Consider the following 144179-nt stretch of genomic DNA (forward strand, 5'->3'; position numbering starts at 1 on the left):
GAGGCTAAATTTGTCTCCCTTGGCTATAGGGGTATCTCCTGGTTTACTATCTTTCATGTCGAATCTATCTAAAACTTTATCGATATAGTTCTCTTGTGATAACCTTATGATATCATGAGAACGATCTCTTAGTATCTTAATACCTAATACAAAAGAGGTTTCACCAAGATCTTTCATTTCAAAACTCTTTGTTAGAAATCTCTTGGTTTCGTGCAATAAGCCTATATCGCTGCTGGCAAGCAGTATATCATCAACATATAACACCAAGAATATATATTTACTCCCACTAAACTTATGATAAACACAATCATCAACTATATTTGCCTCAAACCCATATGAGGTAATAACTTGATGGAACTTGTGAAACCATTGACGAGAAGCTTGTTTGAGACCATACACGGATTTCTTTAGTTTGCATACCATAGACTTTGAGTCACCAAACACAAAATTTTCTGGTTGCATCATATAAATCGTTTCTTCAATGTCATCATTTTGAAACGCAGTTTTAACATCCATCTGATGGAGCTCTAAATCATAATGAGTTACGAGTGTCATTATTATTCTAAAAGAATCCTTTGAAGAAACCGGAGAAAAAGGTTTCTTTGTAATCAATGCCTTCCTTTTGAGTGAAACCTTTAGAAACTAAACGAGCCTTATATCTCTCGTTACTACCTTTTGAATCCCTCTTAGTTTTAAATATCCATTTACAACCAATAGGTTTCACACCTTCAGGTAATTCAACGAGATCCCAAACATCGTTGTCTTGCATAGATTTCATCTCATCCTTCATGGCATCAATCCACTTTTGAGAGTTAGAACTGCGCATAGCTTGACATAAGTTGATTGGATCATCATCTGTTAAACCAATGCCATCCTCATGTTCTTGGAGAAACACAATGTAATCATCTGAAATTGCTCTTTTCCTTTCTCTAGTGGATCTCCTTAATGGCACTTCTTGAGGTTGTTGAGCTTGCTCTATAGGTATTTGAGGGAGAACCTCAATATTGTCTTGTCTTGGGACAATGTTAGGAATAACTCCATGATTGTCACCTATTACTGGGGTAGGTACTGGAATAGTAATAGGCACGAGGACTTGATCACTGTCAATGACAGGTTCTTCCTCAAAGATAACATTTCTTATGTTCTCTTCCTTCCCAAACTCAACATCCTCAAGGAATCTCGCATTCCCCGTCTCAAAGAATGATTTAGTAGTGGGATTGTAAAATTTATAGCCCCAAGAGTGTTCAGGATAACCAACAAAATAGCAACTAACAATCCTTGACTCCAGTTTGCTTCCATGTGGCCTATAAGGACGCGCTTCAGCCGAACAACCCCAAATGTGTAAATGCTTTATACTTGGCCTTTTACCCGTCCATAACTCATAAGGAGTTTTGTTAACTGCTTTAATTGTTACCCTATTTAGGATGTAATCTGTAGTCTTAAGTGCTTCTCCCCACAATGACTCTAGTAAAGAAGAATGACTAATCATACTTCTCACCATATCCTTAAGAGTCCTATTTCTACGTTCTGCAACACAATTCATGCTTGGTTTCCCAGGCATAGTATACTGAGGAACGATGCCACATTCCCTTAGGAAAAGTGCTAAAGGCCCTGGACGTTGTTCATCTGATCCATCATATCTATCGTAATATTCACCACCACGATTAGATTTGACGGCCTTAATTTTCTTTCTAAGTTGAAGCTCAACTTCAGCTTTAAAAGATTTGAAAACATCTAGGGATTGAGACTTCTCATGAATTAAAAATAGGTAGCCGTACCTAGAATAATCATCTATGAACGTAAAGAAATATTGTTGCCCATTCCAAGATGTCGTAGGGAATGCTCCACAAATATCTGTCTGAATTAATTCCAAAACGTCCTTAGCCCTTTCGGTACCTAATTTTCTAGAATTTTTTTGTTTACCCTTAATACATTCAACGCAAACCTCAAAGTCTAAAAGGTCAAAGGGTTCAAGAATCTCATTTGACACAAGCCTCTGAATTCTCTGTTTAGAGATATGGCCTAAACGTTTATGTCATAAGGTGGCTGAGTTCTCATTTATTTTACGCTTCATACCACGAGAATCAATGTGAAAATTTTCTTTATTGGAACTAACTACATCTAGTAAGTATAAATTATCAATTAAAGAACCAGAACCAACAACATTCAAATTTTGATAAAGGCTAAATTTATTATTTCCAAATGAACAAGAAAAACCAAATTTGTCCAAACTAGAAATAGAAATTAAATTCCGCCTAAAATACGGTACAACAAAAGTCTCAAATAAATCCAAATGAAATCTAGTTTTTAACTGTAATCTAAATGTTCCAATAGCCTCCACTGTGACCTTGTTGCCATCACCCACATAGATAAATCTTTCATTATCACTTGGCGGTCGGCTCCAAAGGTAACTTTGCATGAATACAGTAATGTAAGTAGTAGCACCAGAATCTACCCACCAAGTATCATGTGGTACAAAAGCTAAATTAACTTCAGTACAAACATAAGAGAGAAAATTATCTTTCTTTACATGCCAAGAGGCGTACTTGGGACACTCTTTCTTCATGTGCCCAGGCTTCTTGCAGAAGAAGTAAGTAGGTGTGTTCTCATCCTTTTTGACTTTCTTTTGCTAAGAAGTCCTTTCTACAACATCCTTATTATTCTTTCTCTTCCTATTCTGAGAGCTTGACGCTAAATGAGCACTTTCAGTCTTTTCTTTTTGCTACCTTTCCTCCTCTTACACATAGTGAGAAATCAATTCATTCAAGGTCCATTTATCTTTTTGAGTATTATAACTTACCTTGAATTGTCCAAAGTGTGTAGGAAGGGAAATCAAAACTAGATGCACGAGCAAGTCATCAGACAGCTCTAACTTTAGTACTTTTATTTTTGACGCGAGATTATACATTTCCATAATGTACTCCCTTATGTTTCCTTTACCTTTGTATCTCATAGAGATGAGTTTAGCAAGCAAACTGCTTGCATCAACTTTCTCATTACTGGTGAAATACTGCTCAACAGCATCAAGGAAACCTTTAGCATTTTGGCTCTTAAAAATAGAGCCCTAGAAAACTTCTGGAACAAATCGCTTCATGATCATCAAACACATTCGATTTGAGCGTTCCCACTTTTCAACCTTATCCTCATCCAGGTTTTCCGGAGTTGGAGTGGGTTTCTCAGCCTGAAGTGCAAGATCAAGATCCATGCAGCCAAGAATTATCTCAACTGTTTCCTTCCAGGCCTTAAAGTCTGTCCTATTAAGCATGTGTATACAATTAATTTGAGCAGATAAGTTAACAGCACTAGCAACAACAACTGTAATAGAACATAGATAATTTTTTTTTAATTTAATTACATGCTCACAAAGTAAAATAAAATAAATAAAACATGCAGATTATTTACATAATAGACCCATTACAAGATACCGAGCACAACATTAATTCTTTGTCTTTGGACATACAAATTAACTTGTTAGTGGTACTCTCAATGCAATGATCAAATATTAACAATTAATTTTGTCAAATAATAGTCTTTCTTTGGACCGACTATTATTCACATGATTGTAACTTTATAATTGTCACATATTTACCATCACAGACATGTTATTATTTGGCCAAATTGTGTCTTCCTTTGGGATGAGCACAAATTGCATAAATAATCTCATACTAACATCTATTGTAATTTTTAATCAAATTAATTTCTATAATAGGAATTGTTTTGGCACTACATTACATCAATTTATTTAATTAAAAAAATTACCATACAAATCAATTAATAAAGAGGGTTTATAATATGCCAACATTCGCAATCAAATTTGATATAAAAAAATATATCAATTTAAATTTGAACATAATATCAATCAAATTTCAAGAAAATAATTCTTGCGCGAATGCCATTAAAAAATTAGATAATGTGGAATTTAATATATTGATCATATAATTTTTCCAAATATCATTTAATATTACAACAATGATTTTGACAAAAAAAAATCCCACTTCTGATGGAAGTCAAAGGATCAAACATAATATTATATTATGTTTGTGTCTTTATCAACCCTTTTCCTTTTAATTTTTCATATTATTTTCCCACTTTCGGTGAGAAAAATATTTTTTTATTTCATTGTTACACAATTAACTCATTTTTAGTGAGAAAATATTCCTTTATTGCGTTGTTGCACAATTAACTCACTTCTGGTGAGAAAATATTCCTTTATTGCATTGTTGCACAATTATCTCATTTCTGGTGAGAAAATTAAAAAACTCAAAAATTTCTTCATTTGACAATGTCTTCCAGATCATTGCAAAATTGTTACATATATAAATATATAACATTCACAAAAAATTATACAATTTCACAATACAAAAAAAAATTCTCCTTAAGAAAAATTCAATTTTTAATCTATCTCTTTATCCGTATAATCAATTAAACCAAATTGAAGCAAAAAAAATGACCAACGCATTCAAATACACGTATTGTCAATGAAGAAAAAAAAATTGTAACAATACGCTTTAGAACCCCATAACCTAATAACAACGGCAGCTCTGATACCACTTGTTGGAATAAATTTCTTAAGCCAAGTATAAATTTTTCATTAATCAAAATTAAGAACCGTTGTCTCAGATTATAAAGTTAATGTTAATAACACGTACCTGTATCCATTGACGTTGATCAAAAGGTTGCAGCGGAATAGTCTTTTGGTGCAATGATCTTCCTTAGCCAAATCACTGGATTCCTTGATGGGACTTGATGTTACTCTTCTGATGGGGAGACAGAGAGACATGTGTTTCTGATTTGGCATATTGGAGACCATGACCATCTTTACGATTTTAAACCTATTAGGGTTCTCATTAACCCCTAACGGGCCAAATCTGGTTTCCACTTATTTGGGCCTATATCAGTTTTTTCTTGTTGGCAGTCTAAAGGCTCACTAAAATTAGATCACTTTTATTGAGCCTAACTAAATGTAAATAACTAATATAAATACTAAAAATAATATATGTAGCCCACAATAACTATTAGAAATAAAATTTCTAACAATACATACATAATTATTCTTTTTCTTTGTGTGTGAGGTTTATGCTGCAGAATGATATTCGTGATATTTTATCAAAATAAAAGAAACTCTGTAAAAGGTTTCACCGATGTTGTTATTTGTGGTTTAATGGTCGCAGATGATCATGATGGAAGAAAACAAGACAACAAAGAAACTGTTGTAGACAAGGAATTAGAAGAAGCTTTTAATACCTGGAAATCTAAAACATTTGCTTTGACTGTTCCTCTGAAAGTTGTTGCTCTACGCAACTCTATACCTCCTTCATGGATCAAGGTCTGTGACACATATTCCTTAACCTGCTTTATGTGGTTAATTAACTTGTTATTTTATTGGTTGCTCTTTATTTCTCTCCTTCTGGGTTTCTAGGAGGGTCTTTCTATATTTTTCCCCATCCAGATTTTGTTTGCTCAAAAGTTCTCTAAAATCCTATAGTGCGTCATGTTATAAACTCTTTTCGAGCATCAATTAGCAGTTCTTTTGAAAGGGTGTGCTAGTTCGTCCTCTAGCTTCCTTTGAATCTACATGCTATTTCAAGCAACTTATAGTTAGTAAAAAAATAAATTTAGATTTGCAGTAACTTATTTTATAGTTTGTCATGTTAAATTTTTCTTCACTTTTGGGACTTCATAAATTCTAAGGGAGGAGGATGAAGTTTAACATGAAGTATTATGCAAGTCTTGAGAATATCTTTTCTAATCTATCAATTCCCTTTACTAAAGGTAGAATTGGCCCAGCATCTGCTTTGGCAACAGATATTGTTGGTATTGGCGATTCATGGCTCAAATTTGCTATTAAAAAAGCTTTTATTGAGCCAATTAGAGATGTAGAAGATCAGGAATGGTTTAAAAGCTTAGATGACAAATGGAAGGTAACACTACATTTTGTATTTCTTCTCCTTTGAACTTGTCTCTCAGGATTGGTTTTATGCTTATTTTATAACAAAAGCATTGATTTCTTGAACTTAGTTCAACTTTATTTGATGTGTCGGCATACATCATTAAGCATGTATAAAAAATGAAGGATTAAATATGTTTTTAATCCTTCGAAAATTCATCTAATTTGTTTTTAGTCCTCTAAAAAAAATTTCTTGATGTTAATCCTCCAAATTAGTAAAATACCTCTTTTAAGTTCTAGGTTAAACTTTGTTTATTTTTTTTGTAAAGAGTAGGTCATATCACCATCTTAGTCACTGTTAATTTTATCTGACATGGAAAATATTTTAATTAAAATTAAAATATTGTTAATTATTTTAGGTTAAGTGTTACAGATAGGGTAAAACTAGTTTTATAGTAACCCTTTTTTACTTTTTTTGACAAATTGCGTAATGCTTGTTCGTCTTTTTTTTTTCTTTCTATCTTGTTAATAGAGTCAGCTTCTTCCTTTATCGTGTTTCGTATTATTGCCGCTTGCTCGTGCTTGTTCTCAAATCAAACCAACATTGACTTCGCTGGTCCAATAATCCCTAAAATTGTGGCTCAATTAATTTAATTATAACCCATTAGAATACAAATCTCCCTTGAACTATTTGAAAAGGTTGTCCAGACTTGCACTTTCTATTTAAATTGATGATCAATTTTATTCTTCTTTTTTTTTTTATTTATGTTAGGACCTGCACGTTCTTGTTAAATTGATGATCAATTTTATTCTTTCTTTTCTTTTTGTGTTAATTGAAAGAATCAACATGAATTGCTACATGTAGTTCTAATAGTGTAACATACGTAACAATTAGATTCTACATATTTTTTTATCAGTTGAAGGATAATTCTGTTACCATGTTTGCTACCCAGTGGTGAATCAACAATACTTTTTCTAAAATGTATTCCTTATAAAAAAAATTTCTATTTTATGCTTTTTGTACAGGGTCCATATTCTCCATTTCTTTCCACCACAAAGGAAAATTTGCAAATTTAAATCGTGACTGCTCTGAGGGGGGACAAATAGATGTGGTACATGATGTAGACCTTGATAAATGGTCATATTTTGAAGTTGTAGGACTATTAAGAGATTTAGGTTATGAAGGGAAAATAAGAATGTGGTGGAAAGGTAAAAAATGATACTTTAAAAGATGGTTTAAAAATGACAAGGATGCTACAAAACTTGCAAGTTTTGTAGAAAATAACAAGTTCGAGGTTGATGTGTATGTTGAGAAAATGGGAGAAGATGTTGGCGATGTTGTTCTTCAAATTGGTGCGAGGGATAAAAGGCCTTATAAAGGGGATGGGATCGATGATATTGATAGTAGTGATGAGTCAGTTAAGAATGTCCATTTTGATGATAGTGAAGAAGAGAGAGATCTTGGAATTGATGATGGGTTTGGATTGCAAGAACTAGTAGCAATTGAGTTTCTTCTAAAAAATACAATTGAGGAGGTGAAAGGTAAGTGTACAGAAAAATTGCCATGCAGGAGAAATGTTAAGATTAAAACAATGCAGAATATGACTCCAAGTATAGTGCAATCCAACTTTAATGAAGGAGCTACTAGTTTTCAAACTGATATGTCAATAGATATGGTTGACACAACTAACATTAGTGAAGAGTATAATAGTGAAGAATTAGAGTCTGACTTGGAATATGATTTAAATGAAGGTGACATGGATCGATTGCCAAAGTTTCCAAAGTACAACAAAGAGGACATGTGTAAGTCCTTCAAATTTAAGTTAGGAATGGAATTCACATCACTAAAAGAGTTCAAGGAAGCTTCTCGTGAGCATTCAGTTTTGAACGGATGTCAAATAAAGTTTGTAAAGAATGACTCAAGAAGAGTAAGGGCAATTTGCACTATAAATTGTGATTTTCTTATGTATGTGAGCAAACTACGTGACAAAGAAACATATAGGATGCAAACTTTAATTGGGAAACATAATTGTGGAAGAGTTTTTGATAACAAGAATGCTACGACACAATGGGTTGCTAAGATACTTACTGAAAAATTTAGGAATGCCTTTAACTTGACTGTCCATGAGATTATGGATGGCACGAGGAAACAATACAGTATTGGAATAACAGAATTGAGGGCTTGGAAAGCAAGAAAAATAGTGAAAGATATTATGGAAGGTGATTTCAGTAACCAATATTCACGACTTTGGTCTTACAGTGTTGAACTTAGAAGAGTGTGTAGGGAATACCTGTAAGTTACAGCTTGAACAACCAACTGGTTTCTTTCAACCAAGATTTGGAAGTTTTTACTTGTGTTTAGATGGATGCAAAAAGGGTTTTTTTGGAAGGTTTCAGACCATTCATTGGTGTTGATGGTTGTCATTTAAAGACCAAATTTGGAGGGCAATTATTAATAGCGGTGGGACGAGATCCCAATGATCAATATTTCCCACTTGCTTTTGTAGTGGTAGAGAATGAGACAAAGGAGTCATGGAGGTGGTTTCTAACATTTCTTTTAGAAGATATTGGTGACATCACAACCCATAGATGGGTATTTATTTCTGACCAACAAAAAGTAAGTATACTACAATTATACATATTTAATTTAAATGTTATAATTGAAATGTGATGCTTTAAACCTATGCTTGTTTTTTTTATAGGGTTTGATCCCAGTGTTTGAAGAGCTCATAGAGAGAACTGAACATAGATATTGTTTGAGACACTTGTATTGTAACTTCAAGAAAAAGTTTGGGGGAGGAACATTAATTAGGGATATCATGATGGCAGCAGCCAAGGCTAGATATGTTGAGGCATGGGATGAGAAAATGGATGAGCTTAAGAAAGTGAATGAGAAGGCATATGAGTGGTTGAGTGCAATTCCTATAAAAACATAGTGCAAGCATGCCTTTAGTTACTATCCTAGGTGCGATGTTTTGATGAATAATCTTATGTTGTGTTTGGATAAATCATTTCTAAAATTCAAGGAATTTCAAATTCTTAGAATTTGAATTACTCTTAATTGAATTCCCTTCCTTTTTCAAATATTTTGTTTGGATAGAGCATTTTTCAATATCTTATATTTTAATTATCTTGTTTGGATAAAGTATTTCAAATTCTACTAAGTAAAATTTTATTTTTAAATATTTATTAAAAAGTTAAAGTTTTAATATTAAATTTTATTTAAATATATTTAATAATTGGAAATTAATTTTAATATTAAAAAATTTAATTAATTCAAAAATAGTATTAGACATTATATTTAATCAATTTTTTCTTTATAAATTTAAAAAATATTTTAAATTCACAACATATTTAATCAATTTTTTCTTTATAAATTTAAAAAATATTTTAATTTCACAACATGTTTAAAAACTTCAAAATACCATTAACATATATAAAACAATTAATACACATTGATTCACGATACGAAATAAGTTCATTTTAAACTAAGAAAAAAATAATAAGAATGTTTAACTTTGAGTATAGGTGGTTCAAAATCATAATATCTCATACAAATTTAAACCAAATACTAATGAAATTTCAAATGTATTTTATGTCCATATTAAAATAACAAAAATAAAAGATAGTTTGTCGAAGATATCAAGATCACAACTTCAAGTCCAAAGATTTTCACCTCCTCATAAAAGCAAAGCCTACAAAAGAATAAAAACAAATAACAATAATAATAAGACCAAGGATCAAAACTCAAATAACAAGACTTTTTTTTTGTTATCACACTTTAAATTTACACAAGTATATAATATATGATAAACTACAATAATATGTTAAGCATGAGTTTAATCTAAAAACAATGAAGAGCCACATGGAACGTGGTGCAAAACTTAAACATGAAATAATGGTTTAGATTAGTTTACAGATTGGATTTAGAAAATGGTCAGAAATCAAGTCAAGTAAGTAATTGACCTGATGATAAAATCCAAATATTCATGGAATGCATAAAAGCTCCAAACCTGAAACATACAAAATACATGAAAAAGTTAGAAAGTTAACTTCCAACAATCAATCAAATTAATTAAAATTAATAAGTTATGAAAAAAAATTACATCAAGAAATATGTGTTAAAACATAAGCTGCCTTTTTCTCAATTTGAAGAGCTTTCACAATAGCTAACTGTTTTGGAGTGTCAGATAACCATTTAACAGCTTTGGCCCATTGGTGTTGATTAAGGTTTGGTATCAAAGCTGCTTCAGCTAACACTTCTTGAATAAAAGCATCTTCATCAATCGTAATATCAAATGCTTGAACAAGTCGCTTTAAAGATTCAACCACTTCTTTCAACGAATTAGTTATTCCATCTTTTTCTCCTGTCTTTCTCCTCTGAGATTGTGTACTAGTAGAAGCTGAAGATTGACCCCTTCTTTGTGTAGTAAAACTAGGTTCATCTAAATATATGGTATCGCTAGCACCCTCTAAACTTAATTCCCCTTCATTTATCTCTCTGCTCATGACCTCATCAGCATCCATAGCAGTCTCAGCTCCATGTCCAGTGGCTCTATCTTTGGCACACAAGTCCACTATATCATCCCAGTTTACAATCACCTTAAATCGAAACTGTCTTGCTTCTTTATGCGCCTTAAAAACAAAAAGAAACAAGTCAATAATAGAAAAAATCAATATAATTATGCATATCATTTCCCACTGAAGTCATACCAGAAAGTGACATGTCTGCAATGTAACAGAATCTAGTTTAGAAACATCTCTAGTAAAAAAATACAAAGCTGAAAATGCCTACATTCTATCAAAAGAAGTTTTGTTCAAATGCAATATCGTATATTATTGCTATGCTAGAATGCCAATCGCTGACTAAATATATTAATACATCTAAAAAATATGGCAGATGCTAGCAAAACTCAGATAACTAAACAGCACATGCTCCAGAATGCAAAGTGCTCATAAATACAAAGAGCAGGGTGCGGAAGCACACATGTTGACACCTTATCAAATTATCAGTATACACCAAGTAGCATAAAATGTCAACTATTGTTACTTGACTGAAATTAGAGTAGCCACACAAATTCTTGGATCCGCTTCCACTCCATGGCTTCACAACTGAATCCTTTTCAATTTTCGAATCCACCACTATCTCTCAGTGGATCTTCCACCCCAACCCACTCTTCTGCTCCTGTCTCAATGTCACATCCAATTTCAATTTTCAATGCAACTTGATACAAAATTAATTCCTACTTTGGAAGCAGTAGGTGGGGGCAATAATTAAGACTAGCTATGAACTCAATAATCCCACTGCAATTCTATTGAGGATGATCATGCATTTTGGTATGAAAGCAAGAGTTGCTGGCAGTGGGCATCAGGATCATTATAAAGGTTTCACTCTAAAAAAATTTATTCTTTTGAAACAGACTTAAGTTGTGCAAGGCAGAAAATAGAGTTAAATATTAGCAAAGACACGGACACAAGATCAGAACAGAGAAGAGAAACTAAATCAAAGAATGCTCAAACAAGGCACCAACATAGCAAAATGTGAAGATGGATTATAAATTCAGAACAGAGAACATAATCACAAGGGGAAAATGATTTTGACAACTATCATTCCAGTTCCTTCCCTGTATAAAATACAAAATAGCAAAAGTATTTCGAGAGACATTGGCAGCTTGCAATAATCAGCAACAGCATACCAAACCATATAAAGTAATTTAATCAAATATTGTTTAAGGATGATTTAGAGTTGAACTTGAATTTTCCCAATGCTATCACTCGGTCACAGTTGCACCTCCCAGAAAATCACAGCTCAAAAATGCGCAAAACGATCTTTCTCTCTTTAGCACAAATTAAACCCGGTAAAATTTCAATCACTAAAACCCGAAATAATAAAAATACTTTCCCCAGGGTATACCTCAAAAAGCCCAGAAACGCATCTATATTCTGCGTCTGTCCAACTAGTTAACAAAGAACAAAGATTATATACTACACTCAAACTCCATAATACCATACGTTGAATTGTTATAACATAAAAAAATCCAACTTTGAAAAGTCCAAGAATTAGAGGCCAACTATCAATCTGACAAACCCTATATAAATGAAACTCACAATCTAATAAATCATAAAGACCTAGTCCAGACACTAACATTTACATTGCTTTTAAAAAATTAATATAAGATTACTTACATTGACATACTCATTCCAAGCATTTTCATTGTCAACTGTAATCATGTGTTTTGTACCATCCCAATCAAATCCACTTTGACTAAGGATGTCACTAACAACTCCATACCATGATCTCCAAAGTTTGATACGATTTTTTACATTCTCCCAAGTGACCTGGATTTTGAAGTTGGTAGATAACACTACAGCTGCAGCATTGTATGCTACCCTTTTCCAAGCTCCATCACTCTTGTTGCCCAAACTTCTTTGATCTCGTAATACATCAGCTAATACACGCTCCATCTCCAAATTCCATGAGAAATAACTTCTTGTTTCTTCATTATTTCTTTCTGTCATCTTTCGCTTTCCCTTCAAGTTCTCTTTGGATGACTCCATTGAAGTTAATATCACCTATTAACCTACATATAAAAAATGTCACATACAACCCACAAAAGTAACTTGATCAATCCAATTCATAATTCTAGATCATGTAAATATTTTTTTGTAAACAAATGGAAGCTATCAAAAGATAATATTTCAAGCAAAGTTTTCTTCAATCAAGTACAAAAAAGTCCATCAAGTACATAAAAGTCTTTATTCAATAGAAAATTACATATAAAAAAACTCTCCCTAAGTAATGTTTCTTCTAACTTGGTAGTTAGCAAACATATTTATCGCTAATGTATCTCGAAATCTTGTCCACTCCTCAGTAACTTGAATAGTTGCAACCTCGTCTATGACATTGTTTTGAGCTCTTTCTCTTCGTTGGCTGGTTAGCTCCTCATCAACAATAGATAAGAGCTCCAAGTCTTGAACCTCTAAAAGTTGATCAGTTTGTTGCTCATCTCTTATAAAATTGTGTAACACAAAACAAGCATTAATAATTCTTATTTGTGTCTTTATATCAAAAAATGAAGGAGTTCTTAATATACTCCATCTTTTTTTCAGTATTCCAAAAGACCTTTCTATTGCATTTCGTGCACTTGAATGACGAAGATTAAATAACTCCTTGAAATTTTGAGGGGTGTTTCCAATCCACTCATTCAGATGATATCTAGTCCCTCGATATGGTGCTAAGAATCCTGGACCATTAGTATATCCCGCATCCACAAGAAAGTACTTACCTACAATTTTTGAAAATAAAAATTACAACTTAGAACTAGATAAAATTAAATAAAATACTATGTACATGATATTACCAACTGGAATTTCAAGTTTATTTTGACGACGTAAAGCATCTCGTAATACTTGAGAATCTCCTGCTGACCCTTCCCACCCAGGTAACGCATAAATAAACCTTAAATCTGGACCACAGGCTGCTAACACATTTGTAGAGACATCACCCTTTCTATTACGATATTTAGGCCTATCTTCAAGAGAAACTGTTACCGGAATATGTGTCCCATCAAGTGCTCCAACACATTTCTACAAACAACACAAGTGTATTTATATATTTAGTTTTTCAAAAAGGTTTATTGTAAGTTTGACTAGCCTTACAATTGATAAACTTACCTCAAACCATCTCCATTTATTTTCACCCGGACCTTCTAGACAAGTATGAAACTTCAAATAATCCTGGCTCACTTTCATTACAGCTCTTAAGACATTATTAAATTGTCGGCTTATTGTTTCTTTAGATCTACAGTAACTAAAGTGCACTACTCTGTACTTTAGGTTGTGAGCAAGGATATGTAAAAACATTACCACCGCTTCAGTTATTGGAACATTTCTTGTTCTTACTAACCCCCCTCTTTCTTGCAAAATTCTACAAAGCTTGAAAAATGCACTCTTACTGAGCCTTAACTGTTCAATGCAATCTTTTTCTGCCCCTCTATAAAGACGATTAAGGAAACTACGCCGCTCCAGTTCCCAATTATGAGCTGGTTCCTTAACAAAATAATTATTATGATACCATGCTACTACACCCATAAGCATATAAACCACGCAAGCAACAACAAATATGATTATCTCCTTAAACTCTTCTCTTTTACGTTTTCTTGATGTAATTCCGGTATTAACTATGCTAACATCCATTTCTTCTCAATCTACACCCTGTGAAACTAATATAAGAGAGAGAAAACTAAAATAATTAAAATGAAACTAATATAAAATGTCATGAATGCATTTTGTTTATGTTAAAAAATATTTTAGTTTTTGTTTCCATACGAAGAATCAAGAGTATAACATAATTTTAATATTTCTCTTGTCTATATCTATATGCATAAGTAATCTTTCAAGTCAGGGAATACCAATGATTGATTGTAGGTGAAACAAAAGCCTTTTCAATTGTAGAATTTCATATTTATTTGAAATCTCAAGGGTAATGTACAATAATCCTTTTCAATTCTAATACAAAAATATAAAAAAATTGGCACACAAGATGAAGAAGAACAAAAGCCTTGTCCTGTTAAATGAAATCATTAACATAAATCACATCTGGCCATTCCGCTACATGCATGCAAGATAAACATGACAATAATTCATAATTTGGCAATTGTATAGACATGGGGAGAGAAAGAGCATATAATGATTTTATTTAATTAAAGAATCAAAAAGCAACCAACACCAATTTGCAACAGAGATAAAAGTTGGGGAAAAAAGATGAAGCTGCCCAAGGTGACACCTTATAATAACTCTCCTCTGCCTTGAAAAATACCTATCATGAACCTATTTTTGTATAGCAGAAATATACAATACCTTTGATAATTCTGCTGCAAAATCTGCCCCAAGTAAATTTAACCACATTATTGGTAAGTTTCAGGCAATGCAATGTATACCTTCAGTAGATAAAAATCTTTACAAAATATGAAATTCTATATGCAGTTTTTAGTCTGCATATATGCTAATTATTAACTGTTCTATAAAACAAAATTAAGCAAATATAAAGTTCAAGTAGAAATCCACCTGATAAATGCAGCACAAATGATCTAATCAACTGTCTCTAGAATTGCAGTAACGAATCCACTACAATTTAGATAATTGAAATTTGACCTACAAAAAAAATAACTCTAATCTCAATCTTCATTCATAAGGTAAGGAAGCTCTACAGCTCCAACTCTGTTCCTACTGGCATATATAGCAGAAAAATAATATCAATCCTTAAACGTGGTCTACCACTTGCAGTCACTGTTCAATAATAGTAATATCTATATATATAGAACATTTATAAACCCAAATCAATAACAAATTCAACAACGAATTCAATAAAAATTCAAATGGAACCCTAATTTGAAAGAGAGAAAAAATGAACCTGAGTAAAGGGAGAAATCAAGAATACCGCGCAAGAGGGAAAAAGCAAGGATCATAAGGGAGAGGGAAAGCAATGATCATGAGCAAGAGAAAGGAAGAAAGTGAGCTTAGATCATGAGCAAGAGAAAGGAAGAAAGTGAGCTTAGATCACGAGAATCGCAAGAAAGGAACATTGCGAGAGAAGAGCGTCACGAGAGAGACTCCAAGCATCACGAGAGCGAGTGAGCACGAGCATTGCGTGCGAGAGAGTGAGAGGGTGTGAGCCGCGTGTGTGCATTCGCGAATGATCGAGCGTGAGTGGAGGAATTTCAAATTCTCCACTTTTTTACGGAATTTCAAATTCTACAAATTTAGTTAATTAAAATACTCCGTAAAAATGACAGGATTTGAATTTCTCTCTAAATCATTTATCCAAACAAATCATTTAATCATGAAGTATTTAAAATTCTTTAAATAAATGAATTACTCCAAAAAATTACCCTATCCAAACACACTATTAGTGAATTCTTCAATAGCTCAATTTTGTTAACTAGAGATAAGCCTATCATTAAAATGTTTGAGTGGATTAGAGTGTATATCATGAATAGGTTTGCTGCATTAAATGAAAAATTAGGGAGGTATAAGGGTAATGTTATGCCTAAGCCTAGAAAGAGACTTGATAGGGAAATTGAGAAAAGTGGAAATTGGTTAGCCTCATGGTGTAATGTTTCAAAATTTGAAGTCACTCACATGGCTAGGAGGGATAGATTTGTCGTTGACCTTAAAGCACATTCATGTTCATGTAACTTTTGGGAGTTAGTTGGGATCCCTTGTAGGCATGCAGTGGCTGCCATTACATATTCGGGAGAAGATCCAGAATTGTATGTGCACAAATATTACTCAAGAGAAGCATATCAAAAATGCTATGGCCAAATCATTACACCTATTAACGAAGAGCGCTTACGACCCAAGACTAATAATGAACCTATTTTACCTCCTACTTACAAAAATGGACCAGGAAGGCCTAAAAAACTACGAATAAGGGACCAGATGAAGATCCAACAACCACTAAACTAAAAAGGTCAAATACAAGGAACAAATGTAGCAAGTGCCACAAGGTAGGCCATAACGCAAGGAAATGTAATCTACCTCCACCTGTTCTAGATGATGTGACTAAGACTGAAACTATCACAAGCAATGCACCAGTCGGTGTTTGTTCCCAAAATCAAGTTGCACCAACAACAGAGGTGATTTAAATAATTAATTGCATACGGTTATTTCACAATGATAAGAAATGCTAATTTTTTGTTTTCTTTGCAGGGCATAGTAAATGTTAATCCTAGTCATGATAATATTGGAAATACAATTACTACTACAACTATTGGAAATGCAATTGCTACTGCAACTATTGGAAATGCAATTACTATGGTAAGAAATATTGACTACTGGAATGAAACCAACTATGATATAATATGCTAATTTTTTTTCTGCTATTGTCACAACACATACTTAACGGTAATGCTATAATTGATTTGACAAAGAATGTTGCAAATGTTGCTGGTCCACATGTTTCACTGCCAAAAAGGAAAAATGAAGTTGCTAACGTGGAGGTATAATGTTACTTACATGGCATTAATAGTATATGCATGCTAGATATTATTTTAATTCTAACAATTTCGTTCAAAATTGTAGGTAACTAGTGTTTCAAAGAAAGCTAAAACAGGGAAGACAAAATTAGGGATTGGTGCACTCGCTACAAGAATAAAACAACCATAGGTGCAAAAATGAATATCTTCCAGCTGGCCGAAGAGTCTTGAAACCTAGGGACAAACTTAGGGATTGGTGCACTTGTTGTATTCCAGTTTTTTCTTCCCCTACCAAAAATGAATATCTTTATTTTGAAAAGCATATAGGGGCAAACCAAGACATCATAGTTGTATGAGTGCTTGTGCGCACTTGGTTATGTGACGTATTTGAAAGTGGGCCTAAGACTGTGAATGGCCGAAGAGTCTTGAAAGTTTACTATCGAATGGATAAGGGTGTAGTGAAAAATGGGGGGAGCTAGAAAACTGTAGTGAAAAAAGGATGCACCTTACTACCATAGGTAGGAACAAAACCAGAAAAATTTGTTAGGGGGTGCAGGCAAAATTTTAACACATGAATGAATATTGATCTTTAGTTAAAATTATTTTATATTTAAATTAATATATCTAACAAATTAAAAACAATTCAAAACCTAACATAAAAAAATGAGAAAATATATTTGAAAGCAATTAATGCAATTAAAATTGTGCCGATAAATTTAACGTTGTAAAAAGCAATTGATAGACAATTGTAAAATTATATAGCAAATGAAATATTTAGTGTTGTTATAATTAATATAAGAAAATAAAATAATTTACATAATAATTAATGCATAATTTAAAAAAATCAACTTGAAATCAAATAATTATAGCTAAAATTAATGAGATATTAAAAACAATTATATCACTTATGCATATATTTATCTATCTAATGTATAAAACTATTGCTATAATAAATCTTGAAATAAAATAAGAAAAAAATCACTGAACATCAAAAGAATATAATAATCTGTTGGGGTTATTTCTCTATCTTGTGTTGCTCCATTCATTCAGGTAACAGTTCCTTTTTTCCATTTGAATTCGATGATAGTTAGTGACCTTTCTATCCTAATAATTAATATAATAATCTTTTTGCTATTTGTTGATCTAACAGGGAGAGTGATTTTTACTGAAAGATCTTAACTCTAGAGTCTAATGGGGATAAGGCTTTCTTGTAGCTGTGTTTTCTTTCTGTATTTTTTTTTCAAAGAAAAAAAATAATTTTGGGATAAAAGGTGGAAAACCTAAATAAGAGCTTCGATAAAGAGATAACATTTGCAGTTCTGAGGAAGCATAAAATGGATAACCAAATCTAAAAATAAAAAGTGAAACAGAGTACTATTAGGCTATGTTGGGATGAAATTTTCCATAACATAAGTACGTACAAAAGAAGAAAATGAAAAGGTTAAATAAATATATATTCTTTTAGGGGTGTTCATGGATCGGTATTTTGAAAAATCCGAACTAAATTGAACTGAACCGTTTTATAAAAGTTGATCGAATAGCCGATCCATTTTTTATAAAGTGGATCGGTTTGGTTTTTTTAAAATATGGATCAATTTTTTTTTAAATTGGATCAGTTCAGTGCGGTGCGATTATCCATTTTTTACTTATATATGGATCAATTTTTTTAAAAAATCGAACCGAACCGAACCAATCCATTTTGTAAAAATGGATCGGATATTTGAACCAATTTCATAAAGTGGATCGGTTCGGATTTTTTCAAAATGGATCAAATTTTTCAATGCGGATCGGATCAGTTATGAGTCGGTTCGGATCAATTTGAATTTTTTACACACTCCTAATTTTTTCACTAGTTAAAACCAACTTAAGTACCTTCATGTTCCTATATCATGATTCATGAAGAATGCCGACCAAGTTGTAATAATGTGTTTGGGTAAAGGATTTTAAATTAGAAATGTGATTTAAATAGGCATTTTAAATTTTCTGTTATAAAATTTACTGTTTGGATATTTTATTAAAAAGGATTTTAAAATTTTAGGATTACATATTAGAATTTTAATGAACTAAAATTACAGAATTTCAAATTCCACCTAAAACAAAAGAATTTCAACATTTCTCAGTCACTTTTGCTCTCAGCTCATTCCGTGCTTAGTGGCTTGGATCTCTTGCTCCATGCTCATTGGCTTGAAACATTCGCGTCTCTCTCTCTTTCTCAAGTCTCTCTTTCATTTGATCTCTCTTGTTCAATTTCTTGCTCAATCTCTTTCTCACATTTTGTTAAGTTGGTCCCTGGTTCGTTTCTCTGTAATTTTTTTTATTGTAATTTCTGATTTCTTCTATATCTAGGGTTTTCTACATATGTTTTACTTTTTGTTTATCTTTGATTTTTCTCATATTTGATTTATTCTCTAATCTAGTGTTTTTTGTGTTCATATGTTTGGTAATTTAATTTCCATTTGTATGTATTTGGTACTTTACAACTTGAAGTTGTTGTACTAAAGTGGCATTTAATTTGTTGTTTTGGATGATTGTATGGTGAAAATTGTTGTTTTGAAAAAACAAGGTTTCTGTTGTATAATTAAATAACTAGTTCTTATAAATTATATTAAATTAATTATAAAATAGAAGAACCCCATATAAGGTCTTGTTAGTGAACTTTGAAATTGCTTATAATTATATTAATTATTCATGATTCAAGAGATTAGTTATTCCAGAACAAAAATTTTATTATTTTAAAGATGATTTGCAGAACTAATTAAATATTTTTCTTTTATAAAATGTGTACTTGTTTGAAGGCACACTAGTAAACTTCTCGTACTTTAAAGACCGAATGAGAGTTCTAAACGAATATTCTGGTGAGAGGGAGGGTACCTGCAAAAGGCACTTCGACGCTCAAGTCAGGACAAACACAAATTTCGATAGCAATTAATGAACAGTGACGTTACCTCATGACAAGAGCTATTTATACTGACATTAATGGGCCCTGATTTCCCTGGGCCTTGCAATAGGATTACCGTATTAGGTAATATGTCCCTAATCGGCTTATCGATGTGATTAACCCTTAATTGCTGATTAGGGGTAATTCTTGAGTCCATGGTGTACTACACTTGGGACTTCGACTGCTTGGTAGCCGATCAGGTGTCGGCTACTAGGTTCGGCTGTTCGGTGGCCGATCAGGTGTCGGCCATCCGGTAGCCGAGTGTTCTTACCTGTACAAAATGTTTTTAACATATGTAAGTATTTTAAGTTGATTTTAGTTCTCAAATTATTTTTTTTTACAGGAATTAGAGAAAGATTAAGTCACACAAAACCTCTATTCGTTTGGGTAGTACATCAATATGTGATACACCGTAAATAGTTAGTAACAATCACTTGGAAAATTGGATTTATACTTGTTAGTAATTTACTGCTAGCAATTTGTTGGTCTTTGCTATAGACTTACGCAGATCGAATACTTGCTATAGACTTATGCAGATCGCATACTTGTTATAGACTTATGCCAGCAATTAGTAAAATAATTTTATGTTAAATAAAATACAAATATGAATTTTAATTATTTTATTTAAATAATATAATTTATAAATAAAAATAATTGTTTTATAATGAATAAAAAAATTTATAAATAAAAGAAATTTAATTATTTTGTTCAAATATCTAGTTTTAAAAATAAAAAGTTGGGAACCCCAAGCGTGTGGTTCAGCGGTAGGGGTTGATCTACGCTTAAGCAAGGTCAGGGGTTCGAATCTTGCCTTGTGTATGCAGCTGCGTTAAATCTTGGGGCCAGCTATCCCATCCTTTGAGGTGCCTCCAACGTAGCGAGGAGATTAGTCACTGCTATCGGCGGTGGATACTCCAAGGACGAACAAAAAAAAAAAGAGTCCTTCATTTTCAAATTTTCTTGTTTGGACAAAGCAATTAGATTTCTTCTTGTTTGGACAAAGCAATTAGATTTCTTCATTTTTTATTTGAGTTAATCACCTATAAACTGCCGGTGTAAAGATTTTTTACACTGGCAACCAATCATATCTTTTAATAGTGTCATGTCAGTTGCTTATTTTGATTAAATAACCAACTTTTTTTTTTTGCTCGTCCCTGGAGTATCCACCGCCGATAGCAGTGACTAATCTCCTTGCTACGTTGGAGGCACTTCAAAGGGTAGGATAGCTAGCCCCAAGATTTAACGCGGCTGCATACACAAGACAAGATTTACGTTGAAGGACTTTAATTAATTGCTTTATCAAAACAAAAAGAAATTAAAAATAAAGAAATTTTAATGGAAGCAATTGAAATTCCTAAAATTTAAAACTCCCTGAAATTCTAAAATTTTTCAACTAAAGACAACCTAAAATCCTAAAGTATAAGAATTTTCACCTAGGTCAAATAAGAAACCAGCTAAATTTGGAACAATAGGCTCATTCATAGGGTGTTGTTGAATATAGACACTAGATGGATTCAAGTTTTTCCCCATGTTTCCCAAGATGTTTTAACAACACAAAGAAAAATCCTTATTCTAATTCATAAAAACTAAAAAGTGATCGCTTGCTTCCAATGAATGAGTTATTATTAAGATTGAAGGGCCAATGGTAACCAACATAAACCTTTCCATGCCTTAGTTATGAAGGATGTTGTAAGGAATGATTTTAGAGAGCAGTAGAAACCTAAACAGGTTTATTATAGAAAGAAAAAGGGAAAGGGGCATATTGTAAATGTACCTGTCTGAAGGGCACACTAGTAAACTTGTTGTACTCTAAAGGCCGAATGAGAGCTCCAAACGAATATTCCGGTGAGAGGGAGGATACCTGCAAAAGGCACTCCGACGTTCAAGTTAGGACAAGCACAAATTTTGATAGCAATTAATGAATAGTGACGTTACCTCGTAATAAGAGCTATTTATACTGACATTAATGGGCCCTGATTTCCCTAGGCCCTGTAATAGGATTACTGTATTAGGTAATACGTCCCTAATCGGCTTATTGATGTGATTAACCCTTAATTTCTTATTAGGGGTAATTCTTGAGTCCATGGTGTACTACACTTGGGACTTCGGCTACTCGGTAGCCAATCGGGTGTCGGCTACTAGGTTCGGCTGTTCGGTGGCCGATCAGGTGTCAGCCATCCGGTGACCGAGTGTTCTTACCCGTACACTTGCCCCCCAGCCTTAGAGAAGGGTAAGCCCTCTTCAAGGGTATAGTGATGAAGTTGATTTTTATGGGTAAGTCGAAAGGTTGGCGCAATCTAAGTCGTTGGATCTTGAAAATCGGATGGTTATGCTTTTCAAATTTTTAAATTTTCCCGCCTTTTTTCTGGGCTATATATAGCCATGAGTAGTAGGGCCTCCCACGCGTATCGCTTTCAGCCGAGGTGTATTATCCAAACGATCGTGAGACGAATCGAGTGTGTCGAGTGATTACATTTGTGCTTCAAAAACCTTCGTAAGTGTTTAATATCATGGCTGACACTCCCGAAAGCTCTTCGGCCAGTAGCTCTCAATCATCGTCATCCGAGGGGTCGTCGTCCAATGATTCTAGTCGTCCAAGCATTGAATTTTTGTCCCCAGTCCATGCTGAAAGACCTGATGGTAGTGCAACCTCTTCAGGGGAAACCTCCACTAGCGGAAGTCCTGAGGTCCGGCCAAAATCAAGGCGTGTTTCTAATCGGCAACGATATGGGCTGTCCGAGGTGCTTGACTACGAATGGGTGAATGGGGAGGTGATGTCATATTACTCTCTCTACCGAGACACGAAAATTATTAGAAACCTTCTGGAGTATATCAATTTTCTGACTTTCAACGCTAAAGAGGAGCCATATCCCATCGGCGTTCGGTCTTGTCAAAACAATGCTTTCCTGAACCCCGACATGGTCTGTCTAGACCAACATTCCTCTAAGATGGAGTCATTCTATATATATGATTGTCTTCTTCGAGATCTCAAGGTAAAGCTGCCGTTTGACGAGTTTACGATGGGTGTGTTGAGAGTTTTGAACGTTGCGCCGACTCAACTACATCCGAACAGCTGGGCTCAACTACAAGGCTTCAAGAATTTATGCCGATGCCTTTGCATTAGGCCCTCGCCACTTCTTTTTCTCTATTTCTACTCGTCTAGGCCATCCACGTTGGCGAAGTGGTTTTCTTTAAGCTGAGTGGGGGATCGATAACTATTGGATAGTTTTACCTCTTCTTACAAGAACTTCAAGGCCAGATTTTTCTGAGTGACAATTCGCCTGAACGGACGACGGTTCTTCTTTGGTGAGGACGATAGGAGATTATTTCCATTGTATTGGACACGCGCCCCTTGGCCTTAAGATGTTGTGCCGAAGAAGATGCTTTCGGCCGAAGAGCGGGAAGATTTAAAATTACTGCTTCGTCTTCCTCGGCGTTTGCCGACCAGATCTCTAATTAACTTGGTTAAATCTCCTCAGTGGGAGAACGACTTGATAGGTATGTTATCTGTCCTATTTTGACCGTGCGCTAAATTCATATTGATGTTCACTTGTTCGTCTTTGCAGGAATCATGGTGTCTAGTGGTGCCGACGAGTTTAACATCCAAAATTTGTTGGCTAATCGAGTGAAGCAATCCAAGCAGTCCAGAGTTGTTGGCAGCTCGGTCGTTGCTCGCACTCCCTGACCAGTCCAAGACGACCGAATTCCCCCCTCCCTGGAACGCAAGCACCGAAGGGGGAAGAAGGGAAAGGAGGCCGATCGAGAGGGCCAAAAAAGAAAGGACGACGAAGAACGCCCGAAAAAAGCGAAGAAGTTGAAGCAACCTGCCGAGCCATCGTCGACACGGAGCATCATTGTGGTGCCCCCCACTCTGATGTCTCGTGCATTTCTGAGTGACGATGTGTCTGCTGATACATTGATTCGATCGGATGCGGTGTCGGACCATGGGCGGGAATTCTTGGACCGGTTGGATATCGTGTCCAAATGAAAGTACTTCTGCGAGGTGCAAGTGCGCTCCCTGGCACTCACCCATCATCTGGCGATGGAGCCGATCGAAGAGTTGATGCGCCTGAAGCAAAGGGTTGAAGCGGCCGACAAGGCTACCGTCGAAGCCCTTTTGACTACTCAAGACGTCACGGCCAAGAATCGGGAACTCGTTGCCGAACTAGACATACTTAGGCGCGAGAATGACACTCTTCGGTTGGATCTTCAAAAGGCATCTAACGAAGAGCGTCGTCAAATGGAAGAAGCCTAGGCCGAGTTGGCTCGGCTAAAGGAGCAAGCGAAAGAGCGCATTGTCGCTCAACATGAAGCCAGGTTCCGACATGCCATTCGGCAAGCTAAGTACTTCGGCTGGTTCTGGGAAGACTCCGAATTTGACATGACCCATGATTTTTATCAAGGGTCCTTCATGTCGTTCAAAGAGATGCCCGAAGGGGCGAACCCCGATAGCAATGAGCTGAGCGTTGCCCCCCAGCTGGAGGAAGATACTCAGGTTGCATCCGATGACGAGGTCGAAGACGAGTAAGAGGAACAAATTCCCGAGCAGGAGGTGAATGATGACACCGAGGTTCGCGAGGACCCTGTTGGGAATCCTGAGGATTAGGTTGCCGTTTGAAGGCATTTAGGGTAGGTTTAAATAGTTTGTTTTTGAATGGTTGCCAATAGGGCTTTTGTAATACGGGCCGATAGAGCCGTTCTTTTGGGTAATAAAATGTGATTTTTTCCAGTCAGACAATGTTTGTTAATTTAATTTTCCCTTTTTGATTGAATGATGTAACCTTCTCTTCATTGTACGAATTCCGATGACATGTTTTTGGCCGAGTGGGATCACTCTGTAGCGCGTCCTTTTTAGTATGAACTGAGAGCAAAGTCATTCAGCAAAGGCAACTTTGCCGAGTTTGTTCGATCAGCGAAGGGTCCTTCTGAGTAAGAACCGAATGGGGTCATTCGGCAAGGTCTTCTTTTTGAGTAAAATTTGAATGATGTCATTTGGCAAGGTCTCCTTTTTGAGTAAAAACCAAATGAGGTCATTCGGCAAGGTCTCCTTTTTGAGTAAAAACTGAATGAGGTCATTCGGCAAGGTCTCCTTTTTGAGTAAAAACCGAATGAGGCCATTCGGCAAGGTCTCCTTTTTGAGTAAAAAATGAATGAGTTCATTCGGCAAGGAGATTTATTATGCGAATTCCGAAGGTAACTGGCCGAGATAGGTCATTCGGCCAGGGACCCTTATGAGTGAAAACCTAACAGGGGTCCTTGGCCGAGTGGGGTCACTCGGGAGGGAAGCCTTTTTTGCCAAAAATCTGAAGGCACGTCCTTGGCCGAGTGGGGTCACTCGGGAGGGAAGTCTTTTTGCGAAAAATCAGAAGGCACGTCCTTGGCCGAGTGGGGTTATTTGGGAGGGAAGCCTTTTTTCAAAAAATTTGAAGGCATATCCTTGGCCGAGTGGGGTCACTCGGGAGGGAAGCCTTTTTTCGAAAAAATTGAAGGCACATCCTTGGCCAAGTGGGGTCACTCGGGAGGGAAGCCTTTTTGCGAAAAATTCGAAGGCACATCCTTGGCTGAGTGGGGTCACTTAGGAGGGAAGCCTTTGTTGGATGTATTATGCGACTGATAAATAATGAAGAACAAGATAGTAGAGGAGAATTGACTTGATTTTTATTGAATGGTGCCTCGTTAAAAACCTTGTCGGCCAAAACCCCTTTTCACATTTTTATAAGGGGAAAAAAAACCGATCAAGGAAAAGAGTGCACTTCTGTATATACATCAGTAATTACAAGAAAAACTTCTAACTAAAATAAGCCTTTAAGTGAGTTGAGTTCCAAGTTCTCGGAATGACCTTTCCCGAGAGTGTTGGTCCCTACGGTTAGAATCTAGAAGGGGGGGTTGAATAGATTCTATGTTAGTTTTCCTTTTCTTGTTTGCTTTCTAAATCTTTACCAAACAAATCTTGATTTAAAACAAACCTTTAAACATAAAAAGTAATTCAGAGTTATATATGCACAGCTTATCCAACAAGATTTGAATAACACAATTAATACAAGATATGTAAAGATTGAATTTATCAATTACCAAGAATCTTTAAAGTTCAGTTTCTGCAGATAATGTTTTTCTTCATACAACATTAATCAAGAAACTTATACAGAATGTAAAGAGTGTAAGAGTTAAGAAAATCATGCACCAAGATATATACTGGTTCAGCCATCCAAAGGCCTACATCCAGTTTCAGATTTAGATACACCTCTAAATCCAGTCAAATCCACTATTGATATTCTTTACATGCACCCTGCACAAGCAATATCCAATCAATGAATTTAACAAGCAAATCTTGACACCCACAAGATTAACAAACCATTTCTTGACTCCACAAGAAACATATAACCCAAGAATATTGATCCCACAATATCCTACTTGAGAAAAACCTATCTCAAGATTTCTCTTTACACAACTCTTCCAGAGATTCTCTAATCTCAAGAGTTAAAACCATTCAAACAATAACAAAAGATCAGAAACGAGTACACCTGTTCGTGTAGATATGATCTTCAACAACGTAAACCAGTTTAGAATGAATTTTCTATATGAACTTCATCTTCTTGAATTGATCTTGCACACTTATTTTTCCAAAAGTTGATTTTCAGCAGATATGTTCTTTCTTTCTTTTTCAGAAAATCTTTTTCTCTTTTGCAGTAATGTGTATTCTAAAAAAAAGTCTCTCTTGTTCGTGTAAGTATTTCTCTTCTTTCCGTGTGTGAAAATTCTCTTTTAAAAGCTTCAGTTTTAATCTTATTTAAAGACAATTTTCATGTGCAAGGAAACAGTTATTTCAGTTATATTTATAACGGAGATAATCTATTACCTGTGATGGTAATCTATTACCACGAGTTAGAATAACTGAACTAATTATTTCAGCTCCTGTTTTAATCTATTACCTAACATGGTAACCGATTAACACGATGCCAAAATAACACAAAACTCACATTTGGAACAGAGGTAATCGATTACTTTAAAGAGATAATCGATTAACACGATCCTTTTTCCTCTTGAAATCATCAGAATCAGTTTGGTAATCTATTACCACACATGGTAATCGATTATTCCAGTATCAATCAGTTTTTCAACATGAGTCAGGTAATCTATTACCAGTTCAGGTAATCTATTCCTTAACTCAGAAAATTTCTGATGTTTTCAAGTTTTCATTTAAAGTCTCAAACACTCAGTAAATTAATACTTCATGTTCTCAACAATGAATGAAATAAGAAAAATGAGTATTATGATATTTTCACCTTCATGTTAATTACTAATTTTTAACACATAACAAACAAACACATACAAGCCTAATCTTTTAAACAATCAATACATTATCCTTTTGACATAGGCTTAAAATAAAAAGCAACATGAGCAAAACATCAAAACTAAAACTTCTAGGGAACATCTTCCAGATGTAGATTCTTCAATCTTCAACAATCTCCCCCTTTTTGGTTTTGATGAGCCAAACTCTTCATGTTGACTTTCACAATCATCATGTTGTTTTGTTTCACTTGTTTGTTTGAAATTTGAACTTGAATTTGAACCTGCATATGTCTAGAACAAAAACTTCCATACAAAGCATTATGCAGTTCTATTTCCATTTCTTTCTTATACAATACATAAACAACCATATAAACATTTAATCAGTTTCTCATGAATTTCTCCCCCTGTTTGGCTTAACCAAACCAAAAAAAAAAAACAGAGTAAACAGAGAAATAACATGATACTTATGCAACAAAAACAACAAGCACTTAATAAGACTTTCATCATATAAGCATTAAAAATGTTCAGAAGCATACAAATACTACAACTATTACAAACTTTAAGTCTGAAATATAAATCAAAGTATTTATGCAGAACAAATTAAAATGCAGTGCCTAAAATGTAATGCATAACTAAATTTCTTCAGGGTAGGGTATGTTCATCGCATCCAGTCGTTCAGATATAGATTCAAGACAAGCCTTCAGCTCTTGATAATCTCTTCTCTGAGTTTCTCTGATGTCATCTAGCTTTGCCAGAACAGATAGCTCAAAAGTAGAAAGAGGCTTGGGCTCTTCAGCTCCTTCCTCTTCTTCAGTTTGAACTTCAGGTTGAGACGGCTCTGTAGTCTCAGCAGTAGGAACATCTTCCTTTGCTATCCAACCAGCATCTGTTTTCACTAGCTTCATCATTTTCAGAGCTCTATCCTTGATATCATGAACATCTCTGGTGACCTCTCTTGCTTCACCAGTTAAGGGAACTTTATAGAACACCAATACCTTGCTTATGAACACAGCATATGGACACTTGCAGTCCATTAACCTCCTTGTCTTTAGCATTATGTCTTCTACCACATATACCCAATCAACTTGAATGTTGTTCTTAAAAGCTGCGAGCAGTGCCATATCTTCTTCACTGATTTGTGCGTGATTGCTCCCCCTTGCTGCCAGAATCCAAACAATTACATAATGTAGGAGTCTATCTTCCACTCGTAGACCTCCAGCATTATATGTAATTTTCCTCTTTTCTTTTCTTTTGTATTCTTTATTAGCCTCCCAGGCTGAAACATCCCTCAGCATACTCATAAAAAACGTATCTTTACCTATTGAGAAATTTTTCATCTTTAATTCATTGAAGGTAGGTTTAATACCATTTCTGGTTAATCCACCAATCTTCAAAAATACATCAGCAGGTAGAGTAACTTTTATTCCTTTAACTTCTGAAACCAAAGCACCATTTTCATCTCTTCCCAAATTTGAGTAAAAGACCCTAACAAGATCAGGGTAGTACAGTCCACTTAACCCAACAAATTTGCTAACTCCTTGACAAGATAACAGAGTAGGAAATGTAAAACCTTGCTCTATAAGCCAAGACGAGTAGAGTACCTTTGGAGCCACAATGTCTTTGCAAGCAAAAGACTCATTGAAAGTTTCCTCTTGAGACTTTCTTGATAACCACGAATGAGAATATTCTTCTTCAGGTTCTGGACGAGAGGACTCTTGTTTCTTCTTTTTAGATGTACCTTGACCTTGAGTAGTAGGACGAGGGTAATCTCTGTTGGCTTTGTGCTTTACACGCTTTCCTTTGCCAAGACTTTCCATGAATGGGGCTTAGGGTTAGGTTTTGAAAGAGATTTTGAGATAGAAAAGGGAACCAGGGGTTTCGTTCGTTTTAGTTTGAAGCAAAAATGGAGAGAGTTTTGAATTAATTTGAATTCGAAACAGATTTAAAGAGGGTTTTTGAGTACTTAAAAAAAAACAGGGGTTCGCGTCAGGTAATCGATTAACCCAGTTGGTAATCGATTATCTCGCAACTGAAACAGGGTAATTATGCAAGTGAGTGAGTGGTAATCGATTAACCCGCATGGTAATCGATTATCACAGTGGGTATGCATCAGAAATTGCATCAAAGTAGCAGAGGTAGTCGATTACTGAAAATTGATAATCGATTACTGCTGTTGATTTTTCAGCAATTTCTTCATTTCTTCCAATGGTAATCGATTAACCCGATAGGTAATCGATTTATCACAGAGAAATGTGTGCAAATACAGGGCATACTGTGTTTTGTGTGATTTCCTATTATGAGTGCACATACATCAAGTTTAAACCTATAAGTGCTTAGCAATTTCATGCATATTCACACAATCATACTTTAATTATGAGATTTAGGATAGATTGGACTCACTAATGATACCAAGATTGGTTCTTAGCTTGAAAAATCTTTCCTTTGGTAGAGGCTTTGTAAAGATGTCAGCAAGTTGATCTTCTGACATTATGAATTTGATGTCACAGTCTCCTTTCTCTACATGATCTCTGATAAAGTGATGTCTAACTTCAATGTGCTTAGTTCTTGAGTGTAGAATAGGATTCCTTGAAATGTTAATTGCACTTGTGTTGTCACACTTCAGTGGTATGTGATCAATCTTCAATCCAAAGTCTTGAAGTTGATGTTTAAACCAAATTGACTGAGCACAGCAGCTTCCAGCAGCTATATACTCAGCTTCAGCAGTTGAGAGTGCTACACAAGCTTGTTTCTTGCTCTGCCACGATATGAGACATTCTCCAAACGTGTGGCACGTTCCACTTGTACTTTTCCTATCCAATTTACAACCAGCAAAATCGGAGTCAGAGTAACCAGTTAAAGATGGAGAAGTACCTTTAGGATACCACAATCCAACATTGATTGTGCCTTTCAAATACTTCAGTATTTTCTTTACAGCCTTCAGATGTGATTCCTTTGGTTTTGATTAGAATCTAGCACATACACATACACTGTACATGATGTCAGGTCTGCTAGCTGTTAGATACAGAAGAGATCCAATGATCCCTCTATACATTGATTCTTCAACATCTTTTCCTGCAATATCACTATCTAGATAACAATTAGTAGACATAGGAGTATTTGATATCTTACAATTCTCCATATCAAATTTCTTTAACAGTTCTTTGCTATATTTAGTTTGATGTAGAAAAATTCCATTTTCCATTTGTTTGACTTGTAGTCCTAGGAAGAAGCTTAATTCTCCCATCATAGACATATCAAACTCCTTCTGCATATTGGAAACAAATTCTCCACAAAGAGATTGGTTAGTTGATCCAAATATTATATCATCAACATAAATCTGAATCAGCAGAATATCTTTTGATTTTCTCTTTATGAAAAGAGTTTTATCAACATTACCTCTTTGAAAGTCATGAGTTAGTAGAAACTTACTCAGCCTTTCATACCATTTCCTTGGAGCTTGTTTCAGTCCATACAAAGCTTTCTTGAGCTTGTAAACATGCTTAGGTAATTTGCAGTCAACAAAACCAGGTGGTTGAGCTACATAAACTTCTTCATCAATTAAACCATTTAAAAATGCACTTTTCACATCCATTTGATATAGTTTGAAATCAAACACACAAGCAAATGCAAGTAAAAGCCTAACAGCTTCTAATCTAGCAACTGGAGCATATGTTTCACCAAAGTCTATACCTTCCTGTTGATTGTATCCTTTGGCTACTAATCTAGCTTTATTTCTAACTATAACACCTTCTTCATTTAGTTTGTTTCTGAAAACCCATTTTGTACCAATGATATTCATATTCTTATTGAAAGGAACTAAAATCCAAACATCATTTCTTTTGAATTGATTCAGTTCATCATGCATGGCCATTATCCAGAATTCATCTTTTAATGCATGTTCCACACATAATGGTTCAATTTGAGAAACAAATGCCATATCATCACTTAGAAGATTAAAAGAGTGTCTAGTAGAAACTCCCTTATTTATATCTCCAAGAATGTTATCCAGAGATAGATCTTTGGGTTTCCTCCATTCTTTGGGTAGTGATGTGTCTTCAGATGGTGTTTTCTGCTGTAGTTCCAGTTTTTCTTCTTCTTGTGTAATACTGTCACCTATCTCATCTTCATCACTAAGAGATTTTCCTTTTTCAAGGATGTTAGTTTCATCAAAAGTAACATGTATAGATTCTTCAACAGATAAGGTACTTTTGTTAAAGACTCTATATGCTTTGCTAATTGCAGAATATCCAATAAAAACTCCTTCATCAGCCTTAGCATCAAATTTTCCAAGAGTGTCTTTTCCATTATTCAGAACAAAACACTTACAGCCAAACACTTTAAAATGTGAAATGTCAGGCTTTCTTCCTTTGTAAAGCTCATATGGTGTTTTCTTTAACATAGGTCTAATCAAGATTCTATTTAGAACATAGCATGCAGTGCTTACTGCATCAGCCCAAAAGTATTTTGGTAAACCATTTTCATTTAACATGGCTCTTGCTAGCTCTATTAGAGATCTATTTTTCCTCTCTACAACTCCATTTTGTTGAGGAGTTCTAGGGACAGAAAAATTGTGATTAATACCATTTTCTTCACAAAAAGTTTGAAAAGATTCATTTTGAAATTCACCACCATGATCACTTCGCAAAGATTTAATTTTCAAGTCCTTTTCATTCTGAATTCTTTTTGAAATGATTCTAAAGGCTTTAAAAGCATTGTCTTTATGGGATATAAATGCAACCCATGTGAATCTGGAGTAGTCATCAATGAGAACTAAAGCATAAGTGTTTCCACCTAGACTTTTGGTTCTTGATGGTCCAAAGAGATCCATGTGCAAAAGTTCCAGCGGTCTAGAGGTTGACATAACTTTCTTTGATTTAAAAGAAGCTCTAGTCTGCTTTCCCTTTTGACATGCATCACAAAGTCCTTGTTTAGAGAACTTGATCTTTGGAAGACCACTAACAAGATCTTTAGATGCAAGTCTATTTAACTGATCTGCATTTATATGTGCAATGCGTCTATGCCATAACCATGTTATATTATCATGTGATGTGAGACAAGAATTGGATGATGAATGCTCTAAGTCTAAGATGTATATGTTATTGACTCTTTTTCCTATAAGCAGGACTTCATTTGATTCCTTATCACAAACCATACAGCATTGATTATTAAAAGAGATATTGTAATTTTTGTCACAAAGCTGGCTAATACTAAGCAGGTTATATTTGAGACCTTCTACATACAGGACATTTTCAATGAGAGTATTGGAATTGTTACCAACACTGCCTGAGCCTAGTATTCTGCCTTTGTTGTTATCTCCATATGTTACAGATCCTCCTTCTTTTTCCTGTAATGAGATAAATTTGCTTTTATCTCCTGTCATGTGTCTTGAGCAGCCGCTGTCTAAGTACCACATTGATTGCTTTGCTCTCAAGCACACCTGCAACACAAGTTATTCAATTTGATTTTGGTACCCAATGGATCTTGGGTCCTGGAGAATCAGTGAGTACATAATCTAATTTCTTAATCCATTTATATTTTCCACTAGGAATGCCAAATTTCCTTATCATGCATCTGTAGTAGTTATGACCAGATTTCATACAATAGTTACATGAGTGGGAATTAATGGATTTCATAACATTAACATTCTGTTTTTCTTTATCCTTTGCTTTTAATGCAGCATACAATGTTTCACAGTTCTCACATGGTGACTTTAGTTTAGAGATATCTGAAAGTAGTTTCCTGTTATCATTCTCTAAATCAGAAATTTTATCTCTCATGTGTGTCATTTTCTTTTTGTAAACATTATTTGATTTTTCTAATTTCTTTGCTTCAGCATACAGTTCAGCAAATGCATTTTGCAATTCATCATACGAGTCAATAGATGAGTCAGAATCATATACCTCATAATCTGAATTATGTTTGGTCATGAGACAGAGATTTGCTTCCTGATCCTCATCACTATCACTTGAAGTTGTTGAGGCATTCTCTTCCCATGCTATGTATGCTTTCTTTTTCTTTGATCTGAACTTTTGTTTCGTCTCCTCATTCTTTTTCAGGCTTGGACAGTCAGCTCTCATGTGTCCAGCTTTTCCACATTCAAAACATTTGAACTTTGGAGATGAGTTTTCATTCTTCTTGAAGGATTTCTTCTGACTGGAGAATCTCTTATTGTTGTTCTTCCTTCTCATGAATTTTCTGAAATTCTTCACCATTAGATTTAATTCTTCTTGTTCAGAACTTTCATTGCTGCTATCCTCTTCATCACTTGAGGATTCTTTTACCTTTAAGGCCAGACCTTTTGCCTTTTTATCTTTTTGTTCTTCATCAGCAATCCTTGACAGATCCATCTCATATTCTCTTAGCTTTCCAAATAACTCAGCACTTGTCATCTGAGCTAAGTTCTTTGACTCTGTAATTGCTGTGACAGTTGGTTGCCATCTTCTGTTTAGTGACTTCAGGATTTTGACATTTACTTCTTCTTCCACGAAGTCTTTCCCTAATCCTTTTAGGTGATTTATTATGTGAATGAACCTCTTTTGCATATCCATGACAGTTTCACCTTGATTCATTCTGAAGGTTTCATATTCCTGAATGAGTGTGTTCTTTCTAGCTCTTCTCACTTCTGGAGTTCCTTCATGTGTTACTTGGATTAAATCCCAAGCTTCCTTTGCTGTAGAACAAGCTGAAATTCTAAAAAATTCATCAGAATTTAGTGCAGAATGTATGATATTTAAAGCTTTTGCATCATTCTCTGCTCTTCTAATTTCACTTTGATCCCAGCTATCATATGGTTTCTCAATTTCTTTTCCTCCCTCTATCTTAGTGGGTATTTTGTAATCTGTGATTACAGCCTGCCAAATATTTCTATGAACAGATTCCATGAAAATTTTCATTCTAACTTTCCAAAAGGGATAGTTATCTCCACAAAACAATGGGGGTCTGTTTATAGAAGCACCTTCAGCAAACGGTAATTGATTACCAGCCATCTAACCTTTCTAAAGATCTAGTCTTGAATGTTTTACAAGATACAGCTCTGGTACCAATTGTTGGTCCCTACGGTTAGAATCTAGAAGGGGGGGTTGAATAGATTCTATGTTAGTTTTCCTTTTCTTGTTTGCTTTCTAAATCTTTACCAAACAAATCTTGATTTAAAACAAACCTTTAAACATAAAAAGTAATTCAGAGTTATATATGCACAGCTTATCCAACAAGATTTGAATAACACAATTAATACAAGATATGTAAAGATTGAATTTATCAATTACCAAGAATCTTTAAAGTTCAGTTTCTGCAGATAATGTTTTTCTTCATACAACATTAATCAAGAAACTTATACAGAATGTAAAGAGTGTAAGAGTTAAGAAAATCATGCACCAAGATATATACTGGTTCAGCCATCCAAAGGCCTACATCCAGTTTCAGATTTAGATACACCTCTAAATCCAGTCAAATCCACTATTGATATTCTTTACATGCACCCTGCACAAGCAATATCCAATCAATGAATTTAACAAGCAAATCTTGACACCCACAAGATTAACAAACCATTTCTTGACTCCACAAGAAACATATAACCCAAGAATATTGATCCCACAATATCCTACTTGAGAAAAACCTATCTCAAGATTTCTCTTTACACAACTCTTCCAGAGATTCTCTAATCTCAAGAGTTAAAACCATTCAAACAATAACAAAAGATCAGAAACGAGTACACCTGTTCGTGTAGATATGATCTTCAACAACGTAAACCAGTTTAGAATGAATTTTCTATATGAACTTCATCTTCTTGAATTGATCTTGCACACTTCTTTTTCCAAAAGTTGATTTTCAGCAGATATGTTCTTTCTTTCTTTTTCAGAAAATCTTTTTCTCTTTTGCAGTAATGTGTATTCTAAAAAAAAGTCTCTCTTGTTCGTGTAAGTATTTCTCTTCTTTCCGTGTGTGAAAATTCTCTTTTAAAAGCTTCAGTTTTAATCTTATTTAAAGACAATTTTCATGTGCAAGGAAACAGTTATTTCAGTTATATTTATAACGGAGATAATCTATTACCTGTGATGGTAATCTATTACCACGAGTTAGAATAACTGAACTAATTATTTCAGCTCCTGTTTTAATCTATTACCTAACATGGTAACCGATTAACACGATGCCAAAATAACACAAAACTCACATTTGGAACAGAGGTAATCGATTACTTTAAAGAGATAATCGATTAACACGATCCTTTTTCCTCTTGAAATCATCAGAATCAGTTTGGTAATCTATTACCACACATGGTAATCGATTATTCCAGTATCAATCAGTTTTTCAACATGAGTCAGGTAATCTATTACCAGTTCAGGTAATCTATTCCTTAACTCAGAAAATTTCTGATGTTTTCAAGTTTTCATTTAAAGTCTCAAACACTCAGTAAATTAATACTTCATGTTCTCAACAATGAATGAAATAAGAAAAATGAGTATTATGATATTTTCACCTTCATGTTAATTACTAATTTTTAACACATAACAAACAAACACATACAAGCCTAATCTTTTAAACAATCAATACATTATCCTTTTGACATAGGCTTAAAATAAAAAGCAACATGAGCAAAACATCAAAACTAAAACTTCTAGGGAACATCTTCCAGATGTAGATTCTTCAATCTTCAACAGAGAGTTCCTCGAGCTTGTAGGCTCCATTGTTGAGATTATGACAGATTCTGAATGGACTGTCCCAATTGGCTGCAAACTTGCCTTCTCGCAGGTTCTGCCTAGCCGACCCCTGAACACGCCATACTAGGTCTCCCTCCTTGAAACTCCGTTTAATGAGGGTGGAGTTGAATCACCTAGTCATCCTTTGTTTGCATGCTTCGGTGACAATGTGCGCCTTGTTGCGAGCTTCGGTGATAATGCGCGCCTTGTTGCGAACCTCGTTGACGACATCAATTTCTGCTCAGAGGGATGAGTCGTTGCATGACTCGTCAAAGTGTAGTCGGCGAAAGGAGGGCTCCCTGACTTTGACCGGAATCATGGCATTCGTGCCGTACGTCAATCAGAACGGGGTTTCCCTTGTTGCGGATTGAGGTGTACATCTGTAAGCCCATAAAACTTCTAATAGTTCTTCGACCCAAGCCCCTTTGGAATCTCCCAAGCGTTTCTTGAGTTCGGTGAGGATCACCTTGTTTGCAGCCTCGGCTTGTCCATTTGATTGGGGATGTTCGACTGATGTGAATCAGTGTCAGATACCCAAGTCTTGGATGAATTTATTCTATTTATGATTCGTGAATTAAAGGCCATTGTCCGCTACAATGGCGTGCGGAATGCTGAAGCGTGTGACAATGTTTTTGCATAGGAACTTCTGGACCATGCCCGCGGTGATTATAGCTAGTGGTTCGGCCTCAATCCATTTTGTGAAATAGTCAATGGCCACCAATAAGAACTTGCATTGCCCTTTTGCGAGGGGGAATGGCCCGAGGATGTCCATCCCCCTTAATGCAAATGGCCAAGGAGCACTGATGTTGTGCAGTTCTTCAGCCGAGGCGTGAATGATATTGTCGTGTCATTGACATTGTGTGCACCATTTAACAAATTTGGCACAATCAGTCGGCCAGTAATAGTCAGCTCTCAAGACTTTGGCTGCCAAAGTCCTTCCACCGAATGAGAACCATAAATCCCTTCATGGATTTCTCTCAAAACGTAGTCTGCCTGTTCCGAGTCGATGCATTTCAACAACGATGTTAAGAAACCCCTACGATATATATAGTTCCCCACCTACAACCGAGTATCAGGCTGCTTGTGTTCAGAGTTTTCTAACGGCGGAAGGGTTTATTGGTTGTTTGCCAAATTCAATGTAGTCCATTATTTCAGTGATCCAAGTTTGGGTGGGCTCGGCGATCAGCATACATTCAACGGATTTCACACTTGGAGCTGAAAGGTCTAGATGAAGCGTAGTTTGCAGTTGCCCCGGCTTTCGGCTACTGCTAGCCAACCGAGCCAGCTGATCAGCTCTCTCATTGTTCTTTCTTGCCGTGTGCTTCACCTGGACTTCGTGAAAAGTACTACGCATTTGCTGAAATATATGATAATATTTCAACAAGTTGGAATCTTTTACTTGGAAATTGTTGTTCACCTGTTCCGATGCAACCTTCGAGTCTATCCAGCACATTAAACACAGAGCCCCAATCTCTTGAGCAAGCCTTAACCCTGCCAGTAATGCCTCGTATTCGGCTTGGTTATTCGAGGCCTTGAAAGCAAAACGCAAAGATTGCTCAAGTGTCAGACCCGTGGGTCCCTCAAGGATTACTCTGGCTCGCTACCTTGGCTGTTTGAGGAGCCATCAACATGCATCGTCCATAGGTCACTCACAAAGTGGCCTTTCGGTTGTAACTCATTGAAAAAATCTGCTAAGCATTGAGATTTAATCAGTCCCCGCAGTTTGAACGATATGTCAAACTCCGAAAGTTTGATTGACCATGCCATCATTCGCCCAGCTAACTTAGGCTTGCGCAATACTTTGGCGACTGGGCAATCGGTTCAGACTATCACATGATGACTTTGAAAATACTGTTAGAGGCGCCGAGCCGTGTGAACTAATCCGAGTGCTACCTTCTCTAGAAGTTGGTACCTTGTCTCGGATTCTTGGAGCATCCGACTGATAAAGTACACAGACTGTTCAGTTTCTTTTTCTTGTATCAAGACAACATGATTGCTTCATTGGATACACATAAGTATACCACCATATTTGCCCGAGGATCGGGTTTTGAAAGGATTGGGGGGGGGGGGAACCGAGACGTTGCTTTAGTGCTTGAAAAGTTTCTTCACAACTGACAGACCATTCGAACTTCTTGACTTTCTTCAGCAACCCAATGATAGGTTTTGCTATTTCGGCCAAGCATGGAAGAAATCTCGACAGAGATGTAAGCCGTTCGGCTAACCTCTGGACTTCCTTTAAATTCTAGGGGCTTCTCATACCAACGACCGCTAGGCATTTGTCGGGATTAGCTTTGATGCCCCTTGCCGATAACATGAAACCGAGAAACATCCCTCCGGATATGCTGAATACACACTTTTCCAGATTCAACCGCATGTCATGCTTGCGGAGCTGTTGGAACACCTCTGCAAGGTCAGAAATGTGTCGGGCAAGGTATTTGGATTTGAGGACCATGTCGTCTACATACACTTCCATATTCTTGCCAATTTGGTGCCGAAAAACTTTATCCATCAACTTCTAATACGTTGCCCCTGCATTCTTCAGCCCGAAGGGCATCACCCGATAGCAATAATTAGTCGAATCGGTGATAAAGGCTATTTTTTCTTCATCACGCGGATGCATGCGTATTTGATTGTATCCGGAATACGCGTCAAGGAAGGTGAGGATTCTGTGCCCTGATGCGTCGTCGACCAATCGGTCAATGTTTGGCAATGGGTAAGCATCCTTGGGGAATGCTTTGTTGAGGTTAGTGTAGTCGGTATACATTCTCCATTTTCCGTTCGGCTTCTTTACCATGACCACATTTGCCAACCATGTCATGTATTGAACCTCCCGAATGAATCCAACATCACTCAATTTTGCCACTTCAGCTTCGACTGCATGTTTTCTATCGGTGCCCATTTTTCTTTTGCGTTGAGCTACCGGTCGCGCTTTGGCACATATTGACAACTTGTGACACATGAAGTTTGGATCTATATCGGGCATGTCTGATGGTACCCATGCGAAGAGGTCTTTGTTCCGAATGATTACATCACTTAAAGCGGGACGATCACCTTCTGACATTCCGGGGCCAATGTATGTCACTTGAGATGACAGCGAATTGATTTGCAAAGGAATTTTTTCTTCAGTTAGGTCCACATGCTCGTCCTCATTCATCCTCAAATCCAGATCCTAAACCGGGAGTTCGTCTGATGCCGAAGGGTTTACCACGTGAACCCTTTTTGATTTTGATTATTTTTCTTCAACGAGAGTTATCCGCAAGCTAGCGAAGTAGCGCTCCCGTGCCACCTTCTAATCGGCATGGATCGTAAGGATATTCCCCTTATCAGATGAAAATTTCATTGCTAGATGTGGTGTCGAGATGATAGCTCCCAACATGTTTAATGATGGCCGACCGAGCAGAATATTATAAGATGTGTTGGCGTACACCACTATATACTTCACCTGAATTTCCCTATACTCCTGCTCATCAAAACAAAAATGAGTGAAAAGCTTAATGTACCCCCTAGTGCTGACCCTTTCACCTGAAAAGCCGACCAGGGGACCATCATATGGAATGAGCTCCTTCTTGGAGATTCCCAACTGCTTGAAGGTATTCCAATATAAAATATCCGCCAAACTGTCTTGATCTACCAATGTTTTCTTGACTATGCAATTATGAATTTCAACACTAATCACCATTGGATCATCTTGCACAAGGTCAATACCTTGGAAATCTGCATCAGTGAACGTTATAGTTGGGAGTCTCCGGGTAGGCTGTTTGTCGACTGTGTGAACCAACCGAACTGGGCGCAAATGTCTCTTCTAGGTTGATGAGGTTGGGCCTCTTTCGGCAAACCCACCTGCTATTGTGTTAATGACTCGCCTATGCGATGTTATGGGCTCGTCTTTCCTGTCTTGCGATCTGCTTCGCTCGCGTCGACGCCCTTCCGAATGATCTTGCCTATAGCGGTCATGGTGCCGAGGTTGATATTCGGACCGAGGCTGAGATGAGACTGGCCGATCCACAAAATTTTGGAGTTGTCCCTGCTTAATCAAATCTTCAATTTTGTCCTTTAGAGTTGCGCACTCCTCGGTGGAATGTCCACGGTTGCGGTGATACTTGCAAGATTTGTTGGTATCGACACGTGGTGGAGTTGATGCTCTTTTCGGGACTGCCAACATCTTGGACGCAAGAGCTTGTTCGAGCACAGCGGTTCAGCTTGCATTGAGGGGAGTATAGTGAGAATATTTTGGACCACGTGCGGGTCGTTCTCGAAGGGTTAACTCCTTGTTCCACCCTCTAAATGGTTGTTCTGCCACCTTTTTGGCTTTGCTTACTGTTTCGGCCCAGGCTTGGTTATGGAAATCGGCCAGTTCTTCCATCTGCATATACTTGTCTACCCTTCTCCGTAAATCATCCATGTCAATGGGGGGTTTTTTGCAAATGCTATTAACAAAAGGCCCTGGCTTCAAAGCCATGGTAAGATGGTGAAGTGATACTGCTGGATTGAGATTCCTTATTTCAAGGGCTGCCTTGTTGAACCGATCCATGAAGGCTCGTAGCGATTCTTTCTTATCTTGCTGAATGTTGACTAGTGACAGGGAAGTTAGTTGGTGTGGCCGACTAGTAGCAAACTGAATGGTAAACAACGATGACAGAGTTCTAAAGGAGTCAATCGAGTTGGGTGAAAGCCGAGTGAACCAGCTTAAGGCTCGTCCTTTCAGGGATGTTAGAAAAATCCAACATAAGGCTACATCATCTATGGTGTTCAATGTAACTTGAGTAAGGAAGATGTCAATATGTTCATCGGGGTCAGTAGTACCATCATACTTGTCTATTGGAAGAGCTTTCCAATGGTCTAACAAAGGTGACTGCATGATAGATGAGGTAAAGGGGTGCCGATGAACGCTAACTGGCTGGAAACTTGCCGATGGTCCAACAGTCGAGATTTTTTCTGGGCCAACGGCCGAAGCACGAGGTGCAGATGTATGGATTTCCAAGGATTGGGACGATGCTTGTGTTTGATCATGGGTCAGCTGAGTTGGTTTCCATGACGGATCTTGACTTTTCAGGGCAGCATTCTCCGCATGTTCCACATGTTCCTCTTCTCCTTCGGATCTGTGGTCTTCTGTGTTTGTCTTCCTTGTCTTAGCCATTATTTTGATCTTGTCGACTTCCTCTTTCAAACTCTCAATTCGACCCCACGGTGGGCGCCAAAATGTACCTTTCTGAAGGGCACACTAGTAAACTTCTCGTACTCTGAAGGCCAAATGAGAGCTCCAAACGAATATTCCGGTGAGAGAGAGGGTACTTGCAAAAAGTACTCCGACGCTCAAGTCAGGACAAGCACAAATTTCGATAGCAATTAATGAACAGTGACGTTACCTCGTGACAAAAGCTATTTATATTGAAATTAATGGGCCCTGATTTTCCTGGGCCCTGCAATAGGATTACCGTATTAGGTAATACGTCCCTAATCGGCTTATCGATGTGATTAACCCTTAATTGTTGATTAGGGGTAATTCTTGAGTCCATGGTGTACTGCACTTGGGACTTCGGCTGCTCGGTAGCTGATCGGGTGTCGGCTACTAGGTTCGACTGTTCGGTGACCGATCAGGTGTCGGCCATCAAGTGGCCGAGTATTCTTACCCATACAGTAAAATATTAGCTGACTGGATAAGAGTGTTAGTTAAATCTATTTTTCTGTTGTAAACTCTTTAAATAAAACCTCTATTGTTTAGTTGAGAGAGTTTTTGGTAAAATTTGTATAAACCGGAAGTTTCCGGTGTGAAAAGAAGATTACTCCTTTTGGGGGTATACTTGTATACCTTGGTTCTCGTAAGAAATTTGTTCATAATCAATACAAAAGTCATTCAGCTTTTTCAGTCTAATTGTGTGGGTGCGCTGATCTTGGTTAGGATTCTGTTCTTCTTTTCCTTTCTCGAGAAGAGATTCTTAACAGATGCTTCCATCACCCATGATAGCTTCAAATATCAAAAGTGCGTTTTCCCTATGCATGATTGGTTTAATAAGCCTTTCATCAACTAATTCAGTTGGGTGTAACTGCACAAAATCCATGTTGAAAATCACATCTTGAGCTCAGTGTGTCATGGCTATTTCATCTTCAGCAGCTACCTGAGGATTTGTAGTTTTAGGATGAATATGTCCAGCTCCACCTGAAGAAAGTAAAACCACCTTTGAAAGAAATCTTACCACCTTTAGCATTTTAGTATTCAACGTGTCAACTTCAAAACAAATTATATCAAACCCACTGTGACAAATGAGAAGATCTATAGCAAAATGGTGTTCAAACATTAAAATATTAGGATCATTGACAACTGTCTGCAATAGAGCCCATTCATTGTTTTCTCCAGTCGTATCATCCGCATGAGCAATTCAAAAATGTGAATGACCCCCCTCTCTCACTAGATGCAAGTGACCATCTTTCCCATAATCAAATGATGCAAGCATAGCAATTAGTTCTCTAACTCTATTAGGTCCTATTGTACAGACAACCAGCTCCTCAATATCTTAAACAGCCAATGAACCCAACAATGGCAGCCCTGAGCACGGGTTGGTCGGACAACCGCCTAGGGCCATTATTGGAGGGACACCAAAAATAATTATTTAGTATAAATAATATAAAAATACACGTTTAAATTATTAGAAATCTATTGGAGAAAGTAAATTAATTATGAATAATTAATTAATAATCAATTTTTTTTACTATAGCAAAAAAAAATCTACTAATAATTTTTAAAAAAATAAATTAGTAATATTAAAAAGAGAAAAATGTGATATGTTATTGACCTTTTTTTTTTTGGTGTAAACTTCCATAAATCTTAATGTAAAATCATAAATAAGAATTGCCTTTAATTTTCTCCATTTCCCTTTATCTCTAATTTCTTTGGTTTTATTTTTGTTTTTTAAATCATGACTTATCTTATTTAATTGAAATATCAAAATCTAATTTTGAGCAAATCTAATTACAAATCACCACCTCATTATTGCGAGTTTTTTTTGTGATATGTCACCATTATTGATCCATTTTTTCAATGCATAATGGACTCTAACAGTAATTCATAATCTCATATGAATATACTATATGTTTAGTTATTTTTTATGCAACTATGTATTTAACTATTTATATATTTACACTTTTAGATTTGGGAATTGGAGTCATAAGTAATATGTTAGAAATTAGTATTTTAATTTAATATTTAAATATATATATATATATATATATATATATATATATATATATCTAATAAGACCTATAATGGAAACGAACTTTTGGGGATCAGTTTATACTACCGTTTTGCTTTACAGTACCTTATCCTTTTGTTATTCCTTCCAATAGCATGAATAGGGACGTTGCATTTTCCGAAGAGTGTGTTGCACGTTCAGGTTCAGCACCTTTCTCTTGGCCTCCAAGATTAAATTAATTAATAATATTTTCTAAGTAATTAAGAGTGACTGCTTGTATATATATATAGGAGGCCTAGTAAAAGATAGACACACAACAAGTTCACTTATCCTTTTCACAAAATTATTTCTATTACTAAATATATTTCTGGAGCGGTGTTGTTTGGTTCGGAGATCTTTCGTTGCACTCAAACGGTCTAACGGGTTGATGTATCTTGGGAGAGGAGCGCATTATAAGACTCTAAATTACCAGTGCAGTGGGGGCGTTTTCTCTCTAAGGATAACACTCTGCGTGCTTCAACCCAGGCTACTCTAAACCTTTTATTTAATATTTTAATTTGCTCTTTGTGTTTCATTAATTGTTACTGATTGTTTTGTTTTTAATTTTATAGTATTCATTGTGTTGTTGATATTGGTTTTATTGATTAATCTAAATATTTATTTTTTCTTGTGCTCTATTAAATTTATTTTCTTACAATCTTAGAGAGAAAAGTGTTTTTTTTTTGTTCAATATCAACATGTCTACAATGGATATTTTAAAGTCTTTGAGTTGTAATTCAGAAAAATTTAATGGTGAAAATTTTTTATGTTGGCAACAACAGATGAAATTTTGGCTTACATAGTTGAGTTTATTTTCTGTTATTTTAAATGGAAAATCTGAAAATTGTCCTGATTGTGCCTTGGTTGAGGCTAGTTCTTCTAGTGATAAAGATATTTTGTGTCATGGTCGTATTTTGAGTGCTTTATCTGATAATATTTATAAAATATTTTTTCATACAAAAACTGCTTTGGAGTTATGGGACGGTCTTGAACTAAAGTATGGTTCTGTTGAAAAGGATTTAAGAAAATACTCTTGTGAAAGAATGATTTATTTTCAAATGGAATATGATAAACCTTTTTCTGACCAAGTTCATGAATTTGAAAATATTATTTATGATATGAAAATGAAAGAAATTACTTTGCCTGACATAATGCTTGTTAGTTTGTTAATTTCTAAATTGCCTCCTTCTTGGTCTGAATTTGCAAGAAGCCGTAAGCATAAACCCGATCATTTCACTTTATCTAATTTATTGGTTACCTTGCGAATTGAAGATAAACATCGTATTTCACAAAAGGATTCTAATAAACCCCTTTTTCAAGCTAAGGCTCATTTAGTGGAAAATGCTAATAAGCCTAAACAAAAAATTTTCAAAAAATCTGGTTTTTCCAATAACAATAAGTTTGGTCAAAGCTCTCATTTCTCCAAAAATAAAAACAAGGCTTTTAATAACAACTACAAACCAAAGAGTAAAATTCAAGGAAATGAGTCCTTCTGTTTTGTTTGTGGAAGAAACAATCATTTTGCTAAGGATTGTTTTCATCATCTTCGTCAACCAAAAGACATTACATCTGATCCCAAATCATCGTCTCAGCCTCAAGTTAATGTTATTACCGCTAATGCTAGCTCGGATTCCCCATCTAACAGGTATCATCACTAGCCTAGAGTTAAATTTTATTTATAACTCAAATAATTGGTGGATTGACTCTGGAGCTAATGTTCATGTGTGTGCTGATAAAAAATTATTTTCTTCATATCAGGAATGTGGCACACGTACTGTAAGCATGGGGAATGGGAGCCTAGCACGCCTCATTGGTCTAGGCTGAGTAGAATTAGAATTATCTTCCGAAAATTGTCTTGTTTTAGATGAAGTCTTTCATGTTTCTGAAATTAGAAAAAATTTGATTAGTACTGCTTTGTTAGCTCAACAAGGTTTTAAAATTGTTTTTGAATCCAATAGAGTTGTAATTTCTCGACATGGTTCTTTTGTTGGGAAAGGATATATTTGTGATGGTTTGTTTAAACTTAATCTCATGTCTTCCTTTATTAATAAAAATTCTAGCATTTCTTCATCTTCTATTTCAAATGTTGAATGTTGTGACATTTGACATGGTAGACTTGGACATGTTAACTTGAATTCTATTAAAAGAATGATGACTCTTGATCTTATTCCTAAATCTTTTAATGAATTGAAAAAAAAATGTGAAGTTTTTGTTCAAGCCAAACAACCTAAAAAATATTTTCAAAATTCTATCCAAAAGGAAACTTGTGTGCTTGAACTCATTCATAGTGATATATGCGATAGTAATGGTGTTATTACTCGTGGTGGAAAGAAATACTTTATTACCTTCATTGATGACTTCTCAAAATATTGCTATGTATACTTGATTATTCATAAAAGTGAGTTATTTGAAAAATTCAAGGTTTATAAAGCAGAAGTTGAAAATCAATTAGAAAGGAGTATTAAAATTCTTCGTTATGATAGAGGAGGGGAATATTATTCTAATGAAATGGGTGAATTTTTTGAAACACATGGCATTATTCATGAAGTCACTCCTCCCTATGCTCCTCAATCTAATGGAATTACTGAAAGAAAAAAAATCGTACTTTATTAGACATGATAAACGCTATGCTTATAAGTTCTGGTTTGCCTGATAATTTGTGGGGGAAGCTTTGTTTACTGCATGTCACATTTTGAATATAATTCCTTATAAAAATTCCAATAAAACTCCTTATGAACTTTGGAAAAATAGAAAACCAAATTTGAAATATCTCAAAGTGTGGGGGTGTCTTGCAAAGGTGAATATTCCTATTAATAAGAAAAGAAAAATTGGTCCTAAGACAGTTGATTGTGTTTTTTTGGAATATTCTTTACATAGTACTACTTATAGATTTTTAGTTATTAATTCTGAAGTTGCTAAAATTTCTAATAATATAATTATGGAATCTAGAGATGTTGTTTTCTTTGAAAATATTTTTCTTTTGGAGAATAAATTGTCTAAACTTGTTTATGATACTTCTAGCTCTATTTTACCTTCTAGTAGTACTGTTAACAAGGATTTTGAACCTAGAATTAGTAAAAGAATTAGAAAAGCTAAAGAATTTGGTCTTGAATTTTATTCTTTTTTACTTGAAAATGATCCTAAAACTTATAGTGAAGCTATGAGATCTGTTGATGTACCTTTTTGGAAAGAAGCTATTAATGATGAAATAGATTCTCTTAAAATCAATAAAACTTGGTTTTTGACTGATCTTCTTCCTGGCTGCAAGAGTATAGGTTGTAAATGGATTTTTTGAAAAAAAATTAAGAACAGATGGCTCCATAGATAAGTTTAAGGCAAGACTTGTTGTTATTGGTTATAAACAAGTAGAAGGTGTAGATTTCTTTGATACATACTCTCCTGTTTCTAAAGTTACTACTATTAGAGTTTTAATTGCACTTGCATGTGTTTTTAATTTGGAAATTCATCAAATGGATATAAAAACTGCCTTCATAAATGGTGACTTGGAAGAAGAAATTTACATGAATCAACCTGAAGATTTTATAGAACCTGGAATGGAAAATAAAGTTTGCAAACTTGTTAAATCCTTGTGTGGTTTAAAACAGGCTCCTAAACAATGACATGATAAATTTGATCAAGTTGTTTCTTCATATGGATTTCAGTTTAATAATAGTGATAAATGTGTTTATGTGAAACAATTTGATGATAATTCATGTGTTATTTTATGTCTCTATGTGGATGATATTTTAATCTTTGGTAGTAATCTACATGTTATAAATGATGTGAAGTCTTTCTTGTCTAGTAATTTTAAAATGAAGGATCTTGGTCTTGTTGATGTTATTTTAGGTATTAAGTTGATTAAGAATCAAAATGGCATTGTTTTGACACAATCACATTATATTGGAAAAATATTTAAAAAGTTTAATTATTTTGATGTGAAACCAGTTTCTACCCCATTTGATCCTAGTATTAAATTGAAGAAAAATATCGGTGAAAGTGTCTCTCCTCTTAAATATTGTTAAATTATTGGTTCCTTGTTGCATCTAATTTCTTAAGACCAGACATTGCATATGTTGTTGGTAGGTTAGGAAGATATACTCATAATCCTGATCATTCACATTGGCTTGCTCTAGAAAGGTTATTTAGATATCTTAAAGGAACTATTAATTATGGCATTCACTATGCATGTTATCCTGCTGTAATTGAAGGTTTTTGTGATGCAAATTAGATTTCTGACTCTGATGAAACTAAATCTACTAGTGGTTATGTCTTTACTTTAGCTGGAGGTGCAGTAGCTTGGAAATCTGCAAAACAAGCTATTATTTCTCGTTCTACTATGGAAGCTGAAATAATTGCCTTAGATACTGCTAGCAGTGAGGCTAAATTTCTTAAAAATTTATTATATGACTTGCTATTATTAAATAAACTTATACCTCCAATCTCAATGCATTGTGATAGTCAAGTTGTCATTGCTAAAGTTACTAGCAAAAACTTTAATGAAAAAAGAAGGCACTTGAGAATAAGACACAAATCTATTAGAAATTTGATAACTCATGGTGTTATTTCTATTGATTTTATCAGGTCTAAAAATAATCTTGCGGATCCACTCACAAAAGGGTTGACGCGCGTCAACAAGTACTTAAATCGTCGAGGGGAAAGGGACTAAAATCCATCAACTAGTTGCAACAATGGACACCCGTCTCAACATAAATGGCGATCCCATAAATGGAGTTCAAGGGGTAATAATGAAATTGTTTGTTAACTAAGTACACCAATGTAAACTGCAAAATTATTGCATATTTTATTCCTATGACGAGGTGTACTCTAAAGTAAACTATGACAATGATAAGGTTTAGGTATTTAAATATTTATATTTATTGTGTTAAAATTAAAAACACCTCTTAATGGACCCAATGACAATTGTTGTAGGGTGGGTGTCACAGACCACCCTTGAAAGGGTTCACCTAGTGAGTGTGGTGGTGGGGCCGCTACTATGAGATATGGGCAATCTCTAAGTGACACTCACGAAACAAGATACATGCGCAAGGCCGTAATGTGCTCCACTGATTAGAACTCAAATGAACACCTTTATCATACGTGTTATGTTCTAAAATTTGGTCAAAGGGATATGGCTCAAGACAATTATCTCTCCATATTCTCTCAGATGGAAGTTCATATGCACTAGGTATAAGGCTCAAACCCGAAAGGTTCCTTATACTGAAAATATAATATATCATGCTCCATTAAAATGTTTAAATTTATATATATATATATATATATATATTATATATATATATTTAAATATTAAATTAAAAATACTAATTTCTAACATTCCCCACTAAATATTTAAATATTAATTTAAAATATATATGTATATATATATATATATTTAAATATTCAATTAAAATTTAAATATGAAAAATGATGATGATTTATATATATATATATATATATATATATATATATATATATTTAATAAGACCTATAATGGAAACGAACTTTTGGGGATCAGTTTATACTATCATTTTGCTTTACAACACCTTATCCTTTTGTTATTCCTTCCAATGACATGAATAGGGACGTTGCATTTTCCGAAGAATGTGTTGCACGTTCAGGTTCAGCACCTTTCTCTTAGCCTCCAAGATTAAATTAATTAATAATATTTTCTAAGCAACTATGAGTGACTGCTTGTATATATATATAGGAGGCCTAGTAAAAGATAGACACGCAACTAGTTCACTTATCCTTTTCACAAAATTATTTCTATTACTAAATATATTTCTGGAGCAGTGTTCTTTGGTTCGGAGATCTTTCGCTGCACTTGAACGGTCTAACAGGTTAACATATCTTGGGAGAGGAGCGCATTATAAGACTCTAAATTACCAGTGCAGTGGGGGTGTTTTCTCTCTAAAGATAGCGCTCTGCGTGATTCAACCCAAGCTACTCTAAACCTATTATTTAATATTTTAATCAGCTCTTTATGTTTAATTAGTTGTTACTGATTTTTTTGTTTTTAATTTTATAGTATTCATTGTGTTGTTGATATTGGTTTTATTGATTAATCTAAATATTTATTTTTTCTTGTGCTCTATTAAATTTATTTTCTAACATAATATTCCAATATTTATTAGGGCATTACTTTTTTATTTTGTCTAGAATACCAAAAAACTCAAGGTTGGCTCTCAAACCCAAATCAATAAACTTTAGGCAATCTTGAATTGCTATTTTAATGGTAACATTTGCCTTTACTCCATGAAATATAAAGTTCCACTTCGAAGATTGAGAATTTTGTGAGCTATGTAACATTTGTACTACAGATTCACAAAGCCTTTGAATCAATTGTAATAACGAAATAACCTTCTGTCCCCTCCGTATAACTACATTACCTCCTGTTCTTACCGGAGATCAGTCGTAGGGGACGATCTGCTGGGTAAGATCGACGAGCCTCCTTCACTGGGTACGCTTGCTATTTCAAGGTGGGGGTGGTACCTGCAAAAGAGACTCCGATGCTAAAGTTAGTGTTTCTGGGTGTATGAGTCTTGTATAAGTAATGCACGTACCTTAGTGTGGATTAGGGTTTCATTGGGTCTTGGGCATGAGATCAGTTATGACCTATTTGGATGTTGGGCTGACATCGCCTAGCTCGGCATAGCGGTACAGATAGTACACTAGCCCCCCGAGCTCCGAAGACCATGGGTCGAGGAGTTAAGACCGAGCTTGTCCGGGGGCCGTGACCCTTCGCGTACGCCTGTCCGTCAAGACGCCACATGTCATAACCTTCGCCTCGTTCTCGAAAACGTGCAGGCGGCGTGTTAATGGGAAGTGACGGTTATGCAATGATGGTCGTGCTCGTCATAATGGGCTCATTAAATGTGTCTCCAATTTTGTCCCTTGGTTGACACGTGTTATGGCCATTTGAATTTTGGGGAAAACCTTTTCTTTCTCTCGCGCCCCTTCCCATTCACTTTACTCTTTTTCGTTCTTTAGCTTCTTTGGCTTCTTCTTCACGGCGATTTCTGCACTTCTGCTCCCACCACCGACGTTTGCCTTTGTCGTCGCCATTTCCGGCAACTCTGTCATTTTTAAGGTCAATATCGAAGGAGTACTAGGTACTTCATTTTCTCTGTCTTCTTTTTCCGTTCTTCCCACCCACCAGTCTTCTTCATCTTTCTTTTCCTCTCCAATATTCCCTGTTCTCGATGGCTGGTGGCAGTGGTGCTGCTCCGTCCGCACCGACCAAAGGTAAAGGCAAGGAGCGCGGCAAGGCGGTGGCCGTTGAGATGGCCGCCACTGAAAAGAAAAAGGGTGGGAATCAACCCAGGGAACCCTTCTCCGTCATCTCTAGCTACGATTGGGTCAGGGGTGACGTTAGAGAGTTCTAGAGCGTCTTTAGGTCTTTCTTGGAGATCAATGTGATGTGGAGATCGCACAGGATCTGCCAACCTTCCATTTCTCAGCTCATCCAGTTTGAGCCTTGTCAGCCCGGTGAGCGCGTATATATGGGGGGTACCTCCAATCCCCCTTTTTTCTATATGTACCAATGCTTTTTTAGGGATTTAGGCGTGTGCCTTCCCTTTTCCCAGTTTGAATGTCACTTTTTGAACTTCATCAACTCGGCTCCTTGCCAGTTGCACCCCAATAGCTGGAGTTTTTTTAGGGCTTTTCAAGTCTTATGCTCTACCCTTGGGATAGGGTTATCTCTTCCCGTTTTCCTCCATTTTTACCAACTAAAATTGGGCGTGCCTCCCTATGGTTGGTTGTCTTTGAGCGGTAGTAAGGCTGGGGGGCTGCTTTCTCTTTACTCCCAGTCTTACAAGAATTTCAAACAAGAGTTCTTCCGGGTTCTGCCCAAAAAGATCAACCCTTTGGAGGATGAGGCGTTCCACTTCGACGGGTTGCCAAGGTTCCCTCTCTACTGGCAGCAGGCTCCGGTAAGGTTTAACGGGTCGGCTAACGTTGAAGTGACGACCTCTGATGATGCTACCATTAAGGACCTAGAGGTGCTTCCTCGTCCCTTGGATTGCAAGCTCATTTTGTCGCTTACTAACTCGGCGTACAAGGAGAGGGGCCTAGAGAGTGAGCATCTCGTATTTTTTAGTTGCCAGGGTTCGGGAATTCTTGCTTTTACCGACGTATCTGATTGGTGTATTTGCAGGCATAATGGGCAAGAGCAAGTGGCGTGAGCTGAAGTCTCGCTACAACATCGCCGAGATTGAGGTCCTTGAGCCTCAAGAGGATGAGGAGGCCCCCCTGGAGACCCGAAGAAAAAGAAAGGGGGTGGAGAAAGAGGTCGGCGGGACCTCTGCCCCTCAAGAAACCGAGGAGGTAACCTCGAAGGCTGCCAATGCCTGCGCGGTTGACCTCACTGAGAGTCCTCCGCCTTAGGGAGCTCCCCAAGTGGCCGCCGAGGAGGTTGCCCAAGCCCTCAAGGAGGTTGATGTCTTTCTTTGCGGTTTTTCTTTTATATTTCTTTTTTCTTGATTTCTGACTTAGAAGGAAATTTTTGTTTTTTGTAGGCGAGGAATACTGTCGAGGTTCGGGTGGCTTCGAGCTCAGAGGTACCAGGGGCAGGCGCCCCCGTTGCTGAGCAGGAGGTGCCTTCTTCTGCTTCTACCGAGACCCGCAGCAAGGAGCCGAGCTCCGAGGTCCCGACATCTACTCCCGTGGCCTCGGCGCCGCCGTCTGGCCCGTCAAGGGGGGCCCCCAAAAGCCAATACCTTGCCCATCATTTTGGAAATGATCACTCTCTGGTGCGGTTGGACCACGTGAGCGCTTCGGAGGATATAGACTCACTATGGAGCGCGGGGGTGACCTCAGAGAAATTCTTTCCCAACGGTTCGCTGAGCTTAGCTGATCAAGCTATGATCGAGACGACCGGGCCAGTGGCAGGCCTTGATTCTGCCCAGGTCTTTCTGTAGAGGACAATGGCTATTGTGGACCACTGGAAGCACAAGTGGGCCAACCAGCAGAAGGACCTTGATAAAATGAGGGGCCGAGTCCAGCCGCTGGAGGAAGAGAATAAGGCCTTGGCGGCTGCCCTTGGTGACGCCAAGTTGTAGAATGAGGCCGAGCTTCAAGCCACCAGGAGGGAGCTGGTGAGAGTTCAAAAGTCCTTAGAGATTGCTCTGAGGTCTAATGAGACTTACGTTGCCCAAGTGGGTGAGCTGCAGGAACTCGCCAGTTCTTCCCGGGGTCGGGCGCGTTCCTTGGAAGACGAGGTGACTTCGCTGAAGGCTGATCTGGTGGCGGCGACCGAGAAGCGTCTTTGTGACGAGGTGCTTCTTGGTGGGAAAAAAGAGGAGGTCGCCGCTCTGAAGGTGGATCTTGCAAAGATGGCTGAGGCGCAGGCGGAGCTGGAGAAGAAACTCGTCGAAACTGAGCGAGCTGTCTTGTTCGAGCACAATGAGGGATTCCTCAAGGCAGCTCGCCAGGCGAGACTACTTGCATCGGGAGTCAACCTCTCCGCTATGCATGTGGAGAAAGAGGTACGCTTCGGGAAGCTGGTGAAAGAGGACGACCTCCAGGACAGCTGGAGTGAAAATGCATCTGCCTAGGTCATCTTTGTAATAGCTTAGTTTATTTTGTTCTACTTATTTTTTATTCCCTTTTGGATTCATGTGTTGAATTCTTCAAACTTTGTCGTGTATATATAATTTTTTGAGGTTTTATCCTTGCGCTGTTGATGGTTCTATTTAACCTCTGAGTTTTGCGCTTATGTGTTAGGCTTAGATTTCGCCTGTATTTGTGATTTTAGAACGCGGTTAAACTTGGCTTAGTTTAAGGCGATTTGTCTCTAGGTTCGAATTCGACCTCGACTTGAGATAGAAAATTTGCAATGAGATTCGAACTTGACCTCAGGTGATTCATAACAAGGTTCGAACTCGACCTCGGGTGAACGTGAGATATTTTGTGATAGACTATGGCCAAGGCCAAGGAATCCAAGAGGTGATATCTTAAAAGAACCAAGAGGAATGGGATGATCTTAAAGACCTTTTTCATATATTTTGTACATAGTTCCTTTGTATAGGTTTAATTTTGCCTTTGTATTTGTGAGGCACTTGGAGAGGATTGATATTCTTCCAAGCTTTCCATGCAAGGACCGAAATGCTCCATGAGGTTGAACTCCTTGAAGGTGGCGGAATCACCTTGGAGGATTCTCCAATGGTGGAGAAGCACCTAAGAGAGGTTCGGTTACCTCTTGAAGAAGTGGAAAAGCTTGAGGAACCAAGCTTCTAGGAGAAGGAACTTTGAGAGAAAACTAGGAGAAGTTTTTCTCACGAATTTGACTCTTGAAAATGAGAGAGAATTTCTGAATTCTAAGTCTCATTAATGTCCAAAAGTGAAGGTTTAGGTCAGATTTACAATTATATAGGGAGAGGTAGCTTCTAGGAGAAGCTAACCTTAACCATGGTTCACTAGGAACCATGGTCAAGGTTAGCTTCTCCTACAAGTTTTAGAAACCATGGATGGTTAGCTACACCTTACCATGGTTCCTAGTGAACCATGGTTAAGGTTAGCTTCTCCTAGAAGCTACCTCTCCCTATATAATTGTAAATCTGACCTAAACCTTCACTTTTGGACATTAATGAGACTTAGAATTCAGAAATTCTCTCTCATTTTCAAGAGTCAAATTCGTGAGAAAAACTTCTCCTAGTTTTCTCTCAAAGTTCCTTCTCCTAGAAGCTTGGTTCCTCAAGCTTTTCCACTTCTTCAAGAGGTAACCGAACCTCTCTTAGGTGCTTCTCCACCATTGGAGAATCCTCCAAGGTGATTCCGCCACCTTCAAGGAGTTCAACCTCATGGAGCATTTCGGTCCTTGCATGGAAAGCTTGGAAGAATATCAATCCTCTCCAAGTGCTTCCATCAGTTTTCGTATCTAGAGCCTAGTGCTCTTGAGGTTTGGTGTTCTAATTTTTTTTGTATGAATCCGTGTTGTCTCTTCCTTCTTCTATGTCTAAATATGTGTTTGCTGCATGGATCTAAATTTTCTAAAATTTTTTGATAGATCCTATATGTCACATAAGAAGTAAGTTGATTCATGTTCTTGCTTGTTTCCTAATTCGTGAATCACTTGTGTTGTGCTTTAGGTTCTCTTGTTCTTGTGCGTTTTTGTATTTGCTTGAGTCTTCTCCATTCTATAACATGTGTCCGTGATTGGAAAATATTCATTGAGCATAGATTTTATTTTTGAATCACTTGTTTTGTCATAGAAGTCATGTGTAGTCCTTTTCATGTTGAAAATTCCTAGACTAGCTTGTTGACCTAATATTTTTGTGTGTCCGAAATTTTTGTGTATTTTCTTATTAAATCTGAACCTTACCTACATGTGCTTTTGATTTACATATTTGAGTTCATGATTTGCTATTAGTTCTAGCAAATTTCTTAGAGTTAGGTTTCCTTTATGTCTTGTTAAAAGTTTGTCAAGAAAATGCTTCAAACACTCTCCTATTAGGTTCTCTTCAATTCTTTGGTGTGGCTGAAACTTTTATAATTTTTTTACTCATTAAAACAGAGGAAAAACAGAGGTTTAAGTGTGTGAAAAGCATTAGAAAAGCAAAAGAAAAAGTGCTTAAAAATTTGACATAAAAATAGCACAAAATTGTGAAGCACTAGTTTAATGATGCATGTGAAAACCTCTTGTTTTGTGTGAAAAAATTTTGCAGCAGTTTTAATTCATCAAAACCGAGTTTCATATATGTTAAAAAGGCATTAAAACTCCTGGTTGTTAAATGAAAAAGAAGTGAAAAATATATTGCAAAAAAGAAAAGAAAGAAAATAGCAAAAGAAGAAGCCAAAAGGAGTGAAAAACTAGTTTACTAGCTCTCGGGTTTTGGTGTGTGTTTGTGCTCAAATTTTCAGTCCAGCCACATTTTTTGTGTCTTATTTTTGTTTCAAATCTTAGCTTTTATTTTTTAATCCATTCTAGTGCCTTTGATAGGATATCTTTTGTGTGCTAGCTTTCCAAATTAGCCTTAATTGTTGCTTGTCATTTTGGTGAAACTCCTTCTAGTTTGTCACATTTTACTCTACCATTTGGTGTAGCCATTTTAAATTGTTCCTTTTCAGTTTTTGAACTAATATTCCAGCATCTTAAGGAGTGTTGAGTTCCTCTTGGAAGGTGTTGAAGGCCAAGCTCAAGGTTAGCCAATATTGAAGGACTTTGGTGGTGACCTAGGAGCTTGTTTCTCATTGGATTGGATTCTTGGAAATTCAAACACCTAGGAGTAACCATCATCAAGGTTGCTTCTAAAGAGGAGTGAAACACATTGAGAGGCTGCAAGCTAGGTGGCTGAATTGGAGAAAGAAGGAGTAAAATTTTTGTGAAAATTTTGTGAAGAATTTAGTAACAAATTTAGTGACGGAAATTTTTCTTCAACGTCACTAAAGTTGTCACTAAATTAGTGGCTGATTTTTGTTTCTAAAATTCTTGGTGCAGCCACTAAATTTTCTTTAAGTGAATTTACATTTCATTTGGTGTAAATTTGCATTTCACTTGAATGTGAATTTGCATTTCATTTGGTGTAAATTTACATTTCATCTTTGCAATCTTTTAATTTCTAAATTTTTGTACAAGGCCTTTATTAAGGAGTGTCTTGGAGTGCCTTTGGTGTATCTCCATCTCTCCTTAAGTGTTCTAAGTAGTAAATCCGTTTAGTACTTGTGAGAGGGTCCTTGGAAGTCTTTGGTGCTTTCCAAGCTCTCACCTAGGTGTAATTGCTTAAAACGCCTAGTTTATGTTTTCTTGTCTTTATGTTTTCATGCCATTTATGTTTTAAGAAATTTATGTTTTCGAGCAATTTATGTTTTCAAGTATTGATTGCATTGCTTAATTGTACACATTAGGCACTTGCTTTTTATTTTTCTTTTGAAAAGAACTTTGTGAAAACATTTTGTGCAAGGCAAAGTACAAAGGGGTTTAGAGATTTTTACTTGAAGAGGCTTGGTTATTAAGTGGCTCGATAGTAGCTCACCTCCCTCCAAAGTTCAATTTGTACTCTTAGACCTCCAAGTGCCAAGTCTAGCACTTCCAAAAATATTATTTTCTTAAAATCTATTTTTGTGTGAAGAGAAAAATCTTGTTGTTTAAAATGTCTCAACAATCCAACTATAGTGGAAGTGATAGCTCTCCTAAAAGCATTTCTTACTTAACAAAAGAGCTAAAATCACTTAAACTATGGAAGAAGCAAGAGGCCTTTCAAAAAGAGAAGGAGAAAATTGAAAGAGAGGCCAAACTTGCTATCCTAGATGAGAAGTTGAGAATTCTTAAACAAGAAGAAGAAAAATTGAAAGAAGACATGAGAAAACACAAAAGAAGAAGAAAAATGAAAATCAAAAGAAAAGAAGAAATAGAAAAAAAGAAAGAGCTTTGTGTAGGGAAGAGTAAAGAGGAAGAAATATCCTCTAAAGGATTTGTGACTAAAGTGAATTGTTTTAGTACTAAAAATCCTATGAAAAAAATTCTCTTTATTCATAAAGATCTTAACTCTTGCCCTCATTCTGCCACTAGTCTTGAGGAGGAGATTCATAAATCCATTATTTTTAAAGAAAAAGAGTCTCAACTTCAAGATTTGGTGAAGGAGAAGTGGACTTCACTTAGCTCCACTTCTCATGCTACTTCCTTGGTGGTGCCCAAGGTAGATAGCCTTCCTTTGTGTAGGACTTTTCCTACTTTAGTTGTGTCAGTAATGCACCCAATTTATGGAATATATTATTTGCTGGATATAACATCTGAACCTTCAAGGTTCCTTGTGACAAATTCTTTTCATAACTATCCAACAAATAATATAATCCAAAAATTTTTAGGAAATTTCTTAGTAGTATTTTCCTTATTTTCTAGGAAATGCCTAGGTTACCACATAGGGTACTTTAGGCAAGATGTTTTAGTTTTTAGGATTAAGTCTTTAGTGTGCTATAGTTTTAGTTTTAGCACATTTTTAGGATTTAGTAATATACCTAGTCTATGTTTAGGAAATGATCCTATTCATTATATTAGAAGGTCTAGTATCATAGATTTCTTTATGTTCCATGAAAGGATTCCTTCTAGGATATACCTTTCACATTTATTTGTTGAGAATATCACCTCTCATGAATTTTATTATATATTTGTAGGTGTGGCCAATAATCATGAAGACCCTCGAGATTTGAGGTCAAATCCTTTTCAAGAGGGAGGGGATGATAGACTATGGCCAAGGCTAAGGAATCCAAGAGGTGATATCTTAAAAGAACCAAGAGGAATGGGATGATCTTAAAGACCTTTTTCATATATTTTGTACATAGTTCCTTTGTATAGGTCTAATTTTGCCTTTGTATTTGTGAGACACTTTACTTGCTTTTAATTAGTGATTGTATATTGATTTTAGGGTGGGTTACTTGGAGAGTTTAACTCCATTTAACCTCCTTTGTTGATACATTCATTTTATATTTTTTCAGTAGGGAAAAAGGGGTGGCATTTAGCAATGCTTGAGGGTGTGACTAGTAAATGGGCCAGAACTGGGCCTAGGAAAAATTTTGCATATTAGACTCATTTTGCTCCTAATTTTTCATAGATTTGATTTATCTAGGTCTCATCATTATATGATGAACCTAACTAAACCAAATCAAAGATTTTCAAAATAATTCATGGAGCATTTTGCAGCCTAATCCGCCTAACTCTTTCCTTAGTTTCTTGGCCAAAATTTGCTTGTTCCTTCTTCAAGCTTTGAAGCTTCTCCTCCAAGTTTCTAAACCTTGGTAGGGTGGGCTGACCTTACCATGGTTCTTAAGTGAACCAGGGTCAAGGTTAGCTTCTCCTACAAGTTTTAGAAACCATGGATGGTTAGCTACACCTTACCATGGTTCCTAGTGAACCATGGTTAAGGTTAGCTTCTCCTAGAAGCTACCTCTCCCTATATAATTGTAAATCTGACCTAAACCTTCACTTTTGGACTTTAATGAGACTTAGAATTCAAAAATTCTCTCTCATTTTCAAGAGTCAAATTCGTGAGAAAAACTTCTCCTAGTTTTCTCTCAAAGTTCCTTCTCCTAGAAGCTTGGTTCCTCAAGCTTCTCCACTTCTTCAAGAGGTAACCGAACCTCTCTTAGGTGCTTCTCCACCATTGGAGAATCCTCCAAGGTGATTCCGCCACCTTCAAGGAGTTCAACCTCATGGAGCATTTCGGTCCTTGCATGGAAAGCTTGGAAGAATATCAATCCTCTCCAAGTGCTTCCATCATTTTGCAATGGGGTTCGAACTCGACCTCAGCGGAAAGTAAGATGATTTGCAACAAGGTTCAAACTCGACCTTGGTTGAAGGTGAGATAATTCGCAATGAGGTTCGAACTCGACCTCAAGTGATTCACACCATGGTTCAAACTCAACCTCGGGTGAAAGTGAGATATTTCGCAATGGGGTTCGAACTCGACCTTAGTAGAAAGTAAGATGATTTGCGACAAGGTTCGAACTCGACCTCGGCTTGAAATGAAATTATTCGTATCAAGGTTCAAGCTCGACCTCGACTTAAGCTAATGCATTCGATGATAAAATAGAGTATAATGAAGAAGTGATGATTGGAATGAGTCGTTTTATTAATGTTATGTGTGCCTCGTTAAAAACCCTCTCTGCCAAAACCCATTTTTCTATTTTTTGGGACAAAAGACTGGGGCGGGAAAAGAGTGAACAACTCATTCTTACAAGTTTAGCTGAAATAAAACTTAAGATTCGTGGCATTCCAAGTCCGCGGGATGACTTTGTCGCTGAGTTCTTCTAGCTGGTATGCCCCATTTTCTAAGTCTTCTACAACTCGGAATGGGCCACCCCAGTTGGGTGCAAGCTTTCCTTCTGATGTGTCTCTCCATGCTTCGCCTAACAGTCGCCACACCAAGTCACCAACTCGAAAAGAGTGAGGTCGCACTCGTGTATTATATCTTCTGGAAGCTCGAAGTTTGCAGGCTTCTTCCTGAATCCGAGCTTCGTCTCTGAGCTCGTCAATCAGGTCAAGGTCGGCTGCTATCTCTTGAGCATTCTGCTCACTGTTGAAGACCTGGCGTCGATGAGATGTCTCCCCAGCTTCCACGGGGAGCATGGCGTCAGCTCCATAAGTTAGCCTATAAGGCATTTCCTGCGTGGTTGATTGGAGGGTGTAATGGTATGCCTAGAGGATGCTGGGAAGTTCGTCAGTCCATTGTCCCTTGGCATTCCCTAGCCGTTTTTTGAGCTCTCGGAGTATCACTTTGTTTGCAGCTTCGGCTTGGCCATTGGTCTGTGGATGTTCTACCGAGGTCGGGAGGTGCTTAATTCCAAGTTCCCAAAGGAAGTCTTCGAAGCTCTGTGCAATGAATTGTCGGCCGTTATCGGTGACAAAGGAATGCAGAATTCTGAACCTGCATATGATGCTCTTCCAGGTGAACTTCTGTTCATTCTCAGTGGTGATCTTGGCGAGTGGACATACCTCGATCCACTTGGTGAAGTAGTCGATTGCCACCAAGAGGAATTTGAGCTGACCCTTTGCGAGGGGGGAACGGTCCTAGGATGTTCATTCCTCACTAGGCGAAAGGCCACGGTGACATCATCTGGTGGAGGGCTTCGGGTGGCTGTCAATTTGTATTGCCGAACTGCTGGCACTCTCTGCATTTTTGCACGTAGACTTGGCAATCTGACTTCAAAGTGGGTCAGTAGTATCCAGCTCGGAGTACCCTGGTCGCCATCGAGCGCGCTCCGGAATGCATGCCACATATACCTCGGTGGATTTCCTCGACGACATAAACATCTTGAGGTGTAGTCAAGCATTTGAGCAATAGGGTGGAGATGCCACGTCTGAACAGTTCGTCTCCGACAATTACGAACTTAGCCGACCTTACCCTCATCTTCCGAGCTTCATCTTTATCCTCTGGTAAAACTCCTACCTTCAAGTAGTTCCAGATACCTGTCATCCATCATTGTTCTTCGCTGTCGTTGGTGTTGATGACCTTGTCATTTAAGCTAGGTGAACTCAAGGTCTCCTGGATGATGGTCCGATGCTGTCCAGGGCGTTTGGTGCTGGCGAGCTGATGGAAGTCACTTGGAGAAGATTGATGTTCTTCAAGTACTCCATGCAAGGACCGTGAATACTCTTGAGGAAAATCTTCAAATCAACACTTGAAGCTCCTTGGAGCAAACTCCAATGGAGGAGAAGCACTTAGGGAGGTTCGACCACCTCTTGAAGAAGTGAAGAAGCTTGAGAAACCAAGCTTCTAGGAGAAGGAACTTTGAGAGAGAACTAGGAGAAAGGTTCTCACGAAATTGACTCTTGAAAAATGAGAGAGAATTCTGAATTCTTATTCTCATAAATGTACAAAAGTGATTACAAGAGAGGGATTTACAAATATATAGGGAGAAGTAGCTTCTAGGAGAAGCTAACCTTAACCATGGTTCACTAGGAACCATGGTAAGGTGTAGCTAACCATCCATGGTTTCTAAAACTTGTAGGAGAAGCTAACCTTGACCATGGTTCACTTAAGAACCATGGTAAGGTCAGCCAAACCTACCAAGGTTTAGAAACTTGGAGGAGAAGCTTCAAAAACCAAGAGGTGTAGCTTTGAAATTTCGGCCAAGGAGAGGTAAGTGAGCTAGGCAGCCATGGCTTCATTTCCTCCTTTAAATTATTTCAAAAATTGTTGATTTGGTTTAGTTAGGTCCATCAAATGATGATGAGACCTAGCTAAATCAAATCTATGAAAAATTAGGAGTAAAATGAGTCCAATATGCAAAATTTTGCCTGGGCCCAACTCAGGCCCAATTTCTAAACACACTCCCTAGCTTTGCTAAATGTCACCCCCTTTTCCTACTGAAAAAATACAAAATGAATGTATCAACTAGGGAGGTTAAATGGAGTTAAACTCTCCAAGTAGCCTACCCAAAAATCAATATACAAACACTAGAAAAAGCAAGTAAAGTGCCTCACAAATACAAAGGCAAAAATAACCTATACAAGAGACTATCTATAAACTATACAATATACACAAGTAGAACTAGGTCTTCTCTTTATGATTGAGTGGTCCAAGTGAAAAATACCTTGGGCTTGAAAAGCCCACTAGTCTTCAAGAGGTCCAACTCTTCTTGAATTCTTCTAGCCATAGCTCTAGTGACTGGGCCCTTGGCCCATGGTCTATCATCCCCTCCCTCTTGAGAAGGATTTGTCCTCAAATCTGTAGGTTCATCTTCCTCATCATAACCTGCAAAGGGAATAATATCACTCACATTAAAAGTGTTGCTTACTCCATAATCACTGGGAAGATCTAACATGTAGGCATTATCATTGATTCTTTGGAGGACCTGAAAGGGACCATCTCCTCTTGGATTGAGTTTAGACTTTCTTTGAGAAGGAAACCTTTCCTTTCTCAAATGAAGCCAAACCCAATCTCCTTCCTCAAAAATGAGGTTTTTCTTTCCTTTGCTTCTTTCCAAAGTAGTTCTCTCATTTTGTTGTTGTATATGAGTTTTAACCTTCTCATGTAATTTCTTAACAAATTTAGCCCTAGATACCCCTTCTTTATGAAAATAGTGAGAAGAATCTGGTAGGGGTATTAGGTCCAAAGGAGTAAGAGGGTTAAAACCATACACAACCTTAAAAGGTGAGATTTTGGTAGTCTTATGGACTACCTTGTTATAAGCAAATTCAATATGTGGCAAGTACTCATCCCAAGACTTATGGTTACCCTTAAGGACTGGCCTTAACATTGTAGATAGGGATCTATTAACTACTTCTGTTTTCCCATCAGTTTGTGGGTAACAAGTAGTAGAGAAAAGCAGTTTAGTTCCTAGCCTACTCCATAGAGTTTTCCAAAAATGGCTAAGGAACTTAGTATCCCTATCTAAAACAATAGTTTTGGGAAGACCATGAAGTTTAACCACTTCCTTGAAGAAAAGTCTTGCTATGTTGCTTGCATCATCTATTTTGTGACAGGGTATAAAGTGGGCCATTTTGCTAAATCTGTCCACTACCACAAAAATAGAATCCATGCCTCTCTAGGTCTTGGGCAAGCCCAAAATAAAGACCATACTGATATCAAACCATGGAGAGTTAGCAACAGGCAAGGGTGTATAGGAGCCATGAGGCATTACTTTAGACTTTGCTTGTAAACAAGCTATACATCTAGAGCAAAACCTCTCAACATCCCTTCTCATATGGGGCCAAAAGAATTTTTCTTTTGGAAAGCTTAGAGTCTTTTCAACTCCAAAGTGCCCCATGAGACCACCCTCATGACTTTATTTTACAAGGAGTTTTCTAATAGATCCTTGGGGTATACAAATTCGTCCCTCTTTATATAAATACCCCTCAGAAATATAGAAACCTCCTTGAGGCTTGACCAAGCATTGGGTATAATTTTCACTAAACTCTGAGTCATTGGAATATAATTCCTTAATGTGATCAAATCCCAAGATTTGAGATCCAAGGGAGTTCAACAAAGTGTGTCTCCTAGAAAGGGCATCAGCCATAATATTATTTTTCCCTTTCTTGTACTTGATCACATATGGGAATTGTTCCAAAAACTCTACCCACTTAGCATGCCTTTTATTGAGTTTTCCTTAACCCCTCAAATATTTAAGTGACTCATGGTCACTATGAATGACAAACTCCTTGGGAATAAGGTATTGTTCCCAAGTTTGAAGGGCCCTAACCAAAGCATAGAGCTCTTTGTCATAGGTAGGGTAGTTAAGAGAGGCACCTTTAAGTTTTTCACTGAAGTAAGCAATAGGGTGCCCACCCTGTAACAAAACTTCCCCTATGCCAACTCCAGAGGCATCACATTCTAGCTCAAAAGTTCTTGAAAAATCAGGTAGAGCTAGAAGTGGTGCATGGGTAAACTTATCCTTTAAGGTTAAAAAGGTTTTTTCTTGTTTTTCTCCCCATATAAACTCCACATTTTTCTTGACTAACTCATTTAATGGGGAGGCAAGTGTGGAAAAATTAAGAACAAACCTCCTATAGAAGCCTGCCAAACCATGGAAGCTCCTAATATCTCCAACACTTTTAGGAGTGGGCCATTCTTGGATGGCCTTGATTTTCTCGGGGTCTACATGAACCCTTTTTTTGCTAATGATAAAACCTAGGAATACAACACTATCTACACAAAATGTACATTTCTCTAAATTACCAAAAAGTTGATTTTTCCTAAGAATATTGAAAACTTGCCTTAAGTGTCCTATGTGATCACTTAGGCACCTACTATATATGAGAATATCATCAAAATAAACTACAACAAATTTACCTATACAATCCCTTAGAACATGATTCATGAGACGCATAAAAGTACTAGGAGCATTGGTGAGTCCAAAAGGCATCACCAACCATTCATACAATCCAAACTTGGTCTTGAAAGCGGTTTTCCATTCATCACCTTCTTTAATTCTTATTTGATTATAACCACTTTTAAGATCAACCTTAGAGAATATGATGGCTCCATGAAGTTCATCTAGCATGCCATCAAGTCTAGGGATAGGATGTCTATACTTCACAGTGATGTTGTTGATGGCCCTACTGTCACAACACATTCTCCACTTGCCATCTTTCTTAGGAACCAACAACACTGGAACAACACAAGGACTTAAGCTCTTTCGAACCCATCCCTTCTCCAACAACTCTTGGACCTGAGACTCTATTTCTTTTGTTTCTTGGGGGTTGGTCCTATAGGCAGGCCTATTAGGTAGGCTATCCCCAGGCACCAAATCAATTTGATGTTCTATTCCTCTTGAAGGGGAAGGCCTTTTGGACCCTCGGGAGGAAATAGATCATCAAACTCTTTTAAAATAGCTTTTACCCCCTTAGGTAAAGTCTCATGTCCACTAATTGTGGCAGCGCAAGTGAGAGTTCCTTTATAGAGAAGGATATAAGAGGGTTGTTGAATCAAGAGGGTTTGTTTAGAAATGACATTCTCTTCAACAACAACCTCTAGGGAGGGAACTCCTTTCTCCCTAGATTCCTCTCTATCCTTAGGTTTCACGAATTTTATTTTTCACTATTTTCCTCTCTTTTTTAAAAATCTTTTCTCATTGTCTCTTTTGAGTTTCATTTGTGCTTGATCCTCAACCACCTGTTGAGGAGAAAGAGGAAGAAGCACAAATTTCTTTTCTTTATGAGTAAAGGTAATCTCGTTAGTAAGGCCATTGTGCATGGTTTTCTTATCAAATTTCCATGGCCTTCCTAATAAGATATGATAAGCTTCCATTGGTACTACATCACATAGCACCTCATCTTCATAATTCCCAATGGAAAGCTTGACCTTTACTTGTAAGTCAACTGCTAGGTCACCATCCTCATTAATCCAATGAAGTTGATAAGGTTTAGGATGTGGACTAGTAGTTAAACTCAACTTCTCAACCAACCTAGTGCTACAACAGTTGCACCATGAGCCACTATCAACAATGAGAGAACATGCATTGTTTGAAACTTTGCATCTAGTGTGAAAGATGTTCTCCCTTTGTGATAGAGTATCACTAGGTTGGTTATTAAGGAGTCTCCTAAGCATTAAGAGCTCCCCCTCATAAGGAAAAGTAGACTCCACACCTTCCTCTTGTTCACTTGCTTCTTCCTCACTATTTCTAGAGGAAGTAGTAGCCTCATCTTGGCTACTATAAATGTCATGCCCCCTCATGATCATGACCTTCTTAGTGGGGCATTGGGAGGCAATGTCGCCTCTCCCTAAACATTTAAAGCATTTTATTTCACTAGTTCTAGAACTAGTGTGTGAAGTGTCTTTCCCTTTTCCATTATCTTTTTCTGTTGCTAAACTCTTGGAGGGTTCAAAATTTTTCTTTTTCTCAAAGGTTTTTCCCTCCTTCTTGGAATCTTTCTTTAGAAATGAAGAGTGGGAGCTATCTTTTTTATAAGATTTTCTCATTCTTTGTTGTTCTACCCTTACACAAAGTTGGACCAAGTCATTTAGGTCCCCGTAGGGTAGTAGCTCCACTTGGTCTCTTATTTCTAAATTAAGACCACTCAAGAATCTAGCTATAGTTGTAGCCTCTTCTTCCCTAATGCATGCCCTCATCATTAAAAGCTCCATTTTTTGCCTGTACTGTTCTACAGACATATCCCTTTGTTGGAGCCTTTGGAGCTTATTCATAAGCTCCCTACCATAGTAAGTGGGAATGTGCCTCCTTCTCATTGCACTTTTAAGATCATTCCAATATTGAATTGAAGGATCATTGTGGAGGCATCTCTCTCTCTCAAGATCTGTCCACCAATACATGGCATGACCTTAGAAGCTAAGGGTAGCCAGAGGGACTTTTCTCTCTTCAATTACCCTGTGGCAAGCAAAGAGTTGCTCAACTTTCATCTCCCAATCTAAGTATATCTCCACATCATCTTTGCCAAAGAATTGTGGGAGGTCAACTTTGACTTCCCTAGGTCTTGTGGACCTTCTAGGTGGAGGTTGGTAGTGATCCCCTTGATTCACGCTTTCACTAGGGGATGTATAGTGGAATTGTGAGCTCCTACTCTTTTTCCTATGTTTTCTCATATCTTCTTTCAATTTTTCTTCTTCTTGTTTTAAAATTCTCAACTCTTCCTCAAGGTAAGTAAGTTCTCCTTCTCTTTCAATTTTTTCTCTTTCTCTTTGAAGAGACTCTTGCTTTTTCCATAGTTTAAGTGATTTGAGCTCTTTAGTAATATATGAAAGACTTTTTGGAGAGCCATCACTTTCACTATCGAAGGAATTTTGAGACATTTTAACACAAAAATATTTTTTTCACACAAAAATAGTTTTTAAGAAAATAAGATTTTTGAAGTGCTTAGAATTGGCACTTGGAGGTCTAAGAGTACAAATTGAACTTTGGAGGGAGGTGAGCTACTAAAGAGCCACTTAATAACCAAGTCTCTTCAAGTAAAAATCTCTAAACCCCCTTGTACGTTTGCCTTGCACAAAGCAATTTCACAAAGATCTTTTTTCAAAGAAAATAACAAGCAAGTGCCTAAAGTGTACAATTATATTATGCTTGAAAACATAAATGGAAAGAAAACATAAATTTCTTGAAAACTTAAATTGCTGAAAACATAAATTGCTTAAAACATAAATTGCTTGAAAACTTAAAGACAAGAAAACATAAACTAGACGTGAAAAGCAATTAAACCTGGGTGAGAGCTTGAAAGGCACCAAAGACCTTCAAGGACCCTCTCATAAGTACTAAACGAAATTACTATGAGAACACTTAAGGAGATATGGAGATACACCAAAGGCACTCCAAGACACTCCTTAATAAAGGTCTTGTACAAAAATTGGAAATTAAAAAATTACAAGAAAAAAAATGAAATGCAAATTTTCTTCAAATGAAATGCAAATTCACACTCCAAATGAAATGTAAATTCACAATCAAATGAAATTAGTGGCTGCACTTAATTTCAAAGAAAACAAATTAGCCACTAATTAGAGACAAATTTTAGAGACGAATTTTGTAAGGAAAATAGGTTTTAGAAACAAAAATTTCCGTCACTAAAATTAGTCTCTAAATTTTCACAAAATTTTCAAAAATCTTGCTCCTTCTTTCTCCAATTCAGCCACCAAGATTGCAGCCTCACAATGTGTTTCACTCCTCTTTTAGAAGCAACCTTGATGATGGTTACTCCTAGGTGTTTGAATTTCCAAGCATCCAATCCAATGAGAAACAAGCTCCTAGGTCACCACCAAAAATCCTTCAATATTGGCTATCCTTGAGCTTGGCCTTCAACACCTTCCAAGAGGCACTCAACACACCTTAAGATGCTGGAATATTAATACAAAAACTGAAAAGGAACAATTTATAATGGCTCCACCAAATGGTAGAGTAAGATGAGACAACTAGAAGGAATTCCACAAAAATGACAAGCAACAATTAAGGCAAATTTAGAAAGCTAGCACACAAAATATATCCTATCAAAGGTACTAGAATGGATTACAAAATAAAAGCTAAGATTAGAAACAAAAATAAGACACAAATTATGTGGCTGGACTAAAAATATTATAGGCAAGAACACACCAAAACCGAGAGCTAGAGATATAAATTTTTTTCACTCTTTTTTGGCTTTTTCTTTTGCTATTTTCTTTCTTTTCTTTTTGCAAAATATTTTTCACTTCTTTTTCTTTGATTAATCAGGAGTTTAAATGCCTTTTGAACACTTATAGGTCTCGACCTTAGGCTAGAAAAACTGCAGCAAAAATTTCACACAAAACAAGAGGTGTTCACAAGCATGTTTCTATTAGTGCTTCACAAATTTATAGTGTTTTTAGGTCAAATTTTTAAGCACTCATTCTTTTGTTTTTCTCATGCATTTAGAACACATACACCTCTGTTTTGCCTCTGTTTTAATGAGTACAAAAATTATAAAAGTTTCAGCCACACCAAAGAATTGAAGAGAACCTAATAGGAGAGTGTTTGAAGCATTTTCTTGACAAAACTTTTTAACAAGACATAAAGGAAACCTAACTCTAGGAAATTTGCTAGGACTAATAGCAAATTAAGAACTCAAACATGTAAAGAAAAAGCACATGTAGTAAGGTTCAGATTTAATAAGCAAAAGACACAAAGAATTTCGGACACAAACACACAAAGAAAATTAGGTCAAACAAGCTAGTCTAGGAAGTTTCAACATGTAAAAGGACTACACATGACTTCTAGGACAAAACAATTGATTCAAAAACAAATCTAATGCTTAATGAATGTTGTCCAATCACGGACACGTGTTATAGAATGGAGAGACTCAATCAAAACACAAAATCGCACAAGAACAAGAGTACCTAAAGCACAAAACAATTGATTCACGGATTAGGAACAAGCAAGAACATGAATCAATTTACTTCTTATGTGACATATAGGATCTATAAAATTTTTTTAGAAAATTTAGATCCATGCAGAAAACACATATTTAGACATAGGATAAGGAAGATACAATAGGGATTCACTTAGAAAAGTTAGAACACAAAACCTCAAAAGCACTAGGCTCTAGATACCAAAAATGATGGAAGTCACTTGGAGAAGATTGATGTTCTTCAAGTACTCCATGCAAGGACCGTGAATACTCTTGAGGTAAATCTTCAAATCAACACTTGAAACTCCTTGAAGCAAACTCCAATGGAGAAGAAGCACTTAGGGAGGTTCGTCCACCTCTTGAAGAAGTGAAGAAGCTTGAGAAACCAAGCTTCTAGGAGAAGGAACTTTGAGAGAGAACTAGGAGAAAGGTTCTAACAAAATTGACTCTTGAAAAATGAGAGAGAATTCTGAATTCTTATTCTCATAAATGTCCAAAAGTGATTACAAGAGAGGGATTTACAAATATATAGGGAGAGGTAGCTTCTAGGAGAAGCTAACCTTAACCATGGTTCACTAGGAACCATGGTAAGGTGTAGCTAATCATCCATGGTTTCTAAAACTTGTAGGAGAAGCTAACCTTGACCATGGTTCACTTAAGAACCATGGTAAGGTCAGCCAAACCTACCAAGGTTTAGAAACTTGGAGGAGAAGCTTCAAAAACCAAGAGGTGTAGCTTAGAAATTTTGGCCAAGGAGAGGTAAGTGAGCTAGGCGGCCATGGCTTCATTTCCTCCTTTGAATTATTTCAAAAATTGTTGATTTGGTTTAGTTAGGTTCATCAAATGATGATGAGACCTAGCTAAATCAAATCTATGAAAAATTAGGAGTAAAATGAGTCCAATATGCAAAATTTTGCCTAGGCCCAACTCAGACCCAATTTCTAAACACACTCCCTAGCTTTGCTAAATGTCACCCCCATTTCCCTAATGAAAAAATACAAAATGAATGTATCAACTAGGGAGGTTAAATGGAGTTAAACTCTCCAAGTAGCCTACCCAAAAATCAATATACAAACACTAGAAAAAGCAAGTAAAGTGCCTCACAAATACAAAGGCAAAAATAACCTATACAAGAGACTATCTATAAACTATACAATATACACAAGTAGAACTAGGCGTTCTCTTTATGATTGAGTGGTCCAAGTGAAAAATACCTTGGGCTTGAAAAGCCCACTAGTCTTCAAGAGGTCCAACTCTTCTTGAATTCTTCTAGCCATAGCTCTAGTGACTAGGCCCTTGGCCCATGGTCTATCACGAGCTTTGATAGGAGGTTGGCTCTGGTATTTTGCTCTCGCGGTGCATGATGTATAGTGAACTCGTCGAAGGACGAGATCTGTTGTGATGCCACGTGGAAATACCGTTGCAAAAGAACATCCTTGGTTTGGTATGTCCCGCTGAGCTGCTCTACCATGAGTTTTGAGTCGTTGTTGCAACTCACTCTCCATGCTCCGAGATCATGGGCTAACCTTAGCCCTGCGAGAAGTGCTTCGTACTTCGCTTGGTTGTTTGTCACTTTGAAGCTAAACTTGAGAGATTGCTCCAAGGTGACTTGATTCGGACCTTCCAAAATAATACCTGCACCACCACCCTTAGAATTGGAGGACCCATCAACATGTAGGATCCATACCTGTGGTTCGTCAGCCGAGGTTGAAGTCAGTTCGGCCACGAAGTCTGCCAGGCATTGTGCTTTGAGGGGGCCGCGACTTTCATATTTGATGCCGAACTCGGACAACTCAATCGACCACGATATCATCCGTCCGGCAAGCTCTAACTTGCGCAAGATTTGTCTGATTGGGTCGTCGGTTTTAACGACCACCTGGTGGCTTTCAAAGTAAGGTCGGAGACACCGAGCCGCGGTGACAAGTGCCAGTTCCAGCTTCTCAATCATCTGGTACCGTTTCTCCGTGTCTTGGAGCACTCGGTTGATAAAGTAGATCGGCGTCTGCACTTTCTAGTGCTCTTGTACTATCACTACGCTGATTGCACCTTCTACCACGGCCAAATAGAGGAGGAGGTTGGCTTTGTGATCCGGTCTCTATAGGATTGGTGGAGTTGTGAGGAAGGTTTTGAAGCTCTTGAAAGCCTCCTCGCACTGGTCCGTCCACTCGAAATTTTTTGGATTTCGCAGCAGGGTGAAGATGGGCCTTGCCTTCTCCGCCAACCTGGGGATAAAACGGGAATGGGAGACCAACCTTCCTGCCAGGCGCTGGACGTCTTTCACAGTTTGAGGGCTCTGCATCTGGATTATGGCTTTGCACTTCTCCAGGTTGGCCTCTATCCCCCTGCTAGTAATCATAAAACCAAGGAATTTACCTCCCTGGACGCCAAAGATGCACTTTTCTAGGTTGAGGCGCATGTTGTGCTTCCTGATCTGGCTGAACACCTCGGCCAGGTCAGCAGCATGGCCTTCGGCCGAGGTAGTTTTGACCACCATGTCGTCGACGTAAACCTCCATATTCCGCCTGATCTGTTGGTGGAAAACTTTGTCCATCAGCCTCTAGTAAGTGGCCCCTACGTTCTTGAGACCGAATGGCATCACCTGGTATCAAAAGTTAGTGTGGTCGGTGATGAATGACGTATGCACCTCGTCTGGTGGGTACATCATGATCTGGTTGTACCCGGAGTAAGCATCAAGGAAGCTGAGGAGGGCGTGCCCGGATGCTCCATCAACTAGCCTGTCAATGCTCGGCAAAGGGTATGAGTCCTTGGGGCATGCTTTGTTCAAGTCGGTATAGTCGACGCACATGCGCCACTTCCCCGAGATCTTCTTTACTAGGACCACGTTTGCCAGCCACGTGGTGTATCTGACCTCGCGGATGAAACCCGCGTTCAGCAGCTTTTGCGTCTCGGTTATGATGGCCTCTCGCCTCTCACCACCGACCTTCCTCTTCCTCTGGGTTACTGGTTTCGCCTCCTTGTGAATTGCCAGCCTGTGATAGATGAAGTTAGCATCTATACCTGGCATGTCGGTGCTAGACCATGCAAAGAGGTCGACGTTCTTGGAGATTTCGGCTTTGAGTTGTCGTCGTAACTCCGGGTTTAGCTGTCTGCTTATTTTGGTACACTGTCTAGGGAGGTTGCCGATCTGGATGTCGTCAAGCTCATCGATGGGAGTCGGCCGTTCTTCGTGGGAGTCCGACCTCGGATCTAAGTTGGAGATGTCCTCGTGGGCGATATGAGCCATAGTGGGAGGATCACTTTTACGGCGCTCCACGGATGATGAGACCTTCAAACTCTCGGCGTAACACTGTCGAGTTGTTTTCTGGTTTGCTCTGACGGAAATAAACTTGCCATCACTCCCTGGGAATTTCATGGTGAGGTGCGGGGTAGTCACGACTGCTCCGATTTGGTTCAACGTTGGTCTTCCAATGATGATATTGTAAGACGAGTTGGCTTCCACGAGGAGGTATCGGACCATGATCCACCTTGAGTCAGGAGAGGTTCCAAAGGTTGTCAGCAAGTCCACGTACCCTTGAGTGTGAACATGCTCTCCTGCAAAACTAACTAGAGGTTTTGTGTGAGGTTGGATAAGAGAGTGAGGGATGTCTAACCTGAAGAACGTCGGCCAGTATAGGACGTCAACCGAGCTCCCTTGGTCAATCAACGTCTTGTGCACCTCCCAATTAGCGACCTCCACGACAATGACCATTGGATCATCCTGGTTGGGGTAGATGTCGGTGTAGTCATCGTGGTAAAAGTTATCGATGGTGTGCTTTGGTGTGAGGTCGAGGTGGTGGAGTGGACATTGTTGATGCTGCACAAATGTCGCTTTCGCACCGAGTTGCTAGAGCCTACCCCTGCGAAACCACCTGTAATTGTGTTGATAACGCCCCGCAAGGGGGCCGACCCTGTTTCCTAGCTTACCTCGGCCTGCATTGCGCCACCAGTGTTTTGCTGGGATCTAGAGGGTTGTTCTGTGTGGCGCCTGCGCCGCGACCTCGCCCTCGTCCTCGTTCGTTGTAGCCTCCACGGTGACCTTGCTGTCGTTGCACGTATTGCCTGAGGTGTCCTGCTTGGACGAGCTCCTCTATACGATCTCGGAGTGTACGACATTCCTCGATGGTGTGACCGTGGTTTCTGTGGTACCGACAGTGCTTTGTCCGTGTAATTGGGACTGTGCCTGGGTGGTGGCAAAGTGAGCAGGTTACTGTTGCTGGCTTCCTCCAGGATGTGCACTTGGGGCGCACTCAGGGGGGTGTAGAAGTCGTATCTCCCCCCTTTGTTTGCCCTAGCAGACTTCTTGAATTGGTTGTCATTGTTGACCTTCGTCTTGTCCTTGTGACCATGGTCTGGCTTTGTCTGTGACTTGTCGTGAACCTGGTCATGAAAAGTTGAGTGCTCTTCCATCTGGATGTACCTGGCAGCTCGGGCATGGAGCTCGTCCATGTCACGAGGAGCTTCACGACACAGGCTGTCTATGAAAGGTCCATGCTTGAGCGCGATGAGCATGGCGTGTAGGGCGACTTCGGGATTCATATTCTGAATCTTGACCGAGATGCTGGCGAAGCGCTCCATGAATGTCCTTAGCGACTCATCATCACCTTGTCTAAGACTGGCCAAGGCGGCTGACGTGACATGGTGAGGCCGACTCGTGGCATATTGAGCCGTGAATTGTTTTACCAGAGTATTGAATTTGTCAATCGACTCAGCTGGTAATTGGGTGTACCAATTGAGTGCGGCCCCCTTGAGTGAGGTCGAAAAAACCCTACACAAAATAGCATCATCATTAGTGTAAAGGATTACCTGCGTAGTGTACAGGTCGATGTGTCATCCGGATCCGTCGTGCCATCGTAGCGGTCGATGTGGAGAGGCTTCCAACCGAAAAGGAGAGGCGTTTCCATGATGCAGTCCACAAAAGGATGGAGATGAAAGCTCGCCCGATTTCCAGTGACCTGGGCAGGAGCATTGTTGACTTCATGGGCCGACCTGTTTGTTGGTGCGTGAGACCGATGTGTGGCAGGTCGGGGAGTCAGTGCCCTAGGCGCGGTTGGGGGTTGAGAGACCGAGTGCCCCTCCTCTTCATGTTGACTACTCGGTTGAGGGGGCTGATCAGAAGGGCGCCGAGGAAGCTGGGCGCAAATACGCTCATTCTCGGCACGCAGTACCGCTAGGTCAGCCTCATTCGCGGTATGCAGCACCGCTAGGTCAGTTTCGTGCTTGGCACGGATGTTTTGCAGATCGGCGGTGTGTTGTTGCCGCATCTGCTCGACCTGTTCGATCAGTCTTCTCAATGCTGTTTCGTTGTCCATGCTTGTTGTGCAATCTACGTTATTTGTTGCTCGTCTACTATGGCTTCGGGTGAAAACCATATGCGTGGCCGATAAGAGTTGTCTTGATCGGCCCCACGGTAGGCGCCAAATGTTCTTACCGGAGATTGGTCGTAGGGGACGATCTGCTGGGTAAGATCGACGAGCCTCCTTCACTAGGTACGCTTGTTGTTTCAAGGCGGGGGTGGTACCTGCAAAAGAGACTCCGATGCTAAAGTTAGTGTTTGTGGGTGTATGAGTCTCGTATAAGTAATGCACGTACCTTAGTGTGGATTAGGGTTTCATTGGGTCTTGGGCCTGAGATTAGTTATGACCTATTTGGATGTCGGGCTGACGTCGCCTAGCGCGTGTTCGAGGTCACTCTGCGCTGAGATGCCGAGCTCGAGCTCGGGATAGCGGTACAGATAGTACACCTCCCTTAACCAAATAGCCACATCAGTAATTGTAACTCTCATTTGGTGTTGAGGTCAGCTGTTAGGCTTAGGCCAAAACCCAGTATCCTAACACATTGACCAATAAATTTCTTGATAGCAACCTTAATATTAATCATAACAAGCTTTGCTTGAATGGTGCAGTAACATCACTATACCTTCTTTTTATTACAAAAACATAATTTTACTACAAAACATATTAGAAAAATAAATTAACTTTGCTAATGAAGATTATAACAAAGCATCAAGTGAGAATCTAATATGTATACCTCCTCAATTAATGTTGCATATGCCTGAGGTAAATTAAAGCATATCCAATGTTTAGTTATTATCCTTTTGGAATATTCATAGCAAGAGCCTAGTATCACTACAAGAAAATGACAATTTTGCGACAGTTATATGGCCTACATTGCGATCGTTAGAACTACCGCAAAGACATCATTGCGACGGTTCACCAACCGTCGCAGAAATGTCCGTCAAGAGTGAATTTTGTGATGGTTACTGGAATCGTTGCACAAACCGTCGCAAAATTGGAATTGCGACCCTTACAACACTCGTCGCACTAACTGCCTCTAAATCACTCGTTAAATATTTATTTTTTATTTTATTAAATTTTTTAGACGTCTCAAATTCGGTTGCTATTCTTCTCAAGGATTCTATTTCACAATACTTCACTTTTTAGTATGTTTTGTCCTTACTTACATAGTTTCTGGGAAACTTTCTAGAAGGTCACCCATCCCTGTATTACTCCAAGTCAAACACACTTAACTGTGGAGTTCTGATGAGATAAGCTACAGAAAAGCAAATACATGTTGTACGTATAAGTAGTACAAATTAATTCATTTAAGTCATTCTCAACTATACAATCTCATACTTATACTATCTTTGGATCCCTCTCATTCCGGTGTGTTCGAACCGTTATAAATATATAATAATTATATTACTAATAATAATTATATTATATTTAATTAATCTTTATTTATATATATACTTATTTTTATAATTAACAATTTACTTATTTCTATTTAAAATTAATATTATGATATAATTTAAATTATTTATTATAAATTTAAAAGTTTAAATAATAATTTATATATTTTAAAATGAGAAAGGTTATAATAACACCGGTGTAACTTTTACTAAGTATTACACAGCTTAATAATCTTATATTAAATGTGAATTTTGTAAATCAAACCGTTGGATTGAAAGTTCATATCATTTTATATATTTATATCAAATTTTGTTAAAATTGAACAACTTGAAAGTAATCAAAATGTTCATATTTTAGTATATTTTGAAATGTATATATTACGTCAATTTTTTTTTACAAGAATGAAGTATCAAATCATCTTGAATTAATATAAAATTTTGTATATATATATGATCTAAGAGTAAAAAATTTTCAATCTAACGGTTGAATTTATAAAATTCACATTTAATATAAAGTTATTGAGCGGTGTAATACTTAGTAAAAGTTACACTGATGTTATATAACCTTTCTCTTTTAAAATATTATTTTTATAAATTAAATTTTAACATTTTAAATAAATTATTAATTAACTTAATTTATTTATTCATCTTAAATCTAAGATATAAAATTCAAAAAATGTATTTATCCTTATTTTATTTTCTAATCAATTTTTTCTATATTAATTATTAGTAAAATTTAATAACTTTTAATTTAATAATTAGATTGATAAAATTTAACTTATACCATGAGTTATTGAGTGAAGTAACTTTATTAAGAGTTACTTTGTGAGTCATTTGATTCCTCCTCTCTCTCTCTCTCTCTCTCTCTATATATATATATATATATATAAATTTTTTGATGATATTTGTGTATCTCATATTAAACAAAATATATATAAAATTGTTAATAAAATATAAGTTTATTAAGATAATATAATACTTCCAAAAGAAAAATATTACTTTTGGTCTAATCTACTATTAAATGTATTTTTAACCCTAAACTTTATCAAATTTTACAGTAATTTTTGAACAAAATAATACTTAGTTTGTACTAAAAATAACTTTTAAATTCTAATTAAATAGGGGTTATATATATGTGTGTGTGTGTATGTGTGTGTGTATGTATTATATTCAAACCTAGAAGTGATTTTTAAGTTATTATTTGTGAAAAGATAATTAATTTATCAAATATCTCATATTTAATTAATTATTAAAATAATAAATTTCATAAATTATTTATTATTTTTTTAATATTCTCGATTTAATCCATAATTAAGATATATTATTAATCTCACTAAAACGTAAAAAAAATGTAACATATATATTTTTTTTAATTTTTAGTTTCCTAAGATTAACATAAAACTTTTTTCTTCTAAAATAATTTAAAAGATAGAGAAATAAAATTAATATAGTATATTAAAGTATTTTTTCCTTTTTAACATTTTCAAATGTAATTACATGTCATTATGATTTTATTTTTCTATTTTTTATTGAAAGTAAAATTATATAATTTTAGAGTGTGCATGACTTTGTATGAATTTTTATTTTTATTTTTGTCCTGTAAATTGCTACGGTTGGGAGGAACCATCACAATGTTGGAAAATTTTACGACGGTTGGGAGAAACTGTCACACTGTTTGAAAATTTTGCGACGATTTTGAGAGAAACCATCGCAATGTTGAAAAATTTTGCAACAGTTTTGGAAGAAACTACCGCAATGTTGAAAAATTTTGCGACGGTTGGAAGAAACCGTCGTATGAAGGGTCACAATATCAAAGCGACGACAGATTCAAGATAACCGTCATAATTTGTCAGTCACAATTCATCATTTTTCTTGTAGTGTATAATATCACCTTGATTCTTGTTGCATATGCCTGAGGTTAATTCTAGCATATACATTGTTTAGTTAGTTATTGTTCCTTTGGAACGCCTATTGATATTCATCATAGTAAGAACCTGGTATATATATCTCCTTGATTTGTTTTACATATGTTAATTATAGCATATACAATGCTGAGTTAGTTATTATCCTTTTGGATTGTCTCTTGATAGTATATGTGACGTTACCTAACAAAGTTCCAGGTATACTTACGCAGGAACTGTGAGGGGGAAATAGATCCTAAAGGTGATATATGGGCTGCTCCATATCGATGGGGCTGCATGGTAATAGCTTACAAGACAAATAAATTTCAAAAGCATAAGTTGGCTCCTATAGAGGTAAGTTGTTTTTAATAGATACTAGAAAACTCTTGGAGTAATTGTGAGAGTATGTCAAGTTGTCAACTGAAATTGCAGGACTGGGCAGATCTGTGGAGGCCTGATCTTGCAGGGAGAATTTCAATGGTTGATTCTCCTAGGGAAGTTGTTGGTGCAGTTTTGAAGTACATGGGGGCTTCCTACAATACAAATGATATCAACGCAGAAGTTAATGGTGGGAGAGATGCTGTTAAACATAATCTGGCTTTGCTAGCCAAACAGGTATTGTTGCTGGATGATCGCTCAACTGTTGCTGTTGTTTTTTTAATTTTTATCCGAATAGAGGTGGAGAACTATAAAAATCAATACCTGATAGAATTTTTTTCATTTATGTTTTACTAAACAATAATCTAAGTTGCTAATCATTTTATGTATTTGAAGGTCCGACTCTTTGATAGTTCAAACTATTTAAAGGCTTTTGGAGTTGGAGATGTGTGGGTAGCTGTTGGATGGAGTAGTGATATTATTCCTGCTGCTAAACGCCTATCTAATGTTGCCGTCGTAGTTCCAAAGTCAGGAGCAAGTTTATGGGCAGATCTTTGGGTATTAATCTCACTGTTATCTTTTCCTTTTCAGGTTCTTATCTGTTAGATTAATGGTTTTAAGGAATTATTATGTAGAATGATTTAATACGGTATCTGGAAACTGGTAGTGAAATCCTCTCAATGGGAAATTTTCTATAAACTATTCAAATGAGATTCAGATGTACCTATTTAATTAGTCAATAATTAAAGGTGGTGCCTCATGTTTTTCAGTAAAGATTAATCATCAACAAAGTAAATATATTTTGTCGGTGGATATTTCACTCCAATAACATAGTTATAAAAAATTAGTCAATAATTTTATTTCCTTAGACACTAGGCATTGACATTTGTCTGCCCTCCCTTCTCAACCTTTGTTTTTGTTTTCCCAGACAATACCTGCTGCCTCTAGGATTCAAACAAATAAGATTGGTGGACGCATCAGGGGACCATCACCATTAATCCATCAGTGGATAGAGTTTTGTCTGCAAACTGCAAGAGCACTCCCCTTTAAGCAGGAGGTGATTCCGGGTGCCTCTCCCTCCCATCTTCAAGGTCATTCAACCAATGTCCCCGTGGAGTTAAACAAGGGTAGGCCAAGGTTAAATGGCAACTTAGTCAACGGAGCACCTCCACCAGATATCTTAGACAGGTGCGAGTTTCTAGAGCCATTATCTAATTCAACATTGTCAGATTACCATTGGCTGCTTACCTCTATCCAGAAACCTGGCCATGGATTGATACACCAAATGTATCAGAACATGTTGTCAGTGGTTAAATTTTCTGGGTGGTTTAATTCAAAGCTTACTTGAGTAGAGTTACTGAGCTGGGGGATATTAATCAAGGATCCGTGGCTAATGATTTGATTGAACAGAATCTTGAAAAGTTTACTTAAGTTGTTTAACACTTGTGGAAGCCCATTTTCTAGATTACAAGGTTAGAGGTTGTCGTTCAAGGCACAACAATGACGGGGTTGCATGACATCAGTATTGATTCTGCCCCCCATATGGTTGAAAGCAACAGGTTTTCTGTAAGATTCACCTGAAAAAAGTGATTTATGTACAAGTACATCAGGTTTATTCATATTACAAGCTCAACCAACTGCATGGATTCCTATTACACCTCTCAACCAACACAATAAAAATTTATTTCCATTACTCGTGTTCAAGATATACAATAAAAATAAGTTTTCGTCATGTATGTTAAGAGTATCATAGACAAAAGGAACAAGTTTTCACTGCGTATATGCTCAAGGTAGACACCGAAAATAAGTTTTAATCGTTTTGCGGCATCAATAGTTATAATAAACATGTTTATTTGTTTTTATCCACATACAAATAATTAACTATACACGTACATGCACGTAATTAATGATGATAATATGGTTAAAAAAAATTAAACGAATAAAAAATGAACGACGATAATCATTAGAGTTAATACAAAACATGTAGGTGAGAACCTAAAGACAAAGAGACATTAAACAATAAGAATTCCTCGCATTCACCGTTAGCATACAAAAGAACAAAATGATTGTACATAACCTAAGGCATTCCTTGGTGGATACCCATTTTCCTCCTAGACTTTAATATAGCAATATTAATGAAGGCATTTGGTAGCAAAGTATTATGGATCCGTTGGGTGGTGGCAAAACTGGTGCCTTACTAATTGCGATGGGTTCAGCAAGTTTCGTTATCACAATTTACCATCTCATTATCCTCTGTCGCACCCAGCGCCACGTCACCAACCAAAATGCACAACAACAACGACAACAACAAGGGCGGAGCACGGGAGGGAACACGGTGGTGCCGCACCTGATCCCAGCCCACAAGTACGAGAAGAAGAATAACGGTGGTGACGTGGAGGAAGATGGCACGTGTGCCGTGTGCCTGGGAGACTTCGAAGAGGGTGAAGAGTTGAGGACGCTGCCGGAGTGCATGCACGCTTTCCACGTGGCGTGCATAGATATGTGGCTCTACTCACATTCCAACTGTCCCGTTTGCCGGAGTAGTGCCACGCCTCCGTCCGCGCTGATCCACCGCTCGCCGGAGTTCGCTTCCGGTGACTTGAATGAGCCTCACACTCACGCCATGGAGATGCAAATAGCTATAGTTCTTGCGCCACGCTGAAATATGTTCATGTCACTTACTTGCATGTTGGTGGAATTTTATTCAAAATTACAAAATTGTAATTTTTATTAAGTTTCATCAAAGAGAGTGCCTGAAAAGGGATACAAAGATAAAGAAGTCAAGCAAGTTATTTGTATACCGTATGGTGGCCGACGTCCAGGCTGAACATCCGAACCCGTGAATGCTTAGGCCGAATATCCGAGTCCGTCGACCACTCATAAAGTGAATAAGACGCGTCGATGTGGTCGGCCAAGCTCAGGGCCTCCGCCAGGATGATTACGAAGAGCTTAATTAACATAATGCATCGGATAGCCCCCTAATTTTTCGGGGCTCAATCCTTAATCACGGCCCAATAAGAACACCTATAAATAGAGCCCCAACGAGGTATGTAACCAACTTTCAACTATCGCATTTATTACGCCTAGCACTTACTTGAGCGTTGGAGTGTCTTTGCAGGCACATCCCCCCGCTTCGGACTATTCGGATAGGATCGAGAAGACCCAGACCTAGACCCGACCCGCGACAATAAGGATAATTGAAGTGTGTATCCTAACACAAGAACATTTGGCACCCACCGTGGGGCCGAAGAGACGTTTCAACCCCTTTTTAACTCTACGACTGAGACCGAGATATGGTAGTAACGCTCAAAGGACAATCGACGTCGACTCAACCGATTCCTAACCCCGAGAATAGTCTCATCATGACTGGTCAAGAACGATGCCCGTATGGAATGCCCCAAACCCAATCGAAACCTGTGATACAAGAAATTCGGCCTCAAACCCAACCGGACCCGCATGCCGACCATGCCCGATGATTTGCGCGCATTACGCGAGGAAATGGCCGTTATCCGAAGACAAAGAGAGGCCGACGCCAGGGAGTTGGCCAAACTATGCCGCTAGAACGCTAAGCTTCGAAGCCTTAACCAGACATACGTGCCATCAACTCCTACTCTCCAAGAGGAGTCGGCATATCATGCCCCAACCGACCATGTAACCCGAACTCCGGTCACCTCTTTGATAGCTAACAAGGCCGACACCACCACTCACTCCCTAAGGCATCCTTTCTCTCGAAGAATAATGGAGGCAACCCTGCTAGACCATTGGAAGAGCATGCCGATCGAGAAGTACGACGGGTCTTCCGACCCCGAGGAACACTTGAACGTTTTCTTGACTCAAGCAACCCTCTCCACTCAAGACGACTCGGCTTTGTGTCGAATATTCCCCACGTCGCTAAAAGGAAGGGCTTTGAGTTGGTTCACGAGACTGCTGAGCGCCTCCATAGACTCGTTCAGCGAATTGTCGTCCCAGTTCACCCTACAATTCGCAACGAGTAAGCCGTACAGGACGACCTCGTTAGCCTTAGCGGGGGTCCGTCAGGAAAAGAAGGAAAGCCTGAGAGGTTTCAAGGACCGATTCAACAAGATTGCAATGGAGATTGGCGATCTTAATCCTGCCGTGGCATTGGACCGGCTGAGCACTACCCTCAGGCAGGGGCCATTCGTGAACAGTTTGTGCAAGAAGGCACCCGTTGATATGAACGACCTCCGGCGACGAGCCAAGAAGTACATGCAAATGGAGGAATTGGCGGAGACCCGAAACCAGGCCAGGGCCGAGGAGAGCTACGGCCGAAAAGAATCTGGCCGAGAGCCGATGAAAAAGACCCATGCTGAACAAGTTAATACTCGCGCCCCAAGAGGACCACATTACACTGCCTACACTCCCCTAAATGCGAGTAGGGCCAAGGTGATGGAGCAGGCCCTCGCTTCAGAAATCCTCGTGATGCCGAAAAGGGAGAACACTCCCCTGAGAGCTGACAAAGCGAAGACATGTCGGTTCCATCGAAACAGAGGACACTCGACTGAAGAATGCTCAGCATTGAAAGACAAACTTGAAGACCTCATCAAGCAAGGTCACCTAAAAAACTTTATCACCCTCCACGACCAGTCCGAAGAGACCACTCTCATGAAACCCACCAGCCGAGAGACCGATGTCGCCGATCCCGATCCGCCGAGAGGCAGGATCATACGCGGCATTATAGGGAGGATAACGAACGACCAAGGAAAATAATCAACAGAATAGTCGGAGGCTTTGCCGGGGGAGGTTCCACCTCTTCGGCAAGAAAAAGGCACCTCCGGGCAGTGCGATCAGTAAATAGTGTAAACCAGCCGAGAATGCCGAGGATGCCGCCAATAACCTTCTCCGATCAAGACTTTCGGGGCGTCGATCCCGTTCAAGACGATCCCATGGTGATTTCGGTCGAAATGCACAATTTCATCGTGAAGAAAACCTTGGTTGACCAAGGGAGCTCAGCCGACATCTTGTACTAGAATACTTTTGTGCAACTCGGAATCTTGGAGGAGAGCCTAGAACCATACCACGAACCATTGGTAGGCTTCTCGGGCGAAAGAGTGATGACGAGAGGATGCATTGACCTATACACCCGGTTCGGCTTCGATCAAAAGTCTTCCCGAGAGATCAAAATCCGTTATATTGTGGTGCACGCGAACACGTCCTACAACATCATCCTAGGCCGACCTTCAATCAATGCATTGGGGGCCATTGTTTCGACCCCTCACTTATGCATGAAGTTTCCATCAAGGGACGGGCAGGTAATTACTGTTCATGCCGATCAGAAGACGGCAAGGGAGTGTTACCTCTCTAACTTGAAGATGCGACCCATTGCCGACCCCCCGTCGACCACGAAAGGCGTAAATATGGTCGGATAAGAGACGATCGGGGACATTGACCTCGATCCCTGATTAGGTGAAGAAGAGAGGATCGAGCCCGCTGAAGACCTCATTCCTTTTCAGCTTGGCCGAGCACCTGAACAGGTCACAAGCATGGGATCCCAACTGAGCGAGGTCGACTCAAACCGAGTTAAGCATGTAGTTCGGGACAACCGGGATCTCTTTGCATGGACAGCTTCGGACATGTCGGGAATAAATCCCAAGTTTTTGTGCCACCGACTGGCTGTTTGCCAAGACGCCCGACTGGTTGCTCAAAAGAAGAGGAAAATGGGTGATGAAAAGAGGAAAGCCGCTAACACCAAAGTACAAAAATTGTTACAAGCCAAATGTGGTTTTAGTCAAAAAGTCGAGTGGAAAATGGAGAATGTGCACCGACTATACCGACCTCAACAAAGCCTGCCCCAAAGACGCTTACCCACTCCCTTGCATTGACCGACTGGTCGACGGCACGTCCGGACATTCCATCTTTAGCTTCCTTGACGCCTACTCCGGTTACAACCAGATAAAGATGCACCCGACCGACGAGGAAAAGACGGTGTTCATCACCAAGAACGCCAACTTCTGTTACAAGGACATGCCGTTCGGACTGAAAAATGCCGGAGCGACCTACCAAAGGCTAATGGACAAGGTGTTTCAAGGACAGATAGGGCGCAACATTGAAATCTATGTAGACGATATGGTGGTGAAGTCTAACTCGGTGGCTGACCACCTAGCAGACCTGGCCAAAATCTTCGGAGAGTTGCGCAAGCATAACATGAGACTTAACCCCGAAAAGTGCACTTTTGGAGTAAAAGGAGGAAATTTTTTGGGATTTATGCTATCAGCCAGAGGAATAGAGGCAAACTGAGATAAATGTCGAGCTATCTTAGATATGCGGAGTCCGAACAATCTCAAGGAAATGCAGCGGTTGTCCAGAAGGTTAGTTGCATTGTCCCGATTCCTCCCTCGCCTAGCTGACAAGATCAGCCCGATGACAAAGCTCTTGCGGAAAACTTCGGCCTTCTCGTGGAATGAGACGTGTGAAGGAGCCTTTACAGAATTGAAGACAACCTTGGCGTCGCCGCTGATCCTAACGAGGCCCGACCCCTCATGCCCACTAGAAGTGTACTTGGTCGTCTCAGAGGAAGCAATCAGCTCGGTCCTGGTACAGGAAAAGGAGGGCAGCCAAGTCCCTATATACTTTGTCAGCCGACTACTTCAAGACCCTGAAACCCGGTACCAGTTAATAGAAAAGGTGGCCCTATGCTTGGTACACACTTCCCAACGTGATAGACTATGGCCAAGGCCAAGGAATCCAAGAGGTGATATCCTAAAAGAACCAAGAGGAATGGGATGATCTTCAAGACCTTTTCATATATTTGTACAGTTTATGCATAGTCTTTTGTATAGGTTATTTTTGCCTTTGTATTGTGAGGCACTTTAGTTGCTTTTTCCTAGTGATTGTATATTGTTTTTAAGGTAGGTTACTTGGAGAGTCTAGCTCCATTTAACCTCCCTAGTTGATACTTTCATTTTGTATTTTTTCAGTAGGAAAAAGGGGGTGACATTTAGCAATGCTTGAGGGTGTACTTAGAAATTGGGCCTGAGTTGGGCCTAGGCAAAATTTTACATATTGGACTCATTTTGCTCCTAATTTTTCATAGATTTGATTTAGCTAGGTCTCATCATCATATGATGAACCTAACTAAACCAAATCAAGGATTTTCAAAATAAATCATGGAGCCATTTGAGACCAAGGCCGCCTAGCTCCAAGTGTTCTTCTTGGCCGAATTTCTCAAGCTTCTCCTCTTGGTTTTTGAAGCTTGCCTTGCAAGCTTCTAAACCAAGGGAGGTTAAGCCTACCTTACCATGGTTCTTAAGTGAACCATGGTCAAGGTTAGCTTCTCCTACAAGCTAGCTAAACCGTGGGAGTTTAAGTTAACCCTACCATGGTTCCTAGTGAACCATGGTTAAGGTTAGCTTCTCCTACAAGCTACCTTCCCCTATATATTTGATTTTCCTACTCTTGTACTCACTTTTGACAAATTTGAGAAATATAATCTAAATTTCTCTCCCACTCAAGAGTCATAAAAACCGAAGAGAAGCCTCACTCTAAGGATTCTCTCAAAGTGCTTCTACTTTTGGCTTGGTTCCTAAAGCTTCCTTCACAAGCTTAAGGAGTGGCCGAACCTCCTTCATAGACTTCACCTCCATTGAAGCTTCTTCAAAGGAGATTTCAGAGATCTTAAGGAGTAAACCTCAAGGCATTTCGGTCCTTAGCATGGAACTCTTGAAGAAACATCAATCTACTTCAACTAGTTCCATCACGACGCCTACGGCATTACTTCCAGAGCCATCGAGTCATTGTACACACTGATTGCCCAATTTCTAAGGTCCTAGGCAAACCTGAGTTAGCCGGGAGGATGATGGTTTGGTCTGTTGAGTTGTCACAATTCGACATCACCTTCAAGCCGCTGGGACCGATCAAAGCCCAATGCCTAGCCAACTTCGTGAACGAGCTGCTCCCGCATGGTCACTTCGAAGAACATTGGTGGACCCTCCATGTGGACGGCTCCTCGAACGGCCAGGGAAGTGGGGCAAGAGTAATTCTAGAAGGACCTAGGGGATAAATTTAGAACAATCCTTGCGTTTCTGGTTCAAAGCTTCAAACAATCAAGCTGAATATGAAGATCTACTGGCTGGATTAAGGCTGGCCGAGGACATGGGCGCCTCGCGGATCAAATGTCGAACCGACTCCAAGGTGGTGGCCGAGCAAGTGGGTGGTAATTTCCAAGTAAAAGACCACAACATGATGAAGTATTACCATGCCTACCAAAAATTGAGGGCAAACTTTCAGGAGGTGTCGGTCGAGCACATCCCGCGCGAGGACAACACCCGAGCCGATCAGTTGGCTAGGTTAGCCGCGACCAAGAAGCCGGGCCAATTAAGAACCATCATCCAGCAAGAGATCGACCACCCTAGTGTCGAGGCAGAAATGGTAGGTAGCGTCGACGCCGACCAAGCCAATCCCAACGCCCCCCCTAACTGGCGGGCCAAAATTAAAGCATTTCTCACCAAGGGGATCACACCGGACGACCCAACCGATGCCAAACGGTTGAGGACCCAAGCCAGTAGATATGTCATCATGGTTGGTCTGTTATACAGGCGTGGCTTCTCTACCCCGCTACTCAAATGCCCAGACCCCACCGAGGCCGACTACGTGATGTGAGAAGTTCACGAAGGTATTTGTGGAACGCACTCCGGAGCGAGAACGACCGTCTCCAAACTCTTACGAGTCGGGTACTATTGGCCGACCATGAGCACCGATTGCACAACGCTTGTGAAGAAGTGTTAGCCGTGTCAGAAGCACGGCAACTTGATCCACCAACCGGCCGAGCAACTACATTGCATCCCTTCCGCATGGCCGTTCGCCACGTGGGGGACCGACATACTTGGACCTTTTCCGGTTGCCAAGGGGCAATGTAAATTCCTCATCGTTGTCATGGACCTCTTCACCAAATGGATCGAAGCCAAGCCCTTGGCGTGCATCTCGGCTCATCAAGTTCAAAAATTCTTGTGGAAGAATATCATCACCCGGTTCGGCATCCTACACACCCTTGTGACCGACAATGGCCTTCAGTTCACTGACCGAAAAATCAACGAGTTCCTAGCCGGCCTAGGAATACAGCACAGGGTCACATCGGTCGAGCACCCACAAACGAACGGTCAGGCCGAGTCAGCCAATAAGGTTATCCTGACAGAGTTGAAGAAGCGACTAGGAGATGCGAAAGGAGCGTGGGCCGAGCAGTTGCCCAAAGTGTTGTGGGCCTACAGGTGCACACCCCAGTCGACTACACGGGAAACCCCTTTCCGAGAACTCACGCGCATGTACAAACCGAACACTCTCTAACCGAGAACTCACGCGCTCTGCACTATCAAATCGCTAATTTTAGACGAGCATGTACAAACCGAACACTCTCTAACCGAGAACTCACGCGCTCCGCACTGTATCAAATCGATAATTTCACGGACGAGCATGTACAAACCGAACAACCTCTAACCGAGAACTCTCACGCGATCTGCACGTGTATCAAATCGCTTTCACGGCCAAGCATGTTCAAACCGAACACTCTAATCAAACACCACGCTTCAATATCTGATCAAATCGCGAAGTCGGCCTCCTCGGCCAAGTATGAAGTCATTCTATTTTAACAATTAGGCATTTATAAACGGCAAAAAAGAAAATATTCCATTATGGCCGACCAAAACGACTACTTACAAAAAATAATCATCATCATCTACGCACCGGCACCAATGGCCAAAGTCATAAAAAGCACTTACGGCCCGGTTACAAAAGAAGCAAAAAGTCCTAATCCTAGCCTAACACTACAAAGCTGACCACTATACTGCTGTCGAGTCCTCGGGATTCCCATCATCGACCACATCAACAACCTGATCCTCCTCCTCGGTCGGTTCAACGGCAGCTTGAGTGGAAATGCCTTGACGAGGGGCCTCGGCGTCGGGCTGGGCCCCTTGAGGGAACTCAGCATAACTCATAAACTTACCACCGAGGAAGTCTCGGCTAACATCAAATTGAAAATCAGCAGGGACCTCGCAAAAGTGGTAAGCTTGCCTGACCGCATGTTGGAAGCCAGAATCATGTTGGGAGAGGATTTGCTCCGTGGCCTCGGCCTCAAACTTGGCGGCAGCCTCCTTCAATCGAGCGATCTCGTTCACGGACGCGGCAGCATCGGCCTTCATTCGTTGCACTGCCAACTTCAAGTCGTCGGCCTCCCTTCTATGGGCGTCGGCAACCCTCTTCAGTTCTTCAACCGACTCAGTTAACTTGGCATTCGCAGCCAACGCCTCTTTCACTGTGGCCTCGGCTTCCTTGAGTCGGCCATAGATCCTCTCCTCCGAAACGACATGCCTGTTCATAACGTGTTTGGCAACAAGGGAGGTCCGAGTATCAAGCTCACAGAAAAGCTTATACGCGGCCTTGGCAGATATGCCCTCCAAATATTGCAGCCCGCCCCCAGTAGCAAGGTCCAGACTGACCAAGTTCTCGGTTTGTACATTGGGAGCAAGGAAGTTCGAGACGGCGACGACGGTTGGGATGGCGAAGTTGCCGCAACCCGATTGCTCCAGTGATAACTGCTTCGAGCGCTTGGTAGAAGAGCTCGGACGCTCTGGCTCTATGTTGTGCTCGACAACCCTCACCCGCGAAGTGCTGCCCTTCTACCTGGCATCGGCCAAGGGTATGATCACGTGGGCGGGCTTATCTCGCATATTTTTCAAAGCTGACCTCGCCGGCGGGACCTTCCCGCTAGCCTTCGCCCTCTGAGCAAGCATAGCGGTCACATCTAACTTGCCTCCGGCCATTAAACCTGCAACAAAATAAATCTTAACATCAATTCAAAACACTACAAAATTACCGAAGCCTAAAACACATACCTAGCAAGGCCATCTCGAAATGAGACGTCTCAAAAATGTCCAAAAGGCCTCGGACAAGCAAGCCTTTCGATAATTGGTTGAGGAGATCCATGATCTCTTTGTCCTCGGCAGGGAGTTGGGATTCTGGTATCGCCTTAAAGCGCATCGGTCGCCTCGTCCAGTAAAAAGGAAATAAAGGAGTTCCGTCTCGGTCATAAAAGCAATTCTTCAATTCCGACCCCAACGGACTTTGAAGAAGCCATTCTTAAACCCCTTGTAGGAGGATGTAAATGCCCGGAGGAATCCCCGCTTTGGTACCTGAGCCAATGACACCCATTTCACCGGCTTGCTCGACCGGTAGATGTAATAATAAAGGAAGGCCAGGGGTCGGGGAGTGAGACCCAGGCACAGACATAGGTTATGAAATGCCTGCATTGCGGCCCAAGCGTTCGGATGCAACTGGGTCGGCGCCACGTTGAGTATCTGAAGCACCCCCATTTGAAAATCGTCGAAGGGCAACTGTATGCCGAGGTCATCGAACCAACACATGTAAGCGTAAAAGTGGTCATCTTCATCAAGCCCCGGCTCCAAAAACACGAAGTCCGTGTCCGGCCCATCGTCTACGCACCCCTCGGCGAGTAACGAAAACTCATCCTCACTCCCAAAGCACTTTTCCAAAGACACGAATGTGTCTAACAAACCTTGATCGGACAACTTGGAGAAGTAGATGCCGACCTCTCCATCCACCCATTCATACCCGGACATCTCAACCGTGCCATAATCAATCTTTGCCTTTGTCCGACTGCTCGGGCCTGCCACACCTTTACCTCGTGCATCGTCACGTACCTCCAACTCGTCTCCACTTACTTCGACCTGAATGGCCTTAGCATGCAGGTCAGGTTGGCCGACCCGACCTAAGCCTCTATCATCTACCTCGGTGGCCCGTGCCAAAGCCATAGCCAAGGTCACAGGAGGCGATACCTCGACCACTTCATCCCATCTATCTTCCTGCTCGGGGTGGTCGAAAGGGAATACCACTTCACATTGCAGCGGAGGCAACCTCGATATCTCACTCGAATCCGACCCCTCTCTATCTGACTCAGCGCCCGACGCCTCCGACGATGTCCAACTCCTAGCCGAAGAGTAACCCTTGTCCATTTATTACTAAAAATAAAGAATACAAAATTTACCTTGATCGGTGAGCTCGGACGAATTTGATTTCGAGAGCGCTCGGAAAATTTACAACAAGTAAATTCCCACGCAGCCCCCCGTATTTATAGGTGAGGTAAACGGGGGAGGTGAAAGGACGCCCCGAAACCCTAACCGTTCGATCTGGGCCATCCAACGGTCCAGATTTAGTAACCGTTGAGTCTGTAACCGCTAGGGCCAACGTGGCATGCCACACCCGCCGAGGTCTCGGTACCAGTTCCAACTGGTCATGGTCTCGGTGCAGGTTTTGCACGTCTAACTCCTCGGCTTAGGCATCATCCAAAAGAGGACTCGGCGTGACTTCGCACGTCTAAGTCCTCGGCCTAGGCATCATCCAAAAGAGGACTCTGCGTGACTTCGCACGTCTAAGTCCTCACCCTAGGCATCATCCAAAAGAGGTCTGGGCGTGACTTCGCACGTCTAAGTCCTCAGCCTAGGCATCATCCAAAAGAGGACTCGACGTGATTTTGCACGTCTAAGTCCTCGGTCTAGGCACCATCTATCAGAGGTCTCGGCGTGACTTTGCACGTCTAAGTCCTCGATCTAGGCATCATCCAAAAGAGGACTCGGCGTGACTTCGCACGTCTAAGTCCTCGGCCTAGACATCATCCAACAGAGTCCTCGGCATGAATTCCGTCATGGATTTTGACTTAAACTTTAGTTCACGAAATACCAGTAGAAACCCACCCTTATTATTCTCTAACATCGAGAACCACGTGCTTTGTACCGTCTTCGTCTTCCCCATCCTTCACGCTGCGGGGGTTGTATACCGTATGGTGGCCGACCAGGCCGAACACCCGAACCCGTGAATGCTTAGGCCGAATACCCGAGTCCACCGACCACTCATAAAGTGAATAAGACGTGTCGGTGTGGTCGGTCAAGCTCAGCACCTCCGCCAGGATGATTACGGAGAGCTTAATTAACATAATGCATCGGATTAGCCCCCTAATTTTCCGGGGCCCAATCCTTAATCACGGCCCAATAAGAACACCTATAAATAGAGCCCCAACGAGGTATGTAACCAACTTTCAACTACCGCATTTATTACGTCTAGCACTTACTTGAGCGTTGGAGTGTCTTTGCAGGCACACCCCCCCCCCGCTTCGGACTATTCGGATAGGATCGAGAAGACGCAGACCCAGACCCGACCCGGGACAATAAGGATAATTGAAGTGTGTATCCTAACATAGGAACAATTTGTTTAATAAACAACTTGGTGTATGAGTGAAGTTGAACAATGTTTTCAAGCCTGTCTATGTAACCAAATTAGCTTCCTTGTACGACACATCCTAGGAACAACTCTTACATTTTGTATATATATATATATATATATATATATATAAAGATATTTCTAGCTACCTTCAAAATTATCCTCAAAGGAATATACTACACCTCTTTCAAAAACCTCTATTATTCTCTAATAGCCATATGAAATTTGACATTCATTCTTTAATGGAAAACTTAACAATGGATAATGATTTTCTTACCACAAGTGAGGGGAATTTCTTCAAGAAAAAGAAAACTCTCCCCATTGATACCATATTCAAACTTCCTGTACCTATTTCAAATTCATCTTGGCCTCCAGGTATCCATAATGTGATTCATCATATTTTCTCCTATTGTAAAAAAATCTAGTATATGCATAATTATGATTGGTACATGCAGGTGGTGATTTTATAAGAGGGATAATTGATCTAGGTGGGTTGCAAGTGTCTCAAATATCAACATTCAACAAAGTTTGGGGCACCTATGGTGGTGGACCTGACAATAAAGGTTTCATCATGTTTGAACCATCAGGAATACCACAAGGTTTTTCTATGTTAGGTAGCTACTGTCAACCCAACAACAAGCCTCTTTTTGGATGAGTTCTTGTGTCAAAAAATGTATCTAAAAGTACAAACAACTCCACTTTAAAGCAACCAAATTGATTACACACTTATATGGAACAGTGCATCATTGAAGATTAGCCAAGATGGTCCCATCTATGTTTGGCATCCAATATCACCTGATGGGTACAAAGCTTTGGGCCATGTTGTCACCAACACACCAAACAAGCCTTCCCTTGACAAAATTAGGTGTGTAAGATCAGACCTCACTGACCAATGTGAAACAAGTTCATTGGTTTGAAAATCAGGAAGCTTCAGTGTTTATGATGTTAGACCCAGCAATAGGGGAATCCAAGCTCCTAGTGTTAGAGTAGGCACCTTTGTTGCTCAAAATGGGAGCACCATCAACCCTCCAAGTATTGCTTGTCCAAGTATTTCTTGTTTGAAAACCAACAATGCTATCCCAAAACATATGCCTAATCTACAACAAATCAAGGCAATACTCCAAGTTTACTCTCCAATTATGTGCTTGCACCCTGATGAAAAATACTTACCATCTTCTATGAATTGGTTTTTCTCCAACGGGGCACTACTATATAAGAAAGGGCAAGAGTCAAATCCTGTCACAATAGCACCAAATGGCACTAACCTCCCTCAAGATCATAACACTGATGGTGCCTATTGGTTGGACCTACTTGTTGACGCATCCAATAAAGAGAAGGTCAAGAAAGGAGATTTGCAAAGTGCTAAAAGTTATGTTCATGTGAAGCCAATGCTTGGAGGATTCACTGACATTGCAATATGGGTCTTCTACCCATTCAATGGGCCTTCAAGAGCTAAAGTTAAGTTCATTACTCTTTGATGGACCATGGGCCAAAGGCCCAATTGCAAGAGCTATGGCCAGGAGGATTCAGGAGGAGTTGGACATTTTGAAGTCTAGTAGGCTTTCTAAGCCCAAGGTATTCTTCACTTGGACTATTCTAACATGAAGAGAAGGCCTAGTTCCAATTGTAGATAATTTATACATAGTTCTCTTGTATAGGCTTAATTTTGCCTTTGTATTTGTGAGGCACTTTATTGCATTTTATTAGTCATTGTATAATGTTTCTAGGATAGGTTACTTGGGAACTTAGACTCCATTTAACCTAACCTAGAAGTAAATTCTTTTTCTATTTTTGAGTAGTAGGAGTGGGGGTGGCATTTAGCAATACTTGAGGGTGTGATTAATAATTACGCTAGAATTGGGCTTAGGCAAAATTTTACATATTAGACTTGTTTTACTCCTAATTTTTCAAGGATTTGATTTAGCTAGGTCTCATCAACATTAGATGAACCTAAATAAACCAAATCAACATTTTTCTCAAAATCGGATTGAGCAAAACAAGCCAAATGGCTGCCTAGCCTAGCTCACCTTCTTGGCCGAGTTTCTTCTTCACTCTCTTAAGCTTGAGAAGCTTGTGCTACAAGCTTCTCCTTAGCTTGTTTCCCAAGCAAGCTAAGTGAGAAGCTTGCTCCACAAGCTTCTAGACTCACTTGGACGGTCAAGTGACCTTACCATGGTTCCTAGTGAACCATGGTTAAGGTTAGCTTTCTCCTTGAGCTACCTATCCCTATATATTTGTAATTTTCACCTTGTAGCTCATTTTTGATGAATGAACTTCAGAATTTTATACAAATTCTCTCTTCTCAAAGTCACCAAAACCGTGGAGCTTCCTCTCCCTAGGTTTTCTCTCAAAGGTTCTTCAAACTTTTGAACAAGGTTCCTTGAGCTTCTTCATCTTCTTGGAGTGGCCGAACCTCCTAAGTGCTTCTCCACCATTGAAAACTCCTTCAAGGTGTTTCAAGCATCAAAACCGAGTCTCCTCAAGAGTGAAAAGGTCTTGGACGGATTGAATCTTGAAGAACAACAATCCTCTTTAAGTTTCTTCCATCATTTTTGGTATTTAGAGCTTTGGTGCTCTTGAGGTTATGTGTTCTAACTTTTCTTCTTGAATCCGTGTTGTTTCTTCCTTGTTCTATGTCAAATATTGTGTTTTCTGTATGGATCTAAGTCTAATACATATTTTGATGGATCCTTATGTCACATGTGAAGTAATTGATTCATGATTTTTGCTTGTTTCCTATCTTCTTGAATCAATTTGTTTGTGCGCCTAGGTTTCTATGCTTGTGCATTTTGTTTTTCTTGAGTCTTCTCCATTCCAATAGCATGAGTCTGTGATTGAACAATTCATATAGCATGTGTTTTGATTTTGAATCAATTGTTTTGTCTAGAAGTCATGTGTAGTCCTTTTAATGTCATTGAATCCTAGACTAGCTTGTTTAACCTTTGTTTTTGTGTTGTTTTGAGTCAAATACTTGGTGCAGTTTTTGTTTGATATTCTTGTGCCTACCTATATGTGCTTTTGATTTACATGTTTGAGTTCATAATTTGCTATTAGTTCTAGCAAATTTCCTAGAGTTAGGTTTCTTTTATGTCACGTTAAAAAGTTTGTCAAAAAAAAATTTTCTAAACATTATTCCTATTAGGTTTCTTTGAGTCTTGCTTTGTGGCTGAAACTTATAACACATTTTAAGTCCTCAAAACAAAGGCAAAACAGAGGTATTTGTGTTCTAAAAGCATTAGAAAAACAAAGGAAAGAGTGCTTGAAAAATGACCTAAAAATAGTACAAAATGCGTGAAGCACTAGAAAATAAGTTTTGCTAGCATACCTCTTGTTTTGTGGAAAATTTAGGCATCAATTTTATTCATTAAATCCGAGACTAATATTGATTGAAAAAGGCATTAAACTCCTGTGTCAAAAGAAAAAAAAAGTGCAAAAGAAATTACAAAAGAAAACAAAAAGAAAGAACACAAGAAAAAGCCAAGGAGTAGAAAATTTTTGACTAGTTTGCTCTCGGTTTTGGTTTGTGTTGAATGTTTGAAAACTGTCCAGCCACATATATCATTGCTTTGAGTCTTATTTTGTTTTGTAATCTTAGCTTTTATTTTGTGTGCTATTGTTAGGTTTTCCTTTGCTTTGAGTCTTGTTTTGTAATCGCTAGTGTCATTGTTAGGTTTTCCTTTGTGTGCTAACCTTTCTTTGGTGCCTTAATTTCTGCTTGTCAATTTTTGGAATTCCTTCTAATATTGTCTCATCTACTTCCACCATTTCGTGTAGTTGTTCCTAATTGTTCCTTTTCAGTTTTTGCATTAATATTCCAGCAACTTAAGGTGTATTGAGTGCTTCTTGAAGGTGTGGAAGGTCAAGTTCAAAGGAAGCCAACATTGAAGGCTTTTGGTGGTGACCTAGGAAGCTTGCTTCTCCATTGGAAGAAAGCTTTGAGAACCAAACACCTAGGAGTAACCAACATCAAGGTTACTTCTAAAAGAGAAGTGACACACTTGTGAGAGCTGCAACATTGGTGGCTGAATTGGAAGAAAAAGCAGCAATAAATTTTGAGAAAAATTTTTGAAAACAAGGAACTAGGAACAAATTTAGTGATGGAAATTTTGCTTTCAAAAATTTTCATTTCTAAATCCATCTCTAAATTTGTCACTAATTTAGTGGCTAATTTTGTTTTTCTTAAAAATTAGGTGCAGCCACTAATTTCATTTATTGTTAATTTCATTTAGCGTAAATTTGCATTTCCTTTGGAGTAAATTTGCATCTCATTTCTTGTAAATTTCAATTTCTTTCATTTTTTTTGTACAAGGCCTTTTTAGGAGTGTCTTGGAGTGATTTTGGTGTATCTCCATCTCTCCTTAGTGTTTTCAATTAGGTAAATCCGTTTAGTGCTTGTGAGAGTGGTCCTTGGAAGTCCTTGGTACTTTCCAAGCTCTCACATAGGGTTACTTGCTTTAAACGCCTAGTTTATGTTTTCTTGTCTTTAGGTTTTCAAGCAATTTATGTTTTCAGCAATTTAAGTTTTCAAGAAAGTTATGTTTTCATGCCATTTATGTTTTCAAGCAATTTATGTTTTCAAGTCTTGAATAATTGTACACATTAGGCACTTGTTTGTTATTTCCTTTTTGAAATGTTCTTTGTGAAAATTGCTTTGTGCAAGACAAAAGTACAAGGGGGTTTAGAGATTTTTACTTGAAGAGGCTTGGTTATTAAGTGACTCTTTGTAGCTCACCTCCCTCCATAGTTCAATTTGTACTCTTAGACCTCTAGGTGCCAAGTCAAGCACTTCAAAAAAATATTATTTTCCTTAAAAATTATTTTTGTGTGAAAATACTTTTTGTTTAAAAATGTCTCAAAACTCTGACTATAGTGAAAGTGATGGCTCTCCAAAAAGTCTTTCTTATATCACTAAAGAGCTAAAATCACTTAAACTATGGAGGAAGCAAGAAGCCATTCAAAAATAAAAGGATAAAATTGAAAGAGAGGCTCAACTTGCTATCCTTGAAGAGGATTTGAGGATTCTTAGACAAGAAAAGGGAAAACTTAAAGAAGAGATGAGAAAACAAAAGAGAAGGAGTAGGAGCTCACACTCTCAATATTCTTCTCCCAATGAGAGTCTAAACATGGGAAACCACTATCAACCTCCTCCTAGGAGAACCATTAAACCTAGGGAAGTCAAAGTTGACCTCCCACAATTTTTTGGAAATGATGATGTGGAATCATATCTAGATTGGGAGATGAAAGTTGAGCAACTCTTTGCTTGCCACAAGGTGAGTGAAGAGAGGAAAGTCCCTCTGGCTACCCTTAGCTTCCAAGGGCATGCCATGTATTGGTCGACAACCTTAGAGAGAGAAAGGCACTTCTATAATGACCCTCCTATCCAATATTGGAATGATCTTAATTTAGAGTGCCATGAGGAGGAGGCATATTCCCACCTATTATGGAAGGGAGCTTATGAATAAGCTCCAAAGGCTCCAACAAAGAGATGTGTTTGTAGAATAGTACAGGCAACAAATGGAGCTTTACATGATGAGGGCTTGCATTAGAGAAGAGGAAGCTACTATGTAGCTAGATTCTTTAGTGGTCTTAACTTAGAGATAAGAGACCAGGTGGAGCTACTACCCTACAGGGACCTAAATGACTTGGTCCAACTTTGTGTAACAACAGAAAATGAGAAAATCCTCTTTTAAAAGAGAAAGCTCCCACTCTTCATCCCTAAGAAAAGATCACAAGAGGGAGGGAAAACATATTGAAAAGAAGAAAGCTTTTGAACCCTCCAAGGATCTAGTTAGAGAAAAAGGAAGAGAAAAAGGCAAAGAAAAAGGGAAGGACACTCCACACACTAGTTCTAGGACTAGTGATATTAAATTCTTTAAGTGTTTAGGGAGAGGCCACATTGCCTCCCAATGTCCCACAAAGAAAGTTATCATCATGAGGGTACATGACAATTATAGTAGTCAAAAAGAGACTACTACTTCCTCTAGTGATAGTGAGGAAGAAGCAAGTGAGCATGAGGAAAATGTGGAGGTTACTTTTCCTTATGAAGGGGAGCTCTTAATGATTAGGAGACTCCTCAACAACCAACCAAGTGGTACTATATCACAAAGGGAGAACATATTTCATACAAGATGCAATGTTTTAAATAATGCATGTTCTCTCATTGTTGATAGTGGATTATGGTGCAACTGTTGTAGCACTAGGTTGGTTGAGAAGTTGGGCTTAACTACTAGTCCCCATCCTAAACCTTATCAACTTCATTGGCTTAATGAGGATGGTGACCTAATAGTTGACCAACAAGTAAAGGTCAAGCTTTCCATTGGGAAGTATGAAGATGAGGTGCTATGTGATATAGTACCAATGGAAGCTTGTCATATCTTGTTAGGAAGGTCGTGACAATATGATAAGAAAACTATGCACAATGGCCTTACTAATGAGATATCCTTTACACATAAGGAAAAGAAATTTGTGCTTCATCCTCTTTCTCCTCAACACGTGGCAGAGGATCAAGCACAAATGAAATTCAAAAGAGAAGGTGAAAGAAAATTTCAAAAAAAAAAAAAAAAAGAGAAAAAAAAGTCCATGAAAACTAGGGATAAAGAGAATTCTAGAGAGAAAGGAGTCCCCTCTCTAGAAGTTGTTAATCAAGAGAAAAACATTTCAAAACAAACTCTCTTGATTAAAAAACCCTATTTTATCCTCTTATGTACAGGGACTCTAACTTGCACTGCCACATCTAGTGGGCATGAGACTCTTCCAAAGGGGGCTAATGATGAGATTCCACTTGTGAAATCTCAAGAATTCCTTCAATGCTTCTCGGATTCCTTGGAGAGATATCAAGGATGAAGACTCTAAGAAGCACCAATGTGACCTAGGCTTGCTCTTGCTAAGTCCGGAAGAAGATGAGTGATCCTAGCTCTACAAAGAGAGGAGCTCAAAAAGGGTAGAGAAAGGATCAAGTGACATTCGGAGGGAGAGAGTTCTAAGAGGAGAAATCTCATGTATATAATCCAAAAGTGGCTACAAGTCTCGGCCATGTAGAATATATAGGGAAAAATTAGGTTAAGTGAACCATGGGTTAGCCTAAGGTTAAGTGAAACCATGGTATGACACATAACCTCAAGAGCACCAAGGCTCTGATACCAAAAATGATGGAACATCTTGAAAAAGATTGTTGTTTCTCCAAGTTGAACCGTCCAAATCCCTTCTTCTCTTGAGTTTCTTCACGTCAATGGAGGAATGAAGGAGATTCAAGCTTCAAATCTTGAAGATGCAACTCAAAGAGGTTCGGTTTCTCTAGAAGGAGAGAAACTTGAGGAACCAAGCACAAAGGAGAAGTTCCTTTGTGAAGCTTCTAGGAGAAGGAAGATTCTCCATGATTTTTGGGACTCTTGAATGAGAGAGAATTTCTGAATTCTTATTCTCATATATGTCAAAAATGAGAGAAAGAGTTGGAGTTACAAATATATAGAAGGAGGTAGCTTAGGGAGCAAGCTAACCTTAACCATGGTTCACTAGGAACCATGGTTGGGTTGTTTGACCGTCCAAGCTAGTTAAGAAACTTGTGGAGCAAGCTTCTCACTTAGCTTGCTTGGGAAGCAAGCTAAGGAGAAGCTTGTAGCACAAGCTTCTCAAAGCTTTGAAGGTAGGGAAGAAATTCGGCCAAGGAAAGGAGACTAGGCAAGCTAGGCGGCCAAAGGTCCATTTTGCTCACTTTGATTGTTTCAAAAATTTTGTCTAGGCTCAATTCTGACCCAATTACTAGTCACACCCTCAAGCATTACTAAATGTCACCCCCACTTCTACTACTGAAAAAATAGAAAATGAGTGTACTTCAAAATTAGGTTAAATGGAGTAAAAGTCTCCAAGTAACCTACCCTAAAAATAATATACAATGATCTACAACATGAAATAAAGTGCCTCACAAATACAAAGACAAAAATAAGCCTATACAAGGAATCTATGTACAAACTATATACAATTAGAACTATGTTTCCTCTTCATGATAGAGTAGTCCAAATGAAGAGTACCTTGGGCTTAGAGAGCCCACTGGTCTTAAAGTTGTTCATTCCCCATGCATAGATTTTGTTGTCTCATGAACGTCAACTCTAAGGCAACCTTGGTCCACCATGCAACTGTCCACGTTAATGTCGTCAACACTAGTACCAGATACAACTGAATGATGAGAAATATCGTTAGAGTGGGATTCAACACCATTATCACCATGAACATGTAATTGTGGAACTTTGGTACATTATGACTAACATGTCCATAACACCCATAATATGTGCATATAATGTGAAGACCCTCATACTCAACATTGTACCATTGATCTCTCACTTTAATCTTGCCCACAACTATTTCAACACAAACTCGGGCTGATTGACTATAGTAAGGCTCTTTTTAAAATTAATTATGTAAATAGGGTTGTTTTGAAATTATTTACACCTTCGAGATAGTTTACTACAGTGTCGCTAAGGAACATAGCGACACTAGTGCCACGTGTAATATTTTTTTTTAGAAGCCATGAAAGACATGCTGTAAAAGTCGTCAGAGTCGGTAGCACTTTAACTAAAGTCGCTACAGCCAGTAACAACACACAATGGCTTAATGTTATATCTACTAAGTCGCTACAGGCTATAGTGCCAAGAATTTTTTTTTAAAAAAAATAATTAAATGAAGTCGCTAGAGGCTATAACGACATCAATTAATTATTTTTTTAAAAAAATTATTTAAAATTATTTAATAATTTTTAAGACTAACATAAATTGTTTTAAAATAAAGAAAAAAATTCATTTTTAAATTGAATTATTTAATATAAAAAATATTATTATAAAATATATAATGGTAAATATATATATATATATATATATATATAATAAAGTAAGTAAATTTTTTTACTAACAGCAAAATATAAATTTTTCATAAATTATTAAATAAATAAAATTAATTTATAAATATTAATTTTAAAATTTATTTTATATAATATGTAAACATATTAAATTTTTTAAAATATTCATTTATGTTTTAAAAAATAAACATAATATAATTTGAAAATTTTAAATTTAGAAATAATTAAATAATTTTAATTGTACGAAGTCATTACAAATTATAATGTCTAAATTCTTTTTATAAAAAATAATTGAACGAAGTTTTTACAGATTAATTATTTTTTTTTAAAAATAATTTAGTTAAATTTTTAAGATATGACATTTGTAAGAGAATTAAATTTATTTAATAATTTTTAAGACTAAGATAAATTATTAAAAAAAATAAAAAATAAATTCATTTATAAATTGAATTATTTAATATGAAAAATATGATTATAATATATATATATATATATATAATTATAAATATAAATATAATAAAATAAGTATTTTTTTTATTAACAGTATAATATAAATTTTTCATAAGTTATTAAATAAATAAAATTATTTTATAAATATTGATTAAAAATATTAAACATAAAGTCACTATTTTCCTTAGAAACATAATTGTATTTTTAAAATTTGTTATATAATATGTAAATATATTAAAATTTGTAATATATTAATTTATGTTTTAAAAAATGAAAGTAATATAATTTAGAAAAATAAATTTAAAAATAATTAAATAATTTTATTTATACGAAGTCGCTTTAAACTATAACTTTTAAAAAAGATTTTTATAAAAAAAAGTAATTAAATAAAGTCGTTACATGCTATAACGACATCAATAATTATTTTTTAAAAAAATAATTTATTTAAATTTTTAACATATAACATTTTTTAAAAAATTAAATTTATTTAATAAATCTTAAAGTTAACATAAATTGTTAAAAAATAAAGCAAAAAATAAATTTATTTTTGAATTGAATTATTTAATATAAGAAATATAATTATAAAAAAAATATAATTTTTACTGTTTGGGTGTCACATGTTGAATCCCTATTGGTTGGTTTTGTGATGAAAATGACACGTGGAAATCATGCAATGAGGAAGGTGCAGTACCTCATTTTTTTATTTTTTTTTATTTCCAGATTTATTTTAATAATTTATTTTCACTTTATTTTTAATTTTATAATTCATTTTTTTCTTTTGCATTGTTTTACATTTTTTCCTTCACTTATTTTTTTTCTTTTCCTTTTTTTTTTCTTTTCAGATTTATTTAACAATTTTTGCTCACTTTTTTTTAATTATACAATTTTTTTTCTCTTGCATTTTTTTTATTTTTTTTTCCTTCATTTTTTTTCTTTTCATCTTTTACACATTTTTTATTTTCTGATTTCTTGTTATTTTTTTCACTTTGTTTTTCTTCTGTGACTCAGTTTTTTTTTTTTTTTTTTTCATTTTTAACGGCTTTTTTTCTATAGTTTTTTTTTCACTTTTAAAAAAATTTCTTTATAAAAATGGATTTTTTAATGTTAATTATTTTTATTTAAATTTATTTTATAAAGTACTATTAATGTCGTTATAGTCTGATCCACATTTTTTTTTTCATATTTTTCATTTTCATTTTCATTTTTTAACATTTTTTTAACATATTTTTTCCAGTTTTTTAAAAGTTTTTGTTTATAAAAGTAGAGTTTTATGAATGGTAATTATTTTTATTTATATTTATTTTCAAAATATTACTAATTTATTTTGGTTCAATGAACTATTCTGGGTTATTTTTAAAAAAATTATTTTTTTTGTAAATTATTAAAATATTTTAAATGATCAGTTCTAAAATAAATTTATTTAAAAATATTTATTTTTTATTTTTGCAAAAATAAAAATAAAATTTTTTTTAAGTCATTTGAGAAGTTGAAATAACTAGTGGCAACATCTACACCACTAAATTCAAGCTATTTAAAAAAAAAAAAAAAATATACGTGCTATTAATGTCGTTGTGATAATTCTAAAATAGCTTCATTTACATAATTAGTTTTAAAAAAAACTTACAATGGTCAATCAACCCACAAACTCGTGCAAATCTGCCCCTCTCAATCGTATAGTGTTTCGATCAACTTTAACCAGAACTCCAATAGTAAAAGCCATGGCAAGGAGGACGCTTTCATCATAATATAAAACATTTAGCCCTGGATTTAGGATAAATAAAATATATTATAATATAAAAATTATTTTTTATTTATTAATAATTTATCTTAAAATATTTAAATTTAATTTATAAATTATTATAATAAATAAAAATCAAATTATATATAAAATTAAAAGAATCCTAAAAAAACTCTCTTGTCGAAGAAAAATTCTTAAAAATATTTTCGAGCAAGATTATTATTTGTGTTATATATATATTAATTGATTTGTAAGTTACATTTAATAATTTTAAATTAAATTATAAATATTTAAAATTATCTTACATCATAATATAAAATATTTTTATAAATATAAATATGATATATATTTATATAAATTTTATATTAATATTTAAAAAATAATCTATATAATAAATAATTAGCACGTAGAAATACATAAATACATATATTTAAGTGTTAGCTTTTAAAGAAATATGAAATCATGAAAGAATTAAACAAGGTCTTTTTTTTTTTATGATAATTAAACAAGGTCTTTTTGTAATTTTAAAAAGTATTTTTAAGTAAATAAATAAATGAATAATCTCCTGTCACCAGAAAAAACTCACACATCGGAGCTAACAGAATTTTTTTTATGAGGCCCGTTAAAGGTCTAACGGGCTGGGTTGGCCCATTTGAGAAGTCTCTTTTAAAAACCTAACACTAACCCTTCCTCTCTTTGCCGAGCGTATCTGCGCAGCTGCAGCCACACAGGAAGCTCCTTGGCGTTTCAACTGAAGAACCATCCGCAGGTTCCTTTACCACTCCCTCCTCTTCATCACTTTCACACTTTTATTTTCTCTCAAATTATTAAGCTTCTTTCTTTGGGTTAAAAGCCCTTGAAATAGGTCCAATGTATATTCAGATGTATATGTTTTGTTCACTGTTGTTGTAAAACATTTACACAAACATTCCATTAAATTGATGTTTGTATAAAAATTTACAGTGAAAGATTATAAACGGTGATAGTCATTTATGTATGAAAGATGATGATAATGGTTGATAGATTGGATCTTTTCTTTTGGTATCATTGTAGCATGATTTGTTATGCAGAATATCAAGTGGGTATGGGTTTAGTTAGGGTGACATGGTATGTTTAATTGGACTTTGTAGTTGATTTGTCTTTTTATATGATGTTATGTTGACCCTGTGATTTTCTTTGTTCTATTATTGTTATTTTTTTCATTCATAGGTAAGTCATGGTTAAGCATAACAACGTGATCCCAAATGGGCACTTCAAAAAGCACTGGCAAAACTATGTGAAGACTTGGTTTAATCAACCAGCAAGGAAGACCAGAAGACGGTTAGGTAAATTTTACCTTATTTCTTGTTCTTTTTTTAATATTGTTGTGATAATTAGTTAATCAATTTGGCTTAATACTTGTTTTTCAAGAAACTAGCACATGGTTGTGTGACTAATGATTGTTGTGTTTTCAGCTCGGCAGAAGAAGGCTGTCAAGATTTTCCCCAGGCCAACTGGTGGACCTCTGAGGCCTGTTGTTCACGGTCAAACTTTGAAATACAACATGAAAGTAAGAGCTGGGAGAGGATTTTCTCTTGAAGAGTTGAAGGTAAAATGACTTATTCTTCCCCCACTCTCCCAAAAGCACCTATTAGGCAGCTACCAAGTTATGGCTTACAATAATTCCATGATTGGTGGGGGTAACTAGGGTGTTGTTAATGTTATCAAATACCAATGAACTTGACTGTTATAGCCTTATAGCTGTCTGTACCTGTCATGCTAAGGCTGCTACTTTGGTACATGAATATCTGAAGTTAACAAAGAGATGCCTGTGCATTATTTCTTGTTGGCTTCTTACTATGGAAGAGCTTTATATTGTACCCCACGAACATTTCATTGCTAGTTATGCTGTATGTAGTTTTGATTTCTTTCAAAATTATAAATGATCTTTGTTTTCATTCAGTTTATAAATGAAAAACTAAGCTAGTAATTACATTTAAAATGTGTAAAACATCTGAAATTCTGTCTCTAATTATTCTTCCTGACAATAATTCTTTTGTTTGTTCTAGGCTGCTGGTATTCCCAAAAAACTTGCTCCAACTATTGGCATTGCTGTTGATCATCGCCGCAAGAATCGTTCTTTGGAGAGTATGCAGGCTAATGTGCAGAGGCTGAAAACTTATAAGGCCAAGTTGGTTGTGTTCCCAAGACGGGCACGCAAGGTCAAGGTAATATGCTTATTTCTTTAATTATTAGTTTGGTGATTATGTGTGCTTTCTATTTTATGTTGATCCTTTCTTTGAAGTTGGCAACAAAATCAAGGTTTGAGGTTTTTATAGCCCTAATTTTATTTTTCTTTTGCAGGCTGGTGATTCTAGCCCTGAAGAACTGGCAAATGCCACTCAAGTTCAGGGTCCATTCTTGCCCATAGTGAGGGAGAAGCCATCTGTTGATCTTGTTAAGGTAACAGATGAAATGAAAGCATTCAAAGCATATTATAAGCTTCGTCTGGAACGCACCAACAAACGCCACTATGGTGCCCGCCTAAAGAAAGCTGCTGAAGCTGAAAAAGAAGATAAGAAATGATGTCCTTGAGAAGCTAGTTTGTAATCCATATTGTAGTTGGGAGAAATTTTTGTTTGAGATTCTGCACTTTAGCTTTATGATGATCATGAGTTTTAAAATATCACTCTTACAGTTTTTTTGTCGAACTCAAGTCTGTTAATTGAGTTATTACTCTTGTTTTGTTTTTCTTTGATCTATCCTCTTTTTGGTTGTTCTAGTTGTGTTTTTTAATTGCTGGCATGCATGTTTTTCAGGAATACAACTGGATCTTCCTTTAGCTATATTGCTGTCTTTAGCATCACTAACTAATTTCATGTCTTCACACTATAGCCGGATAGGACACTATTTAACCTTGTATCATGTTGTAAAGCGTCTTTCAGAGTAATGATGTGATAGAAACAACTCAAATATCATGGATCAATTTAAATACAACTCGAAGTTGTGGTGGCAAATTGTCTGTTTTTTAGCAAGTGGATTTGAGCTTTTCAGCTGATATTGCCCTTGATTGATCAAATTGATCTTGGTTTTTCTCAATTATATCACAATTGGAGGTTAGTAGAAGCAATTTTGCTAAAATTGTTTATGTGCATGTTGTTGCCGACAAGGCCTTGGATAATGTTGCAGAGACTACCATATTATGCAAAATTACATGTTGAACGTGCTTATTATAATAATATAATCAAAATTTATAATAAATTACATAAGTAAATACTATGTTTGAATTATAATTTATATTTAAAAATTGTACAAAAGATATTTTAAACATAAATTATTTTAATTTTTATGATAAATAATTTATATTGTAACATAATTATTCTTATTTATTGATAATTTATTTTAAAATATTAATATTTAGTTTATAAATAATTATAATAAATAAAAAATTTAATTAGATTAAAAGTTAAATATTTACAATTTTTTGTAAAATCAAATCTTCTAAAATTATTCCTTACACGTGTTTAATATATAATATATATAGGGATTGATGCGATTGGCATGAGCAACGGGTAAAACCAACTTATATAGTGGCACATTAAGGAACTCCCAATCAAGTGATGAGGCATAAAACGACTCTAGTATTGATTATTGATTATTGATTTGTTGGCTAATGAAATTCCTATGGCTTTTATTTTGGATAATGCATGGTACCAATGTATCATTGAATTGAATGCTTATACTAGTCACTTGTGTGAAATAGTATACCTAAGCTATAAATGTCTTATGGTCTTTTATACTTATTCCCCCTGCCTAATACAATTCGATGTTAATAAAAGGAAGAAAGAAAATACAACCAAATGTATAAGAGAGCGTGAGAGAGAAAGAGGCATCACTAAGAAAAAATATCACATACATGAAGGCCGAGGGAAAGATTGCGAGTGTCTTCAACTATCCCATTATCTCAGATAAATATTAAACTTTTTTGCAAGCTTAACAAAAGTGATTTTTTCTCAGTATACACATTTTTTTAATTCAAAAAACAAAATAAACTATCATAAGGAAATGTCCTTTTAAGATATGCCAAGTGTTTGGATTGATACTTATAGAGGTGGGAGGCCTATGATACTTATAGAGGAAAAGGAAAGGAGATAGGGTTGCATTTAGAGTGCATGGCTGAGTAATGCAAGTCCAAATGTACTCAAATGTATCTTAAATGAACCCTAAATGCAAGTATGACTCCTTCCTCCCTAAAAGACTAAAGTACCCTTTGACCTAAAAAAGAAAAGAAGTGGACTTTCACCTCACGAGTTAAGGTTTAAGTCCTAAAAATAAATCTCAGTATAAGTGCCCCATAATACAAAGGCAAAATGGAAAATACAAACAAAATAAATCTTACCATTTAGGGTACCCAAAATACAAGGGTAAAATAGGAAATGAAATAGAAAGCAATAAATCTTATACTAATAATATCAAGGTTTAGGAAATGATCAGTACTTTACACTCATGATGAGCACAGCTCTAGGCATGATAGCTCCTCTATCATCCTCTACTCTCCTAATTATGAACTTAGTGATGGATCTCACATGTAATTTTAAGGATAGTCTTGTATTCAAACATAATCTAACATTTAAAATTAAAGTATTCCAACATTTAAAACTACAGTAGTCCTTCAAACGTAACTAAATTATTTGAGTTACAATCATTATTCAAGTAGTCTTTAATTCACGCATTTTTGTGTTACTAATAAAATTAATATTTTAAAATAATGCTAAGATGATGATGATGATAATAATAATAATAATAATAATAATAATAATAATAATCTATAATATATATAAAGGCGATAACTTGTTTTGGTGTAGGGATTTTTTAGACAATTTTATCCTTAACTTTTTAAATCATAAAAAATAATATTAAAAATTAATTATCCTTATAAATACAAGACTTAAACTTCAGACTTTAAGATTTGAGGGCTAAGCATAGTACCAATTAATTTAGAAAGAATTGATTATTTTTAAATATTTTATTAAATAAAATATAGAAACACTATCTTACCTCACTAGTAATAATCATTTTAATTGGCTCGATTTCTAAATTATCATATTTGAAAAATACAAATCCGTGATCCAAACAAATTAAAGTCAAATTTAATTTATTTGGATTGAAACAATAAAAAAATCAAATCAACTTAGTTGATTAAATTTTGATCATCAGTTTTGTTAGATTGCCAAATCAACGAACACTCATGTTAAACATCATTCTAATAGATTACAAGAGTTTTTGAGAATTTTTCTACCAAAGTTTCTCTATTAGAAGGAAACAGAAAAAAAAAAACTTATTTTTAGTAGAAATTTCTTAAAAATAAAAAATAAAAAACCTCTTAAATTCTTATATACTCGTACATTGTCTTGAACTCTTCACCCTCCTCGAACTCTCCCAAGCCCAAGTGTGAAGGTTGTAAATTGAGGTCGTGATTGTGCTCTTGGCACGATGTTTAGTGTAGGAGGAAACCGTGGATAAGAAGGGTTGAAAGAGTTGCAATTGTGATAACGTTGCAATCGTGAAAAGCCCAAAAATCTTGATGTCGTTGTATGCAAAATCATGGTTGAAGACTGTCTTTTAAAACATTGACAAGTGCCATCTTTGTGACCATCATCAGCTACGTCCTCATGATGCTTCTTCTTGTCATACTTGTGGGCTGGAATCTCATAATGAGACATCCTTTCCATGCTCGCTGCTTTTGCTAATGCCTTTTGGTAAGCTTTGATGCTATATTTCTCGTTGTACAACATCTTGGTTATGAGATAGTACACTGCTACCAGACAACCACTGAAAAACATTGCAATTACTATGAGCACAGTGAACAATGTCTGATAATTAATCGCCATAGATGAGAGTGAAAGAAAGATATGTAACATTGAATATTTGAATTCAGACCAAGACGTACTATAAAAAGAAACCAAGGCCGGTTTAACTCATGTACTAAATCATCTTGTTTACCACGGTGAATACAAGAGTCTTGTTATTTTATGTCCTTATCTACGAGGTTCTGATGTAGACATTTTGTAGTTTATTTTCTAATTTGTTCATGCATTGATGATATATTTTAGTTCGTGCACTAATAAACACAATCATTGTTGCATTGCATTGTTGAGTGAATTACACTAGCTATTGTCATTCTCTCATCCTATATTGCAATATATCCAATTTAGTTTGCTTAATATAACATAATTAAAATTAATTACACTCTATTATTTTAGAAATAAAGTATACACTTTTTTTTTAAAATACATAATTTAATTTAATCACATTTAAAAATATTTTTTTTAAAATATTCTAAAATATTTTTAATTTATTAAGTTATTCTTCATTCACTTAAAATATTAAGTATTTTCTATATTAATGTTTCTTCTCTTTAACTTAAAACTTTATTTATTAAATTAAGAGTCTCTCACCAATTAAGAGATTCAATTTTTGTCACTATCATATTAAGGGGTCTACTTGAGGAAATATGACCATGTATCAAATAGAATTTTAATGATCCATGTCTTGAAAAATGCAAACTCAAACCGAATCTTTAGTCATCTCAAACAAACCTAATATTCAAACCTATTATCTAATAAAAAAAAATTACTTTTAATAAATGACTATTCTACAACAATATTTAATATTGCTATATAGTAAGTAGTATATAAAATACTAGCAATGACATTCAAATGAAAAAAAGAGTTTATGATTATAACACTACAAGAAATTCGTCATTTTGCGGCGGTTTTTTTTTCATATTGCGGCGGTTTTCGCCCCCCTCAAAATAAATAATGGCGTTTTATAAAAACGTCGCAGTTACGTTCGCCACTAGCATTATACGGCGATTTTTATCAACCTCCGCTACCTTTTCCATTCTGCGGCGGTTTGTTTAGCAGGGATTTTTGACCTCCTCAATTTGAATATGTTTTTTTTTATTTCACAATATATTTTATTTTTTTAATCTAAATTACATTTAACCTGTATACAGAAAAATAAGGAGGCACTCATAACATAATCCAAATCTCATTGGATAATATTAACTTTTTTATAAGAAAAAAAAGAAATTAATGAGAATACAAACTATCAATAGAAACCCATAATATAGACAACAAGATGTCAAATAATAAAGAAAATAACAACATAAAAAATAATGATAATGAAACATTTGATATCTGTGACAACAAGACCACATTGAGTGGACAATTTAAATTCAAATTTATGCTCCATCCATAATAGTAATGGACAATGGATTGATAATAATGAAAGTTACATAACTACAAAAGAGTAACAACAAGCAAAGCTAATTTAGAAGTCCAAAGTTGACAGCAAATACAACACCACAATATATAACCAAAAGAAACTAAGTTTTTACAACACTTTATAAATTCAAAAATCATGATAACCTAAAGCAATCTACTATATAAGAAACTAGGTCTAAATATTAGACTGACTATTCAAGTTGCTACCACCAGATGATCCTCTAGCATCTAATGGCGATTCAGGTTCACTTCCAATATCACTAGGCTGAAATAAGAAAAATAAATTAGTATCAGTACAATTTAGAGATAAAGGATGTATAATTTAGTCTTAATATATAATTCCATAATTCAAGTACAATCTCCGAGATCAAACTAATAAGTATCTTAAGAAATAATTTGACTTAAAAAGAAAAAAATCAAACCAAAATTAAAGTAAAAGAAGAGATGAGATTTAACTTACTTCAAAATAATTTAAGAATCTTTCCATTCAACTACTAACTATATTTTATTAAAGTTTCGTAAAATGCATACAACTATACTTTTTCTCGCAGTAAAAAGAAAAAATAATAAAAAATAAACCCTATAACTTTTATTATAATTTATGACAATATCTCTTATAAGAATCACATCTTAACGTTTTTCAAATAAATGATGAGTGTTAATAGGTCAATGTAAGGAAAAGAAAGAAATAAAAAAGAGAGATGAAAACAAAAAAGTCCCCAATAATGCATGATCTAGAATTAATTAATTTAATATATTATTTTTAAATATATGATTTATTTTAATCATTATTTAATTAAAATATGGTCACAATATAAATATGTTTTACAGGTATTTAAAACTATATTATTGTACATATGATAAAATCATTACCTTTTGTGATAATTATTGTAAAAAATATATATAAATGATTTTTAATTGATTGAAAATTACAAGATCGTTAGTGTGTAATAAACTAATAATACATGAAAATTAAACTTTCTAATCATAAATACACACTTGATGTCCATGGAAAAAAAAATACACACTTGTTTTCTTACTTTTGACATGAGCTGACGTTATTAGCATGTTATTTCTAATGCTGTGATGTTTTTTTTTAATAAAATTTAGGTAAATTTTTTTAAGTATAGTTGGTATTCTTTAAATATAGTTGGTGTTCTTATTCATTCAGAATCCAAGTTTTATTATAATACTATGTAAGTATATTTAATGTAAATCTCATTGGTGTATATATATATATTATATATATATATATATATAGTGCATAATATTAAAGTAGATTTAGAAAATAACACCAATCATTCTTAAGATTAGCATATTTAATTTCTTTTCTTTTTCTTTAACACTGTAATTTCATTTAGTGGAAGAATGGAAAGTGACTCTGTAATTTAATGTTATGCTTTTTACCTTCTAGAAAGTGACTCCAGAGACAGCTGAAGCAATTGATCAATTATTGGTGAAACTGCGAGCTTGTGCAACAGGGGAACAGCCTTCACGTTTATTCTTGATGATCCTGCTGGAAACAAAACTTAGGTGGATATAGTTGTTGTTTGTCAAAATTGAAGTTTCATTTTGATAATGTATGTAATAAATTGTTCCATTAAATATCAACACGTATTATCAAGGTAAAACTCTAAGTTTAATTGAAAAAATACTACCAACACCACCTATTCTAATTCTAATACTGAACACACAAACACTCTTAATTAAAGATTATACATCTAAACATGGAAAAGGAATTAGGTCTGAACATTTTTAAGGGTTTACCCTACAGAAAGCATGCCTTACGAAGTTTAAGAACAGAAGTCAGAACAGGAATTTAATTATTAAACAAGCCTAAAATAGAAGTAATACCACACCTCCAGTAAAAAGAGAGATGAAGGAGGAAGATACATCCATGCAATCATAAAAACCAAATAGGAAACTCAAACACTTTTCCACATTGCACTAGAAGTTGCAACTAAGGCTACCATTTCATATGAAGATACAAAAAATAAAGCTACCAGCTACTCTCTCCACTCCCAGCTTAACTAAATATACCATGAGAGAGATGCAAGTAAAAAAATCTTAGCAGAAAATGTCCAGCAAATGATTTCATAGTAAGGGACAAACAGTGATGCAATCACCACAGTATTTACTTTTTTTTCTTTCATCATATTTTTTTATCAGCAGATCATAACTCATATTGGATGCCTTTTTTCTTTCTTTCCTTGCTTTTTATTTTTTCCTATTTAAAGGTGACTTTTAAATCCAAAACCATAACATCTGCATCACATCTTACAAAGGCTACAATTGTTCCACAGTGAAGTATAAAGCATCCAAAACTTTCTTGTCTTGTCGTTACATGCTTGGAAGGTAAAGGAAAAAACAGCACTGTATTTTCATCTTGTATAAACAGAAATTATTATATTCAATGATAAAAGATATCAAACAGTAGCCTACAGTGACTTCTGAAGCTGATGATGGAAGAACTAGACAACAAGGAGACTAAGGTCAAACTAGAGAGTTCTGGAACCAACTAGAATCAGAATATCTAATTGATTGATTTTCATGAATAAATTGTACACAATATTTACATATTTACAAACAAGACCAACAGGATCAATCCCAAGGAAATTAGAATCACCTAAGGAAATAAACTACTAAGGAAACTAAGCAATGTAGTAAATAATACAGGGATATTTACAGAATCTGAATGATATCAACTAAAATCAACCAGAAGAAAAGAATATAAACATGTACTAGAAATTGAATTAGACTGATAATCACAGTCTTCCTGGTCAAGAGAGATTTGTCGAAGAGCAGCATTTCCTCTATCAATGACCAACAAGGAACAGGTGGGCCGAACATATACCACATCAATGACCAACATATACCTCTATCAATGACCAACATAAAATATAAAGACACCAGAATTTTCCAAGCATGCCATAACGATGCAAACAACACAAGCCATCCCAAAACATGAACACAGAATACAGAAACATGAAAATGAAGCAAGTGGAAACTCCTAGTATAGAGAAGGGGGGAGATTTTATTATTTATTTATTTTTTTCCCATTCTGCCAAGTTTGGACAGGACTAAGATTTTCAAAGGATTGGTTAAATTTTATCCAAAGTTGTGGGGAAGTTTCTTCTTTGAGACGCCATACATAGGCCTTTACCTTTAACAAATGTGAAAACACTTTTCGAAACTCGGAAAGCAAAGGGTAACCGTGTCTCTGTTTTTTTTCTCACATTAGTTGATCTTTTTCCACTGCTTGTCAACAAGCCAAATGTGAATATGTATCGGTTCTGGACCTTTTATCCATTGCACACATATTTGACTTTGGCATAAGACTCTGTATCAGGAAATTCAGACCCACCAGAGTTTTTTCCCTAACGTATACACCATTAGACTTCATTTGGCCAAAGCTTTTCAAAGAAGACACCACCAGGTTCACACACCACTTGTAAAATCAATCAAACAAACAATCATTTTCAACATCTTTTCAACAAATCACAAACCCTACGACAACAATATAATTGTCAAACACTTTCTCTTTAATAGATGAAATTGCAGAAAAGGAAGAGGAAACATACTTGAAACACTACAAGCTAGGGTGAGAGAGAGGGTTTAGCAGAGCGAAAACGTGGGAGATTGGCCCTAATATCGTCTTCTAGGGAGGAGAATGTGGGAACGACGTACGGATGAGCGAAGCCACACGCGCGGATGACCGGAGCAGCGCTTGGATGAACAAAGCAATGCGCGGCTGAGCGGAGCGATGGAAGTGGATGAGAAAGGCAACGTGCGTAGATGAGTTAAGTGGTGCACGGAGCGCTTGGATGGAGGAGCAAGGCAACGGAGCGCGGATGAGCAAGTCAGTAAAAGGCAAACGCGGTGAAAATTGGAGGGACTGGGTGAAAAGAAATTGTGCGGGAAAAGTAAAAGAGGGAAAATGGTGAAAAATTTTCAAGAAAAAATGCCTATGAATTTGGGAGGGCATAAACCTAAAAAACCGCCACTATTCTTACGATTTTGAGCGTTCCTTCAAAACGCCGCAAATCATGTTAATTTGAGGGGGTTTTTAAAACCTCCGTAAAATAACCCCCACTAAATATTTGTAGTGTAAATATCAAATAATTTAGTAACATTAGTTTTTATAAAAAAGTTGCAAACACACACACATATATATATATATTAATAAATCACTTGGTCAAAATTATTCTTTTAATGGAAATTATTATTTTCTTTTGATAAAAAATATAAATTTGTGAAAAGTGTGGTGTATTTTTAATTTTATATTTTAAAATAAAAAGAAAACGTTATATTTAAATCTCTCGGTTAGATAGTACAAAATTATTTTAGTTATAAAATCGTTTTTAACAAAAAATAAATAAAAATAGAGTAAAGTGTAATAAATATTTGCAAATGTTAAGGAGAGGAATGTATGTTTTGAACAAAAAGAAGTGAGAATGCTATAATTCTTGTATATATAAGAGAATGATAGTGTAAAAGATTTTCTAATAATATATATATTTTTTTCAATGGAAGCTAACAAGCTTTTAATGAAAAAATTAAAAATAAAGTAAAATGTAATATACTCAAAAATCTAACAGGGATGTAAGATATATATATATATATATATATATATATATATATATATATATATATATATATAAACATAATATAAGAGAACATTAGAATACTCATCTCTTGAAAGGGTAATTTACTTTTACATGCTATATAAGTATTTTAAATTCAAAAAAAATTTAAAATATATTAAAAGAAAATGTTTAAAAGAAAGTATGTATAATTATTTTAGATAAAATTTTAAAAATAAATATTAAATTGTAAAAAAGATTTGCATAAAATAAAATAGACAACTTAATTTGGTACATTTTGAAATATCTCAAAATATTAATTTATTCGTGAAATTAGTTTAAATTTAAAATAATTATTTTATTAATTATTATTATTAAAACCTAATTAATATAAGTTTTAATGAGATATAATAACTTGACCATTGTAATTTTAATTAATTTTAATGATCAAAATATTGTAAAATTAATTGATTTTAATTATTGTGATTTATTATAGTCACAATGGTTAGTGTCCCTCCTACAAATGTTGAGATTCAATAAGAGTCAGATGCACAGAGCACTGCTCTCTTCTTTGTTCTTTCTTTTTTCGGTTAAGAACTTGTTAGTTCTATATCCTCAATCTAGTATTAGGAAGATCCTGTTGTATCTTAGGGGACTCGTACTAGAAAAATTCTATTATATCCTAGGGACTTCCGTAGGAATTTGTGGGTAAGTCATTTAGAGCAATGCATTGCACACCTTAGGAGTTCAGATACATTTGTGTTCTCAACATCCATAGACAATAATCTAAAGGACTTAAAATTGTCTATGAAAATTCTCAACAAAATACACTATTACAACAAGGTGCATTTGGTCCTATAAATCCTAAGGCTCGTTGGAATCCAAAATCTCGGTGGTGGCATATGGTTGAGAAGTGGAACCAACAACACAAATTATTTAAGTTTTTTCCATGACTATTGATCATAATTGGGATGAACATGAGCATCATGGTGGTGTCACTTGTGGGTTTCGTGGGCTCAAGTTACCATAACACCTTAATTCTAAACAGTGTCTCCTGTGAGAGAGAGGGGGAACCTTTATCTTCAAGCACCTCTGTTCAAAATCAACCGCATCCAGAGGGAATATTGTTAATAAGATTATGACAAAAATACATTTTTTGTCCTTTATATTATTTATTAGTGTCAATTTAATCACACATTAATTATTTGAATTAATTTAGTCTCACATCTTTAAAATGTGCCTCAATGTTTGATTTTTCGTCCTCTCCATTTTAAATAATTAACAAATTGTCTATGTGGAATTGTTTATTATTTTTTTAGTCAGCTTTCATGACATGTCACATGACAGCTAGCATAACACGTGTCATGATAGCTAGCATGACACGTGTCATGACAACTTACTTAAAATAATAATAAACAATTCCATTAGTTAAGTATTTAAAATGAAGGAGACGGAAAATCAAGCATTAAGATACATTTTAAAGATATGGGACTAGCATGACACGTGTCATGACAGCTCACTTAAAAAATAATAAACAATTCCACGTAGATAATCGGTTAAGTATTTAAAATGGGGGGAAAAATCAAATATTGAGATATATTTTAAAGATGTGAGACTAAATTGATTCAATTAATTAAAGTAGGACTAAAATGAATCTAATAAATAATATAAGGAACAAAAAGAGTATTTTTACCTAAAATTATTTATTAGTTTATTTTGATTTTAGATAAATTCTTGTTGCAATGCTAATTTTGCTTTGTTTGGGTGTTGAAATTGATCAAGGATTTAGAAGCAGGAATGAGAGCATCGGGGTCGAATATGCTTAAACCAAATTTGGGATTGGCGTAGAAGAGTGGTCTCTCCAACCATAGTTGGGGCACTCAAAGCCAAATGTGAGCGTTTAAAATGAGTGTCAATTTTATTTGGATGGAGAAATTGAGTACAACAAAGATGCCAAATTTGCTACTAGTCATTAGTATTCTTTTGTCATAGGCCCTGTGAGCTTGGCGTTGGTGGTATTGTAAATTATTTACTGTATCTATATTCTAGTGCTTGTGAAATTCAAATTAATGAAACTTATGTTTTGCAATTAAATTTTTTTTTTCGTTTAATTATATGTTATTGTTGAATTTATAATTATTTAATTGAGAGCATACTATGAGGATCACAGCTCCAGATAAAAATATTTGTAGCATGCTACGTTGTGGGTTGTTAGAGGCTGCAACTAACTTTGGTGGTTGAATAATATATATAAAAAACTTATATGTTTGCAAGTTAGTGAAATAGTACTTGCGATAGATGTAAGAGTAATCAATGAATATAAACAATTTTTATATTGGTTTAACTCAACCATCGAGGCTATGTCTAGTTTTCAATCCAACCAGATTGAGTTCTACTAACTTTCAACAAAGTTATAAGTATTCTTTCATCAAGCCACTTCAGACTTAATACAAGTGTTCTTTGATTGACCTCCTCAAGCCACTACAAGTATTCTTTTTCACAAATAAGCCTCTCTAGGCTCAACCCCAAGTACTCTTTTTCAGACAAGTCTCTCTAGGCTCTATCCTATAACAATAGTTAAAGAGGTATTAAAAGGTTGTTGTCATCTCCTCTAGACGTGATTACAACAAAAGTTTAAGTGTAAAAGATCTTTTGAAGAAGATTTTCTATGTACGTGATTCTCTCTTGAGTTGTATGTGTTCTCTATCTTTATCTCTTCTCTTGAGTTCCAAAGCTTCTTATATATTAGTTTAAAGAGATGATCATTGCAACTTCTTAAGTCTGATTCATAAAACTACTCCGTCTTACTCCTTTGTCTAATCTAGAGAGAGAAAACATCTATTAATTGATGCATTAAATGCTTCAGTTAATGTCTTTCACCAAAATTTACATCTTTATATTTGATAGATCAAGCTACTTATCAAAGTAGAATAACAAAGTGGGAACAATAGGAAGCAAAGTCAATGTGCAGTGAGGATGCAATGCTTTTACTGCATTTTTTTGTGAGAATTGGGATCCTTATCCTTTGTTTTGATGTTTTACATGCCTTGTAGACACCTAATTTTGCCTGGGGACTACTAGAATGGGAGAAATGGTCCTCGAGGGCCCAATAAAGCACCTAAACAAACCAAGATAGCTCTGGGAGGTCTAGAAAACTCAAAAACCTAATCTGGGGTGTGGAACAACCGTTCCCAACCTTGGAATGGCCATTCCCAATCTTGGAACAACCCATTTCAAAATTGGAATGACCCGTTCCCCTTTCTAGAAAAGCTTCGCGTTGGGCAATGTTTTTGCTTTGATAATATCTCTCGCTACAGACCTAATTTTGACATTCCAAACGTTGAAGTTAAAGATCAATGTAGTGAGAATATATCATCAAATTTTCAACATGATCCAACGATTAATGAATTCTCTTGAAGCCTCGCACTAAAGCTGGAAAACACGAGTCTTATACTAGACAACGTTTTTGTTTTGATAGTATATCTCACTACAGACCTAATTTCAACAATCCGATGTTGAATTTGAAGATCAATATATTGTGAGGGTACCATAAAAGAACCAACACGATCCGAGGGTTAACAAATTCTCTAAAGGTCCTACATCGTGCTTAGAAAAAGATTTTATTTTTGTAAGATTTAGTCCCACATCGGACAATTCTCTTATTCTTTTGCCTCCTAGATGACTATATAAGAAACCCTATAGCCAAAGGATTGGACACTTCAAGTTGCATAACTTCCCCCCTCTCTATATAAATCTTTGAGTGATAGTGTGACTTTTTGTAGAGCAAAGGGTTTCCAAAACGCGTCATACGCGCATTTGGGAAGATTCCCTTATAAGAAGCTTAATTTGAAGGTTTTAAATTCTTCTCTTTTATTTATTGTTTTATTTATTTTATTTTATTATTGTTTATTATTTTATTTATTATTTCATTTATTATTTTATTTATCATTTTATTTATTATTTTATTTATTATTATATTCATTATTTTTCTTATATGCAATAAATAAATAAATAGCCATGTAGATAATATGTATTTTTGTCTTATAAATAATTAATAAAAGGGGTAAACATTCAAATTATTATTTATTATTATGCTAAAATCGTCATGGGTTACCAAATTAGGACATTGTAGGGTGTCTTATATCTTCCATACACGTAATCGAACCCCGAACCTGATTCTGGCTATCAAGGCCATAATTAACTTTTGAAAACCTATTCTTTTTTTCCAATATTTTAAGTAAAATATTGGTGGTTGTTCCTTTGGACTTTTTTCAAAAATCATTGGTTAGGGATTAGTCTGATCTCTTGGCATTTCCTAATTGATGAGATTTCCAAATGAAAGTCCAAATCATCTGTGGATAAGATCGGATTTTTTTGGGTTCTGACATGCCTTTATACACTTTTAATAGAATGTGAGTTCCAAGACAATGACTTTTGATCTATTAATGTATAAAACATTCATGTGAAAATTCAAACATGTCATTCATAATAAATAATGAACATTAAGAACATGAAAATAGTTATGCTTCGTCTAATTTGCTTCTCTTACAAATGTTACTTTGTCTTATATAGTTTGAAACAATAAATTTTTGAAAATATTTTCTTGCTGAAAAACATAGTGCTTGTTATCATTAAAAATTACGAAAAATGAGGGACCTAAGATCGGTTTTTGACTTAACACATTATTGAGAAATATTATATATTATCGAGTTAAGGTTAAGGTGTTTGGGGGAGGAAATGTTGAGGAAAGCGCTACATGGGAATTTGAGAGCCAAATGAGAGAGTACTATTTGTTTTTATTCACTTTAGGTAATTTCGGGGATGAAATTCCAAAAAAAAAAAGAGGGGGGAAGAATTGTAACACCCTATGTTTTTGCTATTAGATTAATAATATTTTTGTTAAAAAATTTAAAGAGTTAAGGTTATAGGACATTTATCCCTTTTTGGTATGAATTGAGTTGCTTATGGGTTCTTATGGAAACCCTAAGGGTATGCATTGAATGGTTATGATATGAGTGGTTAATCAAATTGTATATAATTATATGAAATTTGTGTCTTATGACAAATTGTTGGATGAGAAATCATTGAACATATGTATAAATTGAATTCATAATATGAAGGAGTCTGTGTGACATGCATCATATACACGTAAATCAACAAATTGACAAATTATTTAATATGCACTGTGCATATCTTGAGATTGGTACCACATACATGCAAATCGAGAGTTCGTACTATTGCATTCCACATTTGCATTTGTCTGAATTACTTATGATTGATGCGTTGTTAATGAGTGATTATGTTGGTAGTGATAAACGAATAATGGTGATAGTTGATTGTTATTATCATGCTATTGTATAAATAAAATATGGAGTGTGTTTGACTATCTGTTTCTTATTCTATGCCATAAGCTAGAGTGAGAAGTTTTCTCTCTCCCTTGTGTTCCATGTCTTGTCTATATATGTTATTGTAGGCAATGCTCATCAAGATCTTGGTGATGTCAGTGACGAGACATAATTCTTGTTTTAAAAGTGCTCTAATAAGACATGTGACATCGGAGTTTAGATTAGGATTAGTTAAAAATTGGTTTATGTTAGTTATATTGAGTAACTGATTTTATTTCCCTTATAATTTATTATTTCAGCTGAGTTTAGTTTGTGTAAAATGTGATACCTCTCTACTTGTACGACTTTGAGTTCATTATTACATCAAGATTATTCAATTTTTATATCATGTTATATTGTGTGATGTGTATACAAAGATAAAGGGTGTCACACTTGTTGATTTTATTAATATTATTAAAATTTATTTTGTTTCTATAGTTTAATGGTATTTATTAACACTTTTTATTTATTTATTTTGAATGAAATGAAATATATTATATTTTTATCTTTCTTAATTATAAGGTAATATTTTTATTTCTTTATTTTTTTTTAAATTTTGTATTTAAATAATTTTAACTAAATTTTCAATTTTTTAAAAATAGTTTAAGTTTCATCAAATGCAAATATTATTATATGAAAAAATTGTGTATATATGTATTTAATTTTTTATTATCTTCAAAAAGTAATTAAATCATAAGAAATTTAATGTCATATTTTTAATAAGATTTGAGTAATTAAATATATTTAATGAGGTTATGTTAATAAAAAATATTTTTGTAAATATATTCAATAATATGCTATTGTAACCAAATATGAAAACCTTAGATTCTCAAAATTCTTATATAAATATTTTTAGGAATGAGTAACCAAACAAATTTTAGCATTTTCATAAATCATGATTTCGGGATTTATAATTCTCATAATTATGATTTGTGGTATAAAAAGTTTTCTTTCCTATCAAACATCCCTTAAAGATGATAAGTCAAATTTCAAAATTAGTTATGGACAAAATCAATAGATATTTCATATCAATAATATAATAATAAAATATTTTTATTCATTAAATATTTAAATACTTAGATCCATTACGCAATTTGAACTTAGAGATTGAAATAGCAAAATTGATGTAGTTTACTAGTCAGAAAAACAATTAACCTTTCATTTTCTTTTTCTTATATAACTACTTCCAAACATGTCCTCAAAATAAGAGAATTCTAAAATCCGTACTTTCTTAGTGAGCCGAGAATTGACAAAGTCATGTACTAGTTTGAACTATGGTTGGTTTCTCTTCATTCTTTTTATTGTTTTTCCAATTAACTGTAACTCTTATAAACTTGCACTTGCATAGTTGTACATAATATAATTAACATTATGCAATTTGAACTACGTTCTTAGTAATCAGACAACCTCTATGGCTAATAGGAATTGACCCAGAGACAAGAGAGCTTGGAAAGCATTGAATAGAAAAGAGACGAGACAATCCATTTTATATCACTATTATACAGTACCAGTATATGCAACAAAGAGAGAACATGCAAGAAGCTATTGTGGTTAAACAGTAACAGAATGATTACACCTAATTGGTTATAGTTGTCAGTTACATAGTCTAATGCCCAACTTGAATTAACTATGAGTTCTGTTTTGCACACAAAAGCATATTAACGCACTCTAGTATAACAAGTATGAATCAATGTAACTGAAGTTTACAATCTTAAACTTCATCTCCACTCCAATTATTCTTAACCTTTGGACCTGTGGGTCCTTCCTCTCCCACCACCTCACTTGGTAAACTCTTCACAATCTTTTCAAAAGCAGATTTTAGCTTTCCCGGCAACATCTTCTCAATCTTTTTCAACTCATCATCTATTTCGTATTCAATCTTAGGACCCCATTCCCTAAAGTAGTTCAGCCAAGGAGGCTCTACAACTGTAGAACCCAAATACTCAGCAGAAACCAATTCAAATTGTCCCATATCCATCACATTGTCACCTTTAGCAGTATCATTCCTTATACCTATGTCATCTTCCCCTTGTAGATTAAGGCCAGCATGAGGGTATGATGCATGACCATGCAAAGAAGAATAGAATAGTGGTTTGTTCCCACCACTTTGGAACTCAATCTGAGATGAATCAAACCATGTACCCTTGCTGTGTTGTGAGAAATAGACTTGATATAGTTCACCATTGAAGTTGCTTACCCTTAGTGTCACATGCTCCCAGTCACCAACATGTTCACCTATCTTCCCCAATTTAAGAGTAATGAACTTAACTTTAGCTCTTGAAGGCCCATTGAATGGGTAGAAGACCCATATTGCAATGTCAGTGAAGGTTCCTCCGAGCATTGGCTTCACATGCACATAACTTTTAGCACTTTGCAAATCTCCTTTTTTAACCCTCTCTTTGTTGGCTGCATCAACAGGCAGGTCCAGCCAATAGGCACCATCGGTGTTATGATCCTGAGGGAGGTTAGTGCCATTTGGTTCTATTGTGACAGGATTTGACTCTTGCCCTTTCTTATATAGTAGTGCCTCATTGGAGAAAAACCAATTCACAGAAGATGGTAAGTATTCTTCATCAGGGTGCAAGCACATAATTGGAGAGTAAACTTGGAGTATTGCCTTGATTTGTTGTAGATTAGGCATGTGTTTTGGGATAGCATTGGTGGTTTTCAAACAAGCAATACTTGGAGGGTTGATGGTGCTCCCATTTTGAGCAATAAAGGTGCCTACGCTAACACTAGGAGCTTGGATTCCTCTATTGTTGGGTCTAACATCATAAACACGGAAGCTTCCTGATTCCCAAACCAATGAACTTGTTTCACATTGGTCAGTGAGGTCTGATCTGACACACCTAATTTTTTCAAGGGAAGGCTTGTTTGGTGTGTTGGTGACAACATGGCCCAAAGCTTTGTACCCATCAGGTGATATTGGAAGCCAAACATAGATGGGACCATCTTGACTAATCTTCAATGATGCACTGTTCCATATAAGTGTGTAATCAATTGGTTGCTTTAAAGTGGAGTTGTTTATACTTTTAGATACATCTTTTGCCACAAGAACCCATCCAAAAAGAGGCTTGTTGTTGGGTTGACAGTAGCTACCCAACATATAGAAACCTTGCGGTATTCCTGATGGTTCAAACATGGTGAAACCTTTATTGTCAGGTCCACCACCATAGGTGCCCCAAACTTTGTTGAATGTTGATATTTGAGACACTTGCAACCCACCTAGATCAATTATTCCACTTGCAAAATCACCACCTGCATGTACCAATCATAATTATGCATATACTAGATTTTTTTACAATAGGAGAAAATATGATGAATCACATTATGGATACCTGGAGGCCAAGATGAATTTGATATAGGTACAGGAAGCTTGAATATGGTATCAATGGGGAGAGTTTTCTTTTTCTTGAAGAAATTCTCCTCACTTGTGGTAAGAAAATCATTACCCATTGTTGAGTTTTCCATTAAAGAATGGATTTCAAATTTCAATGTATGATTAATATGGCTATTAGAGAATAATAGAGGTTTTTGCAAGAGGTGTAGTATATTCCTTTGAGGATAATTTTGAACGAAGAAAGATCTTCATATATATATACACAAAATGTAAGGGTTGTTCCTAGGATGTGTCGTACAAGGAAGCTAATTTGGTTACATAGACAGGCTTCTAAACATTGTTGAACTTCACTTATACACCAAGTTGTTTATTAAACAAATAACTTGCTTGACTTCTTTATCTTTGTATCCCTTTTCATATGGTTGATGTTTTATGGAATTGAAACTCTACAAGTTCATCCATTACGGATTATCAAAAGAACAAGCATATGCAATACATAAAAAACCCGTGACTTTGTCACGTAGAGCTAAAGGTTCCTTTTGTTTCAAACTAATCTTACAGTTCAAGTTAGCTGCAACATCAAATGTGAAAGCAATTTTTTTTGAAACAATTTAACAAGGAACTATATTTAGCAAAATGGGTTTTGAGTGGAGATTTTTCTAACATAGCTTCGTTTGTCTCCCTGTCGAGTTTCTTTACCTACTAGCTAACGTTGCTTTATTTATTCCCAGATGTGGGAATATTCTGCAGAAATATAGTCCAAAAAGTGGGGACACAAATGATGTGATTAATTGCAGATAAAGTGAGCCTGGAATGCTAACTACATTACGAGTGTTGTTAAGTTAAAAAATAATAATAAAAAATAGAAGTAAAATAACTTTTTTATAACTTAAAATTAACTTATTCATATTTTTTTTTTTTTAAAATAATTTTAGGTAAGTTAACAAGAGAGAATTTTCACACATTAACTTAAGTTTTTTAGCTCATAATTTTTTTCTTAAAAAATCTTTTTCAGAAATACTTGATTAATAATAGGTCAAGGTTGTGTACAATTATTGATTATTGTGTAAATTGCAAGGGGGCAAAGATGATGTGATTTGACAATCACCTGATGGCTACTTGCTTCCCGTAATGCCAAAATCATCGATTGAAGATTGATATGTTGCCACCAATAATATTTGAGAGCACTATTAATATGCTTAAAATTTGTGAATGTCTATGAAGATAAAATCTTGGGAGATATATAGTTTTAGTTACTATTTTAAAATTTAAATTTATAATCGTTGTTTTAATATCTATATATATTCTAGAATTTTAATACTTTCGCTTTTAAATTTATTCAGCTCTCATTTTTTTTAATTCCTTTTCTTCCTTCATCTTTGTACTTTTTCTTTTTAATATTTGAAGGGATTTGTCAAAGGGATAATCAATATGAAATCGTAACAATAGATAATAGCATACAATTCATTTTATTTGTAGGTTCTATAATTTCTTAGATGGCCTCAAAAGAAAAAAAGAATAATAATAATTTCTTAAACATGACCCTGCTTGCCCCTGCACAACATAGTGCTCTCTTTGTACCATCTCTATGCTTCTTTATATATCCCGATATTTTCTTTTATCGATTTCCACATCCTTTCACAAATTTATGTGAATAGTTTTGTTAAAGAAGCAAAAGAAAAAGGTACGTGAAACCATGAAGATCTTAAAAGTAGATAAAATTAGTATAAATATTAATTTTAATGATTTTTTTTTTATTCTTGCATGGAAATAGCAAAACTTAGAAGATTGGCAACAACGTTTAAAATGTCCGGGAGCAAAGTTTAGAACTCTAGTTATATATTGGAGGACAAAATCTAGCTATATAAAACAAGAACAGTGATATTTTGTTTTTTTTCCTTGGTCTCTCATTTTGACTATTTTCTTCAATTATTTTATTCTTCTTTTTTAACTCTTTTTCTTTTAATTCATTTTTACTATTTGTGGTAAAATAGCAACCTTATGAACTTGAGGAGGAGTTAAATCAAATATAAACAAAGTCTCGTATTATTAGAATAAGAAGATGAACATGAGTTATAAACACACAAAATCTTTATTAGTATGAGGTCTTTTAAGTGTGACAAAAAAAAAGACTCTATAAGAATTTAAGTTTAAAGTTAACAATACCATACTAATATGAAGATATTTATGGATTCTTGGTGAACAAACAAGATATCATACACCTTATATAAAAAAATTCTCTCCACAATCTATAATAAAATATAAATGTAAAATAATTCATTAGTTGTATCAAAACTCATGATTGAATTAGTTGACCAGTCTAATATGGAGGTTGTGGATCCATGATCCCTAATATAAAAATCCTCCCTAACAATGTGGAGGTCATGTGGTGTGTCCCATTTATATAAGCTAGGTCAGGCGGCTTATGTTGTAGATGTGAGCCAACAATAGTGTATTTATTTAAAGTTCATTAGCATATTTCATTGAATGACAGGTTAAGTCTTTGTTTAAGGAGAAAATTATTAAAATATAAATAAAGTCTTATATTGTTAGAATAAGAAAATAAACTTAGGTTTATAAACACATATAAAGTCTTCATTAGTATGAAAGCTTTTAGGTGATAATTAAAAGCAAATTCATGAAAGTTTAAATTCAAAATATATAATATATCATACAAATGTGAATATTTGTGTTAAGTTCTTAAAAACAAAAAGGTATCATACATCTCTTAAAAAAAACCTTATCAACAAACTACGTCAAAATACAAAACAACCCCTCATATTTAGGAATAGGAGTAACACCATTTCGGATTTTGGAGGATGGAGGTAGTTTTGTTCCGATGGGTTGAAGGTATGTTTACTTTGGAAAAATTTGTCATTTTCAATAGGGGTGTAAGCAGGTATGAATAATTTGTGAATCTGAGTTGATCCAAATCAATACAATAAGTTTAAATCGATTTTTTTTAATGTTCGAGTCAGATTCAATCCAACCCCGATCAAAACTCGACATTATATGGGTCGGGTAATGAATTTTGTGTTTTCAATCTGTTACTCGATACAATCCGATCATATATAATCATAATAATATTTATAATAATAATTATTATTATTATAGTATTTAAATGATCATTTGTTTAAGATAATACTTATTGTTACTTTTAATTAAAAATGAGTTTTGTGTCTTAGGTTGATTGCATTGTAACAATATAATATATTTTTTTAAAATTTTTATTTTGTATTAATTAATGTTGATCTTTTGAGTTGATAATAATGTAACAAATTAATAAATTTATTTTAAAATCTAGTTTGTATAATTGTTTGCCCTATAGATTGATAGCATTGTATTTATAACAATATATCTAATGATTTACATATATTTTAAAATATTCAAATTTCATAAAAAATAAATAAATATAATTATATTGATTCGATTAATCCAATTCAACCCAACCCATTTGTGATTGGGTTGGATTGGGTAGAGTTTTAAAAAAAATTATAAACCCAATCCAACCCTACCAGTTAAATTTTGATTGGGTTAGATAATGGATTTATCCAAGCCCGACCCAACTTGATCCGCATCCATTCCTAATTTTTAGGGTTATTGATTATTCTATATAATGACACTTGGTAACAAATAAAAAAGAATTTTTATATAAGTAAATTCTATAATATATTTTACCATAAATTTTAATATATCTTTCAATAATTTTAAAAAAAATATATTTCTAAATTTCTTAACCATTCACTCTAACATAATTATTATAGTTTAATTTATTTACATTATGATTGCATATAATTTATACATCATCAATTAATAAAAAATAATTATTGATATAATGTTTACGATAATTATTACAAAACTCAAAAATACAAAAACTATTTACACAAACTATTAGCATGACAAGCTTTAGACATATTTACATTGGTTTGGATATTTCACACACTCTCTTTGATGAAACTTAATAAAAATTACAATTTTGTAATTTTGAATAAAATTTCACCAACATGCAAGTGACATGAACATATTTCAGCGTGGTGCAAGAACTATAGCTATTTGCATCTCCAGGGCGTGAGTGTGAGGCCCATTGAAGTCACCGGAAGCGAACTCCGGCGAGCGGTGGATGAGCGCGGGCGAAGGCGTGGCATTACTCCGGCAAACGGGACAGTTGGAATGTGAGTAGAGCCACATATCTATGCACGCCACGTGGAAAGCGTGCATGCACTCCGGCAGCGTCCTCAACTCTTCACCCTCTTCGAAGTCTCCCAGGCACACGGCACACGTGCCATCTTCCTCCACGTCACCACCGTTATTCTTCTTCTCGTACTTGTGGGCTGGGATCAGGTGCGGCACCACCGTGTTCCCTCCCGTGCTCCGCCCTTGTTGTTGTCGTTGTTGTTGTGCATTTTGGTTGGTGACGTGGCGCTGGGTGCGACAGAGGATAATGAGATGGTAAATTGTGATAACGAAACTTGCTGAACCCATCGCAATTAGTAAGGCACCAGTTTTGCCACCACCCAACGGATCCATAATACTTTGCTACCAAATGCCTTCATTAATATTGCTATATTAAAGTCTAGGAGGAAAATGGGTATCCACCAAGGAATGCCTTAGGTTATGTACAATCATTTTGTTCTTTTGTATGCTAACGGTGAATGCGAGGAATTCTTATTGTTTAATGTCTCTTTGTCTTTAGGTTCTCACCTACATGTTTTGTATTAACTCTAATGATTATCGTCGTTCATTTTTTATTCGTTTAATTTTTTTTAACCATATTATCATCATTAATTACGTGCATGTACGTGTATAGTTAATTATTTGTATGTGGATAAAAACAAATAAACATGTTTATTATAACTATTGATGCCGCAAAACGATTAAAACTTATTTTCGGTGTCTACCTTGAGCATATACGCAGTGAAAACTTGTTCCTTTTGTCTATGATACTCTTAACATACATGACGAAAACTTATTTTTATTGTATATCTTGAACACGAGTAATGGAAATAAATTTTTATTGTGTTGGTTGAGAGGTGTAATAGGAATCCATGCAGTTGGTTGAGCTTGTAATATGAATAAACCTGATGTACTTGTACATAAATCACTTTTTTCAGGTGAATCTTACAGAAAACCTGTTGCTTTCAACCATATGGGGGGCAGAATCAATACTGATGTCATGCAACCCCGTCATTGTTGTGCCTTGAACGACAACCTCTAACCTTGTAATCTAGAAAATGGGCTTCCACAAGTGTTAAACAACTTAAGTAAACTTTTCAAGATTCTGTTCAATCAAATCATTAGCCACGGATCCTTGATTAATATCCCCCAGCTCAGTAACTCTACTCAAGTAAGCTTTGAATTAAACCACCCAGAAAATTTAACCACTGACAACATGTTCTGATACATTTGGTGTATCAATCCATGGCCAGGTTTCTGGATAGAGGTAAGCAGCCAATGGTAATCTGACAATGTTGAATTAGATAATGGCTCTAGAAACTCGCACCTGTCTAAGATATCTGGTGGAGGTGCTCCGTTGACTAAGTTGCCATTTAACCTTGGCCTACCCTTGTTTAACTCCACGGGGACATTGGTTGAATGACCTTGAAGATGGGAGGGAGAGGCACCCGGAATCACCTCCTGCTTAAAGGGGAGTGCTCTTGCAGTTTGCAGACAAAACTCTATCCACTGATGGATTAATGGTGATGGTCCCCTGATGCGTCCACCAATCTTATTTGTTTGAATCCTAGAGGCAGCAGGTATTGCCTGGGAAAACAAAAACAAAGGTTGAGAAGGGAGGGCAGACAAATGTCAATGCCTAGTGTCTAAGGAAATAAAATTATTGACTAATTTTTTATAACTATGTTATTGGAGTGAAATATCCACCGACAAAATTTATTTACTTTGTTGATGACTAATTTTTACTGAAAAACATGAGGGACCACCTTTAATTATTGACTAATTAAATAGGTACATCTGAATCTCATTTGAATAGTTTATAGAAAATTTCCCATTGAGAGGATTTCATTACCAGTTTCCAGATACCGTATTAAATCATTCTACATAATAATTCCTTAAAACCATTAATCTAACAGATAAGAACCTGAAAAGGCAAAGATAACAGTTTGATTAATACCCAAAGATCTGCCCATAAACTTGCTCCTGACTTTGGAACTACGACGGCAACATTAGATAGGCGTTTAGCAGCAGGAATAATATCACTACTCCATCCAACAGCTACCCACACATCTCCAACTCCAAAAGCCTTTAAATAGTTTGAACTATCAAAGAGTCGGACCTTCAAATACATAAAATGAATAGCAACTTAGACTATTGTTTAGTAAAACATAAATGAAAAAAATTCTGTCAGGTATTGATTTTTATAGTTCTCCACCTCTATTCGGATAAAAATTAAAAAAACAACAGCAACAGTTGAGTGATCATCCAGCAACAATACCTGTTTGGCTAGCAAAGCCAGATTATGTTTAACAGCATCTCTCCCACCATTAACTTCTGCGTTGATATCATTTGTATTGTAGGAAGCCCCCATGTACTTCAAAACTGCACCAACAACTTCCCTAGGAGAATCAACCATTGAAATTCTCCCTGCAAGATCAGGCCTCCACAGATCTGCCCAGTCCTGCAATTTCAGTTGACAACTTGACATACTCTCACAATTACTCCAAGAGTTTTCTAGTATCTATTAAAAACAACTTACCTCTATAGGAGCCAACTTATGCTTTTGAAATTTATTTGTCTTGTAAGCTATTACCATGCAGCCCCATCGATATGGAGCAGCCCATATATCACCTTTAGGATCTATTTCCCCCTCACAGTTCCTGCGTAAGTATACCTGGAACTTTGTTAGGTAACGTCACATATACTATCAAGAGACAATCCAAAAGGATAATAACTAACTCAGCATTGTATATGCTATAATTAACATATGTAAAACAAATCAAGGAGATATATATACTAGGTTCTTACCATGATGAATATCAATAGGCGTTCAAAAGGAACAATAACTAACTAAACAATGTATATGCTAGAATTAACCTCAGGCATATGCAACAAGAATCAAGGTGATATTATACCAGGCTCTTGCTATGAACATTCCAAAAGGATAATAACTAAACATTGGATATGATATAATTTACCTCAGGCATATGCAACATTAATTGAGGAGGTATACATATTAGATTCTCACTTGATGCTTTGTTATAATCTTCATTAGCAAAGTTAATTTATTTTTCTAATATGTTCTGTAGTAAAATTATGTTTTTGTAATAAAAAGAAGGTATAGTGATGTTACTGCACCATGCAAGCAAAAGCTTGTTATGATTAATATTAAGGTTGCTATCAAGAAATTTATTGGTCAGTGTGTTAGGATACTGGGTTTTGGCCTAAGCCTAACAGCTGGCCTGAACACCAAATGAGTTACAATTACTGATGTGGCTAGTTGGTTAGGGGAGGCAATGTAGTTATAGGGAGGGGACAGAAGGGTCTTCCCTTCTTACAATTGATTCAAAGGCTTTGTGAATCTGTAGTACAAATGTTACATAGCTCACAAAATTCTCAATCTTCGAAGTGGAACTTTATATTTCGTGGAGTAAAGGCAACTGCTACCATTAAAATATCAATTCAAGATTGCCTAAAGTTGATTGATATTGGGTTCGAGAGCCAACCTTGAGTTTTTCGGTACTCTGGACAAAATAAAAAAATAATGCCCCAATAAATATTGGAATATTACTTATGACTCCGATTCCCAAATCTAAAAGTGTAGACATACAAATAGTTAAACACATAGTTGCATAAAAAATAACTAAACATACAGTACATTCATACAAGATTATGAATTACCGTTAGAGTCCATTATGCATTGAAAAAATGGATCAATAATGATGTCATATCGCAAAGAAACTCGCAACAGTGAGGTGGAGATTTATAATTAGATTTGCTCATAATTAGATTTTGAGATTTCAGTTGAATAAGATAGGTCATGATTTAAAAAACAAAAATAAAATCAAAGAAATTAGAAATAAAGGGAAATGGAGAAAATTAAAGGCAACTCCTATTTATGATTTTACATTAAGACTTATGGAAGTTTACACTAAAAAAGAAAAAAAAAAGTGAATGACATATCACACTTTCCTCTTTACATTTAATATTACTAATTTATTTTTTAAAATTATTAGTAGATTTTTTTTACTATAGTAAAAAAAATCGATTATTGATTAATTATTCATAATTAATTTACTTTCTCCAATAGATTTCTAATAATTTAAACATGTATTTTTATATTATTTACACTAAATAATTATTTTTGGTGTCCCTCCAATAATGGGGCCCTAGGCGGTTGTCCCACCAACCCGTGCTCAGGGCTGCCATTGTTGGGTTCATTGGCTGTTTAAAATATTGAGGAGCTGGTTGTCTGTACTATAGGACCTAATAGAGTTAGAGAACTAATTGCTATGCTTGCATCATTTGATTATGGGAAAGATGGTCACTTGCATCTAGTGAGAGAGGGGGGTCATTCACATTTTTGAACTGCTCATGCGGATGATATGACTGGAGAAAACAATGAATGGGTTCTATTGCAGACAGTTGTCAATAATCCTAATATTTTAATGTTTGAACACCATTTTGCTATAGATCTTCTCATTTGTCACGGTGGGTTTGATATAATTTGTTTTGAAGTTGACACGTTGAATACTAAAATGCTAAAGGTGGTAAGATTTCTTTCAAAGGTGGTTTTACTTGCTTCAGGTGGAGCTGGACATATTTATCCTAAAACTACAAATCCTCAGGTAGTTGCTGAAGATGAAATAGCCATGACACACTGAGCTCAAGATGTGATTTTCAACATGGATTTTGTGCAGTTCCACCCAACTGACTTAGTTGATGAAAGGTTTATTAAACCAATCATGCATAGGGTAAATGCACTTTTGATATTTGAAGCTATCATGGGTGATGGAAGCATCTGTTAAGAATCTCTTCTCGAGAAAGGAAAAGAAGAACAGAATCCTAACCAAGATCAGCACACCCACACAATTAGACTGAAAAAACTGAATGACTTTTGTATTGATTATGAACAAATTTCTTACAAGAACCAAGGCATACAAGTATAACCCCAAAAGGAGCACTCTCCTTTTCACATTGGAAACTTCCGGTTAATACAAATTTTACCAAAAACTCTCTTAACTAAACAATAGAGGTCTTATTTAAAGAGTTTACAACAGAGTAACAGATTTAACTAACACTCTTGATCCAGTCAGCTTACATTTACAATACGCCCTTTTCATTTTTTCTTTCTATAATAAACCTGTATTCTATAATAAACCTGTATAGGTTTCTACTGCTCTCTAAAATCATTCCTTACAGCATCCTTCATAACTAAGGCATGGAAAGGTTTATGCTGGTTACCATTGGTCCTTCAATCTTAATAATACCTCATTCATTGGAAGCAAGCGATCACTTTTTAGTTTTTATTAACTGGAATAAGGATTTCTCTTTGTGTTGTTAAAACATCTTGGGAAACATGGGGGAAAAACTTGAATCCATCTAGTGTCTATATTCAACAACACCCTATGAATGAGCCTATTGTTCCAAATTTAGCTGGTTTCTTATTTGACCCAGGTGGAAATTCTTATACTTTAGGATTTTAGGTTGCGTTTAGTTAAAGAATTTAGAATTTCAGGGAGTTTTAAATTTTAGGAATTTCAATTGCTTCAAAAATTTTTTTTTTTTTGATAAAGCAATTAAAATCCTTCATTTTCAAATTTTCTTGTTTGGACAAAGCAATTAGATTTCTTCATTTTTTATTTTGATTAAATAACCAACTTTTTATTTTTAAAACTTCATATTTGAACAAAATAATTAAATTTCTTTTATTTATAAAATTTTTTATTCATTATAAAACAATTATTTTTATTTATAAATTATATTATTTAAATAAAATAATTAAAATTCATATTTGTATTTTATTTAACATAAAATTAATTACTAATTGCTAGCATAAGTCTATAGCAAAGACCAACAAATTGCTAGCAGTAAATTATTAACAAGTATAAATCCAATTTTCCAAGTGATTGTTACTAACTATGTACGGTGTATCACACATTGATGTACTACCCAAACGTATAGAGGCTTCGTGTGACTTAATCCTTCTCTAATTCCTGTAAAAAAAATAATTTGAGAACTAAAATCAACTTAAATCATACTTACATTACATATATTAAAAACATTTTATCCAAGAAAAATATTTAATTAGTTCTGCAAATCATCTTTAAAATAATAAAATTTTTGTTCTGGGACAACTAATCTCTTGAATCATGAATAATTAATATAATTATAAGCAATTTCAGAGTTCACTAGCAAGAACTTGCATGGAGTTCTTCTATTTTATAATTAATTTAATATAATTTATAAGGTAATAACTAGTTATTTAATTGTACAACAGAAACTACTTTTTTTTCAAAACAACAATTTTCACCACACAATCATCCAAGACAACAAATCAAATGCCACTTTAGTACAACAACTTCAAGTTGTAAAGGCACCAAATGCATACAAATGGAAATTAAATTACCAAACATATGAACACAAAAAACACTAGATTAGAGAATAAATCAAATATGAGAAAAATCAAAGATAAACAAAAAGTAAAACACATATAGAAAACCCTAGATATAGAAGAAATCAGAAATTACAATAAAAAATTAGAGAGAAACGAACAGGGATCAACTTAACAAAATGTGAGATAGAGCTTGAGCAAGAATGCCAAGATATTGAACAAGAGAGATCAAATGAGAGAGAGACTCGAGAAAGAGAGAGAGACGTGAATGTTTCAAGCCAATGAGCATGGAGCAAGAGATCCAAGCCACTGAGCACGGAACAACCTGAGAGCAAAAGTGACTGAGAAATGTTGAAATTCTTTTGTTTTAGGTGGAACTTGAAATTCTGTAATTTTATTTCATTAAAATTCTAATATGAAATCCTAAAATTTTAAATTCCTTTCTAATAAAATATCCAAACAGTAAATTTTATAACAGAAAATTTAAAATGCCTATTTAAATCACATTTCTAATTTAAAATTCTTTACCCAAACACACTATTACAGCTTGGTCGGCATGCTTCATGAATCATGATATGGGACCGTGAAGGAAGTTGCTTTCAATGGCTACAAGTCCCTTATCCAATCCAAGCAAGGCAACTTCTAATATGGAACTTCAAGAATACTTCCAGTTATGGTTTGCAATGATGAATTTGTACTCTGAAGGCAGTTTATTGTTTTTATCCTTGAGGGCAAGGCTGTTCTTCCAGTGGCAGGTAATGTTAGGATACTGGGTTTGGGCCTCAGCCCAACAGCTGGTCGGAACACAGAATAGGTTAGAATTGCTAGTGTAGCTAGTTGGTTAGGGGAGGCAATGTAGTTATAAGGAGTGGGGGAAGGCATGAAGAATCTTTTCTGTTAGAACCTTGAGAAGTTGGGCAGCAGAGAGCCGTCTCTTCTCTGAGGAGCATTAGCTATGAGATTATAGGGGTCATCTCCTGTAATAGTTCTTTTTCTGATGAATAATACTTTTGTGTTTTCTATTAGACATGGTTCCTTTCAGAATAATAGAACTACAGATAATAGTGGTACTTCTTTGTCCAAGATTACAGCCTTGTTTGGTTAATTTTTTCCACAAGCATTTACAAGATGAGAAAATAATAAAGTAAAATGCATTAAATTTCTCCCACAAGTTAAAAAGTTAGATGAGAAAACTTATATTAAAGTTGAAGGTAATTAAGTTGGTTTTAACTAATGAAAAAAAAAATTTATTTAACCTTTTCATTTTCTTCTTTTGTTCGTACTTATGTTATGGAAAATTTCATCCCAACAGAGCCTAATAGTACTCTGTTTCACTTTTTTATTTTTAGATACGGTTATCCATTTTATGCTTCCTCAGAACTGCAAATGTTATCTCTTTACCGAAGCTCTTATTTAGGTTTTCCACCTTTTATCCCAAAATTATTTTTTTTCTTTGAAAAAAAATACAGAAAGAAAACACAGCTACAAGAAAACCTTATCCCCATTAGACTCTAGAGTTAAGATCTTTCAGTAAAAACCACTCTCCCTGTTAGATCAACAAATAGCAAAAAGATTATTATATTAATTATTAGGATAGAAAGGTCACTGACTATCATCGAATTCAAATGGAAAAAGGAACTGTTACCTGAATGAATGGAGCAACACAAGACAGAGAAATAAATAACCCCAACAGATTATTATATTCTTTTGTTGTTCAGTGATTTTTTTCTTATTTTATTTCAAGATTTTTTTATAACAATAATTTTATACATTAGATAGATAAATTTATGCATAATTGATATAATTGTTTTTAATATCTCATTAATTTTAGCTATAATTATTTGATTTCAAGTTATTTTTTTTTTAAAATATGAATTTTAAGTAAATTATTTTATTTTCTTATATTAATTATAGCAACACTAATTATTTCATTTGCTATATAATTTTACAATTTTACAACGTTAAATTTATCGGCACAATTTTAATTGCATTAATTGCTTTCAAATAGATTTTCTCATTTATTTATGTTAGGTTTTGAATTATTTTTAATTTGTTAGATATATTAATTTAAATATAAAATAATTTTAACTAAAGATCAATATTCATTCATGTGTTAAATTTTTGCCTCCAACCCCCCCCCCCCCCTCTAACAAATTTTTCTGGTTTTGTTCCTACCTGTGGTAGTGTGTTGCATCCTTTTTTCACTACAGTTTTCTAGCTCCCCCCATTTTTCACTACAACCTTATCCATTCCATAGTAAACTTTCAAGACTCTTCGGCCATTCACAGTCTTAGGCCCACTTTCAAATACGTCACATAACCAAGTGTGCACAAGCACTCATACAACAATGATGTCTTGGTTTGCCCCTATATGGTTTTCAAAATAAAGATATTCATTTTTTATACATGCTTAATGATGTACGCAGACACATCAAATAAAGTTGAACTAAGTTCAAGAAATCAATGCTTTCGTCATAAAATAAGCATAAAACCAATCCTGAGAGACAAGTTCGAAGGAGAAGAAATACAAAATGTAGTGTTACCTTCCATTTGTCATCTAAGCTTTTAAACCATTCCTGATCTTCTACATCTCTAATTGGCTCAATAAAAGCTTTTTTAATAGCAAATTTGAGCCATGAATCGCCAATACCAACAATATCTGCTGCCAAAGCAGATGCTGGGCCAATTCTACCTTTAGTAAAGGGAATTGATAGATCAGAAAAGATATTCTCAAGACTTGCATAATACTTCACGTTAAACTTCATCCTCCTCCCTTGAGAATTTATGAAGTCCTAAAAGTGAAGAAAAATTTAACATGACAAACTATAAAATAAGTTACTGCAAATCTAAATTTATTTTTTTAGCAACTATAAGTTGCTTGAAATAACATGGTAGATTCAAAGGAAGCTAGAGGACGAACTAGCACACCCATTCAAATGAACTGCTAATTGATGCTTGAAAAGAGTTTATAACATGACGCACTATAGTATTTTAGAGAAATTTTGAGCAAACAAAATCTGGATGGGGAAAAATACAGAAAGACCACTCCCAGGAACCCACAAGGAGAGAAATAAAGTGCAACCAATAAAATAACAAGTTAATTAATCACATAAAGCAGGTTAAGGAATATGTGTCACAGACCTTTATCCATGAAGGAGGTATGGAGCTGCGTAGAGCAACAACTTTCAGAGGAACAGTCAAAGCAAATGTTTTAGATTTCCAGGTATTAAAAGCTTCTTCTAATTCCTTGTCTACAACAGTTTCTTTGTTGTCTTGTTTTCTTCCATCATGATCATCTGCGACCATTAAACCACAAATAACAACATCAGCGAAACCTTTTACAGAGTTTCTTTTATTTTGATAAAATATCATGGATATCATCCTCCAGCATAAACCTCACAGACGAGAAAAAGAATAATTACGTGTGTATGTATACCCATAACCCAAGATAAGTGCTTATCATTATGACTTCGCAAAACAAATGCCAAAGCAGTCAAAACTCAAGAGAAATGATAGGTAGTAAGCACTATTGGATTTTATTTTACTTTTATTAGTAGGAAAAACTACAATGACAAAAATGAGGATCAAACATAAGGCCTCCATTAGTCCAATTCCCCACACTAGCCCCATCATAGTGATAGCGCTATTAGAATTTGACCAGATAGGAGACCCAGAAATAATCAACTTCCTTAATAAATGAAAGCAGCTAAAATAAATTATGAAATATGAAAATATAGCAAAAAGGAAAGAAAAAATTAAATTAAAAAAAAAAAAAAAAACACCCAAAACCCCTTCCCATCTTTCGTTCAATTTTCATATCTCTCCAATTTCCTGGTGTCACTCCTGAGTCCTGAGGCAGCATATTTCTTTTAAAGAAATAATAGATTTTCATTTCCCCCTCATTAAACAAATTCAGTAGGATTTAATTTCAATCAATGTGAAGGTTTGCAAATGTAATCTAACAATACCGCCAACTTAAAGGGAAGAAATTCCGCTTAAAATCTATGTTTCGGTGAAACTGTTCCTTATAATTCCTGCTAACATCAAGGAACCAAAGGTGCATTATCCTTCTTTTTTTCAAAATATTTTCGGCCGCCATTTGAATCACACTATCACGGGGACATTTTCCGTAATTATTAGGGAAAAAACATCATTCGTCGTTACGAGAGTTAGATAGAAAGCTAAATACCACACCAGCAACCACCGAATTCAACTACAATTAGCCATAACACAAACAACAATATATCAGAACAGAGAGTATTGGAACGCTTTCAAACCTTGAACAACATTTTTCTCCTCCTGAACCGGTGGAGAACCAGCGGGTAGAGCCGCCGCTGGCGGCGAAGAGGCCAAACAGAGGCGAACGCCGAAGCAGAGGAACATGACGGCGGAGACGGCGACGCGCGCATAAGCCTTGAGCGGTGGCGTCTGTGGACGTTCCTGGCGGTCGGCAGCGGAGGCTGTGGGAGACGCCGGCGAACGGTGCGGCGGAGTCCGGCGAGCGGAGAATGCAATTGCGGCATTGAATCGCAGAAGGGGTTTGGTGGGGATTATGAGAAAGGAATGACAATAAGGGTTTGGGAAGAGATAAGGGTAACGCAGTGAGTTCAGAGAGAGAGGGAAATGCGTTTGCAGCAACACGGGCATTGTTGAGAGACTCGAGGGAAGGCCAACATCTACACTGCACTTCCTGATAGGCAAGAGTCAAACAAAAAGTTCATGTACATAGTTTAGATCAAACCAACACAAAAATTGTGTCCATCTATCCTCTTTAATTCAATCTAGGAATAAAAAGAAGCAATTTTAATCTCTAAATTTTTTTAAAAAATTATAAATAAATTAAAAAGGAGATAATTTTAATAGATGGTTAATAATGGTTATTTAGAAAATATTAACAGTTATTTAATTATTTTTCTAACAAATAAGAAGTATAATGATTTACTAGAAGTAAAAATAAAAAATAGTTATTTGTAGTATATTTCTTTATAATAGGTATAGATGAGAGAGAGAAAAATTTTATTTAATTAATTTCAAACATTTATTATTTTATAAAGAAATTGTTAATTAAAAATGAGAGGCTTATCTTTATCTAAGTTCACACAAGGCACTAGAGTGTGTGGTGTCAAATGTGAGTTAAGCAGAAAGCTCTCTATTTATTCAAGGTTGGGTGTGGATGTTGTCATGCTATGTGCAGGAATGTGGGGCACTCCCTATCTTAATCACGTCGGGCACGAGTGGTGTGACATCGAGCGTGGGAGAGACAGGGAACTCCCTACCTTAGAGATGTCTGGCATCGGGTATGAGTTGTCTAATGAGAAGTTGTTATTTAATATGTTGTTTTACAATTGATTGATGGTGACTGAGTTATATAATGTAAAGTTGATTGTCTAAGTTGTTTGGCAACTTATGATGATATAGAAAGTAGAATATGATGTGAAGTTGTGAGCCGTTTTATAATGTCTTAAGTTGATTTGTAAAGGTGTTTATTCAAAGTTGTGAATGTTGCAAAGATGTGTTGTTTAAGTAATATATTGTAAAGTTGGAAGTTGAATGTTGTATGGGTTGAAAGTTGTTAAAGTTGATAAGTTGAATGTTAAAATATGATAAAGTTGTTAAGTTGACATGCTATAGATACGTGGGTTAGATATATGTTTTCACTACAATACATAGAAACTAAAGGAGAGTTAAAGATGTTTTCAAACTTCATATCCTATTGTGCAAATATACATTGTTGTGCTTTGAGAACTCGATTAAACCTTCAGCAAGTAAGTTGACCTCTAAAAGAGTAAGTTATTTTTTAGTTGTCTCTTCTAAGTTTTATGTGATATTTGTATGTAGATAAGGTTAAGGCACACATGTATAAAGCGACAAACCTAGTAAAGTATTGAGTTAAGGACTTAATATCTAACCTAGTATCGAAGGGTTGTGGTTTTTGGAAGATAGGTGGTGGGCTAATCTTATAGGTAGCTTAATATTATAGACTAATATCGTAGTAGAACCATACCTAAATTGTTCTATCTTGATATAGTACCATACTTCCTTGTTTAAATGGTGAAACTTGAGAAGTCAATCTAACTTATACTAGTCGTTATTTCTAGCCTTGTGCTAGCCACTATTTCTAGCCTTAGTGTCATGTCAGTTGTTGTATCTAGTATTGTACCAACCATTGTGATTCAATAGAGTAAAATCATTTAAACTACTCACCATAAGATGTTGGATATCTCTGTAGTTAACATATGTAATGACGTATTAAATGATATATATATGTATATATGTTGTTATGATGAACATGCTATGAGATGTTAAGTTATTATGATAATGTTGTCTTGTTGTGAATTGAATTAATATTGAATCTTTTTCACAAACTTATCCTATGTTTTCCTTGTGAATGAAACTGTGATGATTATACTTACTATGAGAGTAAGGTATCACATCGGAAGAGGCTAAATTTTTTATTGATAACTACTTTTATGTAGTCAAATTTAATATAGACGTCGATCAATATTTAAATTTATTTTACAACTGATATTGTATTATAATATATATATATATATATATATATATATATATATATATATATATATATATATATATATGACTAGTTACTCGTTGTATTATAAATATTTAAATATAATATTAAAAATGAAGAATATTCGAGTACAAAACTTAAATTCATATTATTAAATTTAATTAACATATTTTCACACAAAATATATTCTTGATTTGGAAATAAAAGTTTTGTTTTTGTTTTTTTTTTTACTTCTGTTGGATTATGTATGCATTTTTAAAAAAATATTTTCATACTATTATAAACTTAATCTTCAAAAAATTATTATATGATAGTTTTTTCATAATTTTCGATTAATATCATTATTAATATTATAAAAATATCAAATATGATATAATTATTTTTAAAGCTTATATGATTATTATAATTTTCAAAAAAGTACTTTTAATTAAAATTATTAAAAAAATGATATATTAAAATTTGAATAATTGCACTGGTTTGTTTATTAAATATTTTTATAATTAAAAATCCTTAAAAGTAACTAACATATGTATGATAGTGGCATATATATATTTTTTCTCACTTTTTTTTTTATATTTTTGTTTATTTGTATACTTTTTATTTTTATATCTCTCATTCAGAAAAATAATATTATTGTCAATTTTTATATTTATTTGATAATTTTGAAACAAAAGAAAAAATATTTATATGTGATTTAAACATAAAAAATATAATTTCTGATATTAAGTTTATATAATTACATAATCTTTTAAAATGATATAAAATATAAAAAAAATATTTTATTAGATACAATTAATTTATTATTAATAAAAAAAATTAACTAAATCTCCATAGGTAAACTGTCTAGTTATTAATTAATAGATAAATTTTATTATATTAATTAATATGTTGCAAATATTTTTTATTTAACCAAAAATTATAAATTATTCTAAAATATTCCTCAAAAATGCCACAGTAATATAAATTTATAATATTTAAACCAAATAAAAAATTTAAAAAATTTAAGATTTTATATAATTTTTTTATTATTTAAAATAATATCTGAATTATAATAATTAAAAATAAAGAATTTATATTATCTAATCTAAAAACTGATAAAGAATTAAAAATAAACATTATTTAAATTAAGTCTATCAAACCAATCTAATAGAGAAAATAAATAGCCCAATCCCAAATGAACCGCTGCTGCCTCACGGAGAAGACAGAGCAGAAGAGAGATCCGCCTCATTCCGCCGCTTCGGTCCGCCGCCACGCTCCGCCGCTTTAGCGCCCACTCCGGCTGCTCTACTGCATCAAGTTTTGTGTTGCGGCACTGAGCCGCTCCGCTCTGTTCGATTCTGCGTTTGTTCACATCATGGCCACCGCATCAGGTACACCTTTTCTCCACCTATTCTCAGATTCTCCTTTTCTAGGGTTCATGATGTCAATCCCACCTTATATCATTCGATTATTATTTTCTTTAACCAACATGTCGTTTTTTTCTGACCAACTTCAATTTTTGTTTTCAATTTCGTTTTTGGCTTTTAATTTTTTTTTATTTTCGGGCTCTAATATTGTTTCGTTCATTCGTCCCGTCCCAATCAGATTTCAATTTAAATCTGTTAATCAATACTCATTGTGTGTTGTTAGCTGTTATTATGAACAAGATGGTAATCCTGGTAGGGTCTGGTAAACGTTAAGTTTATTTATTTATTTTTATTGGTTTTGGGTTAATTGGTTTGAAACTAATGGCTTCGTTTTTTTTTTCATTTTTTTTTTAATTGGAATTTTAACGTGACTGTGTTTATCCCATTTTGCCTTATACCTCAATGTTTTGTTGAAACTTGTATGGCGTGCATTGCAGTGGCGTTTAAGTCCCGGGAGGACCATCGCAAACAGATTGAATTGGAGGAAGCGCGTAAGGCGGGGCTTGCTCCTGCTGAACTGGATGAAGATGGGAAGGAAATCAACCCTCACATTCCTCAGTATATGTCATCTGCGCCTTGGTATCTTAATGCTGACAGACCTGTAAGTTTTCCCCTCTCCCTCAAGTTTTCATAGTCTGTTGAGATCTGGAAGAAATTGTGATGTTTCGCTTTGACATATGAAAGCTGATAAATTCCTCTGCCTTTTTTCCTTGCTTGTAGAGTTTGAAACATCAAAAGAAATGGAAATCTGATCCCAATTACACCAAATCATGGTATGATAGAGGTGCTAAAATCTTTCAGGCAGACAAGTATCGGAAAGGTGCATGTGAGAAGTAAGTGGTCTCTCTCTATTTGTCAAATATGTATGTGCTCATGTGTTCACGGGTTATGGCTGTTATGTCTGCATATATGATGTATGCTCCCTGTCTTGCAACTTAAAAGGAATATGAAATTTAGTGATTGGTCTCTGTATAAGTCTTGGGTCATCCATTTATTATTTTCAGTGTTGATATCTTTTCTCCATGGCCTTTCAAACTATTGATTAAACTCTCAGGAGTTTGTGGTTTTAAGATGATATACATCATGTTTACTTGCATATGAATTATCTCTCAAACTAATGGGTTAAATGAACACTCACATAATCAGTTAATTCTACTGCCAACTTTACGAGGCTGGATTTACATATATCAGTTTTGACTTGCATCTTCTATTCAATGTGTATTAGGTTTTTGAAGTTATTTAAAATTTTAGTTATTGCTTTTGTTCTTTTTTAAACTACAAATAATGCGTGGGAGTGGGACCAAGTATAGTAGCATAACAGATGGGTGAGTTAACTTTGTAGAGTTAGAAACTTAGAATATGAATATTACTTATGGATATGTCTGGTTATTAAGATATGTTTTATAAATACGATTTTTAAAGTAAGTAAACTATTTTGAGTTTGTGATTTAAATTTTCTGAGGCCCAATTAGTTGACTACTTTACCTAATCTATAAAGTTTGACATATGTGCTTGTCTCTGAATTTGTTTATATTCTCATTTTCTCTTAAAAATATTTATCGAGTGCTTCAATCTTCATTTTCTTGTGATAGCTGTGGAGCTATGACGCATGATTCCAAGTCATGCATGGAAAGACCACGGAGAGTGGGAGCAAAATGGACAAACAAACACATTGCCCCTGATGAAAAGATTGAAACTTTTGAGCTTGACTATGATGGAAAACGGGACAGATGGAATGGTTATGATGCATCAACTTATGCTCGAGTCATTGAAAGGTATGAAGCTAGAGACGAGGCTCGAAAGAAGTACCTGAAAGAACAACAACTGAAGAAATTGGAGAAGAGCAACCAAAATGGTGATGATACTGCTGCAAGTGATGAGGATGAAGAAGAAGAGGAAGATGATCTAAGGGTAGATGAAGCAAAGGTTGATGAGAGCAAACAAATGGACTTTGCAAAGGTTGAGAAGCGTGTCCGCACAACAGGTGGTGGGAGTACTGGAACTGTGAGGTAATTTTCATGTTGCCATCATTTAAATAATGCAAGGCCTACTTAATTTGTCCCATACCTAAGATTATCTCTTTCATTATTTATCATAGTTGAATTGAAGCTGAAATATTTTATTCTTCAGGAATCTACGTATTCGAGAGGATACTGCAAAGTATCTTCTTAATCTTGATTGCAATTCTGCACACTATGATCCCAAGACTAGATCCATGCGTGAGGACCCACTTCCAGATGCAGATCCAAATGAAAAGTTTTATGGGGTAACTTGCATCAACAATGAAAATTCATATGAAAAACTAGTTTGTTTTTACTACTGTATTTAATCTTGTATTTGGGTTAAATCTGATTTTTGTATTTGTAGGGTGATAATCAATATAGAAATAGTGGGCAAGCTTTGGAGTTCAAGGAATTAAATATCCATGCTTGGGAAGCATTTGATAAGGGACAAGATGTTCACATGCAAGCAGCTCCATCCCAAGCTGAATTACTTTATAAGAGTTTCAAGGTCAGGAAGGAAAAATTGAAGTACCAAACAAAGGAAACCATTATTGAGAAGTATGGAAATGCGGCTGATGAGGACAAACTTCCAAGAGAACTTCTGCTGGGTCAAAGTGAAAGGCAAGTTGAGTATGATCGTGCTGGTAGAATTATTAAGGGCCAGGTAACATATGCATTCTAAGTCTTTACAATTAAGCATGCGCAACTTGCATATAAGTCTTAAATATATTTCTTGGTTGTGTAATGGACTTCTTACTTGATCTGTTAACATTTTAGTGTTTCACCATAAGTTTTAGTTTCAACTTTTAAGAATTTTGCTTTATGGTATTGCTATTGTTTAAAATGATAGATTTATTTATTTATATGATATTTCCAACAGGAAGTAGCACTGCCCAGGAGCAAATATGAAGAAGATGTTTACATTAACAACCACACGACTGTTTGGGGCTCTTGGTGGAAGGATCACCAATGGGGATATAAGTGCTGCAAGCAGACAATACGTAATAGCTATTGCACTGGTGCTGCTGGTATTGAGGCTGCTGAGGCTGCAAGTGATCTTATGAAAGCTAATATTGCCCGTAAGGAGGCTGCTACAGGTTTGTACACTAACATGCACTACACCAATGCTGTGCCCCTACCTCCTTCCTTTTCCATTGTTATTACTTTCTTGTTTGACAATTTTTCTTAATTGTATTTGGTATGTCCTTATGACTCTAATTCTTTTTATGAACCTAAACAGAGGATCCTGCACCTGTGGAGGAGAAAAGGCTTGCTACATGGGGTACTGATGTACCAGATGATCTAGTTTTGGATGAAAAATTGCTTGCTGACGCACTCAAGAAGGTAAATATCTATCTATAATGCACATATTTATGGTATTTGTTTGTTAGTGTCATTTTTTGTCTTATACATCCTGTGGAATTATTTATATTTTTGTGCAAATACCTTTTTTGACCTCAATTACCTAGGTCATGACCATTCATTTAAGCTAAATATTGCATGTAATTTCTTGAAACAAAGATGGCACGATTTGGCTTTACATTATGGATGCTCTTTTCTAGTATAAAACATTTTTTTTCTGAAGCTTTCAATCTTTTGAAATGAAATTATTCAGACATTTATTCATATGTTGTGCTGATTGTTGAGTTTTGGTGCACTTTCACAGGAGGATCTACGAAAGAGAGAAGAAAAAGATGAGAGGAAACGCAAATATAATGTTAGATGGAATGATGAGGTATGGTTTTTCTTGTCGCTGGTTGCAAATTTCATCTGTATGCATGCCCCTTGCAGATTTTAAAATGATTTCAATTTTGCAGGTTACTGCAGAGGAGATGGAGGCATACAGGATGAAGAAAGTACATCATGATGATCCAATGAAGGATTTTCTGAACTAAGCTTGGAAATAATTAAAAGACATGTATCACTTTGTTGATTAATGGCAAAAAGGCTTTCATCTCTTTCATTGCAAGTCCATGACCCTAACTGTGTTTTCTTACTGCCAGTTGGACTGGGCAGGCTGAATTATCAGCTTTGTACCCTTGATCCTTTGACCTGTAGCGAGAAAGAGGAACTATTGTTGTTTGTACAGTTTTTATTTATTTATTTATT

The 144179-nt window shown here is 35.9% G+C and overlaps 9 protein-coding genes, 1 long non-coding RNA gene and 1 pseudogene across 18 annotated transcripts in view; 6 read left to right on the forward strand and 5 right to left on the reverse strand.

Annotated features, from left to right (window-relative positions):
• The first annotated feature begins 5161 nt into the window (after positions 1-5161).
• Positions 5162-78064, forward strand: LOC109796471 (uncharacterized). Its single transcript, XM_083074311.1, has 6 exons — positions 5162-5330; positions 5692-5921; positions 76558-76692; positions 76771-76953; positions 77113-77307; positions 77645-78064. Exons 1-6 carry the CDS (start codon positions 5162-5164, stop codon positions 78062-78064), a joined length of 1332 nt encoding a protein of 443 aa, XP_082930437.1.
• LOC145949188 (uncharacterized) lies at positions 9476-16308 on the reverse strand. 2 transcript variants are annotated; one of them, XM_083075069.1, is made up of 6 exons: positions 15300-16308; positions 14954-15040; positions 12074-12468; positions 9994-10522; positions 9854-9900; positions 9476-9582 (listed from the first exon to the last, which is right to left on the reverse strand). In XM_083075069.1, exons 3-4 carry the CDS (start codon positions 12443-12445, stop codon positions 9995-9997), a joined length of 900 nt encoding a protein of 299 aa, XP_082931195.1. In that variant the 5' UTR covers positions 12446-12468; positions 14954-15040; positions 15300-16308; the 3' UTR covers positions 9476-9582; positions 9854-9900; position 9994. The 2 variants fall into 2 exon arrangements, with proteins under 2 accessions (XP_082931195.1, XP_082931194.1); XM_083075068.1 differs by lacking the exons at positions 9476-9582; positions 9854-9900; positions 9994-10522; positions 12074-12468 and adding exons at positions 12497-13173; positions 13249-13474; positions 13562-14109 and having other exon boundaries at positions 15300-16305.
• Positions 78065-78877: 813 nt separating the features above from the next.
• LOC109794616 (RING-H2 finger protein ATL1) lies at positions 78878-79378 on the forward strand. The gene has a single exon (XM_020354062.2). The coding sequence runs from the start codon at positions 78878-78880 to the stop codon at positions 79376-79378; it is 501 nt and encodes a 166-aa protein (XP_020209651.2).
• Positions 79379-80454: 1076 nt separating this feature from the next.
• Positions 80455-81444, forward strand: LOC109796469 (uncharacterized). Its single transcript, XM_020356140.2, has one exon. It carries the CDS (start codon positions 80455-80457, stop codon positions 81442-81444), a length of 990 nt encoding a protein of 329 aa, XP_020211729.2.
• An 8768-nt stretch (positions 81445-90212) lies between these two features.
• Positions 90213-91596, forward strand: LOC109796468 (hypothetical protein At1g04090 pseudogene; annotated as a pseudogene).
• A 10023-nt stretch (positions 91597-101619) lies between these two features.
• On the forward strand, positions 101620-103728 carry LOC109796785 (large ribosomal subunit protein eL13z). The gene is made up of 5 exons (XM_020356578.3): positions 101620-101760; positions 102201-102316; positions 102446-102579; positions 103040-103198; positions 103335-103728. The coding sequence occupies exons 2-5, from the start codon at positions 102208-102210 to the stop codon at positions 103554-103556; spliced, it is 624 nt and encodes a 207-aa protein (XP_020212167.1). The 5' UTR covers positions 101620-101760; positions 102201-102207; the 3' UTR covers positions 103557-103728.
• A 4420-nt stretch (positions 103729-108148) lies between these two features.
• On the reverse strand, positions 108149-112334 carry LOC145958263 (uncharacterized). 6 transcript variants are annotated; one of them, XR_014433974.1, is made up of 4 exons: positions 111841-112334; positions 111423-111707; positions 109667-109772; positions 108149-108524 (listed from the first exon to the last, which is right to left on the reverse strand). It is a non-coding gene; the product is annotated as an uncharacterized LOC145958263 (long non-coding RNA). The 6 variants fall into 6 exon arrangements; XR_014433975.1 differs by having other exon boundaries at positions 109667-109775; XR_014433973.1 differs by lacking the exon at positions 111423-111707 and having other exon boundaries at positions 109667-109775; positions 111841-112326.
• Positions 112335-119682: 7348 nt separating this feature from the next.
• On the reverse strand, positions 119683-121799 carry LOC109792052 (hypothetical protein At1g04090). The gene is made up of 2 exons (XM_020351435.3): positions 121565-121799; positions 119683-121484 (listed from the first exon to the last, which is right to left on the reverse strand). Exons 1-2 carry the CDS (start codon positions 121695-121697, stop codon positions 119938-119940), a joined length of 1680 nt encoding a protein of 559 aa, XP_020207024.1. The 5' UTR covers positions 121698-121799; the 3' UTR covers positions 119683-119937.
• Positions 121800-125084: 3285 nt separating this feature from the next.
• On the reverse strand, positions 125085-126433 carry LOC145958264 (uncharacterized). The gene has a single exon (XM_083075073.1). The coding sequence runs from the start codon at positions 126091-126093 to the stop codon at positions 125593-125595; it is 501 nt and encodes a 166-aa protein (XP_082931199.1). The 5' UTR covers positions 126094-126433; the 3' UTR covers positions 125085-125592.
• Positions 126434-126599: 166 nt separating this feature from the next.
• Positions 126600-136885, reverse strand: LOC109792045 (uncharacterized). 2 transcript variants are annotated; one of them, XM_083075071.1, is made up of 7 exons: positions 136410-136884; positions 135274-135428; positions 134676-134924; positions 128279-128413; positions 128018-128200; positions 127697-127858; positions 126600-127326 (listed from the first exon to the last, which is right to left on the reverse strand). In XM_083075071.1, the coding sequence occupies exons 1-7, from the start codon at positions 136777-136779 to the stop codon at positions 126907-126909; spliced, it is 1674 nt and encodes a 557-aa protein (XP_082931197.1). In that variant the 5' UTR covers positions 136780-136884; the 3' UTR covers positions 126600-126906. The 2 variants fall into 2 exon arrangements, with proteins under 2 accessions (XP_082931197.1, XP_082931198.1); XM_083075072.1 differs by lacking the exon at positions 134676-134924 and having other exon boundaries at positions 136410-136885.
• A 2934-nt stretch (positions 136886-139819) lies between these two features.
• LOC109792049 (pre-mRNA-splicing factor SLU7) overlaps positions 139820-144179 on the forward strand; it is a 4375-nt gene continuing 15 nt past the window's right edge. The window contains exons 1-10 of one of the 2 annotated variants that reach the window (XM_020351432.3): positions 139820-140031; positions 140505-140668; positions 140788-140900; positions 141660-142076; positions 142198-142333; positions 142435-142734; positions 142951-143167; positions 143311-143414; positions 143737-143805; positions 143888-144179. The exon at positions 143888-144179 is cut by the window's right edge and continues 15 nt beyond it. In XM_020351432.3, the coding sequence (XP_020207021.1) occupies positions 140016-140031; positions 140505-140668; positions 140788-140900; positions 141660-142076; positions 142198-142333; positions 142435-142734; positions 142951-143167; positions 143311-143414; positions 143737-143805; positions 143888-143965 (1614 nt within the window). In that variant the 5' untranslated portion in view covers positions 139820-140015 and the 3' untranslated portion in view covers positions 143966-144179. Of the gene's footprint in view, positions 140032-140473; positions 140669-140787; positions 140901-141659; positions 142077-142197; positions 142334-142434; positions 142735-142950; positions 143168-143310; positions 143415-143736; positions 143806-143887 lie in introns of those variants that run through there. The other variant, XM_020351433.3, reaches the window with a different exon arrangement.

The sequence above is a fragment of the Cajanus cajan genome, chromosome 5 (genome assembly GCF_000230855.2).
Source record: "Cajanus cajan strain Asha chromosome 5, NIPB_CcT2T_4, whole genome shotgun sequence".
Lineage (NCBI taxonomy): Eukaryota > Viridiplantae > Streptophyta > Magnoliopsida > Fabales > Fabaceae > Cajanus > Cajanus cajan.

What these genes read in the sequence shown, in the direction of transcription:
- LOC109796471 (XM_083074311.1), top strand. Translation starts at nt 5,162, where the DNA reads ATGGTCGCAGATGATCATGATGGAAGAAAACAAGACAACAAAGAAACT. An exon ending in GCTTAGATGACAAATGGAAG is followed by an intron (nt 5,922 to 76,557) that starts GTAACACTACAT and finishes ACAAAGTTCCAG; the next exon opens with GTATACTTACGCAGGAACTG. An exon ending in TGGCTTTGCTAGCCAAACAG is followed by an intron (nt 76,954 to 77,112) that starts GTATTGTTGCTG and finishes ATGTATTTGAAG; the next exon opens with GTCCGACTCTTTGATAGTTC.
- LOC145949188 (XM_083075068.1), bottom strand. Translation starts at nt 14,083, where the DNA reads ATGGATGTTAGCATAGTTAATACCGGAATTACATCAAGAAAACGTAAA. An exon ending in ATAAATGGAGATGGTTTGAG is followed by an intron (nt 13,475 to 13,561) that starts GTAAGTTTATCA and finishes TGTTGTTTGTAG; the next exon opens with AAATGTGTTGGAGCACTTGA. An exon ending in TAAACTTGAAATTCCAGTTG is followed by an intron (nt 13,174 to 13,248) that starts GTAATATCATGT and finishes CAAAAATTGTAG; the next exon opens with GTAAGTACTTTCTTGTGGAT.
- LOC109794616 (XM_020354062.2), top strand. Translation starts at nt 78,878, where the DNA reads ATGGATCCGTTGGGTGGTGGCAAAACTGGTGCCTTACTAATTGCGATG.
- LOC109796469 (XM_020356140.2), top strand. Translation starts at nt 80,455, where the DNA reads ATGGAGGCAACCCTGCTAGACCATTGGAAGAGCATGCCGATCGAGAAG.
- LOC109796785 (XM_020356578.3), top strand. Translation starts at nt 102,208, where the DNA reads ATGGTTAAGCATAACAACGTGATCCCAAATGGGCACTTCAAAAAGCAC. An exon ending in GAAGACCAGAAGACGGTTAG is followed by an intron (nt 102,317 to 102,445) that starts GTAAATTTTACC and finishes TTGTGTTTTCAG; the next exon opens with CTCGGCAGAAGAAGGCTGTC. An exon ending in TTTCTCTTGAAGAGTTGAAG is followed by an intron (nt 102,580 to 103,039) that starts GTAAAATGACTT and finishes TGTTTGTTCTAG; the next exon opens with GCTGCTGGTATTCCCAAAAA.
- LOC109792052 (XM_020351435.3), bottom strand. Translation starts at nt 121,697, where the DNA reads ATGGAAAACTCAACAATGGGTAATGATTTTCTTACCACAAGTGAGGAG. An exon ending in AAATTCATCTTGGCCTCCAG is followed by an intron (nt 121,485 to 121,564) that starts GTATCCATAATG and finishes TGGTACATGCAG; the next exon opens with GTGGTGATTTTGCAAGTGGA.
- LOC145958264 (XM_083075073.1), bottom strand. Translation starts at nt 126,093, where the DNA reads ATGGATCCGTTGGGTGGTGGCAAAACTGGTGCCTTACTAATTGCGATG.
- LOC109792045 (XM_083075071.1), bottom strand. Translation starts at nt 136,779, where the DNA reads ATGCCCGTGTTGCTGCAAACGCATTTCCCTCTCTCTCTGAACTCACTG. An exon ending in GGAGAAAAATGTTGTTCAAG is followed by an intron (nt 135,429 to 136,409) that starts GTTTGAAAGCGT and finishes TAATGGTCGCAG; the next exon opens with ATGATCATGATGGAAGAAAA. An exon ending in TGGCTTTGCTAGCCAAACAG is followed by an intron (nt 127,859 to 128,017) that starts GTATTGTTGCTG and finishes ATGTATTTGAAG; the next exon opens with GTCCGACTCTTTGATAGTTC.